Genomic DNA, 121,896 nt, shown 5'->3' on the forward strand with positions numbered 1-121,896 from the left:
CTAACCCCTACATCTCTTTCCATAACACTTATTACTAGCAAGATCTTGCAGGGTCATGTTAGAAGAATGGATGGGAAATGCTATGAGGTCTGCGACGATAAGCTGGCACCAACCATCAAGATGGTTTGGCTGCCATAAAGCAACTCTGTGATTGAACAGTGTGATGTTGCCATCAGTAGCCTGGAGCAAGGCAGAAATGCCCTGCCTTGTGAACACTGTGTGCGCTGTTGTTGTTTGTGGAAATAAATAGGGGGACCTGAAACAAGGAGTCTCTGAGCCTGAAAGGAATTAGATTTATGGAGCTGGCATTATCTTTTAGAGAATCATTATGTTAAAATCATAATTGGCCTCTCCAAAATCTAATTTGTGACTATAACTAGTACCATGAGAGCTTTGATTAAGACCTGAAGATTGAATAACACACATAAAAGAGAAAATGGGGGGCATGCAAATTAAATCGACCATTTAAGAGCACACTTTGCTCCTTTGTTGTAGGGCTAATCCAGGGTTCCTCTACTTCTCCATGATAAGTCATAAAATACCATAGAAGAGCAGCAAATGATCACACCTGGCTAGAGTGTGAAATTGTTTCATTCTCCCTAATCTTTAATGAAGACAGGGCCTCTGAGAGGAATTTTATCAGGGGGTACAAAGTTTCTTTAGGGCCCTTTTGCAAAGGGGGAGGGGTGAAACAGAGTGGGGGAGGGTGGTGACAGACAAGCAGAATGGGGCAGGGAGGGGCAGAACAGGGTGGGGGGTGCAGACAGCTGGAAAAGTCTTTGGAGCCCAGGTCTACCCACCCAACGCATTGGCTGCTAGATACAGTAATATGGAAAACCAAACATACTCCTAAATCCCTTTAAAATCTTTTAAATATAGAAAATCATGCAGAAAATTAGCATCATCACATTTAGGCTCACACTCGAATGGAAAGTGTCCTGTGTGAACCAAAACTTGCTTCTGCAGCAGCTGCAGTCCCGCAGCTGTGTCCCTGAGCTCCTACGCACTCCTTCATGGTAAGCAGATCCACATGCCAAAGAGCTACTGTAGTCAGCCAGCTTCCTCTCAGATTTGACACCGTATTGAGGAGTGTCATGTATGCATTCCTTGGGCTGGCACATACGGCTTGCCAGTAGCTGCAGTGGCTGTAGCCACACGCTCGTGGTAATGTCCCCAGCATCTCATGTGGACAACAAGTCTGAGTACATTGGAAAATATAAGATCCTAGGAACTTTCTGGGTCCTCTCATAAGAACATAAGAACAGCCCCACTGGATCAGGCCATAGGCCCATCTAGTCCAGCTTCCTGTATCTCACAGTGGCCCACCAAATGCCCCAGGGAGCACACCAGATAACAAGAGACCTGCATCTAAAATCCCATTTCTAAAATCAGGAGGCTGCACATACACATCATGGCCTGTAACCCGTAATGGATTTTTCCTCCAGAAACTTGTCCAATCCCCTTTTAAAGGCATCCAGGCCAGATGCCATCACCACATCCTGTGGCAAGGAGTTCCACAGACCAACCACACGCTGAGTAAAGAAATATTTTCTTTTGTCTGTCCTAACCCTCCCAACACTCAATTTTAGTGGATGTCCCCTGGTTTTGGTGTTATGTAAAGAGCATCTCTCTATCCACTCTGTCCATCCCCTGCATAATTTTGTATGTCTCAATCATGTCCCCCCTCAGGCACCTCTTTTCTAGGCTGAAGAGGCCCAAACACTGTAGTCTTTCCTCATAAGGAAGGTGCCTCAGCCCCATAATCATCTTAGGGCTCTCTTTTGCACCTTTTCCATTTCCACTATGTCTTTTTTGAGATGCAGCGACCAGAACTGGACACAATACTCCAGGTGTGGACTTTCCACCGATTTGTACAACGGCATTATAATATTAGCTGTTTTGTTCTCAATACCTTTTCTAATGGTCCCACGCATAGAATTTGTCTTCTTCACTGCCGCTGCACATTGGGTCGATACTTTCATCGACCTGTCCACCACCACCACCCCAAGATCTCTCTCCTGATCTGTCACAGACAGCTCAGAACCCATCAGCCTATATGTGAAGTTTTGATTTTTTTGCCCCAATGTACATGACTTTACACTTACTGACATTGAAGCGCATCTTGGCTCCTTTGGCTCCATCTTGGCTCTCCTTTGGCTCCAGGGCCCCCTTTTGACCCTGGGCCCAGGTACAAATTACCCCCTTTACCCCCCTCTCCTAGGCCCTGAATGAAGAAGAGGCAACCATGACCATGCATCCTGATACCATCCAGGGTAAATAAGATGTACTGGCCACAGGTGTGGGGTGGGATGGGAGATGGTTATGAGTCAGAGGACCAATGGGATAACTGTCTCCAGAATGTCCTCAATGGATTAACAGAAAAGTAGTATGAACACCTAGTAGTCACGCCCAGTAGAGGAATGTGTTTTGGAAGTACTGTAGTCAGATCTTCAGTTTCAATGCTTAAAACATAGGTCATTACCTCAATTGTGAGTGGAGAAAACGGGGCACATTGTTTTTCAAAGTCAGGTACAAAGGCTAATTGGGTACTTTTATGTTGCCATGGTTATAAGCTTGTTTCTTTGCGCAGAGTCTGATATAATAAAATTTCATTGGCAATACAGAAAATGTCCTTTAAAAAACTTTTTAGGGCTATGGGAATTTTTAAAAAAATGAAAATACACTGAAGAAAGGAAAGAAGAGATAATACTGATAAATCATTGTTTGATAATGTCACTGTGTATCTGGTCAAGTCTTAGGTTGGCTCGGGCATTCCAGATCACGGCCACATATAGTGGAAACTTGAGACATCTGAACAATCATTTCACAATCAAGACGACATTAGAGTGAGAAACATCTTATGAGCTTTTTACAAATGTGTTGCAGAGCACACCTTTTCCTTCTGATGCTAATTCTGGTTCTCCTTTGGACACGTGACATCACATCTGGAGCACTTTCCTCTGTGGGACACTTCTAGACTGAGGGCCCAAACTTATCCAACTTTCTAGCACTGGTGCAGCCGCAATGCAGCCCTGAGGTAAGGGAACAAATGTTCCAACACCTTGAGGAGGTCTCTGTGAGTGCCTCCCTACCACAGGATGCAGTGCATGCTGCATTGGCACAGTTGCACTGGCACTGCAAAATTGCATAGGATTGGGCCCTCAGTCTAGGCCACTGTTTTAATCACTGCTAATATCCCACATCAGTCTGCCCATCCACTGAGGTTTTAATGGGAACATGCCTCTAAATGTCCTGCCTTTTGAAGTGAAGCAGGCGTAAATTGGGGAAAGGGCTTTGTCAACTGTGATGCCCTGCTGATGGCATGCTCCTCAGATAAAATCTGGTTTTATCAGCTTGTTCTTTTTTATTATTGGTTTCATGAATTGCCCTGGAGGCACACTGCTAGCAATGCACTAAATGCACGAATGAATTATGCTTCATCCACCTTTTCAACCATTCCCTCCTGATCTGCCTGCATCTAAATTAACCAGAATTGTCTAGACAACATATGGAGAGACAGGTGTTGCCTGACAGATGTTTTGTTGCATTTGTGCTGGTATGTTTGTATGCTGGTTGTTTACATGGTGCTGGGTGCATGCCAGGATGGCATAACCCAGGCGAATCTTAGGGCCTTTGAATTGGTCTGACAGCAAGAAGCCTCAGGTCTCACAGGCCTCAAGGAAGGCCACAACTTTGATCTGTCAGAGCAATCACTCCCTCCTTCCCCCCCCCCCCACAACTTTAGCTGGCTGTCTTGGGAGAAGCCTTGACTCTCTTTCAGTTACCGTGACCAGCCAGATCTTGCTTGCACAGCACATTTGAACTGTAAACAAAAACAATATCCTCGAAGATTCCTGACTTGGAGTAAGCAAATTTGCCAACAAACCAAAAGGAAGGCCCATAGCCCTAGCTGTCCTCACAAACTCTATGGCTAAATCGAATCAAGAGATATATTTCAGTTGAGACACTGGCCTCAGAGCAAGTCAAGAGTTCATTACAGCCCCCTTAGCAAAGTGCAAAACAACAGTGACACTCACCAGGGATGAGCCATACAGATTATCAAGACAGAAAGATCCTTAATAAGCTTGCCCTACAAAAAATTCCATGTATTCCTATAAGAATTTAGAAGATTAAAAGGTGTGTCGCAGACTCCTCATGTTCTCTGTTTGCTCATGCTCATGATTCATGCAGAAATCTTCTGGTGCTGTGTTAAGTACCCCCATTGCCTTCACAAACCAAGGACCACTGTGCCAGTTGGCACCCAGGATAGGTATCAGAGTACTCTTTTCCATTCAGGTCTGTCTTCCCCACCTCCCCTTCCCTGAATGCAACTAGAAACCGCTGCTGCAGTCACCTCCTTGGAACTAGCAGTGATTACAACATAGCCCCTGGGTTTGCTGTTCAAGGTTGTTTCCATCTTTTGTCCCACTTTGAACTAGGAGATGACTGTGTCTTGCCAACCTAGCCCAGAAACTTCCGCAGCATTCCAAACCCATAACAGCAGATATAGATAGGTAGCCTTCAGCAAGCCTTGGTTGTTGACCCACAAATACCATTTCTGTCTTCTTGTCTCATGGGAAATCAAAGTGACAACATGCTTAGTGCTTCTTTCGTTTCCTCTTTTATGTGAGTACTGTGAGACTCATCCTCCCTGCACAAGTGAATAAAATTATTTCATGGCCCACTAAGGGAGTCAATCCTTGACAGTAGCCATTGTGCTGGTTTTTAAAAATTCTAACTTTGCCATGGTTTTTCACCAGGTTGGGACTTTGGTATGCCCCAGTTTCTTTTCTCTTTCCCCAGTCCTTCTCCTCTCACCCTTCCCTTCTGTTACCACAAAAAAAAACAAAAACAAAAAAAAAGTTTTTCAACCACAGTTCCTCCAGAGGTAACACTCCTGATTTCCCTATGATCTGCTCCCCCTCCTCTTTCACCTCCTTGCTTGGGTCATTACATGCCACCTTTCCTTTGTAAAGATTTAGAACATAAGAACATAAAAACAGCCCCACTGGATCAGGCCATAGGCCCATCTAGTCCAGCTTCCTGTATCTCACAGCAGTCCACCAAGTGCCCCAGGGAGCACACCAGATAACAAGAGACCTCATTCTGGTGCCCTCCCTTGCATCTGGCATTCTGACATAGCCCAAAATCAGGAGATTGCACATACACATCATGGCTTGTAACCCGTAATGGATTTTTCCTCCAGAAACTTGTCCAATCCCCTTTTAAAGGCGTCCAGGCCAGATGCCATCACCACATCCTGTGGCAAGGAGTTCCACAGACTGACCACGTGCTGAGTAAATAAATATTTTCTTTTGTCTGTTCTAACTCTCCAACACTCAATTTTAGTGGATGTCCCCTGGTTCTGGTGTTATGTAAAGAGCATCTCTCTATCCACTCTGTCCATCCCCTGCATAATTTTGTATGTCTCAATCATGTCCCCCCTCAGGCGCCTCTTTTCTAGGCTGAAGAGGCCCAAATGCCGTAGCCTTTCCTCATAAGGAAGGTGCCCCAGCCCAGTAATCATCTTAGTCGCTTTCTTTTGCACCTTTTCCATTTCCAATATGTCTTTTTTGAGATGCGGTGACCAGAACTGGACACAATACTCCAGGTGTGGCCTTACACCTCTTCTTTCTTTCTTTCTTTCTTTCTTTCTTTCTTTCTTTCTTTCTTCTACCTATATACTGTTTGTGTTGAGTCTAGTTGTGTGAATTGCTGTATACATATTGCATTGTATTTTATTCTCCCTGCCGTTTTTCTTTTATTGTCCTGTGACAAAAGTCTGTAGTTAATGCTTTAAAATTTGTCTCCCTCTCCTCTTCCTTGTATTTTATTGCACTGGAAGTCATCTGCCATTGGTCACTGTGTTGGATCCCTTCACGTGACATATATTTCCCCCATGTGTACATGATGTGCCTTAAAAACATGCCCAATATCGTATGGTTATCCCCAAGCAGTGCTGTGGAACAAAACCGGGAATAATGGATATCCAGTCTCAAGGTCTAGTTGGTGTACAGAAGGGACTCAACCTGGCAACTTCATACACATCATCTTTGAGTTCCATGATAGAAGAACAGTAGGATATCAATGCAGTCCATCACATCTGCTGCTGCCAAGGTGCGGTGTGTGCTGTGATTTCACAGCTGTCTTTGTTTCTCTTCTTTTTGCTGCCAGCACCATCATTTTGTTCCAAGTAAGGCTGTTAAATTCTTGCATGATCTCCAACAACCTAATGTATCTATACTGCATCATTTAAGATATTTATCCTTAAAATAAAAAAAACCACCAAAAGAGCCACAAACTGTTTTAAGAATAGTATGGCCTTCATAGGAATTGAAGGATTGCATGTCAAGTTTTCAGAACTGGAGTAAACAATTTTTTCTTAAAGGCTCTTCTTCAAAGTGCTGCTAGAACAGAAAGGAAATAATTGGTTGCATTAGTTTTTGTTGCTCTGTTTGAAGCATTACTGGACTCCTCTAGACTTCAGAAATTGGAGGGGGAAAAAATGGGATTTAATAAGATGCCTTTTTGAACTATTTCTTTTGGGTACAAAACACAGTGTTTCCCTTGATTTGTGTTGCTGAGGGTGCAATCCAAAGAGCACCCTAGGCTGGACAAGACCTCTGCGCCGGCCTCCCAGTGTTGTAAAAGTGATATAAGGCCAGCTGGCTTGCCTGTTCCAGTGCAGGATAGGATTGGGCTGCCCAACTTTTATATTTGGATTCTTTTTTTGCACAGGCGGATCCATATTTAAGATCTAAATAATGATCCTAATAGCAAGCTTAAGCTCTGCTCTTTCTTTTTTCTTTCAGTAGTTCTGTGGTTGTGACTTGTCCTATCTACTATTCTACCTCCTATAACAGCCCAAGGGGGAGAGTAATTGGCCCACCTCACCCCAGCACTGTCTGTTCTAGTGGCAGTCTGCTGGTATTCATTTGCATCTTTTTAGATTATGAGCCCTTTTGGGACAGGGAGCCATTTACGTTATTTGATTTTTCTCTGTAAACTGCTTTGTGAACTTTTAGTTGAAAAGCGGTATATAAATACTGTTGATTGATTGTTGATTGATTGATTGAATCCTGACTAAACTTCTCCCTCACAATGCAGCTGTGCCAACAGAGCACATATTGGATGCTGCAGTTGCAGAGGGACAGTTGCAGAGGTGTCCTCCAAGCAAGGGAACGTTTGTTTGTACCTTGGGGTAAGCCTCTGCATCCCCAATGGGTTTCCTCAGATCTACGCCAGCCATTTTGCTGGCACCAAAAAGTAAGGGAGAAGGAATGGGGATAGGATCATGGCACACGCTGGTGCTATCAGGATCCACCCCATCCCTCAATGCTCAGTTTGGATTGGGCCCAAACTTTATTCAAAATTCTTTCTTTCAATATAAATGAACTATATATTGTGCAGTATTCTTGCAGTTTAGCTATGCAGGGTGGCACCAAAAGCAGAAATCAATATTGAACATCTGTATGGTATTTCTAGGTGTGAAAAGCACTTCATCTATATTATCTTGACAGTGGTAGACTTCCCCAGCCCCACACCCTGGCAAAGGTCCATGATGGCGCCCCCCCCCCCGCAAGATGCCGCTGTCCCCATTTGCAATCCACACACCCCCACACACTCACTGCAACATTCCAGAGCCTTGCACAACTCCAGGATATACCGGGCCACACTCTTAAACTGTGCTTCCAGCAAACTGGAAGTACAGTTTTCAACCATGTCGGGAGCCTCAATGAGGCTTCTGTGCAATCCTAGAGGCAATCGAGGCTCTGCACCCAGGGCATTTGCCCCTTTCACTTAATGGCAAGTCTGCCACTGTATCTTGATACAACATTACAGTACCTAAGGGATAATAGTTGCTTCCCTGCACCACACCTTACTATTTCCATACTGCAGGTGAAGAATTGAGCGTGAGAGGGTTGCTTATGCTGGCCTACAAAGTTCAGGGTAGAAGTGAGATTTCAACATGGGCAGTTTTGATTCACAACTCCATCTCCATCACAATTCCAGTCACGACACTCTACCAGCACCAACAATCACAATGACATTCCCAGTTAAAAAGTGTCTCGGATAGCAGAGCTGGGCAAGACTGTGCCTGAGGCTTTGAAGAGTTGTGGCTGCCAGGATGAACAACCTGGGCTAGACGAAGCCAAGGTGAGGCAGCTTCAAACCTCAGGAGAGACCATGCAGCACAGTGAGTAGCAGCACATGCATTGAATGCAAGAGGTTCCTGGCTCCATCTCTGCCATGTCCAATTAAAAAATAACAGACCTGAAAAATGCCCCTGCCTAAGACCTTGGAGATACATTGTAATTCAGAGCAGACTGTAAGCAGCCACGCAGACTGATTGACTAAGGTGTTGTATAGCAGCTTGGTATGATTCCACTTTTGCCTACAGCACTGAAAAAGTTCTGACTTGAGTTGTCATCAAAACATTTTATAGATGTCATCCAAATGGTTGCCAAGGGGGTGCACTGATGTTACAAAATTGCCATTTTCTGCAGTAGGCCTGCATCAGGCATTGTCTCTAAATCAAAGGCTGAAATCTTATGCACTCTTATTAGGGAGAAAGCTAAATGGACTATCCTAAATGGACTATTCTAAGCAGAGCTCAGAAGAGGCTGCAAGTTCTTTCATTTTCAGAGTCTTGCAGGAAGAAAAAAAAAAAAAACCTCTTATGCATGCTCTTCTGAAAAGGAACACCCTTTGTAAACCCACCTCACCCCAGCACTGTTTGTTCTAGTGGCTGTCTGCTGGTATTCCTTTGCATCTTTTTAGATTGTGAGCCCTTTTGGGACAGGGAGCCATTTAGTTATTTGATTTTTCTCTGTAAACCGCTTTGTGAACTTTTAGTTGAAAAGCGGTATATAAATACTGTTAATAATAATAATAAATAATAATAAACAAAATAATGTTGATGAATTTATTCTAAAATGAACCCTTTTCTCGTCTAGCATTGAGGTCATGGCAATGTAATAACAACACTTAATATTTATTTTTAAAAGGCATACAAAAATCCATAGTCTGTGGCACAGAGTTATTAATGCAGTGTGAATATTCATAAAAACATTGACACCAAATGAAAACATTGCTAGCCTGTACTGATAAGACTGTATGACTTTAGCAATACTTTTTGCATTTTGTAAATGCAAAAGTTATTTACTAAAAGAGGAGAGCACTCTCCAGGGAAGGAAAAATCAATGAAGTGGAAGGTATGAAAAATGCAGAGTACTGTCTCATAACAGATTAAAGAAAAATATGAAAAAATTAACCACCCAAATCTTTTCCAAGGAAACACCAGCATACCACCAGGTACACTACCACATAGACAGCCCTACCATTATGGAAGCCACTCCTCCAACACAGCAGCTGGAAAGTCACATGCCACCAGTAATGGGAGGCAGATGAGCCACCAGCACAACCCACCAGAAGAGAGGCTGGAAAAGGGAGCATAGTAGAATGGTGTGGGATGTGGTAGAGCCCCCCCTTCCCAAGCCGGGCACACCCCAAGGAGTCTGAGGAGTCCCACGGGAGCTATACAGCAGCCAGAAAGGACTGCTAGTTGTCACCCCTTACAACCAGCCTGTCCACTGGAATAGTGGGTTGGATATAAGAACATAAGAACATAAGAACAGCCCCACTGGATCAGGCCATAGGCCCATCTAGTCCAGCTTCCTGTATCTCACAGCGGCCCACCAAATGCCCCAGGGAGCACACCAGATAACAAGAGACCTCATCCTGGTGCTCTCCCCTACATCTGGCATTCTGACTTAACCCATTCCTAAAATCAGGAGGTTGCGCATACACATCATGGCTTGTACCCCATAATGGATTTTTCCTCCAGAAACTCGTCCAATCCCCTTTTAAAAGCGTCTAGGCTAGACGCCAGCACCACATCCTGTGGCAAGGAGTTCCACAGACCGACCACGACCACGTGATATATTGGATATCACACCGGCAGCCCTGTAATCTCAGCACAGGGGCTGCATAGGAATGGGCCAGCTGCCCAGTTCTTGCTTGCCCTCTTGAATGTGAGTGAGAAGGGGAATGTACCATGTCCTTCAAGCTCCTTCTACTGAAAGACTGAGCGGGACCCACACTGGGAGTGATTTTCCCCACTGCCAGTGTAGAGGTGGTGCTGGAGGAAGATGAGAAGATGAGGATGAGAAAGACTGTGGTTGCTGCTTGATGTGTTGGTGTGGGGGTACCTGGTTGAGACATTATTGGTATTTGTGAGTATTAGAGAGATGATTTTAGTATTAAAATAAGTGAATATTAGAGAGGCATTTACATTTCACACTTGTGCATTTTGATGGCTTTTTTCCCCGTTTACTTATCCATGCAAAAGTTGTTCCTAAAATCTTCTAGTACGCTTTTCAATATCCCCAAACCGCAGTGAGTTCCTAAACATAAAGCATTTGATTGACAATAAATCTATTGGAATCTAGGACACGTTGTGGAAAATGTTACTAGAAGCACAATGCTTTGGTTGATATACTGAGGTCTGCTTTAAATGCATTCACTAACTTCGGAAATTGAAAGTTCAATCCAGCATAAATTCCCCTGCACCAATGCAGCGGCACCAGTGCAGCTTGAGCTATATCCTATGGGGGAATTTTGCAGGCTAGAGGTCTCCTCAAGGTAAGGGGACATTTGTCCCCTTACACCAGGGAAAGCCCCAGCCAGTGTAATGGGACTATTCAGACCTGCACAAGCTAAGATCACAAGCCTGAGTGGATCTGTGTTGCCAGATTAGACTTGGGAAGAGGGATAGAATATGGTGCACACTAGTGCCGCTGCTCTTTCCCCCCTCCTGGGACTCAATCCACCCATCCCCTGGCCTCCCTACCCTCCCCCTGCTCTGTTACACCTCTCTCCACCTCCCCCTATCCTTCCCCTGCCCCTGCATTGTCCAGTGTGGAACTTACCGTTCATGTGCACACTGTTCCCTGCACTGGCGCTGGTGAAATGGTGCATGCCTTCCTACCAGTGCTCCTGCGGTACTGTTGAAATGTGCTTTATGGTACTTTTGCAGCAGCCTGAGCTGGTATGGAAAAGGCTTCAGGAGTTAACCTCGAGGCAAAATCCAGAGCCGGAGTCCCTGAGGCAGTTCATGGCTGAACACAGTCACGTTCTGGCAACTCCTGCGACGCCACTGGAACCAACCGTATTGGCCTCTGCCTTTCCATTGGACCATTTCAGCGACGTGGAGAGGGGGGATTTGCTGCATGGGTAACAGCCTATCCTCCATACCTACTTTACCCAGGCTTCGCGCACTGGAGAGGACACTCTGTTCCAGAACCACCATTCAGAGCGTGACACCATAGTCTTCCGAGACTGAAGGATGCCAACAAGGAGCTGGTAGGGTGTGTGCTCCGCCAAGGCAGAAGAGAGATAGGAGTAGGCCATGAGAATATACTTTAGGTGCGCTGTGTAAGGAAACACTGGTTTGGATGGCTTCTTAGACTTTAACAGAAATGCTCTTTCATTTCATGATTATCCTATAACTATGGATGTGCATGAGATAATTCCTTAGACAACTTTTGTTCAGTCCAAAGATGCTTACTGGGTGTAAATCCCAGTTGATTGTTTTAGCATAACCTAATTGCAAAAATTGCAGTGACCTAATGCAATTTCAGCAGATTATTAATCACCCTACTGAATGGTAGAATCATAAGTGCTTAGCCCTCTCTTTTGTGAAGTTTCTTTTTCTGCTTTACTCAACATAGTCCCAGACACCAGAGAAATGTAAATTAACTGTGTCAGAGACAGTGAAGCAGCTATGATATCACATGAAAAGGGCATGATGGAACATCTAAATTTTAAAACCAGAGAAGACCATGCACAATATTTGAACAACTGTGGGCACAATCCTAACCGGCAGTTATGCTGGCAAAGGACGCCCTGGAGTGTCACAAACATGCCATAAGGCACCTCCGTGGGCGGGAGCTGCGTCAGCACATTCAGATGCTCCGACACATGGAGGCAGGCAGAAGCCTCCGGGGTGGCTCCTGCACGGCCGCTTGTGTTGGCGCGCTTGCACTGGCACAAGCAGCAAAGGTAGGCGTGGGGGGCCAGGGAGGGGGCGTTTCTGGGTGGGGGGTGGGCAGGCGAGGAGCGACCCTGGGGGCGGGCACGCGGGGAGCCAGGGTGGGGCCGGGACCTGGCAGTTATGCTGGATCCCAACCCCCGTCCCTGGAGAGAAGCCGCTCCGCTCTCCTCGGACTTGCGCCATCTCCAGAGGTGGTGCAGGTCTGAGCAGACCCATTGGGACGCACAGCCCTTACCCAGGGATAAGGGGAAGAGCTTCCCCTTGCCCCTGGCTGAGCCGCTGCAGCCAACAAACCTGCGTTGGATGCAGCGCAAGCCTCCTGGCTTGCCTGCTGCAGCACAGGTTTGGATTGCGCCCTGTGTCAGTTAGGGAAGAAGATGCATTTCAGTTATAGCCACCAATGTGATTGGGACAGTCCTAATGTTAGGTTTTTTTAAAAAAACATTCATTATTATTATTAGTAGTAGTATTATTAACAGTATTTATATACCGATTTTCAACTAAAAGTTCACAAAGCGGTTTACAGAGAAAAATCAAATAACTAATGACTCCCTGTCCCAAAAGGGCTCACAATCTAAAAAGATGCAAAAAGAACACCAGCAGACAGCCACTAGAAAAGGCACTGCTGGGGGGAGGTGGGCCAGTTACTCTCCCCCTGCTAAAAAGAGGAGCACCCACTTGAAAAAGTGCTTCTTACCCAATTAGCAGGGATAATTCATTAAAATTAATTAAAACTCCTTTCATCATTCCAGAACTACTCATGTCGTTAGGTGGCGCACACCTGTATATGGTGTGCACCACCTAACGACAGGGATACGTTCTCTGATCCCCATTGTTATGCAATTAGATCATTAAGTGAACATTTAGTCCAATCTGTTGCCTTTGTTGTGTAGACAGACACTTTCTGCCAGATACTACCTGGCTGCACAATCCACTGGAGATAGCCTCTTCTTTGCATTAAGAACCTCTCTGTTGTGTTAACAGACACTCTGCTGCAGGCTATAGGAGACGCGATTGCCTCATTAAGAGCATCTTTATTGTGCTTTGACCACGATCATATGTGCGATCCATCATTAAGCAAACCATTGTTAAGTGGCAGACACATGTACTGGAACTCTCTCAGACTTCAGGAAAGCATTTATAACAGATTTCAGCCAGAGCATAGCTTTTACATATTGTTATGCCACAGCTCCTCCCCACTGGGTCATGTGCCCACTTAAGGCTGATTAGTTTCCCTTTGGTTGACTCACCAGTGCAGCAAGCAAAAGTCAGAGTCAGCTCCCAGTCCAATCAGTCAAAGGTGCCAAGTCAGAGTCCAGAGCCAATAAGCCGAGTCACAGTCACAGTCCAAGGTCAGGTCAGGTCAGGTCAGGTCAGGTCAGTCCCCTCCACCATACACTCCTTCTACAACCCACACCACTTCCTACCTCAGGTGCTCCTTATATCCTGAGGGATCTTCTCTGGTGGCTGCAGCTGTGCAGCACACCCTTTCCAGAAAGGCCAGGCCTTAACACTTAAAGGGGCCACTGCAGACACCACATTCTATCTCCTCGCAAGATCTTCCGCAATGCCAATACACATATCCATAAGAACAACTAAGGGCACAATCCTAACCAACTTTCCAGCACTGGCATAGCAGTACCAGTGGGGTAAGAGCTGCATCATAAGAACATAAGAACATAAGAACAGCCCCACTGGATCAGGCCATAGGCCCATCTAGTCCAGCTTCCTGTATCTCACAGCGGCCCACCAAATGCCCCAGGGAGCACACCAGATAACAAGAGACCTCATCCTGGTGCCCTCCCTTGCATCTGGCATTCTGACATAACCCATTTCTAAAATCAGGAAATCCTACAGTTGGGAGGCAGTCTTGGAAGCTGTCTCAAGGTAAGTCGGTAATGTTTGTTCTCTTACCTGGGAGTTGCATTGCCCTTACCTCAGTGCTGGAAAGTTGGTTAGGATGGTGCCCTAAATGTATGTAAACCCAGCTTTGGCAGAGGCTTCCCAGTTCTTCAGAATCTGTTAAGAAAGAAGTCGTGTATGACTGGATGCTCACCTTATAGTTAGCACAAAAGTAAGTTGCCATGACATTGTCTAAACAAATGCAACTATTAAAAAATCAGATCAGTTAATATAAAGTGCGCTTGTACTTGCCTACAACAAGGCAGTATGTGAAATTTAGTACCTGACATTCTGCTAAGAAACAAGATGTGATGTGAATCAGTAATAGAGCATTCGAATATAATCTGCAAAGGTGGTGATGTGCAAACAAACATATTGTTGAAACTATTTGGTTTTGCACTTATCTATGATCTGAGGACCTTTGGCTGCAATCCTAACCACACTTTCCTGAGAGTAAGCCCCATTGAACAAAATAGGACCTGGTTAGGATTGTGCCCTTCATGTTCTAAGAAGGGGACTTGGTGGACATGGCAGTTCATCAGTCTTTATATGTACTGTGTTGAAGGATTTTAAAAAGGTCTGCTTCGGTGGTTCTTTGATACGCACATTCCAACAGTCTAATGCCTTTTTTAAAAAAACAACCTAAATGGAATGTTTCAACAATTGATTACAAATAACCTTCCTAGTACAGTATAAAGTTTCAATTTATTAGTGTAGTCTTTGGGAAAACATTTAAAGCCAAGCAATGGGTCTCTAAATCCTGGAACAGCACAGCAAGATTCAAAGGCATGTACTGTACATGGAAATATTCAAGATTAGCCAGTGAAAAAGAGGCATATTGTGAGAACATTTGCTATTTAAAAATAAAGATATCACATAACAAGTAGTATTCAAAGGTTTGCTTCCTTTGGAGGAAGAATTCATTCATTCAGAAGAAGCCTGTTTGTTCTCTGAAGGAAGCCCTTTCCATAAGAAAGCAAAGTTACAGTGTTAGGGCGCAATCCTTTGTTTTCACACCGTCCAATGAACACTTGAGACAACAGATATGGGAGAAAGGGCCACTTTATTTAGCAGTTACAACAGAAGAGGAAGCTGAGACCTGCAGCATCCGAGGCAGTGAAGCCCCCTGTGGTGCGGAGGTGGGATCTCTGGGCGGTACCAGAACACATCTGCCCCCAGGCGGGCATGCACCCGACACCAAGTCGCGCCCCGTTGTTGGGCGGCGCAGCTCATCCATGTCTGTTCCTTAAGGGGAAGGCAGCTGGACTGAGGGCTGTGCCACCTCGAGCCGCTGAGCCTCAGAGGTGAACCCCGCGGTCCCGGCCAGGGCCCCGTCTACGTCCTCGTGCCACCAAGCTCCTGAGGACTGAAATTGGGTTCTGCCCTGCCTATGCCGCCTGAAGGTGCATGCCCGAAGTCCACTTCACGCCTCCTAACCTGCACCACCTGCCTTCTTAAAGTGACCAATGGCAGCTTGAAAAGGGGGGGGCAACCCCTGGCCCATGACAGTCCGGGGTAGGCGAAAAAACTGCCTGCTCCTTGGCCAATCTTGGCAGGCAGCAAAAAATTCCTACCCGGCCCCAAACGGCGACCAGTAAAACTCAGGCTGCCTTTAGGGCGGGCGGGTGGGTGTTCCCATGGCGCCAACGTGCAAAGGAGGAAGAGGGCTGGTATTGTGCCTTTTAACAGGCCCCCCCATAGCTGCCAGCTCCAGCCCTCTTCCACTCCCCCACTGGGAGGAGACTCTTGTGTTCCAGGCCAGGCTAAACAAATTCCGATCACCCTTCAATTGGGCGATTGGGAAACCCACTTTCCAGCACAGACATAAGGGTAATGCAACTGCAAGGTAAGGGAACAAACATTGCCATACCTTAAGGAGGCCTTAGTACCTGCCCCCCAACTGCAGGATGCAGCATATGCCCCACTGGCACAGCTATGCCAGTACTGGAAAGTGGGTTAGGATTGTGCCGTTAGTCTCCCAAGATGCTTGCTGTCACATTGTGCAAGTGATCTTGCACAATGACTATTGATCAGGAAGCCAGGCATTATAGTTGAGAAAGAGCAGAATGGCATTCTCTGAGGCATTTCATCAGATCAGGACTGTAACTATATGAATGTGACTCACAGTGACCCATACATGACTCACACTCCATTCGCAGTCACACTGATCGTCAGCGCCGCTAGCCTCAGGATGTGGCTCGTCTGACTTGTGTTAGCAACCATGCCTGATAGCCATTGTGAGGGACTAAAGCTCCATGGTAGCAAACTTACAGGACTTTGAATGCTAGTTCAGTCCCTGTTGTCTCCCATTAGAAGGTTCTCTCACATACGGCTTTCTGACTGACACTCAGGGCTCAATCCTATCCAACTTTTCAGCACCAATGCAGCCGCAGTGCAGCTCTGAGGAGGCTTCCATGACTGCTGTTCTTGGGAAATGGAGCAGAATAAGTTCCTTTTTACAACAGGAGCACACGAGCAAGTTCAATAGAATGTACATACCACTAAGTGAAACACACCAGAGTGCATAGGGAAAGAAAATTGTTATCTCTGAAGTTACAATGGGAGAAAAGTGGGAGCCTTTGGAAACCGAGGTAGGAACCAGAAGTCAGAGGTTAACAAGAGGCTATCCTCCTTCCTGGCTTTGATCCACCTACCTGGGTCCACTCAAACATGCGCCAGCAGGTACTGCCCCCCCCCCCTCATTGCAGGATGCAGCACATGCTCCAGTGGCATGGCTGCCTTGGCAGGGGGATTTGGATAGGATTGGGCTGTCAGAGAGGTTTGGGGTGGGGAAAGGGGGATAGGATCTCAGCATGTGACACAACGGTGGCAGGGGGGAAAAACTTTCTTTGCGACCATCATTTATTTGCCACAGAATAGTCCTGAAAAAAGGACTCAACCCATATCCCTAACTCTTGTTAGTACTCTTGCTCCAAGGACAAGCACATACAGACTATCACTACAGAATGTAGGATTGCATACATCTGAACTTGCCCAGGTGAGTTTGGCATTAGTTTGGGGCAATAATACAAGCGTAAGGGTTCAAATTCTTGGCTGGGCATTCAAATAGCACACAATTTCCACATGTGGTGACCTGTTTACTGTGGAATCCATCAGGTGAATGTGAATAAAGTGCTGCAGAAAGTACAAGATACGTTGTTGGCAACCTTCAGTCTTGGAAGACTATGGTATCGCGCTCTGGATGGTGGTTCTGGCACAGCGTCTAGTGTGGCTGAAAAGGCCGATTCGGGAGTGACAATCCCTTCCACACCAGGAGCAAGTGCAGTCTGTCCCTGGTCTGTCTCCCTGGCTATGGGCCTTCCTTCTTTGCCTCTTTGCCTCAGACTGTTGGCCAAGTGTCTTTTCAAACTGGGAAAGGCCATGCTGCACAGCCTGCCTCCAAGGGGGCCGCTCAGAGGCCAGGGTTTCCCACCTGTTGAGGTCCACTCCTAAGGCCTTCAGATCCCTCTTGCAGATGTCCTTGTATCGCAGCTGTGGTCTACCTGTAGGGCGCTTTCCTTGCCACGAGTTCTCCATAGAGGAGATCCTTTGGGATCCGGCCATCATCCATTCTCACAACATGACCAAGCCAACGCAGGCGTCTCTGTTTCAGCAGTGCATACATGCTAGGGATTCCAGCTCGTTCCAGGACTGTGTTGTTTGGAACTTTGTCCTGCCAGGTGATGCCGAGGATGCATCGGAGGCAGCGCATGTGGAATGCGTTCAGTTTCCTCTCCTGTTGTGAGCGAAGAGTCCATGACTCACTGCAGTACTGTCTTTATAAGAACATACGAAGAGCCCTGCTGGATCAAGCCCATCTACTCCAGCTTCCTGTATCTCACAGTGGCCCACCAGATGCCTCAGGGAGCACACAAGACAACAAGACACCTGCATCCTGGTGTCCTCCCTTGCATCTGGCAAACACATGTGTTTATGTCAAACACATGCTAGTCCATGTCGCTTTTCATTCAGTTTACAGGCACGAGAAATGGAAAATATATTAATTATGAAAATAAGAGATTATTTCACTTTCAGATACATCATTTATGAGCAGAGCAAAACACAAGTGGCAAAACTGCTGTTTGAAGTAGGAGAGAATTAACATGAAGGAGGAACATGATGCCCTCAAGGCACCTGCAATGCTATCTTTGCCACACTCGTTCAGAAGTAACACTCTACTGTGTTCCACTCATTCAGTGCTGCCCACTCCTGGATTAAGCAGCCTCCAGCTATTTGTCCTCCAGCTATTTGGTGAGCTAAAGAAAAAATGGAGCAAGGTGTGGCGTGGGGGCCCCTCCTTTTCTTCCCTGCCTCAGATCCAAGGGAGCCCACTGCAAGTAGGGTGACCAGATGTCCTCTTTTCTCAGGACATGTCCTCTTTTTTAGCCTTGTGCCCTGGAAAAGAACTTCAATGTCCTCCTTTTTCCTGTGAGCAGGCAGTGCATAGCCTTCTTGTAATCAATAAATTATATGCAACAAATTATATGTAATAGAGCAGTGTTTCTCAAACTGTGGGTTGGGATTGACTAGGTGGGTCATGAACCAATTTCAGGTGCATCCCCATTCATTTCAATATTTTATTTTTAATATATTAGACTTGATGCGACCATAGTATGTAACTGCCTTTGGGGAAGTGTTACAGATCTGTACTTTTAACAGGCTACTCTGTATGTACTTTTAACGATTATAGTCAACAGGGCTTACTCCTGGGTATGTGTGGGTAGGATTGCAATCTAGGATTGTCAGAACTCTTCCTGCATGATGATGTCACTTCTGGTCATGACATCAGTTCCAGTGCGTCCTGACAGATTCTCATTCTAAAAAGTGGGTCCTGGTGCTAAAAGTTTGAGAAACTATTTAATAATAAGTAATATAGTTTTTCAATTAATCACATGAACTCAATATATGAGTGTTTTCAGCTTTTATTTTGCCATGTCCTACATTTTTCTTGGATGTCTTACATTTTAGGGTGCCTGGTCCTCTTTGGCAGTTATGAGATCGGGTCACTCCTGCAGAGGAGACATTTGGAGGGCCCTGTTGATCAGTTCTGATCACAGGAAGTCTGTCTTTGATTTCCATCAAAGGTGCCTCCTACTCAGGGACATGTAGTGGGTGGGGAGGCAGGTGAGGCAGAGCCTCCCCACTGGAGTCCTTCAAGAAGTGGCAGCACTTCTTACAGTGTGAGACGCCCAAGCACCCACAACCCATGCGCCCTGTGGTTGCACTCCCTTCCTCCTTGCTCTGCGCACTTGGGTGCCTCCCGTGGTGGTGGTGGTGCTTTTTGTAGTGCCTCCCCACCCACCATGTGTCCCTGCTCCTGTGGGGCTCAATTATTCCTGGCCTGAGTTGAATCAGACCCAGCCCAGCAGGTCTGCCCTTCCGCGGGGGCATGAAGTGGAAGGCGCTGCTGCCCCCTGGCGCCCACCACCTGGCTCGGCTGCAGTGGGCAGCGGCTTGCCACAGCCGGTGGCCGAGCCAGCGCGGGCTTCCTCCGTCCCCGTCCTTCCTTCGGAGGGCTGAGCCCCTCCTTCCCCACAGACTGCACAGGACCCCTGTCGGATCGGACTGGAAAGGCTCGCCGAGAAGAGCGCGCGCTCTGCCGCCACTTTCTGCGGGGAGGCTCCGTCCTGGAGGGACCTTGGCCCGACTGGGGCTGGAAGTTGGACCTGCGCGAGGATCAGCAGACCGCGGCCGGGCGAGGACTGGTCTGCGTGCAATGCGGAGCGGCTCGGGGATGCTGGGCGGAGAGGACGCAGCTTCAGGGAACGGAGCGCAACAGGGGGACCTGCCCAGGTGAGAGACTCCCTGGACTGGAGGGGGTGCAGGAGTGGCCACCCGGGCGGGGAGGGCGGTTAATGTGGGGGCGAGCAGCCCAATCCTGGGCATGTCTACTCAGAAGTAAATCCCATTATAGTCAATGGCGCTTACTCCCAGGTAAGTGTGGATGGGATTGCAGCCTGAGGATTGCATCCAATGGGAGTAAGCCCCATTGCCTACAATAGTACTTACTTCTGAGTAGACATGCAGAGGCTTGGGCTCTAAGGCCACAATCCTATCCACACTCACCTGGGAGTAAGCCCCATTGACTAAATGGAACTTACTTCTGAGTAGACAGGCATAGGATTGGGCTCTAAAGCGGCTGTATTCTGCTGTTCTTGCCTGGCTGCCAATCCCATTGAAAGCAGTGGGGCTGACCTGCAAGCAAGCATGCCCAGGCGCAAGTCGCGCCCTCGCTGAGCCCTGGGTTCAAATCCCGCCCCCGCAGCACGAGGGTGAAAATGCAGAGTTGCTGAAGCCTGACCCAGGTTCGCTCTGTGGATCTTCTGGGCACTGCGCGCGTCCTAAGTGGCTGGGCTGGGCTCTGTCACTTTCCACCGGGCGCCTGGTGGCATCCAAGCTACTGGCCTGGTTGCATGGCTGGACTGGAGATTCTGCGCTCTGCCTTGCAGGGGATGGGGAGATCCTGCTTCCCCGGTTCTCCTTCAGGCGAGTGGGCAGCCTAGCCATTTCTGCCCAGCGTTGCATATACGCAGCAGGGACCAGATGTGTACACCTGTGGGCAGGGCAGAAATGGCTTAAGAAGCAAAAGGTGGTCTTTGCTCAGATGCCTTCCTTGCGCTTCCCAGATAGTTGGAGGCTGCAATCCCATGCACACTTTCCTAGGAGTGGGCCCCATTGTACCTAATGGGACTTACTTTTGAGTAGACCCGCCTCAGATGGGGCTGTTAGGCACTGACAGGTAAGCCGGCGTCAGAAAAATAACCCTTAGGAAATAGACGCGGGGGAGAGGGGCGCCCATGGCAGAGGGGGCAGGCAGGTGGGATGGTTTGCATTCCAGCGAGGTTCATGTTTAGGATCGCGCCGACCAGGAGGAGGCAGGAAGCCCACAAAGGGGGGGGGGAGGGACCTCCGTGTCTGCCAAGCAGGGTCGTGGGGAAGCGATCAGTGAGTAGGGACGTGCGGTAGGTGGGGAGGCAGCAGAGCCTCTCTACAGGAGCACCAACAACCCATGCGAAGTGCGAGGAGAGAAGAGGTGCAGAGTGCACTGGTTGTGGGTGCTCGGGCGCCTCGAAGGACTCTGGTGGGGAGGCTCTTCCTCATCTGCCTCCCCACCCACCGCATGTCCCAGCCAGTGAGACTGTCAGCTCAGGTCAGTGTCCCACAGCAGTAGCGAGGGTTACCTTCAGGGTGGAGTGATCCTGCTTTCTCTGCGGCCATCCTGTCACTCCTTGTCAGAAGAGCCTTTTCATGCTGAGTGAGGTGTCAGAGGGAGTTCATCAAAGTTTCCTCCAAGCCTCGTGGGAGGGAGTGGGGTAAGGAAGATTTCTTGGACACCATACTGTACTAAGCCACATGTCAGTCTGCTCCCTGCAAGTCATTTCTGAGATAGCCATAGGACCTAGCCTGTTTTGAGCACAGGTGAACCTGCATTTCAGATGATGCTTTAAAATGATTTAGTTTTTTACATGTATATCCCACATTTCTTCACAACAGTGCTCAAGGTAATACACATGAGATATTCCCAGGACATCCCATCCAGACACTGACCAAACCCAGATCTGTTCAGCTGCAGCAGCCCCTTACACTGTCAGGCCCTGGTGGACAGACAGTGGCAGAAGAGGGCCCCCAACACACCAGCCGATGCACATTAGATTGGTATCATGTTTCATTGGAGCCCACAAAAATGCCTTGAGGTCTGTGATGTGTGTTGACATTTGCGAGAAAGTGGGCCAAATGGTGAAGACCAGGGAGTCTGGGTAGTAGGATTCACAAATGTTGAACCATTCTGCATGTTTTCCCAACACACAGCCGGATCCTAAGCTGTGTTACTCAGAAGTAAGTCCCATGTCGTTCAATGGATTGTGGTTCCTCATCAGCATGCTTAGGACTGCAGTTGTGGATGGGAAGAGTTTGGAAAAAGGAAAAGATTAAGACAGTGCATTTCTCAGGCTGTAGATCCAAACCTAGCTGGATTTACTGTTGGGCTGACTTCTAAGTCAATGGGACTACAAGTCCATTAATGCAACTTCCCCCTAATGGCATCTTCATTATTTCTACATCATGCCACGTTGTAGGTCACCAAATCCAAGAATCTGGGTGACATGAATGAGATAAAGGGAAGTGGGTAGAGAACAGTAGCTCTGCATTCTCTTCTCTCAACAGCAGCATGTTGGCAGAGTAGCAGATATTTGCAGTTATTCTGATTCCACTGCACATGAAACTGCTATCAAAGTGAACATACATACAGGTGTGTCTCCTCATGGAGATTTTCATTCAGGCTCTTTTGAACGGGTGCTAGATGTGTCATTTGATGGGGATAAGATGTGCTTTCCCATCCAGGACCACTTGCAGTTGCATGTGACAAGAACTGGATCGGGGCCAGGCTATTCCTGTCGCTGTGCAAAGGATGGGTTGAGTTCCATTTCCTTCCAAACCTTGCGAAGCAACACATCGCTTTGACTTCAGTCTGATTTCTAAGCTTGCCAGCATGAAGCAAGTGTTTAAAAAGTGTTGCTGAATCATACCATGAACACTGCCTGGAGACTCAGTCATATCATGCATGTTGCCATCCAGCAGAAGTGCTCTCTTTTGAGATGCCGTGTGTGATAGAGGCAGCTGCTTTTATTCAGGGGATTTGGACTGCTTGAACAGGTGGGTGGTTGCTGGGTGGGCATCAGGCATGGAGCCTTCAGCAAGAACATTAAGCCTGGTTCAGCGTCTCCAAGAATTCCAGAATGTTCCTCCATGAGGGTGTGAATTTTCAATAACAGTTCAGTAATGCAACAGAGTTGTTACAGGTGCTGAGAGGTTAGTTGGAGCATGTGTGCATTCTAGTTGCCTGCATGTACCAATAAGATACACTGTGCTCCCACTCTCCTTCACAATGTGATGCTGGGGAAACCCTTTCCTCCCCATGTATTAGTGTGGCCAGGGCTGTCCCAAGACCTCCTGGCCCCTGAGGTGGTATGCCACATGCACACCTGACTTGGTGATCTGCCAGCTTCTGCTCCTCTGACATTCTAGCCCAGGGGTGCCCAACCTCCAGCCTGGGGGCCACTTGCGGCCCTCAGAGACTCCCAATCTGGCCCTTGGGGAGCCCCCAGTCTCCAATGAGACTCCAATGGCCCTCCAGAGACTTTCCTGGCCCAACACAACTGCTCTCAGCATGAGGACAACTGTTTGACCTCTGGCATGAGCTGTGGGACGAGGGCTCACTCTGCTGCTTGCTGTTTCATGTCTGTGATGCAGCAGTGGCAGCAAAGGAAAGGCCAGCCTTGCTTTGTGCAAGGCCTTTTATAGCCCTGTGCTATTGCAAGACCTTCCTTCATTCTTATAAGTTCAATGTCTAATATATTCATTTATGTAAATTTATTCAAATTTTAAATGTAAATTAATTCTTTTTTTCCCTGGCCCTCAACACATTGTCAGAGAGAAGATGTGGCCCTCCTGCCAAAAAGTTTGGACACCCCTGCTCTAGCCCACTGCTCTCCTCTCCTCTACACTTCTGCTCTGTCCCCATCTCCTTTTCTAAGCCAGGGAGTGGGAGGATCATTGGAGGCAAAGCAGGCCTGTGGAGTTGGGCGACCCTGCCTATCTGCTGTCTGAGGCTACCACTTCAGTTAGCCTCATGGATGGGATGGCCCTGGGCATGGCCCCTTTCTTCCAGGGCTGACAGGGCTCAACACCCCAGGCTAGAAAGAGTCCATGTTCTCTGCTCCTGCCACTGTGCCCCAGATCCACAGACTGCTCAACTGGTCAGACCCCCAGGTTCCCAGCTCCCACTGCTACCAACTTAAACAATGTTGTTGGGAAGGTTCCTAGCAAACACACTGCTGCATCAAGCTCTAGAGCTCCACGCTCCTATTGTGTCCTCCCACCCCAGCCCTTGTCCAAGCACCTCGCTGCATGTCAACCTCGCATTCTTCTTCACCTTCCAAGGATACACAGAGATTCTGGGTAGGAGGAGCAGCCCTAACGGCTGTACACCAGCTGTTATCAGTGGGAAACTCCAATCATCCTGCCTTGTCTTACATGTGATAGGGTACATGGGGCAAAGAATCATTGTCCAATCCCACCACGATCAGGCCTGGGGAAACAGTACTGTATTCTGTTTATCACAATGAAGAGGTTTCGTGTTCATGAGGGCAGTGGCCAGGAACACCTCTGACAAAGAGTCTTGTAGAACCTGAAAGACTAACCAATCTATTTAGCATAAGCTTGTGTGGACTACTAAATGAATTGCAGTCCACTAATGTTTACGCGGAAGTAAATGAGTTTGGGCCAAATCCTATTCAACTTTCCAGCGCTGGTGCAGCTGTGACAATGGGGCATGCGCTGCATCCTGTGGTAGGAGGGAAGTCACAGAGGCCTCCTCCAGGTAAGGGAATGTTTGTTCCCTTTCTTTGGGGCTGCATTGCTGTAGCACTAGCAATGGGAAGTTGGATAGGATTGGGCCCTTAGCCTTTAAGATGCTAAAAGTCTTGGTTGTTTTTAATTGTAGCAAGTGCAAGAGAGTGTTGTGCAAATGTTGACAATGGTACACTGTAGCCAATTATTTCTCATCAAGAGGACAGAAGAAATTATCCAGAGCATTGAAACTGTCTTCACTGCTCCTCTAACATGAGTCCTCCCAAGTTATCTGATGTGCAGTATGTCACAAGCAAGTTTACTCAAAAGTACATCCCACTTTGTTCAAAGGGACTTTGACCTGTGAATATGTAGGATTCAGCATGAAACAAGCACAAATCCTATGGGGTGACAAGGGCCCTTCTAGTATTTATAATATTGGTATCTCATTCTTCCTCCACAAAGCTCAGGACAGCATACATGGACCTTCCCTTCTTTCATCCTCACAACCATCCCATACTGTAGGTAGGCAGAGTGATCGTGACTAGCCCATGGTCATGTACTGAACTTCATGGATCAACAGGAACAAATGCAGGTCTCCCCAGTCTTAAGCCAGTAGTCTGACCACTACACTACACAAGATCTCCATAAGAAACTAGAGCAAAGTGCTGTTTTGAAATGCAGCTCTTCTGTGTAAGAAACATCTCAGCAGTGTAAGTTAGCAGGTGTGCTCTGATATGTCTGGCCACCTGAGTGATTGGACATTTTTGCTACTGGTGTAATTGAAATGAGTGCAGAGTAGTCAGAACAGATTTTGGCCCTGAAGGCTTTGATCTAAGCCTGGTCTGAATCCTTGGGTCCATGCTGCAATTATTTTTCCTTTGTATGCTAATATGGGCAAGGAAATTACTTGCTTTTCCCCAGAAGATCTATTTCATTAACTGAAACTGCAATAGACGCAATCAAACAGAAAAAGAGAGCATGAACCACTGCAAACAGAGCCTTTGCTAGAAGTGGGCTTACTTTTCCCTGTTGCTATGGTTGATGGTCCTGTTGATGCCCTCATTGACCTCTCCAATGGGGAAATGACCAGGGCACTTGACACATGACCTTCTCCTTTGCAAAGAGCCAAGTGGGCCTCCTGGTACTCCGGGTTGCTGCTGGCAGTGAAGTGTTTGCAAAGACAACTTGAGCTATGGCTGTGGAAAATTTCACACTGCATTTGACTGAACATGGGCTATGTGTGAGTCCCATCTTTGCACTACTCTATGGTGATAATTGTAGCAAAGAGGAATTTTTTCTCTCCATCACTGCATCTGCAGGGAGATTATTTGCATGATGTAGGGCCTTTTACGATGTTTTGATTTCATTCAATAATTATTCTTGATGCTCTATTCATTTTAAAATATGTTAGTCACCTTTGAGTCTTTTTGAGAATGAGGTGAAATATAAATCTTTTAAAATAAATAACACTACCAAAATCACATCGACATTAGTGAGAATACTTACTTTATGTCAGCACAAGACTGCAGTTCAGTCTCCAGAAAGTCACATACCCTTCTGTCTTGTTAGAAATATAATGAAATAGTTCCTGTTTCACTAACAGTCCAATCCTAACCCTGCTGGCCCAGGGAGGCCGGCTGGCCTGCCCCACATACAGAAGAGGGTTGGGGCCAGTTGTTCCTTTCCCTTACCTCGGATAATGCCATAGCAGCCGCTGTGGAGCTACTCGAATCTGTGCCACCTCAAGAGGTGGTGCAGATTTGAGCAGCCCTGAGCTACTCCAGATTGCTCAGGACTGTGCTGGATCTTGACTGGATCCTGGCCCCATCCCCTACTCACCCATGACCTCCCCTCCCCAAAACACCTCCTTCCCACCCTCCCCACATCCCCCCCAGACCCCTGCACCAGCCTGACTCTACTGGTGTAGGCTTACCTTTGTGCTGACCCAATGGGGCTTGGGCCGTCCTCCCTTCTCCAGATTCATCAGACTACCTTACGACACTCTTTGGCTGGTGCAAGGGACTTGCGCTGGCCTAGGATGTTTTCTGGATTGCACCATAAAGCTGATATAACTACAGTATTTTTTTTTTAAATCCTTAATGAGAGTTAAGATGCTTATAATTTCATTTTCACGTATGCGATAGAAAATGTGGAAATAGCAAGTTGGTAGTTATCTTAATTTCCATGTCATATAAGCAGTCAGTACTCTGTGCGGTCGTATTTATTATGCTAGCATCACAAATTAGGTTTCCTGCACCTACTTTCTACCTTAGTATTTCGACTCACCATTGGGATGCATTCAGGCAGATATTAATCTGGTACAGTTTTCTCAATCACTTGCTAGAGATGCATCTGATAAATGTTTGTCTGGTTAATCTCCACAAGGCACAGTGAGACTCTAAAATGCCACTTAATGTGGTAAATTCTGCAGGTGCAGATGTGTGATGTTCATTCAAGCCTCATTGAACTCGCCGGATGTGTTTTTTGATGTGTATGAAAATGCAACCCCATCAAGAACCAGTAGATGTCACTCACAACTCAAATCACATTATAGTAGTATCAGTTTTTTAGTTTCCTGATTCATGATAATCTCAGAATTAATCAAAGGGCACCTTGTTGGAAATCAGTGGTGGTTTATGTGGGGAGCTGAATGCATTGCTTTCCCATTGCCACTAGCTGGTGACCAAGTTGGGGGGTGGGGTGGAGAATGCCTGCTATTTTTGGGTGTGTCTCATGTAGTGGGGCAGCGTGGTTGAAATGGTTGAAATCCATCTGCTTCCTGTCTTTTTTGCTCTCATCTCCATTTTCCTTATAAGCAATCCAATATAAGCAATCCAGAATGGATGAGATGGCCTTTAATGTTCAAGTTCATTCACTGCCAGTTGGCCAATACAGGTACTCTGGTCTGATTTCAGACTTAAAGGTCACATGTGTCTGATTTGCCACTAATTTCAATTGGAGTAGGAGCTGAACTCAGCAGATTTATTTGCTATGGCTTTGCTGATATTCCCATAGATGTGTAATCAGAGGGTTTGGAAATGGAAGCATATTTGAGAGAGCACTTTTATGCACTAGTTAGGAACAAGCTTACCTACCAGAATTACTGTTAGTGTGGAGATCAGATCATGACTGTCACATTGGGTAACCAAAACACTACTACCATCTTTATTGAAATTGGTCAATAACTATATTAAGTAAGAGAAACATAAATCTAAATTACAAACATTTCGGCAGAGGCAAACTAATTGGATGAAGCAGTTGGGAACTTGCGGCTGTATTCTGAGGTTAAGGTCCTTTTAAAGTTTTCCATCCTGATTTCTCTGATATCACATGAAGAAGTCACATATACAGTTGTGGTTACACGGTGGTTACAGATTTTAAATGAAAAATGTTGTTGTTCTCGCTGTCACTGTTGTTGTGTTTTTTTAACCCACCTTTAAAGGCACCATATGAAATAGAAAAAATACAAAGAAAATTAAAATCTGAAATTATTCTGCCCACTTCTGCCTATGTTGGCACAATACCATCCTCATAGTGGCCACTAAAAACTAGGGAGAGCCAAAATGTGTCACAAAGAATAATCCTACACATGCATACTCAGAACAAAGTCCCTCAGTGTTCCATGGAATTTACTTCCTGGCAAGTATTCATAGGATTGCAGTTTTACTGTTCAAGAACTATATTCCAGCTTGAACTCTGATCATTGGTGAGAGGCAACTCCTTTGCTACAAGGCAGCCACCAAAACTGCCTCTCTATACATTTTCACTGTATGGGTTTCTCATTTAGGTAACATGGCAGGAGGATACTGTCAGTTCCATGCAGAACTGATGATGATGAACACAAGAGAACATAACTTCTTTATAAAACATTTTAATTCACTTTGTACATGTTGTAAATTTCTTTATAGATTTCTTTATAGATTTATAGATTTCTGTAAATTTCAGAATTATAATGTTATATAGGAACATATAAGTTCAGCTTTCACTGAAAATGTCAGTAATTCTTTAGTTTTTGTTACTGAAAGATAACTGGCAATCTGCCAGTTTTTTCCCCACTTGTTAACTGAGCTATTTTTCTAAAGTATAATAGCTGAATCTGTTTCATTACTTGCTTCATGATGCCTTCTCCCTTCTATGACATTCATCTGTAATGAACACATGACATTGTCCTGTCATTTAAAGAATTCCCCGTGGTAAACCATATTTGTCACAGCCTCCATTTCCCTTTTCTGCCTTTCACAAAAGTGAATGCCCAGATCACTTTCACATTTGACTGCCCAGATCTTCCAGCTTTCATACTAAGTGCTGTGTTAGTACAGTGGGCCCTCAGTATCCGGGGGAGATCTGTTCCAGGACCCCCTGTGGATACCAAGCTCAGCGGATAATGAAATCTGTGGGGGATCTGCACCAGCAAACTGGAAGTGCCTTTTAGAAGCACTCTGGGAAGCCTTCTGAGGCATGGGGAGGTCATGCACAACCACCTTGCACCTCAAAAGACCTCCTGGACATGACAGGAAGGCACTTCCGGCTAGCTGAAAAACCGGAAATGCCTTTCTGAAGCATCCGGGAGGCCCTCCAGCCACGGGGTTGGCATCCACAGGTGGTTGGCATCCAAATCTGCAGATGCTGAGCCTTCAGATAAGGAGGGCCCACTGTATTTTTATCCTTGGAAAATAATTTTAAGTATTGCAAAATAACTTATTTTTTAAAAATCATATTGCAGGGGCTGATGGATTGCCCAATCCTATCCAATTTTCCAGTGCCAGTGTGGCCCTGCCAGTGGGGCATGCACTGCATCCTGTGGTGGGGAGACAATCACATAGACCTCCTCAAGGTACGGGAACATTTGTTCCCTTACTTCAGGGTTGCATTGCGGCTGCACCTGTGCTGGAAACTTTCCCATACCTTGAGGAGGCCTCTGTGACTGTCTTCCCGCCACAGGATGTAGTGCAAGTCGCATTGGCACAGGAAAATTGGATAGGATTGGGCCCTGGGGGGATAAGATCCAAATGCAAGTTGCTGGTGGTTGATAGCAAAGTCTTAAAAGGGCAATGATGCAACACAACGTGAAGTGGTGGCAGCGTGCTGGAGTGCCAGCAGTACAGCATCTCATCTTTTGAAGAGATACTACTTGATGTTCTGGCTTCCTAGCACTGACAGAAGAGTCGGCAGCAATGATCATGTCTCTAGAAACACAACACTTGTCTAAGACTAGGAGTCTTGTGAATATTAAGGTCACTTTACTACAGGATCCTCCAAGTAATATTCTACACATTAAATTAAAGGTGTAGTTAACAAATTGGTTGACTGAAGAAACCAAAAATCATGCACAGAAAGCCCATTCATCTCAAATTGTTAAGTATTTTGAGGTCCTGTTGTACAAAGGACATCAGCATTTTTATGAACACCTAAGAACACTGAATTTCCAGGAGAATACGAGCAACGATTGCCTTGACAACCCCAGTGATTAGGGTTTGGAGAGCTTACACATTGACGTGATGACAATTATGTCTTAATAGCATGCCTGTTAAAGTTTTAAAATAATGCAATTCAAATTTGTGATCATGGGAGGAGGGGGGGAGTGAGTCATTTGGTCACAATGATACCGCTGGTATGTTGCTAGCAGGCAAGCTTACTCTCCCAGCTTGTGCTTGACATTTTTCCTAAATGAGATCGATCAGCATTCGGATAGCAATGCACGTGCCCGATGGATTGTGCCAAGTCATTTTATCAGGCACAAGCAGCTTGGTTTGAATCTTGCAATTTCATATATGTGAAACAAGGACCTATCCTCAGAGCAACCTGAGCAAATGTGCAAGTGGTGTGGACTGTTAGCAAGTGCTGCTTTTGTATCTTGAACAGCAACCTGTTCATAATTTTCCTCCTGTTCCATATTGTTAGGGATGAGAAGACTGGAGGATATTTTCTCTCTTTTTTTCTTCTTCTGGATATGATGCCATCTGGGGAATTTAGGTGCCGTGCCAAGCAGATTTGTGCTTATGATCAAACTTCTTTCTTTCCCATTTCTGTAGTTTTTGACCAGTCTTTCTGTTCTTTTCTATTTGTCTTTCATTGTCTCCTGTTCATCCATTTCTATTTCAGTGGTGCTCTTTGTATATTCCAGCACACATGCAAAGAGTAGTAGAGGAACAATTAAGGGTCAAGTGACACAGCAAGAGTCAAAAACAGAGTGGAGTATTTACTCAGATGCCCCCAGCCTACTGCTGTTTCAAGCCGCAATGAAACTATTGGCTGAAGAGGAGAGAGAGAGACAGTATCTTTTCCAGAGGCTCACTTGCAAGGATGTTTTATTTGATGCTATGTATCCCAGCCATCATGAGGAGTATTGCGGAAAAGTTAGCATTCCTATTATCAGAAAGATTCTTCTGGAACAACAGCTGGAAATGGAGTCTAATCCCTTCCACTGTCTGAGAGCAGATATAGACTCTATCATCTATGGTCGCAATCCAGAGGGTGCCCTAGGCTAGCGCAAGACTTGCGCCAGCCGAACAGTGTTGTGAAAGTGTCTGAAAGCACTTTGGCACCACCATCTGAGGAGGGAGGCCAGCGCATGGCTGTGCACCAGCCTCTAGATGCTGGCCCAAGCCGCATTGGGCCAGCAGAGGAGTTAAGCCCACACCAGCCGAGTCAGGCTGGCACAGGGGTCTATGGGAGGCGTGGGTAGGGCAGGGAGGAGGTTTTCAGGGGAGGGAAGGGCAGGCAGCAGGTGGGTGGCAAGTGAGTAGAGGCCAGATCCTAACCCCGGTCCCGGACAGCCCGGAGCAGCTCTGGGCTGCTCAGATCTGCACCACCTCTTTGGCCCCATTGGGGTTGCTACAGCACAACAAGGGGTAAGGGGAAGCGATTCCCCTTGCCTTGGGCTGAGGCGCTTTTGGCCCCAATCCTGCTCTGGGTGGCATCTTCTATTCCTGGACTATGATATCAGTTGTGAAATTAGGGGGATTCTTTTTGTCTTGTTTTCCTGTTTATACTCTGTCATTTCTTGGATTTCCACTTTTGTGTGTGTGTGTGTGTGTGTGTGTGTGTGTGTGTGTGTGTGTGTGTGTGTGTTATTAGCTGACCTCAATTCTCTATCTCTTCTATAGCTCTTCTCTTTATTTCTTCTTATTGTGGTAGAATGTGGGGGGGGGATCAAGCAAGTGTGTCTACTATAATCTACACTTGTCCAACATCCCCTTAAAACATTCAAAAAATGGGGCCTCATGGAGCAGCACAGTGTTATAACCTCTCCACCATAAACAAAATTAAATAAATGAAATGAAATATAAAAAATTATCAATATTATGGAGTGCAGCAAAATGGACTAGATCCAAGACACAGCATAGTACACTAGTTAAAACTGTGATTGATTGTTAGAAAGTCAGAATCACATGGCATTCAACATAGAAAGGACAGAAGTTATTTCAAAAATATGGCTAAAAACTCTCTTTTTACCAAGGATGGAGAAAAGCCAAGGTATTATTAGTGTTGTTGTTGTTGTTGTTGTTGTTGTTGTTGTTAACAGTATTTATATACAGCTTTTCAACAGAAAGTTCACAAAGCGGCTTACAGAGAAAATAAAACAAACAGCTAACGGCTCCCTGTCCCAAAAGGTCTCACAATCTAAAAGGATGCAAAAGATGCAAAAAGGATGCATGTCTGCATGGTTAGAGTTTCTAGCAATCTTTGTTCAGGCAATTTCAGTAAGTCCAATATGATGTTAAGCACTTGTTCCCTAGACTGGTTACTCGAGCCCCAAGCATCCTTTAAGTCGTTGGAAGAGGACTTCCTGGGAAACTTCCTGGGACTTCCTGGGAAACTGGAGCCATATCCTTTAATAGGAAAGACAACAAGGAATCTTGTGGCACCTTGAGACTAATGAATGTATTGCAGCATAACCTTTTGTGGATAACAGGCCATGTCTGATGCATCTGATGAAGTTGACTTACAGTCTAGTCATGTCCCCTCCACACTATATCATGCAGGCATTCAAAAACACACAACATTCTATGCTACCGTGGGGGGACATAAGAACAGCCCTGCTGGATCAGGCCATAGGCTCATCTAATCCACCTTCCTGTATCTCAGTGGCCTACCACTGGGAGAGGATTGAGAAAGGCAAGGGAACATATTTCCTCCAATCCATAAGCCTCTCAATTGCCTATGGGCCTCCTCGGACCTATGCTGGCCATATAGCTGGTGCAAGTCCAAGGAGAGAATGGGGGCATGTTGGGAGGTTCCAGAGGGGATAGCATCCCAGTGCACATTGCTTGTGCCAGAATGCACAACCTTCCACCCCTGACATACCTCCTACTTTCCCCTCAGTTCACCCAGGAATGCTCTCCCTCCACCCATGAAACACTTCCCCACCAATGTCCTGGCATGTGTGGAGCCTCTCCTGGCTGCTGCCACATGTGGGGTGCTGTTCACTATCTCTGGTGGTGGCCTGGAACCTCACAGCAATGCGCTTCAACGCAATGGTGTTTGCGATGCTGTAACACATGTTTCACTACAGACCATACCCATAAGACTGGGCTGTTAGGCTATGAAAGCTTGTGCTATAAAAACATTTGTTAATCTTTAAGAAGTCTTAGGTGTTTTATGTATTTTGGGCTGCCATGGACTAGCATGGGCGACTCCTCTGAAAGTTTTAAATAGGGAAAACATTAACAATTGGTTGAAGGTACCCACCCCTTTGATGACTTGTACCACCATATTGCTGACAAGCCCTCAAAGAGGCTATAAAAGGAAGGACCTGTGAAGAGCCAGTTAGGGAAGCTATGCTTATCTGTGGTCTCTGCTCCTCATGCAAATTAATATGTTGATTCCAAGAAGGACACTAATTATCACCTCTGCAGGTTTGTCTGACAGAAAATGGAGACATCGATTTAGGGCAATGTCTGGAAGTTAAAATGATGGAGGAACTACAGGCAAGCAGGATGTAAAGGGAAGGGCAGAGGAAGTTTTGGTTGTCTAGGGACAGATGCTGATCAACAAAGGAAAGTGACAACCTCTATTGTTATGCTACCATTTTTGGTCTTCAAGAGTCATTGATCAAACTACCTCCGTATGGAACTGGAATTCATTCAGTTATGTTTCTAGACCTCAGCCTGTTACTGCTTTTCTCCTATTTTTCTTCCCCCAGCCAGTCCTTTCTCTCCTCCTTTAATTTTTCTTCATATTTTCCCTTTCTCCTTTGTGTTTTTCTTGCACTCCATAATTACCTTTGCTCTTTATTCCTCTTTCCCCTCCCCTCAATTTCTCCAAGTTTGTGTAGACTTTTCTATCTTTCCCATGCTTTTCTTAAGCTGCCTTATTAAATGGGAAGTTCTTCCCTGATTTCTGTTTGTGCCAGACATAACATTCATTGACACTTTGCAATCTGTCAATATATTCACATTAAACAACAGTTTGGTTGATTAACCAAACCTATTCCTGGGATGCTGACTCTCCCCACCTCCTTGCATTTCAACTCCTATACGAGGTAGTGCTTTTTTTCTTCACCATCTTCCATGCATGGATCCATGCATTTTCGTGAACCCATTCAACCAAAGGGAGAACCAGTGATGATCCAGACCCAATTAATTATATTTGGCTATTTGGGTGTGTTTAAATCCCATCCTGAAAACCACTAGGCACAGTTTGATATGTCTAAGCAGGAGGCTTTACATTTAATGCCATCTGCAACCTGGGGAGACATCGTTATCATTTCTCTATGTCGCAGAGAAAGGGGCTGACATTCTGTAACCTGAGCTCACTAATGGCAATCTTCAGCTGCTAGAATCTGTGTGAAGTGTCTTTCAGAATTTAACAATCTGAAATGCAAAAAGCCTCAAGGCAACAAGACAATTTTCTTTACTTGTCAGATGATTTCTTTACCTGAGAGATGATGACATTATTTGTAACCTTTTCAAGGCAGCAGTATTATCAGAGGGCTATATGTGGCAAGTGTTGATGCTAAAGGTGCGTTCTTGGGACTGGGAGAGAGGCAACCTCTTTTTTCTTCAAGGAAGAAGAGGTCATGTTAGCATCAGTTCAGCTCAATGCTACATAGAAAGAAACTCAGAAGAAAGTTCCACTGTGTTCAGTGAAATATACAACAACAACAACAACAGTATTTATATACCGCTTTTCAACAAAAAGTTCACAAAGCGGTTTACAGAGAAAATAAAATATCTAATGGCTCCCTGTCCCAAAAGGGCTCACAATCTAAAAAGATGCAACACCAGCAGACAGCCACTAGAAAAGACACTGCTGGGGTTAGGTGGGCCACTTACTCTCCCCCTGCTAAATAAAAGAGGAGCACCCACTTGAAAAAGTGCCTCTTAACCAGTTAGCAGGGGTTACTCCTAGGAAAGAGTGCATAGGATTGCAGCTTGCAATTCCAATGTGTTCAACTTTAACCTTCATGGTCTTTTAAGTCCACGCTCTTTCACTCCAGCAGTGGGTATGCAAGGGTAACAACCACACTTTCCAGTGCCACCAAATTAAAAATCTGATGACTGTCAAAATCTTATGGGTATTCTGTGACAGCAATTACATAGGAGAAAGTTGCACCCTCTGGAAAGGAACTTCATTCAACTCAGACATACTTTCTGCTATGTTTCTATATTTCATCCACTGTTGACAGTGTTTTTCACAAGAATCTAGGTACTAATATTCAGAATCTCCATGGTAGAATCCTTGTCTTGGCCTAACCTATAAGAGCTTGAGGGGTTATAGCAGCCATTTTCAGCCACTGTGCTGTGGCACACTCATGTGCCACGGATGGTCTGCAGGTGTGCCGCAGGAGTTTGGGGGAGGATCATTTGTTAGTAGGGCCACTGGGGGGTGCAAGCCCCAGCTGTCAGTGTGCCTTGTCAATTGTCAAAAAGCTGATTGTGTGCCTTGTCAATTTTAGTGCTTTGTCAGTGTGCCATGACAAAGAAAAGGTTGAAAAACACTAGGTTATAGAGTAAACTGTATCAGTTCAGACTGCACCTAGGGGATAAGATTGTTGAATACTCCTGTGCATTAGTCTTCCTGTGATTGGAAACCTAGCACAATAGGGAGAACAGCAGACCTCATCATTTTGAGCCTCTTAAAATGTGTCCAAGTCACTTATTTGCAGGGCTGTTCCTTAATTTTCTGGGTGTTTATAACGTATCAAAATATTTTAAAAGGTGACCAACTACTATCAGCCTGACATGGTACAATCTAATCTGCCCACTCCATATTCACTCTGCTGCTTGTCGAAAAGGCCTACCTCGTAAATAAGCACAATGCAGGAGTCTGCACAGTGGGGTTGTATCCAAAGGAGCACTTTGTGCCAGAAAGCTGTACTTACTTCAGGTGTCTCCAAATGCGTTCCCAGTATTAATGAAGTGTGTGTGTTGCATATGGAGGCAACAGATGGCAAAACATGGGAAAGAACAGAAAAGGCTTAGATTCCACGAGTGGTAGAAGCGATCTGTTTTTTCAAAAATATATTTATGGTCAAAATGATCCCACATTTCTCCATCGCAACTAACTGGTAAAGGCCAAGGGCTTTGCATCAAATGTGCACTTAGATGTTGGAAGCAGAGAGCAGTGCACTCATGTGAGACTTTGTGTGCTGGAAAATTGACTGAAGAGGGGCTTAAAAGGAGAGCGGGATTATATATGAGGGAGGAGGCATGTTCTCTGAACCCAACTGCAAGTGCACATCCTCCAATTTCAAGCCCTCCCCCCATGTTCTTAAAATGCTGAGGTCTGCTGTTGGGCAGTTTAAAGGATATCGGGGACAGGGAGAAGGTGTGTGGACCCTCATAGGCACACCTAATTTTTCCCTCCCCAAGGATCCTCCAAGCTATGAGGGAACTGCTTCCTGCCAGTTTAATAGAACCTTATTGAGACAAGTGATTTACAGGGACGGGTGGTGTTGTATGTAGTGGGTAAGAATATGAGATGAATCCTGCTAGATCCAAAAGGTTCATCAATTCCAGCCCCCCAGATATCCACCAGGTGCTTCTGGGAAGCCCTCAAGCAAGCCTTGAAGGAAATACTATTGTCTCATTGTTACCCTCCACAGCAACATTCCGTAGCATACTGCCCCCAAACATGGGCGTTCTCTATAGCCATCATAGCTAAGCACTACTGATTGACCTATCATAGCCATACATTGCCTCCATGAGGTTAGGGAGAAGTGGCGCAGATCCAAGCAGCCCGGAGCTGCACCTGGCTGCTCGAGAACAGGGTCAGGATCCAGCGGAAGTGCCAGATCCTAGACCCACCCTCACTCTCCCACCGCCTGCCCTCCCCCTGCACCAGAACGCCTCCTTCCCTTACTCCCCACGCTCCCCCAGATCCCCACACTGTCCGAGATTGGCCAGCAGAGACTTACCTTCCTCCATCGCTGCAAAGGCTGGATGCAGCCTCTGCAGGCTAGTACATGTCCTTGCACCAACCCAGCTGACACCTGAGGAGGCCCAAACATGCTTTACATTTGCAACAGTCCTGGGTCGGTGCAAGCCGGCCTATTTCCCTTTTAGGATTGTGCCCTCAATGACACAATCCTGTGGGTGCCTACTCAGAAGCAATTCCCATTGTGTTCAATTGGGCTTACTAGCAGGAAAATGTTAGAGGCATGGCCTGATGTGCAGGAGTCTGCCACTGTCCTTATCCCATCCTCTTCTTGCTCATCTCTTATTTGTCTTAAGGAAAGGAATGGGATGGAAGTTCTCTCTCCCCCCTCCCGCCTCCCGATTCCAGCCAGATTCACAGAGCAGTGGAGCAAGATGCACAACACGTTTTGTTCCCTAGGGACAGGAGGGTGCCTCTAATACTCCACAAGCCTCCTCAGAAGTTATCCCCATTGGAGCTTACTCTCATAAAGTGTGTGTAAAGGACTTCAACCTCAGGCAACCAAACTTCCATGCCAAGAAATTATTCATGCTCCATAAGTAGTTTTTTTCCCCAATGTGATCTGTGATCTTTTCAAAACAGCTACTTTTGAAACTCCCCTCCATTTTCAAAATATTTTGCCATGCGATATATGTGGTAGAACTGCTATTCAAGAAACAGAAATCCAAAGTTAACTTGGGCATTTGGAACTAGTTGTGGTGTTCTTGGATCCAAGACATAGTGATGAAATAGTCTCTATAGGTGTGATTGAATTTAGGTATATAATATAGCAAATTAATTTAGTTGAACTTGAGGCTTCTTTCCATCCTTTAGATTCTATGCATACAGTCAGACTTTGGTATCATGGAGTTCCTGGACTCCCTGCAGATACCAAAATCCATGCATAAATAAATCCACAGGTTCGGTCCATAGGACCTCCAGACGCAACTAGAGATGTTCTCTAGTTGCCATTCAGAGGTGTTCTGCAGAGGCCTCTACAGGCCTCAGAAAGACTTCTGGAGGTGACAGAAAGGCACTTCCAGTTTTTGGAAAACCCAGAAGTGCCTTTCTGGCACCTCCCAATACTCAGGCCTCAGAAAGTCTCCCAGACAGTGACCAGAGAACATCTCCAGTCGTTTTCAGGAGCTTGGGTCCCGCCTCCACAACAGGTTTGGAACCTACAGTTTTAACTGTGGGTCCTGAATCTGAGGACATGGAGGTGGGACCTCTACATACATATTAATATATCCTCCCTTTGTGGAATAACTCAGGTATAATTCCACAGGAAGAAAAAGATACATGTGGGAAACTTATTCAACTCCAGTCATTGTTCCCTGAACATTCTATGAAATCTCACCTTCACAAACAAGTGGAGGTATATATAGGCTGTAATACATCCACATCGTTCCAGAGAAAGGTATGCTTATTGTCTCATTGAGATCAGTGGAGCCTTATAGTCTGATCCTAACTCATGCTGGAACAGGCTACTTGGGGTTACGTGGAACTGCGCTGTCAAAATCAGTGGCGCAGATCCAAGCACCCTGATGTATGGATAGGCTGTTCAGGAGGAGAGTTAGGATCTGGCTTAAGTGCCGGATCCTGGTACCACCCCTCTTGGGGCTGGTCCACCCACTGGACCAACCACCCTCCTCCACTCTGGGATGTCCCCGTTTTGCTCTCCCCTCACCCTCCCCAAACCCCATGCCAGCCTACGGAGGCCGGTGTGAACTTACCTCTCCCATCGGCCGACCTTCGCAGTGCGCGTTCCTCTGCCAGCCCAACTGATTCACAAGTCATTGCAGATTTGCCTTATAGCACATTTGCGACAGTACTGGGCTGGCACAAGGGAGTTGCACAGGTCCAGGGAGCTCTCAAGATTGCGCTCTCAATTGCTTATGCCTGCGGTTCTCAACTCCTGCAGTAAGTCCTCGCAGGGGAGGAGGGAAGGCAGCGGGCACGGGGGGAAGGCAGCGATGCAATCTCCAGGATTGCATCGCTAAGGGGGATGCAGGGACCGGCATTTACTTAATAGTCCCTGCTGCAGCCTCCCAGGGGGGCAGGGAGCCCTGCAGGAGTGTCTGCAGGGCTCCCCAGGCCTTAAAAAGTGAAAGCACAGCAATTGTGCTCTGCCTCTGCAAAACCGAAGTGTGATTGCTGCGCTTTCACTTTTTAAGACCTGGGGAGCCCTGCAGACATTCCTGCAGGGCTCCCCACACTCCCAGGAGGCTGCAGCAGGGACTGGTAACTGCATACCAGTCCGTGCACCCCCCCTTAGCGACACGATCCTGGGGATCGCATCGCTTCCTTCCCCCCGCCCCCGCCCCTTAAGTGGGCAGCGGTCAGGGCCCTCTGGCCAGGGCATCACGACACTCCAGTTTGAGAAGTTGTGGCTTATGCCCTATGGGACTTGGATATGTCTGCAGTCATCAGATTACACTCCATATCTTGGTCAGGAAGATCATTGTCACAAGGACACATCTTCAGGTTTCAAGTGTTGAGAGAGGGTAGAAAACCTTGAGCAATAAAGAGAGGAAGCATTGAATGGCTTGCTAGTCAAACACAGAAAAAGCAGGGACCTTGGTAAGATGGTCAGTGGGAAAATGCTAGAAGACCAGCACATGAGTTTCATTTTGGTTCTGTTTCAAAACAAGATGTTCTTGTGACATTTCACAGTTTTTAGAAAGTTGTGACTCAGTAACCCCCACAAGCCCAAAAGTGCTGGATGTACCCAGCACTAATGAGAGAATGTGCTTTTCCTTGGGGCAGTGACTCACTACCCCCCACGCATAACCTACTATTTTTTGGATTTTGGATAATGAGATAATTTGGTTCCATGGGCAGCAGAACATGCTCAGTTCCTAAATTCTAGGAGAAAACTTATAACATCTGTGCGAGAATTTCAGTTTGGTGCTAGCTTCACAGTGGACTGTTGAGGACTGATCACATAATGATGAGGAAAATCATTATGAGTGAACTCAGGATCATTGAACTCAGGACAGTGCTTGTGGTACTGTTAAAGAATGTGTGTGTGAGAGTGACTCTTGTGACAGTGACTCCTGTGTCTCCTGAAAGAATGCCTCATCAGCCAAGAGGCTTTCACCATTACATCTTGTTGGATGAACTCACTGGCACAAGCTCTCAGCAGTAATACTAACGAAATTGATGCTCACTGCACTCAATGAAGTCAAAGATAAAGGAGAAGTGGATGCCCGCAGGGACATCGTTTAATACAGTAGGGAAGTAGAGTGCCTGCTTTAGAAGCGTGAGGAACATTAAACAACATGAGCTAGAAGATAAAAAAGAAAATAGACTGACATTTTGAAATTAGGTGAATTTGTAAAATTTGAAATTCAAATTTTGACACTGTTTGGCTTCAAAAGCCAGTTTAAAATTTCACAATTGCAATTTGGCATAAACATTTAAAATTTTAGTGTCTACAGGAGGGTAAGAGAAATTGCTTTCTTATAATTTCACATTCTGATGCAAAAGACATGGCTTTAGTTCATAAATACATAACTGAGAAAAAGAGAGAAACCAAAACAAAATGATGCCTTTCAGTAGGAGGTTGGGGTAATAACCACAATGTAAATAACTCTGAAAAGAGTATGCACTTGGTGATATTTAGGAAGTTCTCTGTATCTCCATGTTAATTCAGCTAGCACCACTTTCTTCAGTGCTGAATAAAGTGAAGTATCTGCTTCTGAGGTAAATGTTTGTGCTTATCTTGTCTCCAAGTAGCAACGTAAGATATGGAGTAAAACATTCGTAGGCACAAGGTGACTCCCATATTTAACATGTTTATGGACAGGAAAGATGTGATACCTTCTGAGATTTGGAGTAGACCAATACCATCTTTTTCAGTTTCTGAGTTTCATCATAACTAATCATAACTAAAGGTGCAACTTTATAGAGGTCAGTTGTAGTACAATGATAAGCCAATGCTTACATTGTAAACTTCTTGAGCAGGAAGCACATTATATCTGTGAGGTGTGTGCAATGCCTACTATACTGCTGGCATTAAATAAATGTTAAATGGTTACTATATCACTGATAATATTGCCACTGACTTTACTCAAACACACCTGTAAGTATTATCACTCCTGTGTTGGTTGGAGATAAGGAAAAAGCATGTTTGCCTGAGGTCCTTATGGCTTCCAACACAATTTAGAGGAGCCATGTAGTAGCCAGGCATCAAACACAAAATATTGATCATGAGGTGAATGGGCATTCATATTTAATCCAAATTGGGGGGGGGGGATCCCCTCCTTATAACTTTGCAGCTACCATCTTTGATAAATTGTGTGTGTGTGTGTGTGTGTGTGTGTGTATCTGCATTGCAAAATTAACCTCAAGCTCTTTTACCATAGACCCAATATGTGTGTGTGTGTGTGTGTGTGTGTGTGTGTGTGTTTTAATGTGCCTTCAATCAGTTAGCATGACACAGGAGGTGCATATTTGTGTGCTCAATCTAGTCTTAATATGAGTGTTAAATCCTTTCTAAGTGAGAAGTGAAGCTGGACATCCACATACCGCAGAATGAGAATGTATTAATATTATTATTATAATATTATAATAATAAATGAGAATGTATTATATTCTCATTAATAAATGAGAATATTCTCATTAAATAAATGAGAATACATAAAATGAGAATGTATTATATTATTATATAATAATCTCAGTTCCAAAGACTATCAAATAGCTGAACTTCAAAGTTAAGTGTGAGACCCACACCAGCGATACTGCTGTGTAGTGGACCTATGAAGGTGGGTCAGGCCCAGAAAAGGGGTTAGGATTTGGTGGACACCACTACTGCCAAACCTCCCTTCCCAGGCCTGATACACCCTCCTCCCTGCCCCTGTCACTTCCCCATCCCATCCATCCCCTCCCCCCATACTATCCCTTCCTCCCTCTCACCCCCTGCACAATCCCGCCTGGGGTTGTGGGTGTCTGGAGTCTGTTGCTACGCAGAGCCAGCCACTAGCCACTTCCAGTGGCAGCCAGCCCATGCACTCTGGTGCCTTTTACGACATGCAGAAAGTGCCTGACATGTCCCAGAATGCTTGTTCTGGCAGAGTTAGCCACTGTTAGGACTGGACCCTTAGACTGCAATCCTATACACACTTACCTGAGAGTAAGACCCATCAAATACAATGAGACTTAATTCGGAGTAATATAGTATTGCACTGTTAGCTAATAAAAAAGAAAAAGATGAAAATGGGAACGTTATAAGATTACTGGCATTATAGTGTCCCCTGGTCATTTCAATGAAGGGGTCTGCTCTTTTTAAGATGGACCTGATTCCCAATTGAAGTAATTGTGGAAGGCTGGCCATGCATGCACAGGAAATGCACATCACAAATTCCATGGTGTTTTGGATCAGGGAGTTCAAGCCATTACATTACTCATCTCAATAATATCATAAATAACAAGCATGAAGTTGCTTCCCAATCTTCAAGATTTTCAAATATTAGGCTACATTGTAGGCTTCTCAAGTCTCCTTTGATTTTGGGATGGCAAGTTTACATTTTAGTAGGTAGGATAGCATCAAGAATTCAGGCATGAGATTGAAAAGATGTGATAAACAGAGCATGGAAAATGGATATAGGGAGCAGAGGCCAAATTCGAGAAGCAGAGGCAGCTCAATAAAATGTAGCTTTTTGCAAGATCAACACTTCAGGACCTTGGAGAGCAAAGCAGAGCCTGCTTTTGTACAACAGGCTTGAACAGCATGCTCCAGAGCTACATACTTTGAAAAGTGGATATGCAAAATATTCAGTGTTATCAAGGCCCACATTAGCCACCCCCAAGGGTGTCACATATGTTCATTTCTATATCTGGCTTTCCATGTCAGTGGATCAGGTCTCAGCAGCATTTATTGTCTAAAAACCTAGTGCTAGGAATTCATGCCCAGTGATCCAAAAACTCTGCCCAATAACTGTAGACAGTGTGTGGGTTTTTGATCTAATGACAGTTGTGAGGAAAAAGCAGTCTTCCTATGTTCACAGGTACAGTTCAGACACATGCGGAGAAAAAAAAAGCTTTCTTAGTGCATGATATGGGAAAGTCATGTTAATGTTCATAATTCATGTTCTTAAACAGATTCTTGACATCTGATACTGGTGAACCACACTGAAATTAAGCAATTACGCTGATTCTCCCATTCCTCTTCAGCTGAAAAGTGGCATATTCTCCAACAGGATTTCTTATGGCCGGACTGTGTTTCTGTCGATGGGAACTATCCTATTTTGTGTTTGACTCCCAACTCTGGTGTTTCCCATAACTCAGATGAATCTCCCCTTCTTTGCTTGATAGACTGAAAGACTTGATGCCTGATAGACTGAAGGCCAATCTCTGAGAGAGAGAGAGAGAGAGAGAGAGAGAGAGAGAGAGAGAGAGAGAGAGAGAGAGATCTCCATCTGTTTCCTCAGGGTCAGTTTATCCCTTTTAGGTCTTTCTATAAAAAGTACTGTGTCCTAAAGATAGTGCTTCCCTATGGAAAAGCAGGAGCACTCCAACTATCTTAGACTGCAATATAGTTTCCTTTTTTAACTGGCTACTCCATGGGGAATTTTGAGGTTTGCCTTTTTGCTGCTTATATTGGCTGCTGTTGGCACATTTCTTTTTTCAAAGCATCAAAAGCCTAACTAGACAGGATGCCTTTGTTAGAGGTGAGTGACAAACGGTTTTATTTTTTCCACAGATTTTGGTGTTTTCCAGAGTTAGAAGTGCAGAAAGTGGTGTTACGTGTTTTTATTCTAAGGGCACATTTTTATAAATTATAATTGCTTTAATAGTGTATTAAATAGGTGGTGTAGTGGCAGCAGGTGCAGCCACATGCGTGTAGAGGTGTTAGAGAATGGTTTTATTTTTTTGCAGCTTTTGGGAAGTACAAAAAGCAGTATTATGTGTTTTTATTTTGTTATCACCAAAAAACCCACCTCTACCTATTGTGTAACTTGCACCTTTGTCTGTGGTTTTTTGTTTTATGTAAATAGGGTCCTGATCTGAAGGTGGAGAGAACTTTAACCCTTTGCCTCTACAATAGTTTTGGTGAGATCACGTCTTCCTGTAACTGCTGTTTGCCCTAGGTGTAAAATTCTCATTAGCACCGATGGAAGCTTTGCCCCCTGGGGAAAGTAGCAGCCACAGGAGCCTGGTTCAGATTGAAACAAGGGTGAGGGAAAGGAGTTACAGCCCCTTGCCCCACTGCAGTCCCAGTGTAGATTACGGTCTGGTGCTGCAGCTTTCTGTATTTTAAAAATGTAGGGGTCCACCTGCACAATAAGACATGTTACCTAGCATGTTACCTAGCATGCTACTTACCTTATCTGGTGTGCTCCCTGGGGCATTTGGTGGGCCGCTGTGAGATACAGGAAGTTGGAATAGATGGGCCTATGGCCTGATCCAGTGGGGCTGTTCTTATGTTCTTATGTTCATGTCCTGAATTCACAACCTAAAGGAATGTCATCAAATTAATCTTGGGCTGGCAACATGGGCACTGTCAAAAGAACATTCAGCCTGTACACCACCACCTGGTTCTGGTTAAAGATAGGAATTGTAGGGAGATAGTCTTAGGAAGGACTTCTCTTAACAGTAATGGGGCAGAGCAGGTAAGGTGCCACTCCCTAATTCTATTCTACCTTTTGGCCATGCCTTATTTCACTTGTGCCCAGGAGCACCACAATCTGAAATGCCACCTGATGCAATCTCAGGTTCACTGCCTCTGTGCTAAAACAAGAAACACTTACCATGCTCCTCTTGCACTGTGGTGAAACTCAAAATTATGGGACTTCATTTACAGGGAGAGCCAGAACTCTCCTGCTGTCCCTATAAATGAAACCACCAGTCCTCATTCTGGGTTTCACCACAGTGCACATGAAGAGCATGATAAAAAGGGGAAGCTATCTACTTTGTATTTAAGTGAGCATGCGGCTTGAATTGGCTGCTTGTTGGAAGGAGGGAGCAGTCGCAGACTTAGGATGAAAGGCATCCCAAATCCATCACCCCCCAGACCCCCTGCAACCTACCACCAATGCAGCATGCTTCATGGATGCATGGATGGCTGCATGGATCGACCAACCCTGCCTGTGCCTCATCTTGCTCAGCCCCCAACTTGACTGGAGACAAGTCTGGCATGAAATTAGCCACTTAGCCACTCAACCCAGTATCAGTAGCAATCTATGCTGCTGTACCATACTCACTATGGTAAGACTGAGCCTAGTATTTTAGATTCACCTAGTTTTTGTTAATTTTACCACTTCCTATCAGCTGACATTTAAAATCAGAGCCAGCCGGTTCTCGGAGCAGGACAGTAACTACACAAATTGTTTACTAAAAGCAAGAGTTTTCTCCTTTGGATGCTCCCCAACAACTGATGTTCAGTGGCATATTCTGAATCTAGAGATTCTGCACAGCTAATTCAGCTGTGAATTTCATTTTTCACCTGGTGAAATCAAAATCAAATGTTTTTTCCCACAATGTTGGCACACTGAACACATTGTGTGACTGTTTCAACAGACTGCTAAATTTCCCTTACAATAGTTTGGTGTGTATTCAAAAGCCAGTTCAGATAAACTGTAAAAAGTTATAATCCGAGTCCATGTTTGAGTATTCATGAATTTGTTCAACTCATACTATTAAAAATTATCCTGTGAGTTGGTCTCCAGTGGATGGACATGAACATGGTGCAGTGTTGTAGCCTCAGTAACACTTCTGTGAAATGGGAATAATTATCTTTATACACTTTGAATGCTTCCCATGCTAACTTAATATGATATATGTTATTTATTTATATTCGGTGTTTAACAGTCCAGTTTTAGTTTCTGAATCTGAACTGAGATGCTAATTACGTAAATCAGATATTGTGAAATTCCAGCCTTTGTTATTGCCCTTTCATCAGAATAATCTCTCTCCCCACCTCTCTTCCTTCTTTATGTTTGTTCTCCCATAGTACACTCTGTTGTAGCATAAACCACAAATCTCATTTTTTACAGCTTACCTTCATTTTTGTTACAGCCCAATAGGCTCCCAAATCTCAAGCTATAAAGAAGGTGAAAATGAAATTAAAGCTCCGGCTTGTTTTGCAACCCATGACTGTTCCTAACTAATCTCTTTGCTAGTAAAGCCTTGATAAATCAGTTATCCAACAAGAGAAGGAACAGTCTGGGACATGTAGCCAGGAAACCCCGTTGCAAACCAGAAATTGGTTGCAATCACATTTTGGAGCAGTTCTGCAGCATGGGGAGACCCATAGAGGGGGCCATGCTCCTCCTGCACCCTCTGGAGGGCCATAGTGACTCCCAGTAAGTTTTTAAAAAACCCTTTTTGCATGGTGGTGGTGTGATTGTGGGAGTACTGTTGCCACAGTCACAACGTCGCCATGCCACTTAAAGGGCTGGCGACCTTTTCTCCCTGGCTGAGGCATCGCAGTGCTCCAGTTTGGGAACCGCTGCTTTCGGATACAACTTCTGGTTTGTTGTCACATCTCAACCAGGCCTGTGAAAAGTGTTCAGCAGAATTTAAATCAACTCTGACAATAGTTTACCTATTTCTGCTGTCATAATCCAAGCCCCTTTGGAGTTTATTATTAATGCTTTTTTGAAATGTTTATACACTGCTTTTCCAAAATTTCAACGCGGTTGAAGTAAAAAAAAAATACAACTTAAAAACCAATGATATCTTATAAACATAACATGTACAACATAAAGAGTCACAGACATCAGTCAAAAGCCTGATAGAGAGTATACAACTGGGAATTTTATTTGTTAAGAATCTTATTATACAGCCTCGGACAAGGTTCAAAAGGGTCAAGCAACAGTTCTAAAGCATGATTGAATTCTAGTGTTCAATTGTGAATGGCCACATCAGAGGATGGTCTCCAAGAAGAAAAACAGCAACCCTTTAAGGGCCAAAAGCATATAGCTGTCTCCCACAAAGACATACTCAGCAGGATATGTGGTACATCAGCAATAATTAGGGCAAACAGCATAAGCTCTTGAAGACATTAATGAGCTGTGTATGTGAGACTGAATATTTTTATGAAACTTTAAATCTTTGCTTGAAAGCAGCTTATTGTAAAATTAGTATTTTAATGTGTTTCTAAAATGGTAAGAAGACTGACATCAGAAAAGGAAAACATGCTGTGAAGGATATAAAAAGTGAAGATGCATTAGCTTAAGCAGCTGAAACAAAATATTAGCTAAAACAAGATAGAAACAATTGGTTTCTGGAAGACATTCTTTGAAGTAGGAGGATCAACAGACTTGTACATTGGATTTTGTGTTGCAGTGAAAGATGAGATGGATATGTTGTTCTGGTATGGATCGAATAAATATGATGCCGCTCCATCAAGGGACTTATGACAGAATGTCAGGAGCATTCTGGTTTGGGTACTGAAACATTAGACATGCTTCACATTTACATCCCAAAATCTTGACTTGTGGAGTGTGGAAAAATAAGAATTACTCACCTGCAGAGGAACAGATGAAAAAGCCATTTACTGAGGCTGCAATCCTATACATTTCCCTGGGAGTGAAACCCATTGAATACAATAAGAATTACTTCTAAGTAGACATGCCTAGGATTGGTCTACTCATTCTATGGTTCCACCTAGTTCAGGAGTGTCTACATTGACTGGCAGCAGTTCTCCAGGTTTTTGGTCAGGGATCTTTTCTGGAGATGCCTGTTCTGCGTATAAAACAGGTGCTCTGCCACCTAATTGGGTCCCTCCCACCTGTATTTCTTCAGGCAACTATACAGCCGTGCTTCATTCAGTGACACAACATGCAGTTTCCTCTGAGGACCAGCACTTTCACTGAGCCTCTGCATTGAAAGCACTGAATAATTTAGTCCCACCCAATACAGAGACTCAGCCTGTGCTGAACTGTGGGGAGCACTGTGACATGATCAGAAATAGTGAGACACACTGGACTAGCTGATTATCAAGACAATGATTGTGATGACTGTGACATGGATAAGCCCTGGATTTGTTCCTAGTGAAATATATGTGTAATATTGTGCAACATGGCTCTTCATTGTACTTTGGGTGTTTCAGAGCTAACCATTGCTGCTATTGATCGAACTGTGCAGCTGTACAATGGGGACATGGTATAAACAACTCTCTATTGCTGATTATGTTGTACCGCTGGGCAGTTCAATCCATATACTTTGAATTAATCTAAATACAGGTGAAGGCTAAGCAACTTTTCCTGTCATGACCCCAACTCCAGGCAGCAACCTGGCAACTAGTATAGATAGTGAGGGGCCAAGTGAGTCACAAGCACCAGAAGTTAAGCCTGGAGAGCTGCTAGTCCCTGATCCCAACACCAAGTCTGAGCTGAAACCCAGGAATGCCTCATACCTAAGCCCCTTGAGACTGCAGCTTCTGGGCCAGATTCTACTGAGGAACTCATACCCCTACACTCCAAACAGCCAACATAGGTTGGTAGGAATGAATGAAGGAGCAATGGAGCACTGGGCAGGAGATCAGACAGCTGTAATTTTAAGGTCCTTAATTTCCCAGAAAAGGGGGTAGATCAGAAGGGACATATGGGGGGGGGGGGTAGTTAGATCCAATAAGTATAAAAGAGCTGACTTGGACAACAGATCTTGTTTGAGCAAGTTTTTCTGTTTAGAACGTCCTAAACTCCTGCAATTTGGGCCTGACCATATCCCCAACCTGATAGAGCCAAAGTACATGTTACATTAATGGTATAATTTAGCCCTCCATCTTCATTTTTTCACTGTAAATAGCAGCTGCAAAGTGAGCAATCAGGGTGGGGACTGCAAAATGCAGGGAAGAGAAAGTTTAACTCTTCCTCTGCAGAGTGATCCTGATGGAAGTCCCCCTCCCTCAAGCTAGTGTTTGCCCCTCCCTCAAGCTCGTGTTTGCTTTGGAAAGTAAGGTACCATTTGTTTAACATGGAGTTTGGCTTTGACTGACAGACAATAGCTGGGTTGGCTCCTCTGCCCAGAGCTTGCTTGCAGTTGCTTGCAGACAGACAATGCATTTCAGTGCTTCTATCTCATCATGATCAATAGTAGGAAAATGTGTATCTACAAAAGCTGATTTTGTTCTGTTGGCACTTGTGTGTCAAATCAATATAAATAGATAAAATAAGTCATTTTAGAGGGCATTTTTAAAGGGTCATGAGCAAAGTTTAATTTGGGAGGAAGAAGCACAGATCAAATAAAGTTAAGCTTAAGAAAAAAAATATTCAAATCTACTATTTCTGTTGGCTGGGTAAATTTTAGAACTCCTAGAAATTTTAGAACTATTCCTGTAGGCAGAGTAAATTTGAGATTTACGGTCCCTCACCAAAGGCTACTGAAAAAACTCCACAGTCAGGGAATTAGAGGACAGGTCCTCTCATGGATTGAGAACTGGTTGGAGGCCAGGAAGCAGAGAGTGGGTGTCAATGGGCAATTTTCACAATGGAGAGAGGTGAAAAGCGGTGTGCCCCAAGGATCTGTCCTGGGACCGGTGCTTTTCAACCTCTTCATAAATGACCTGGAGACAGGGTTGAGCAGTGAAGTTGCTAAGTTTGCAGACGACACCAAACTTCTCCGAGTGGTGAAGACCAGAAGTGATTGTGAGGAGCTCCAGAAGGATCTCTCCAGACTGGCAGAATGGGCAGCAAAATGGCAGATGCGCTTCAATGTCAGTAAGTGTAAAGTCATGCACATTGGGGCAAAAAATCAAAACTTTAGATATAGGCTGATGGGTTCTGAGCTGTCTGTGACAGATCAGGAGAGAGATCTTGGGGTGGTGGTGGACAGGTCGATGAAAGTGTCGACCCAATGTGCGGCAGCAGTGAAGAAGGCCAATTCTATGCTTGGGATCATTAGGAAGGGTATTGAGAACAAAACGGCTAGTATTATAATGCCGTTGTACAAATATATGGTAAGGCCACACCTGGAGTATTGTGTCCAGTTCTGGTCGCCGCATCTCAAAAAAGACATAGTGGAAATGGAAAAGGTGCAAAAGAGAGCGACTACGATGATTACGGGGCTGGGGCACCTTCCTTATGAGGAAAGGCTACGGCGTTTGGGCCTCTTCAGCCTAGAAAAGAGACGCCTGAGGGGGGACATGATTGAGACATACAAAATTATGCAGGGGATGGACAGAGTGGATAGGGAGATGCTCTTTACACTCTCACATAATACCAGAATCAGGGGACATCCACTAAAATTGAGTGTTGGGCAGGTTAGGACAGACAAAAGAAAATATTTCTTTACTCAGCGTGTGGTCGGTCTGTGGAACTCCTTGCCACAGGATGTGGTGCTGGCGTCTAGCCTAGATGGCTTTAAAAGGGGATTGGACAAGTTTCTGGAGGAAAAATCCATTACGGGGTACAAGCCATGATGCGTATGCACAAACTCCTGATTTTAGAAATGGGTTATGTCAGAATGCCAGCTGCAAGGGAGGGCACCAGGATGAGGTCTCTTGTTATCTGGTGTGCTCCCTGGGGCATTTGGTGGGCCGCTGTGAGATACAGGAAGCTGGACTAGATGGGCCTATGGCCTGATCCAGTGGGGTTGTTCTTATGTTCTTATGAGATTGGTGAATTTTAGTCTGCTATAATTTTTTTTTTTAAGGTAAGAAGCAAGTCCTGAAAAAACTAAAGAGAAAGATGCTGCCTAAATTAATGTTCATCAAACTGTAGTTTGTGTATTTTAGGACAGGATTAACATGAACTGAATTTGAGTTATGAATTTGTGAACTTTGGAATCTGTTCATTCACCTCTTTGGTGATATCCCACCGTTGAACACCTCCTATTCTTTCACAGAAAAGCAATTCGAAAGTGTTATACAGAAATAAAAATAGAAGATCTATTATTAACTGGCAAACCTTTGTCTTCCAGGAAGAACACCAGCTAGAGAAAAAGAAGTGTCAAGATCTTGAAAAGATGGGGCTTCAAGGTTTCTAGATTGAAACATCCTTGTGAACTTTTGGAATGGCAGAATTTTAAACTCTGAAACCACCTAAGGCAGTGAGCAATTTGGGTAGGCCAGAGGAGATGAATCACACAAACTTCACTTCAGAAGCCAGCATGGCTGTCAAATCCAAAACAGTCACTGAAAACATGCTTATTACCCTGACTCTGTCCATCATTACAACCTTGACGACGCTGCTGAACTCCTCTGTCATTTCGGCCATTTGCACAACTAAGAAACTCCACCAGCCTGCAAATTATTTGATCTGTTCGCTGGCTGTCACAGACTTACTTGTGGCTGTTTTGGTCATGCCCTTGAGTATTACTTATATAGTGATGGAAAGATGGACTTTGGGATACTTTCTCTGTGAAATATGGCTGAGCATAGACATGACCTGCTGCACATGCTCAATACTCCACCTTTGTGTAATTGCACTGGACAGATACTGGGCAATTACAGATGCTATTGAATACGCCCAGAAGAGAACTGCGAAGAGAGCTGGACTTATGATAGGCACTGTATGGACTATATCCACGTTTATTTCCATGCCTCCCTTGTTTTGGAGACACCATCGCAGCAGCAGCAATTCCACCGAGTGTCAGATTCAACACACCCACGTTATCTACACCATCTACTCCACATTTGGAGCATTCTACATCCCCTTGACACTCATACTGATTGTCTACTACAGGATTTATCACGCTGCGAAGCATCTTTATCAAAAACGGGGGTCAAGTCGACACCTCAGCAGCAGGAGCAATGACAGCCAAAACTCTTTTGCGAGCTGCAAGCTCACACAGACATTCTGTGTGTCCGACTTCTCCACGTCTGATCCAACCACGGAGTTTGATAGAATTAATTCAGTGAGGAGTCCTACTTTTGACCATGACCTGGATTTGGTTGGGGACCGCCAACAGATTTCCAGTATACGGGAGCGAAAAGCCGCACGCATTCTCGGGCTCATTTTAGGCGCATTCATTTTATCTTGGTTGCCCTTTTTCATTAAGGAGGTCATTGTGGGCATTGGGCTTAGCACAGTGTCCTCTGAGGTGGCTCACTTTTTGACTTGGCTTGGTTATGTGAATTCTCTTATCAATCCTCTCTTGTATACTAGTTTTAATGAAGATTTTAAACTTGCCTTTAAAAAACTCATTAAGTGTTGGGAACACTCTTAAAAACAACTTCAGACAGATACAAATGTGACTTATTGGCCTTAAATATGAAGGAATAAATGAACCTAGCAACCTGTATGAGGTTTTTTGTATGTGTGTATGCAAAAGAGGGGCAGACACACAGAGAGTGTGTGTATTTTGCCTATAAAAATACATTTGCCTGCCTTTTAAAGCTTAATTTCTCTCTAGCCTATAAATCTGTCCTGCTGTTTTCTATCTCTTTGTACTGTGAGTACATGAGTTTCTATACCATGACTTTCAAATATATTTTATGACATAGATTTTCTTTCTTTTCTTAAAGAAGATACATGCAAAATACAGCTACAGCTCAGCTCAAAAATTATGTCTAATGCTGCATGCTAGAGACACTTACCTGGGAGTAAGTCCCACTGAACTCAGTTCATTGAACTTACTAGTGAGTAGACATGCATGGGATTGTAATGCAAGTCATTTTTACAAATGGTGTCAGTGGAATCCTTTGCCTCCTTCCCAGCTTTCCCTCAGGCAGGCACACATTTCAGTGCAGGCAGATCCACCTGCTCTGTGAAGGAGTACCTTAACATAATTTTTCTAGAATTTTTCTAACATTATAAACAGTTAACACACACCAGAAATCACAATATAAGTCCTACATAGGACTGTGTTTTAATCAAAATATATTGTAGGCAATATAGAGTTAAAAAAAAAAATCCAAGTCATGACACCAGTCCCTAAGAAAGAAATTAGAAGTCAATATTGCTATCCTTTAAAACAGGAGAGTCACATTTTCCATGCAGAATTATGGAGCTAATATACTGCATTTCACGTGCGGGTCCTAATTCTCATTCATTATGAGATCTGCTACTGCAGGCTCAGAAAGGATGTTAATTTTTCTTTACAGCTGTTTCCACATCTGTGCTGAAAGCTTCAGCAACTGTTCTGTAAACTGTAATATTCAGTAACAACAATATGTGATCTCTGGCATCTGTTTCCTCCCAAACAGCTAATTAGCATCTGGCCTAAGGCTGTACATAATTAAAACTAAGAAGATGTTTATTCTTTGCCAAACGGCTTGAGATTACCTGATTAAAATATCAGCTAAGTACAAAGGCATATTTTTTAAAGAGTGACAACAATGGATAAAGATATACATTTCCTCTTCACTGCTCCGGTTCAAACCAATGATGAAAAGTAATAGTTGAATTCAGGCATGACCTCTAAAAGGTTTTGTAGACAATCCATATAAGCATTTGTCACAGGGCAACTGACACGACCAAGGACACTGCTTGGCAGTTTGGTGCTTGGCAGTGACCTCATCATCAAGCTCTGGGGGTGGCTGGGATAGTGGCTGCCCAGCCATCGTAGGGAGGAGTTGGTGAGTGGCTGAGCTTCAGGCAGTGAGACAGTAGGGGAGGGTGGAAGGAAGAGAAAGAGTGGAGAAACTTGAGGGAAGTGTACGAGAGCAATGTCAAGCAGAGTGAACAGAGATTATTGGAGTGGTACGTTGAGGGAAAAGGCAGAAGGAAAAAGATCAGTGGTAGGTTTGAAGAACCGGGTACAAAAGTTAAGAGAGGAAGGAAAAGCCAAGATGGGGAGGCTGAGACACTAGGAAAGTATTGAAATGAGAAGAGAAGCAGGAAAAACACAGATGGGGAGACCTAGGAAGGCAGATGGGGAGATGGGACTAGAGGAGTTGGGGAAAAGAAGTGAGAGACAGAAAAGAAAGAGGCCAACTAAGCAGCTATGAGAATGGAAGTTCCTGCCAACACCAGGGTAGTGGTGAGTGTGAGCCAAACACCTGCTTAACGTTGACGCTCAGGAGAAGGAGCCTTCCTGTAAGAAGGGAGTCCAAGAAGGTGACTGCTCTGGGTTGGGTAGTTTGTGCAAACTGGACCTGTACAAAGAGGCAAGGAAGTATATTGCCCCTGTGAAAGAGTGTGACTAAGAATAAAGAGGCTTGAGTTATGCAATTAAAGAAGTGCAGACAGCAATTCTGCAGACAATACATCAGGGATGTCCTTTCCTGATTTCTACAATGCCTTGGTGGAAGGAGGGATATGAGGACAACAGCCTGGCTCTGCCAGAAACAGGAAAAAAAATCCTGTTTTGAGGCAACTGCGTAGAATTTAGTCCGCACGTAATAGATTGGGGAATAGTGTTGCTTCTACAGGGATGGTTGTGTTGTTGGTCTGCTCCCTTTAGTGTTTCCCAAACTGCAACTCTAAATACAGGGTTTTTTCTGTCTTGACTGCAACTTTTTTTTGACTGCAACTCTAAACACAGGGCTTTTTATGTCTTGTGACCCATGGAGCTGATACATGTTGATGATAATGATGATGATCTGGAGTGCCAAGAGGGGAGCTGCAAAGGGCTTCAATTCCATCTGTGCAGCCATGCAGCTTACAGTAAATGCTGTTTCCCATGACCCTCACAAATATCCATGCCACCCTTGTTTGGGTTGAGACTCCTTGCTTGGGAACCATTGCTTTCAAGCCTAAGTGAAGGATGTCTTGGCACAACATATGAAATGCTCAGCCTTGTTTAAAAAAAAAAAAAAAAGGACTCACAGAAGAGGTAAAGTCTGCTACTTTCAAGGCAAGCATAGATGTGCTGCCTGGAATGAAGTTCACACAGCCCTTCTCCAAACTTATGACTAGGTTACAAGGTTTGGGTGGGTCAGGAGGAATTTTATCCCCCATCAGCAGTGACATCACAGATGTTATCAAATAAGCATCCTTGAGGGGAGACATCTGAATTATGTACGATGTTTGAACATATTCATTGTGCTATAAGTGGATTTTCTGGAAAGCCCTAAACGTTAGCTTTCAATTAGTAAACTTAGAAAAAGTTCACTCTAAATAAAAAAAAATAGAAAAGGAATTCCAGTGGAGCACTGAGAACAGGCATCTAATTTTGCCTCCTATGGTTATCTGCAATGTATCTACAGAAGGTGCCTCACAAAACTTTTCATTTTAACTAGTGGCACAAACAGTGGGAAGTAAAGCCTGGAACAGGAGCTTACTTCAAAATACAAAGTATTACCTGATATCTTACTTCCAAAGTGGTTTTAATCCCAGTTGTGCAGCTCCCTACCCATGCCCTATCTTTGGGAGAAGAAAAGCCTTCCAACTGAAGTTTTTTCAAGTAAAGACGGCAAGCAGGGGTGCACGATTGGGATCAAAGCTACCTTGGAAGCAAAGTACTAATGCCCTCCACTCTCCATCACAGTTTCTTCATTTTTTCAAGCCCTCCTCTTGCTATTTATAAATAAAACCGGCAGTATTGTGCCATTAGGTATATGTCTAGTTTGACTGTTAGTTTTCCCTCTCAGCCAGCATTGCCAACTTTTTATGGGCCCCCAGCTCCAGTGCTTTTAACAACAATTTGGTTTGTAAACGCTAGCAGGTGAAAATGCCTAACATTATGGCATGAGAAAGTTCACTTGCTGATTACTTCAGGGGGAAAAAACTGCGGTTAAATGCACAAAAGCTGTGTCCAGGCCACTTTTTCTAGTCACTTGGCAACCCCACTCCCAATTTAGGGATGGATTCAGAAGTATAGGAGAAATCTCCAGGATGCAGCTTGGTAACCGCATTGTATTTTCTTGTCACAGAAGTAAGAACAATTAAAAAGGATCACATTACAGTACTTTGTCTCCCAATTCTCGAACTAAAGTGAAAACAGCACTCAATAGAAAATGCCGAAGAGATGACTTTATAAGAGCCAGCAATCACAAACGAAGGCAGAAGCTAGTTTAAAGCAGCGGTCGAAACAAAATAATAGAACCTCAGCTTTATATAATGAACAGATTTTGACAAGCCCTGCAAGCTACAGAGTCCATTAGTATAAACAGCAATTAAGTTTCATTGGCCTCGGTTCCCTGGGATCTAATTATGAGCTTAAGAATTATAAAAAGAGGTGAACATACAGATTTATTCTGGAAAAGAAACTAATAAAATACTGTAAACGGTGTCCTCGTTGATTCTGCCTTGAAAAGGGCCATCAGCTCAATACAAATACCATTCATCATTTGTTCAGTCTAAAGCGTTTATTGATGATGCCTGGACATGTTCTCAAGCAACTGAGAATACACACTGGTCATATTTGTTAATCAAAGCAAACAATGGCAGTGCTGGTTAATACTCAGAATTCAGTCAATTAAAATGTTATGTTGACAACAATTAAAGAGGGAATCAATACATCTCGCGCCATTCAGAACCATTAAGTCCAGGGTGCAACAGCTGAGATTTCTCTTTGGGGCGGGCTAAGTGATCTCACATGAGTGGCGATGATTCACAACAGCTGTTGCCAAGGAAAGTCTGAATGCATCTGGTAGCAGAGCCACAGAATTATATGCAAACAGAATAGCTGGCCTAAGCTGAACAGATGGCGATGCACTGGGCATGAAAGAGAGAAAATATCCTCCCTTGGGCAAACTGGAGAAGCACTCCATGGAAGTGACTGCAAGTCTCAACACAGCAGTAGGCCCCTTTGACCAAATGGAGCGGCGCTTCTGTGTATGGGAGACAACTTGGGAGACTCTAATCTGCATATTATATTGGGAGGGGAGGTTGTAGAATTCTGCACTGTTCTACTCCAGACTGCAGGTGTCGAGCCCTAGTTTTAATCCTTCCTGATGCAAAAACATTCTACATGTACGTAGTAACCACGCAAATAAGGGAGAAGTCTGTCTAAATACTCATATTTGCTCCTCCAACTACTATATGGGGTGAGTATTTTTTGTTTGAGGAAGCATGAAAAAAAATGATGCTACCTCCGCAGTCTGAAGTAGAACTGTCCAGAATTCTTTCATCTTAGATTACCACCTCACTCTGTATAATGTTGATTTATTGAGTTGTCCATATATTGATTTATTTTACTATGTAAACAGCTTTGTGAACTACTCTTATTGAGAAGCAGTATAAGTATAATAAGTATTATTCTTAATAATAATAATCTATATACTGGGTCTTCCTCAGTCCAGGTCTGAGATATGAAAATGCACATGTTTGGGAATCCCAGAGAGTTCTCACAGTCCTGCATTCATTCATGTACTATACTTATTTCAGGATAACTGTTTTGCCAAATTCCCATTCCAAGTTTACCTAGAGAACATGTGCCCACTTTAAGCTAATTTGTTTCCCTGACTCAAACTCTGGCTTGCTCTAGCAGCATACAAAACTGTTATTGACCCTCGACACTAACGGGAAGGAAACCAGTAGGTAGCTTGCCTTTAGGGCTGCAGGGTCGCTCCTCCTGGTTCTCAAAGCAAGAGCTGTTCTGGGTACAGCAGAGCCCCCTCAGCTCTCCTCCAGCTGTCTCTGTTGCAGCAATCCTCAGTAGTCCATTTGCCCGCCTGCCAGTCAGTCCATTGGTCAGTCATCAGGTCCATCCATCCATCAGTCAATCTGCCAGCCAACCATTTAGTTATCTCTTCTTCCACCAACCTTTCGTCCTTCTGCCACCCACACCTTTCCTTCCTCCTGGTGCTATTTTTATCTCTGAGGACCTTTTTGCCTCCAAGAGGCTGCAACTGTGCACCACACTCACTGCAATCTATGACCCTGGTGTTAACCACATGCTTCCCAGACCTGCCACAGCAAGGGGCCATTGTTGACACCACATCCTATCACCTCAAGGGATCTTGCACATTTCCATTTCAATAACTAACTGAGCACGCTCCTGGGTTCACACCTGCCTGACAACGTAAACACTGCCAAATCCCTTCCTCTACACAACTGCTGAAAGGGCCACTTTTCTTACAACTGATCTTTCTTTCTCTCTATACTCCTTAGAAAGTGCAGGAGGTGGATCACTTGATGGAAAGTTACTAAGCAGGCTCATGTGCACTTGGAAGGATGCTCTGCTGAGGTCAATGGGACTTGGTCCCTAAGCAATAATTGTAACCTTAGACTCTAGATCAGTGTTTCTCAAACTCTGGGTCTGGCCCCACTAGGTGGGTCATGAGCCAATTTCAGGTAGGTCCCCATTCATTTCAGTGTTTTATTTTCAATGTATTAGACTTGATGCTCCCATGGTATGTGACTGCATTTGGGGAAATGTTACACACCTGTACTTTTAACAAGCTACTATGTATATTCTTTTAACGATGACAGTAAATGGGAATTACTCCTGGGTAAGTGTGGGTAGGATTGGAGCCTAGGATTGTTAAAAATTTTCCTGCTTGATGATATCACTTCCAGTCATGGCATCCCTTCCAGTGGGTCCTGACAGATTCTCATTCTAAAAAGTGGGTCCAAATGCTAAATGTGTGAGAACCACTGCTCTAGAGCACACATTGCTCCACAGCACATCAGTCCATTTGCTTCACAGGTTTGGAGGCACTGTTACTTGACTGTTCACACAGCCTCAATCTTATTAACAGTAGTGATACTGAAGGCACCAAGCCACACACTTCTGTCAACAGGTTTTTTTCCACCCCAAACCTTTGGGATACTTTGGCAGCTTTTTAAATAAGCCTGTGTGCTTTTTGATGTAGAACAAATCATTGGTAAAAACTACCACCACTGCCATCACCATCAAGCCATCAGATGGGGAATGCTGATTAAATAAACATGTGTACCTGAGGGAGCAGAAGAGGATCGATGAGTGTCTGAATCGATGAGACACTCCAGATTGATAAATTGATTAGGAGCTGTCAAATATTATCATGCTAAGGGCGCAATCCTAACCCACTTTCCAGCACCAACATAAGAGCAATGCAACTCCGAGGTAAGGGAATAAACATTCCCTTACTTTGAGGAGGCCTCCATGAGTGTCACCCAACTGCAGGACGCAGCACATGCCCCACTGACACAGCTATGTCAGTGCTGGAAAGTTGGTTAGAATTTAGGCCTAAATTTCCTGAAGTTAAGATCTCAATTATTTGACACATACCTCTTCATATTCCTTACACAATACTTGATCAAAGTTGAAAAGAGCTTAGTTTCCTGTACTTAGCTCTTAGTTTCCTGTACTTAGTCCAGAGAGCAAGCAAATTCACGGGAAAATGTGGAAGCCTCACTTAGCCTGTCATCTGAACGCACATCATGTTCCAATAACCTGCTTCGTATTACATTGATGGGAAATGGTGGAGATTGCTTGCCACTCTGTCCCAATCAAAGCACAGCCTGAGAGACTTTAAAAGAGAGTTTTGATAGCTCTAGGAAGTAAGAGAGCTACAGTAACAGAAAACTGGAAAAGGTAGGAAAGTGAGATGGAGGCACAGAGAGGCATATTCATACCAAAGAGAGGTTAGGGTCTACAGGCTGCCTAGAAGCCTGTTCCTCTATAGCAGTGATTTTCAACCTTTTTCGTCTTATGGCACACTGACAAGGTACTAAAATTGTCAAGGCACACCATCAGTTTTTGGACAATTGACAAGGCGCACCAAGCTGTTGGTGGGGGCTTATATCCCCCAATGGTCCTATTAATAAATGACCCTCCACCAAACTCCCGCGGTACACATGGGGACCAGTCACGGCACCCCAGTGAGCCACGGCACAGTGGTTGAAAATGGTTGTTCTATATCCACTTTCCCACTGGCTGTAGGTAGAGGAAACTGTGTTCTGCCAATGAGGAGGGAGATACTGAGGCACAAGAGCTGTGGAAAGATGAGGAAAGTCTTGTGGAAGCATGTGGGACAAGAGGAGGCAGCTGAGGAGGTGGTGCAATTTAAAATGTTGATTTTAATCAACCACCCAAAATGTCAGCAACAGGTGTCAGATAGTTACACAACAAAGCACCTTTTATTATTTTATGACCAGCTTTTATGATTCAGGGTGGTAGTCATTATCCCATGTCTACGTATGAAGGAACGGAAATAGTTTTGGTGACGTGTCCAAGAATCACATAACAAAACGTAAAATTGTTGAAACATATGAATTCCTTGCTCGTGGCTCCACTTACAGTCCAGTGGCATATACTGCAAGTCACTATCTCTTTATTGGATCCTACCTCACAGAGTTTTTGGGGGGCTACAGCACTGCTTTGCACTTCTCAGAGGGAAAGTGTAATAGGAATGTAACAAAAGGACGTGTCTTGGACCCTATGCATGACCTTATTTTATGAGAGAAGCACATGCATCAACCTACTTTCTCTGACCATTGTGTTTCCATGTGAGGGCCACTCAATCTCACACACAGTCCAGCATGAGTTGAGCTCACAGCACAACACCAGCTGTGCAAAAAAATCACTGGAATTTGTGAGATAAAACTTGGCCTGTGAGTCAAATGTATGTTGGATCATCTGCATGGCCCAACTTTCAATGAATTGCCAGCAGCAGCAATAACAGCAGCTTTTGCAGAGTTACCATGCAGTGGAAGAGAAACAACTTTTTTTTTTCCAGAAATGAAAAGATTTGAATCATATTCTGTACCACAGTTTTTTTTTTTTTCATTATGGTACTCATAATACACTATGAAAATAATTCATGTTGTCTGTATGATCTTCTGTGATTACTTTAGTGATCACAAAAGCATTTTAAAAATGAAAAGAAACTTGGAAGGCTCCATCCCAAATCTGATATGTTTTCAAGAATCTATAGTAGAGTTGAAGTCTTTAAAAAAAGTTAAACAGTTCTAAAAAATGACATAGAGAGTTAACAAGCACTTCATCTATGCCAGGAGGGGATGATTGATTTGCTTGCTGACTGCCACAGTCTTGCCTCGGCAACATACTCTTTTTCCCGCTGGCATTCATGCTGTTTTCATACACAGTGCTACCAAACCAGTAAGCTGAAGGACACAGTAATGCATTGCTTTCAGAAACAAAGAAATGCCAGAAGGATTACTGACGTAAAGAACAGAAGCTGCCTCTTGTAGACTGAATGTCTAAACAAGCAAACAGGAATTTCCTTTAGGTTCTAGTTTTTAACATTAGTTAAAAGCAGGATTTGTAACTGACTTCACCACCAGACGGTGCTCTAGTGGTGAAATCACTCAATACTGAAATATGCACCTGCAAAATTAATTGTCAACTAGTCTGATGCCCACAAAATGGTGGGCTTGTGTGTGCCACTGTGGCCTTAAAACTTTATTGTTTTGATATCCCTTCTTTGCTGCATCATGGAATTCATGCGTTGTGATGAACACAGTCTTATCTAGGAGTGACCCATCCAAGCACTGACGGAAGCAAGATCTCCTTAGTTTCAGCAAGAGTAGCTGTACCCTTAGGCAATGTCCTGGGAGCCAGTTCATAAAGTTGAGCTGTGGTTGAGGCCTGGATACCAGATTACACACCACAGCTGAAGGAACCTTAGACCCATCCACTCCCTTCACAAAGGAAAGTCTACCAATGGCTACTAGTCAGTATGGCTACTTCAAAGTTTAGAGGTACAATACCTCTGAATACCAGTTGCTAGGAAGCAACAAAAGAGGAATATTTGCCATCACACCCTGCATCTGGACTTCCTGGAGCTTCTGGTTGGCTGCAAAACAGGACAACAGACTTTCAATCAGATCCAGCAGTGCTCTTCTTATCTTCTTCCACGTACACATCCAGGAGCACTTTACACTAAAACCTTTATTCTTGGAACTTTTTTCCTCCCTTTAAGGAAGAAACTTATACCCTAGATGCCATATTTGTAAGCAAAAGATGAAATCTTCAGACAGACTGCAAAAGTGTGCACTCACAAATACATGAAAGGTCAGACTGAAAGATAGTTTGTGGGGAGAGGGGTGCTCCGCCTGACACATAGCCACTTCTGGTTTTCAGCATCAGCCTGGAGTTAAAACATCTTTTTCTGTCTGAAACCCTGGAGCTAGATGGGCTTCAGTTTACTGATTTAGCTGGGCCAATGACTCATTATATCAGCTTTAGGCCTTCACAACCAAATCCTAAATGCTAATCTCTAGTCCACACTGTTGTTCAAAGTGATATACATGTTTTCTAGGTCACACGTATTCATAGCATCAATTAATTAGAAAGAAAATTAGCTTCTTGGTGTAAATTGAATGGGGAGGGATCCAAGGGTATTTTGCCTTTTTGAAATAAAAAGAAATGAATGAAATGAAGATATATTATCCATACATGAAATGAAATGAAAATGAAATCATTTGGACTTATTCATAACTCATTCTTTAGTCATGATTATCTAAGAATACAACTTAGATTTTCCACCAACTATAAATCAATTTTACCTTTATTAAAAGCCTGTTTGCCAGTTAGCAAATCTGGGTAGGGCTGTAGTGGAAACTTTCATTTTCTTGCTTTCATTGAGACGGAAAAGTTTCAGCTCACTGAAAATTCAAAAAATTGCAGCTGTTTGTTTTGATATTTTACACCATTCTCCTATCCCTGCTTCAGAATTAAGGACCCAACCTGATCAACTTTCCAGCACTGGTACAGCCCTGAGGTAAGGGAACAAATGTTCCCATACCTTGAGGAGGCCTCTGTGACTACCTTCCAACCACAGGATGAAGTGCACGCCCCATTGGCATGGCTGCACCAGCACTGCAAAATTGGATAGGATTTGGCCCTATGAATTCATCTTTGACTTTATAGTTATCTATATTGAGCTGGATATACTAGATTCCATCGAGATGTTCCACTACGAAGACATGTCAGATGTGACAAAGAAACAGGGCAGTTTCTAAATGCATCTATAGATACACCTGCAGAATTAGATATCAGAAGGACCCTTTAGAATGAGTATCGAACTTGAAGTTCAGGGGTCTTATTATGCCCTCTGAGGTTCCCAGAAAAGTCTATCGTAAAGTGATGGGGTTGGATAGGTCTTGATCCATTACTTTCAGCAGTCAGTCTCCACCACCTTACCTTCTGCAATGCTCTTGCCCTCCATCAACCCAGGCAACTTGAATTCCATAGGGCAAGGCACCCTCTTGGTTGCCGTGCTAGGCCAATTCCAATGAAGATGTACCAGATGCTACAAAAACCTGCCTCTGAACCAGTTCTTCAGACTGAATTTGCTGCCCAAGTACCTGTTCCCTTGCCTTGACTACCAGTTCAACTTCAACCACCAATTCTGCTTCTGACCCAGTTCCTCTGCCTTGACCTGCCCTCAACCACATCTCTTGCCTCTGCTCTCCCCTCACATGCCCCCATCCAAACTAGACCACTCCATTGGTGGTTTGTCTTGCAGCTGTGCAAAGACCTGACAATTTGTGGAACTCCTGCAACATTGCACACAATTCAATAATTTTCAGCACTAACATCAGTGACCTTAGTAGGCCAAATGAGCTGACATTTTATCTGGACTGAGCAGGGAATTTGGCTATCCTAACTTATTTAAGTTTGACACCTATGCTGTAGATTCTATTTGCTTTATAGTGACATGGAGTTTCACAATTAACAGCTTACTTTATCAGGTACATGGCTTAGGTTTCTGTTGAACAGAGAAAATACATGAGAGAAAAACCCAAACCAAACACTAAAAGGAATTCATTTCAAAATCAAAAACTGAAAAACAATGAAGTAAGTTTCCTTTTAATGGACATTTTTCTTGCAATAAGCATCATATGTTTCCATATCCACCACAGAAATTGTGTCATTTGAGTCAGAGAAAAAGTCTGCATCCTAGTACTGTATGTGTCATCTTGAAAAAATGTAGCACATTTCTCCTGCAGTTCAATAAACATGGAATTCTTGGAGATAAACTTATTTCAAATGATTATTTCACTGTTTTCCTTAGAGAAAATATTTACACTTTAATTTACACCCTAGGTACAAAATAATCAAGGCTGTTGTTATCATGCAGAATGCTATATTTGGTCCTTAGATGACATGTTGACACATATTTAGCAGCTTAACTCAGTGTGTAGTGAAGGAAAGGGAACTACAAGTTATTGCATACAGAACGAAGAATTTCACAGAATGTTAGACAAAAAGGTTTTCAATCAGAAAAGTTAACCTTACACAACATTGTCACAGAAGCCAAACAAAATGAAAAGTCCATGATGTGCCATCGGTGGTCCAGTTGTAGCAGTATTAAGACTTATGATAGATGCAGGTACTGCAGTGACAAGCTGTATGATTCTCTATTCTTACATTTTCCTTAAAGGGAATTGGGGCCTTTGGAAAAGGAAAATATACAATAAAATTGCATTTAAGTTCATTGCAAAAATCAGGGTTTTCACACAAACTTAATCTTTGGCTTTTGTTTCCTTGCTAAAATGTTCCTTTATGATCATCTATGTTAATCTAGCAACAATGGGAATGTTTGTGTCAAGGCTACAGTCACTTTTAGATGACATCCAATAGAATCTCTGGTCTGGGAATATCACATATGTACTGCCGTTGTAAGTAGACTGCAAAGGTTATACACTACCCCCACAATGCCACTACTCTGATTAAATGTGGGACCCCCCCCCCCGGAGGTCACCCAAAAGTAAAAACAAAAACATTAGGAGATCAGACCATGAATCTCTTCTGTAATGAGCAGTCTGACTTCCTCATTGTCCCTTCTCACTTCTCCTCTCCACCCCATCCAGTCCAAGTCAGCAATCCCAGGTTACCATGCATATCTATGGATTCCAATGCCCTTTTGATGTGAAGGGAAAGGATACACATGCAACATGGAAACTACCCCATATTGCATAGGTATAGCAAGATTACCTCTTGGAAGGACTTTGCCACACAGCATGTTGCTTCTGATGTAATGTTCTTTGGGACAGACATTGTCTTCTTTGTTCTCATCGGAGTAGGGTAAGCCCGTGAGAAACAGCATCCTTCGCACTGGTAAACAGGACGTCCATTGAATAATCCTGCCACACGTGTGTTCTGCCTTAGTTTACATTCTGAACAACCTGTCAAACACACAAAAAGAGTACAATGCCATCCAGAGAGGATTATGTATCCTGATATATTTATCTCCCATATCTTGATTTTAATATGCTACCTCATCTTTGGTTGCTGGGTCCTCCAGTTCTAATACCCAGATACCTAGGTACCTGTACTTTTATCCTTCCAGTTACACAGTACCTGCCTTTTGCAAAGTTGCACAAAACCTGTACCTGGTACAGGTAACTGAAGCTGCTCCTCTGACCCAAGACTGTTACTCCTTCTTTATGCTCCAAATATCTGGAATGGATACTAATATTAATATGTGGAAAAGTCTTCCAAGGTGGGCTTTTAATTCTCTATTTATTCTGCTACGACATACAAGAGTTAAAATAGTTTTCAGACTGAAGATAGAATTCCTCTGCTTGATTAATTCTTAGGATTCAAACAAACTATAATTTTTAAGACAATGGACTTAGGGCCCCCAACAACTTGTCGTGGCACTAGAGTGCACACACCTTACACAAGGATTCCCTCTTTCAGGTTCCTTCATCTTTTTTGGTGGGGAGGGGGAACTATTGTCCATCTGCAGTCTTATATTTGTCACCCTACATTTCTCAGTTTGTGAATGAGGTACCCCCTCTGCTGGCCAATAGTGAAAAATCTATACAACACTCTCGGTTACAAGTTTCTGTTTAATACTAAGTACTATATCAAGTCCTGTATGTTTATAAAAAAAGTTCTAAAGCACTATTACAATATTGGTAAGAGTGCTTCTTATCCAAACATAAAAGTATATTCTATAACTTAATTTTTAATGGATCATGCATATACTGTTATTCAACCAATAGCTTCCAGATTTGATGTGCAGGCTCAGCCTGTTCCTGCACATGTTTACTCAGAATTAAGTCCCACTAAGTTTAACAGGGCTTACTACTCAGTAAGGATTACTACTAGTAGGGATGGGCACTCGACTCAAGTCTCCAAAAATGCTGTTTTTGGCGACTTGAGTTGAGTCAAGTTCTGGATGTCACTGACTCCCAACTCAACTCATGACTCAGGGCCAGTGATCTGGAAAAGAGTCATAACTAGAATAGACTCAAGTCCCTATCTAGAGTCCTTAATGTGTGTAAGTCCTTACTTGCTTTTTTGACCTTGTGGGAGGTCTGGAAGTTGGTCTTCAGACTGATGGCAGCAGCAGAGGTGGTGGGAGGAGGGTAGGTGGTTCCAGGAGGTAGGTGCAGGGGGAGGGGTTTGAGGTGAGAAAGGATTATGTTGGGGTTTTTTGGCTCAAGGACTTGACTCATTTTTCGAAATGGCACATGACTCAACTCAAAATGACTTGAAATTTTCCAAAAGTTGAGTCATGATGGCGCACACTATGACTTGTGACTTGACTCGAGTTGCAGGATTGCTGACTCATGACTCAACTTGTGACTCAGCCCAGTGAGTGAAGCACATCCATACACACTAGACATTACTTTCAGTGTACTTTTGTTTGAGCCTGTGGGTTTGTCTGGTTTTGGTAAATAGCAGCCATGGTGGAAGCGATCTGGATCAAGGCTATGTTGTGGGGAAGGAGAATTTAACTCTTTGCCCCCACCATAGTTCTGATCCAGATTGGACTCCCATTGCCTGTTATTTACCCCAGGACAGAAACTACATTAACATTGCTACATTAACATTACATCCTGTAAAGTAAAAATCCCCTTGAGGGATTTAGAAACGCCTGCCTATCTAAACCGCCTTGAATAAAGTCAGAGGAGTAATCCGATGACCAGAAAGGCAGTATATAAATACCTAGTTATTATTATTTATTATTATCCTGGGCTTCCTGCAAAGAGTTTTAAATGCAGTAATAAAAACTAGCTACTTTTCAGGACAGACTTCAACTGGACTTGTCACACACACCAACACATTTTTTACTCTCTATATAGTGAATCGAGTCCCTGAGGCAGTTCATGGCTGAACACAGTCACGTTCTGGCAACTCCTGCGACGCCACTGGAACCAACCGTACTGGCTTCTGCCTTTCCATTGGACCATTTCAGCGATGTGGAGAGGGGGGATTTGCTGCATGGGAAATCCTCCATATCTACTTTACCCAGGCTTCGTGTACTGGAGAGGACACTCTGTTCCAGAACCACCAATCAGAGCACGATACCATAGTCTTCCACGACTGAAGGATGCCAACAACAACAACCTAGTGAATCTGTCAGGACCCGTGATGTCATGACCAGAAGTGACATCATCAAGCAGGAAATTTTTTAACAATCCTAGGCTGGAATCCTACCCACACTTACCCAGGAGTGACTATCATTGTTAAAAGCATATACATAGTAGCCTGTTAAAAGTACAGGTCTGTAACATTTCCCCAAATGCAGTCACATACCAAGCTAATATATTAAAAATAAAATATTGAAATGAATGGAAACCCACCTGAAATTGGCTCACACCCCACCTAGTGGGTCCTGACCCACAGTTTGAGAAACACTGCTTTATAGTATTTTCCATGCCAAGCAGGTCTGCTTAATTATCATGGAACACAGATGGTCAAGATTTTACTGGTACTTTTTATTAATCCTGGTCATTGTATGCTCTCTTTTATTTCAGAAATTAAGGCATCTCACCCTGCATGATAAACTCTTCTTCTGGCAACGAATGAAGAATGTTCAGAGATACAGACAACATGGCAAAAGTGATAGCTGCATACTTTCCGTAACAATCCATGACTCTCCTGTACAAAAAAAATAGGGGGGGAAACATTTTTCAAACCAGTCCTAAACAGATTTGTTTGGAAATGTCTAAGCTGCAATCCTAACCAATTTTTCAGCACTGACATAAGGGCAACGCAACTCCGAGATAAGGGAACAAACATTGCCTTACCTTGAGGAGGCCTCTGTGATTGTCCCTAAACTGCAGGATGCAGCACATGCCCCACTGGCACAGCTATGCCAGTGCTGGAAAGTTGGTTAGGATTGTACACTAAGTGACTTTATGAAAATAAGTGGTGGGCAGCCCAGTCCTATCCCCCACCAGATTGCATGATGCAGCAGCACCACAAAGCACATGCTGCATGCTATAATGAGGAGGGTTGATCAGACAATCCAGGAGAGGTCAGTAAAATCATTTTTACCTACTTCCTGTAAGCTGCCTGGCCACCAATGAATCTCCTCAGATCTACACCAGTTTGGCATAAGTTCAAGAATCATCAGAGTGTGTGTTGGGCCCAGGGAAAAAGGGATAGGATCTTGGTGTGTGTCACTGCCACTAAGGTCCTCCTGCTTCCATCACAAGTTTGGCCTGCTCCTCACCCTGATCCTCCCTCTCCCATCCCCACCACTACCTTGCATGCTGGGTGATTGGTGTATGCATGGGGCCTCCAGTATTTTATGCCAGTGGCCCTGAAGCACAAGGCAGTGGAGTTGCTTTTGCTGCACTGGGTCAAATAAATGGCAGTAGATCATGAGATCCACTGCCATAGGCCCTGGATAGGATTGGGCTGTTAGAGGATCAGAGTTTTAATCTGAAAGATTGGAATTCTGGTATCTGAATGTAGCATTGATTACAATTGTAAATACAGGTTTGTATACAGGATGTAAATACATCCCTTATCAGGAATTCCGAAATACGGAGTATTCCAAAATATGAAACTTTTTTGAGCACCAACATGACTTTTTCTTTTACTTTTTTGCCTAAAGAAATAAAATCACAAACTGTATTTCATGCACAAAATTATTAAAAACTTATAAAATTACCTTCAGGCTAGGTATAAGGGGTATATGAAACATAAATGAATATTTTGTTTAGATGCGGGCCCCATTCCCAAGATTTCTCATTATGTATATGCAAGTATTCCAAATTACAAAAAAATCCGACATTCAAAATGCTTCTGGTCCCAAGCAAAAGGGATGCCCAACCTGTACCATTTAGCAATTGTGATGCAGCAAGTTGACCCTGGTACCAACATGTAATAATATATCACTTTGATAATCCTTTTATAGATGCCACCAATTGTTCACCTTCCAACTGGTTCAAAAATGTACACTTCTTGTGTGTTTGTCTTGTGTGCTCCCTGAGGCATCTGGTGGGCCACTATGAGATACAGAAAGCTGGAGTAGATGGGCCTTTGGCCTGATCCAGTGGGGCTCTTCTTATGTTCTTACTGATACTAAAAGGATTGTTATGGCTAGCACTATGTCTGGCTCCCTAGTCTAATGCGTAGTGTTAATTTACCTGTGACAAGCTTCAAAGCAGCCATCAAGCATGAAATTTAAGCCACTGTCTTCCCAGCCACTCCAGCAACTTTGTCATTTAATATTGTATGATGCTTTGCAGATCAGTGAAAGATCAAGGGGTATGATGCATTTCACATACTATGCAGCAACAACACTAGATTTTCTACCAGATATGCACTAAATCCTGGCTGTATAGTGAATGTCCCTGTGTGATACATGTGTTCTGAAACTCTCATTTGCACATTATGTACTGTATTTATTTGTTTATCTTTATAGTTCACTTTTCTACAATAGGACACATAAGGTATCCATGTTGTTTCTGATCCAGGCATTGATCGACCTCAATCAATTTTGCTGAATCAAACCAGACCATAACCCTGACCCCAACGTGCACACCTGTCATATTTTTGCTGTACACTTAAATATAAGACGTCTACAACTAAGATGCACAATGTGTAAAGAAAAGTCCTTAGTCTGATCATGGAAGAGATTTTTCCAGGTAGCAGTGACTTCCTTCCGACTCCAGCTTTCACCTATACCAAACAAATTCTAAAACAAAAGATTACATTTAAATCACTCAACCAATATGAAATCAATGTCAATAAAGGCCAGTTCACATATTACAGACATTAGTAGGCACATATCTGTGCATTGCGTCCCTAATACTGTACATGAAGACAATACTACCAGTTTCTGGTGTGTATATATTATATGCATACCATGGGGACCTAGAGTCAGTCAAGGTTCCCAGCAGCATGGATGCAGTATACAAAATGTTTTAAAGAGACTTGTAGGGCTCTCATTTGTTATAGGGATCATCCTGGGTATACTGATAAACATGTTATGTGCCCACTCTCTCTGTAACATGTGAAGTAGTCCTGAGTGCTAGTTATAATGTAACATGTTTGTAATTGATCCATGCTTTAGGATACTGCCACTTGACCCTAGACAAAATAAAATATGTGACATTACATCAAATGTATGTAGATTTTGCAAGATTGATCAGTAATCAGGAGACAGCTACCATCCAGTATTCTGTTCATGTATATTTCTTGCAGAATGCACATGGATTTTCCAGGATCCCCAAAACATTTTCAGTGCATTTTATTAATGTAAATCACATCCCAGTGGTTACGCCCAGGTTCCCATTCTGTAGGAAAACCATTACATTAGAGCTGGCCCTAAGTAATATACAGAAGATATGGACATATTTATTCAAAGCAACAAACAACAAAGGAGAGACAGAACAACAAATTCAACTAATTTCAGTAGGAAATAAAGTAACTGAACAAGAGTAGTTTGGGCCATGTACAAAATAAAAAATGGAAGAAGGGAAAGGTCATCTGATAAACAAATAGCAAAAAAAATTTAAATGATAATAATAAAAACGTTGTGCATCATCCACAGAAATGATAGAACCAATGAGTGCAAAAGAAAACAGTACAACTAACCTCTATACTCAGGCTTATATTGTACAGGCTGCACACAGGGAAATGCATACAGTTCTTCATTTGTAACAATAAAATGTTAGTCTCCAGGAACAGCACACAAGAACACATAAGAATAAGAAAGCAGCAATTGTTATCTTAAAGTTTTTAACTATGGCTGCAATCCTAACCACACCTTCCTGAGAGTAATCCTCACTGAAGAAAATAGGACTTACTTTTGAGTAGACCTGGTTTGGATTGTGCCCTTACTCATGCTTTTGTTTTTTAGGAGTTTGAGATCCAATGCCTATTAACATGTACAAATATTATTGAAGGAAGACTGACACAAAGTTGTATCTTTAGCAAGGATTTTGTTCTTTTAAACAGATTCTACTTTATACAGGTAGCACGAAATTTTAACAAAAAGACTACAACTATACAATGTTAAGCCATATTACCCTTTTGTTTCCAAGTGAAGCCAGTTGATTTAAGGGTCTTGAAGACGCTTTGAGCCTTAGATGCACCTGTTTGTCAATGCTGGGAAGGAATAAACGCTGCGCTTTTCTTTTATATGAGCAAAATCTTCCACCTACATTTAAGCCAAAGGATCAACTGTAATTTCTGCTCATTGGCTAAATACTGCTTAATGCAATTACTATTTCATCAATCTGATATTATCTCTTCCTTGACTCTTGAGCAAATCGCTTTTTGCATTATAATATTAAAAGAAGGTCAGATGATGGTGGGCGCATGGATCAGTGATGTTTACCATGTCGTTTTCTCTTGCATTGTCATATGCCATTTGAGTTACTGCTGCCATTAAAAGACCATAACAAAAGACTTACAGGTTTTTTAAGTGACATTAGAGAGTTTTCTTTTCAGGTTCCATAGTCTATTTTCATATTTGAGACATAATATTAGTAGAAAACTAGGAAATACAAAACAGAAGAGTCTAACAACAATAAAAGTTATCAGCTACTAAATGAAATATACTGAAACACTATTTCACACAATCCTCGTAATGTTTGCCTCATTTCTGCTCATACCTTGACATTATGACTGTCTCTTCACTCTAAGCCTTGTCCAAACATTTCGGCAGGAGGGCCACATCATCTCTCTGACACTGCGTGTCAGGGGCTGGGAATAAAATTAAATAAATTTACATAAATTAATATATTAGAGAAGTTATATGAATGAATGAAGGTCTTGCAATAGCTCAAGGCCTATAAATGGCCTTGCATAAAGCAAGGCCAGTGTTTCCTTAGCTACCACTGCTGCATCACAGATGTCAAACAGTAAGCAGCCTTCTTCCCACAGCTCATGAGAAAGATTGACCAGTCATCCTCATGCTGAGAACACTTGCATCGGGCCAGCATGGGCTCCAGCAAGTCTCCAGAGGACCAGAGGCTCATTGGAGACTGGGGGCTCCCTGTGGGCCAGATTGGGAGCCCCCAAGGGCCACAAGTAGCCCCCTGGCTGGGGCTTGGACACCCCTGCTCTAAAACAATGCACAATTCAAAGAGAATTATATTTCTACATGACCATAAACTGCACAATATGTGGGCTGTGTGGGACCACAAATCCTACTATGGACAAGTGGAAACATAATGCTTCCAATATTTTAACCATAGTTAAAGGATCGGGAGCTGCCCACGGGGTTGCACGCTTCTTTTGTTCCCTTTGCTCTGTTCCCGCATTGCTTTCCTTCTCCCTTCTTCACTTTCCAGGCAAAAAGCCAGCCGTGGGAGTCACTGTGCATGTAACACTACAACATGAGGGAAAGAGAAAGATCATTTGCACTGGAGACATGAAAAAGTTGTGGAAGGAAATGTGTGGACCTGCAGCCCATGCTCCAAGCTCTTGAATGATGTTTTGCAGCCATGTTTTGCCCATCTCAGAAGAAATTCTTTATTTCCACAGTTGCAAAATTCTGCCATTTTAAAAGAATCTTATATTTGCACGAAAACATCCACAACCAAATGAAATAGATAAACAGGAAGACAGTTTGCATAAGGGTATCCATTCAGGAACGATAGTGGCCCAGTGAAATGCTGCTCTTGTGCAAAACACTGAAATAAACAAACACACACGCACACAGAGAGAGAGAGAGAGAGAGAGAGAGAGAGAGAGAGAGAGAGAGAGAGAGCCCCTGTGCAGAGTCAGCAGTCTTAGAGTTTCTGGAAAGCTCTTGTGCAGCATTCATATTCTTTATTGGCAAACTCCATTATTCTCTGGTCATGTGTTAGATGCAAAATGGGCCCCTCTTCATGTCTGGAATAGCTATTCCCCCTTCTAGGACTGGCATGCACTTATCAACTGGATGGTCAAACCTATCTATCTAGGTCAGGGGTGCCCAAACCCCAGCCCATGGGTCACTTGTGGCCTTCGGGGGCTCCCAATCTGGCCCACAGGGAGCCCCCAGGCTCCAATGAGCCTCTGTCCCTCCAGAGTCTTGCTGGAGCCCGTGCTGGCCTGACCCAACTGCTCTCAGTTTGAGGACGACTGTTCGACCTCTCACCTGAGCTGTGGGACGAGGGCTCCCTCCACTACTTGTTGTTTCATGTCTGTGATGCAGTAGTGGCAGCGAAGGAAAGGCCAACCTTGCTTTGTGCAAGGCATTTTATAGGCCTTGAGCTACTGCAAGACGTTCATTCATTCATATAAGTTCCATCTCTAATATAATTTGTTTATGTAAATTTATTCAAATTTTAAATGTAAATTAATTCTTCTTATTCCTGGCCCTCAACACAGTATCAGAGATATGATGTGGCCCTCCTGCCAAAATGTTTGGACACCCCTGATTTAGGTCAATTGGATGCAACAGAGTGATCCAGGTGGGTTTCACTTCTCCAATCAGATAACTTGACATTATCAAAGCAAAGTTTGATTACTACCATCCCATAGGAAGTCTTCATTGTTCTCTGCCAGTCTCTATGTCACCCATTTGTTGGGAGCTCAGAGAGGAGCACCCACTTGCTCACCCACAAGTAAAAGGCCTGGGACTTCCTTGAGCAATGTAAATAGATTTAGCAAGGGACTGTTTGACTACATTGTATTAAGAAATTGCTTTATTTTTCCTAGTTGCTGACTCCAACCTGCATACATATTTTCCTGGCTTCAATGCATTGGACAGGGGGTGGAGGTCTGTGGGCTAAAGAGTTTTCAGTAGCATCCCTGTTTTATTTACTGGGTGTTACTGATTAATTGTATACATTTGATGAAAATTTTTCTTTGTGCTTTCCAGCTGAGCTGTTCCATTTTTCATCAGCCTGCTTGTACTTTTATTACTTATCTTTCTCCATAGTGTTTCATCCCTTTTCATTAGACTTTTAATAAACTTCTAACATTTTGACCTTTGGTTCACTGGTAATTCAGGCTGCAATCCTAAACATGTTTCCTGGGAGTAAGTCTCACTGAACACAATGGGACTTTCTTCTGAGTAGACAGGCATAGGATTGTGCTATGGATTATCCTATCTCTTCGCCCTGCAGGCACTACTGTGGGTTTCATTTTTCACATGAACCACTAGGATTCAGTGTTCTCCTGGAAAGAGATTTTCCAACATCTCTCCCCCCCGCCCCGCCCCCCGGCCTGGTCTCTGTAACCTGGAATGGTGGCAGTGGATACAAACACCTAAAACATTTTCCCCATTCAGTTGCTGGTCCAGTAAAGAGAAAGTGAGAAGCAGGAAGGGGTGCATGTGAGCTAACCACTAGGTGCTACTTCTGTTGGTCAGACTGCCTTCTTCCAGGACTAACTCATCCTCTCCCTTCCCAAACAATAATGCAATGGGTTTTGCAGTGCCTGGTAAGATTGTGCAAAATTGTCCTTTGTACCTGTTGAAAGAGGACCTGCAGACTGCAAAATAACTACAAAAAAAAAATTGAAGGAATGAGATGTTAATGACAAAGAAAAGTCAATAAGCATGGGTGTGTGCAGAAGAATGAAGGGGGGTTTGAAACTAAAGTCTCTCTCTTATTTCTTAACAAATCTGCACCAAACTGAGAAAGGATGGGATAAAGATATAATGAAAAGCACCCAAGTAAATAACCAAGGCTTGCATTTCTGCACTAGGTATAATCCCAAAACTGCCAAAAATGCTGTGTTCACATGAATGAGTTGGTTGCATGTTGGTTGCTTCATCCAATAATGCAATTTCTTATTCAGAGTTTCTTTAAGAGATCTTTCTTTCTTTTCACTTAAGAAGCTAAATATTCTTCCCTATTGGTCAGTATCAGGTTCAAATAAATTGCTTCTCAATTTCCAACATCATTTTTTTCATTGCAGATAGACAGGACAACTGGCCAACATTCTCTGATTAAGGGTACAGTCCTAGGTTGCCCTTGGGCCGGTGCAAGTCCCTTGCGCCAGCCCAGGAGGGTTGCAAACATGCCGTAAAGAGAAGAGCTGGAAGGGAGGTGTTCCAGGGCAGGTGGAAGGCGGTTTCGGGGGTGGGGGAGACATGGTGGGACCTGGCAGATATGCCAGATCTTTGCCCCCATTCCCAGAAAGCGTGGAGCAGCTGCAAGCCGCTTTGCTCTCCTCAGACATGCCACCTCCAGAGGTGGCGCATGACCGAGGAGACCCATTGAGGCTGCAGTGGCTTACCTGGGAGTAAGGGGAAGAGTTTCGCCTTACCTCCAACTGAGCCACTTTGAATTCCTATCTTGCGCTGGATACAGCATAGACCTCCTGGCCTGCCTATTCCAGCGCAAGATAGGATTGTGCTGCACACATATAATGCATGTATTCTGCAAAACAAGAAAAGATAAGGTAATGAGGAGCAGAGATTCTGGTGTGTCATCAGCAGACACATCACGTAAGGAGATGAGACCATGAGAGATGACTATAAGAGGCTGACAGCACAATCCCGCACAGGCAGTGTGCCTGCAGATGTTGGTTCAATGACAGCTCAATTGGCACAGAACCAGCAATATGACACACCAGCATGCCTTCGCCACAGGTGCAACCCCCACTGATGGACAGGTCAAAACAGGGAGAAAATGTGGGCAAGTCAAGGAGGAGTCAATGAATGTCATAACCTAGGCATCCCCCAGGTAATAGACATGCTCCCGAAGTATGAAGAATAGTTGTATCAATTGTGATTAGCTTACACTAAAGATGAATGCTTCTGTGACAAGATCCTTTAATATGCATTGGGCATGATCCACTCTTAAGTCTTATTTTAGTGAAGAGGAGTTATACATGCTTATTCCCTCCCTCCTTAAAAGCAACAGGACTAGAAATGCGTAATTTTTAGTGAAACAGTCATTCAACATTTGGTTGCTCTCCTAGCCACAAAAGTATACTTCAAAAGGCACTTTTTTCTCTTCCTTTAATTCCAAACATACATTTATGAATAAAAATTATGATTACATATCTAGTTTTTCATTCCCACTCATGGAGTTTGGTTTTTCCCTGTTCCTTGTACACAATACTTCATTCAAATCAATATTCTTCTAGTAGACAGTACAAATAGTTTGCAATCAGTAACAGAACAGCAGGGGACTTCACCTCCATCTCAAGGCTTCCAGCTTGTATTAATTAGGTGGAAAGTACAAGTGGATATTTCCATGAACAAATAATCTGCTGTAAGAAGCCATGGAGATCACATTTATGTTCCATGTTTATTTTTATCTGTCTTTCATTACCACAGAGGAAAATCTTTTCAGAAAAGCCAAACATCTGGAATAAAGAATATTATAAAACAATCTATTGACCATAAAAGCAAGTATTTACAAAAATCTTATTAGGTCATGGAAAGTTGACAAGCGGACTGGAATCCCTCTTTAGCCATGAACTCACAAGACAGCCATCTCTCTGCCTTATATTTTAATTACTTGCTTGATTAGAAAGCATTTATACCTTTCCAACTCCTGTTAGGCAATTCGAGGCAGCTATTTGTAAAATTGAGAGAATAATAAGCTACCTCACAAGATTATTTAATGGTAGAATGAGAGCCAGCTGAGGAAGTCACAGAGAAATGCTTCCCTATGGACATAGTTCCATGAAGGGGACATAAAACAGTGATGCTTATCATGAGGATTCCCCAGATTACACTGGAATTTTCAACACCAGTGCTAGCTGATATCAGGAACATACAAGCTGATGGGGAGAGGGTTCATATAATTCAGGAAATCCTTGTCACTTTTGCAACAGTCATTTGCATGCAATGTGTGATTAGACGCTAGGGAACATTTCAGAACATAGTAAACTTAACAGGGGCAAAGGTTAGCAAGTAAAAAGTTCTAAGGAAATGAAGAGGGGTGACAAGGTAACAAGTATCAGTGGAAAGGTAAGCACAGTGTCCTTAGCATCCTTCTCCTCTACTAGGTAAAACCCACAAACAAACAAATGAAAAAACTCTGGAAGGCAAGACACTTGGAAAGCCGAACAAGTAAGTATGCACCTGGTGGCAGTAGCAAGATGTGCCTGGTATAGGAGACACACGTAGGTAGAGGCACTGATACACATTGGCTGCCCAATCCTAACCTGCCTGGTGAAGCAGAGCTGTAACAGAGCAGGTTAGGAATATACTGGCGGTCCTTCAGGATAAGGCAATATTTTCCCTGTTATCCCAAGTAACATCCCAGTCTGCCCAGAGGGGATACTCATATCTGCACCAGCAGTTTAACTGGTAGAAGCCCAAGCAGCCTCTTGTAGTCCATTTGGGCCAAGGAGTAAGGATAGGATATGGCGGAGGCCTGCTCTGCCGATCCTGACCCCTCCCATCCCCTGATCCGTCCTTCCCTGCCCAGAAACGCCCCCTCCCTGCCTCTGTTCCACCCTCCCATTGCCCAGTACCTCTTACCTCTGCCAGCATCAGATCATCTGGATGCATGTCGGCATCCAACACAGCTTCCCTGCTGGCACTGCTTGCTCTCCGGGTGCTGCAAATCTGCTTTACAGCACATTTGTGACACCCTTGGTAGATGCAATGGTCACCCTCGCCAGTCAAAGACAAGTTTAGGATTGCGCTGGCACTCAATTATTTCAATTCAAGCCCAATCCCATACATAGTCAATGGAGCTTACTCCCAGGAAAGTGTGCATAGGATTGCAGCCTTAGTGAGAGTGGCAAAATCCTGACCTGGATTCCATATCATTCACAAAAGAAGCTATATCCTGAAACATTTTATAGTACATTCTTGAAAATGTTTGGAATTCTCAGTGTGAACCAAAAGAGCATTGTCATAGCTAGACTGGGTGATGCATATGAATTTAACATTTCCTACACAATGATGCTATAGCAATTGTCCCATACTATCTGATATGAAACAAGGCTACCTATAGACATTGGCAGTGGTGGTGAGAAAGCATATTACTTGATCGTGGAAGCTGCTTGGCCATTTTCAGTTCAAAAGGAGACTTGGTTTGAAATATGAATACAAGAACATGAACTGCTTTGTAGAGACATTGTGAGAATACAAAACAGGAGCGGTTTTACACAAAATATTAAATAAAAAGAACAAATTGGGAAATGATAAAACGTGAAGTCATATAAACCAGTTATAAAATTATTTGAACTGACAGTATGTTTGAATTCTTCATACAAGAAATGTATTGCCTACAGACCAATTACAGTAATACAGTTTCCTAAAAGATAACCAGTGGAAGAGGCAGATAAGCAGGAATCAAGGTGTCAGTCATGTTTCTTTCCCAACTTCTGATAACTATTGTCTGTCTAAATAGAAAGCAACAGATGAATGGGCATTTGATAGTAACTTGGATGACTGGGATCCAACCACATCTGTAGATGAGAAAAAAAAACTTCACAGACAACAACTGTGGATATGACATTGATAGGTGAAGCAACCTCAGAGCTAGCACATGAATCCAGATTCAATCATGCAGATTAAATAATGTTTTCCAGTATAGAAGTTGAGTACAAGGTTGAACAGTGCATCATTTCACATTTTTATGTGGTTATATGTTATAGTTACTGTGACCTTGTAAGATTGCTAGGACATTGAACTTCAAAGGGGGAAGAAAGTAAGCCATTTAACAGCCCAATCCTATGCTTCCCAGTGCCCAGGGCCACAGTGGCACCAAAATAGCAGTAGCGCCGGGTCTTCACAGGGTAAGGGAACTTACCTGGTAGGCCCTGCAATAGGTCTCCTTCAGTCTGCGCCAGTGATTTTGCTGGCATGGAGGAGCTCCATGTCAGGCTTTTCAGCCCAACATGAGGCACAGGATCTGATGGAGGATGCTTCCATCATTCCCATCCCCCTCCTGGGCCTGATCCTTCCTCTACCCCATTCCACCCACTCCCCACCTCCCCCCACCCCAAAAAGCCTTACCTCTGGCCAGTGCTGCAGGACGCTGTCCAGCTGTACTGAGGCTAGGCGGAAATGTTCCGTACTCTCAGGATGCCATAAATATGCTTTACAGCATGCTTATGACACCCAGTGCCAGCGCTGGAGATCAGTGCTGGTGCTGGGGGCCCAATGGATTGGGCCCCAAAACATCTTTTTTACAACCTGTGCACTGCAGCACGTTGGTGTGCTGTGAATGGTCCACAGGTGTGCCACTGGAGCTTGGGGAATTTATTAGTAGGACCATTGGAAATGTGAGCCCTCTGCCAGTAGTGTGGTATGCCTTGTCAATTGTCAAAAAACTGATGGTTTGCCCTGAGAATTGTTAGTGTGCCATGAGATGAAAATTGTCAAAAATCATTGGTCTAAAAATTGACAATGATATTAGTATGGTGAGCAGACTATTTTATTAACCAGCTAATAATAGTTTTCAGAGACAACTTCCTGGTTTGACAGGAAGTAGATTCTGGAGGCTTCTGCAGGCCATCCTGAGGCCCATGGAGGCCAACAGAATGGGTCACCAGCCTGGTGTGACCCAAGAGAGGCCTCAAGAGGCTCCAAATAATTAATTGCAAGAGCTTTGAGTGTGGACCCCAGCATCCATGGAATTCCTTATCTGTGGAGGAAGGGGGGATGAAACTAAACCCCCACAGATAAGGAGGTCCCACTGTATTCTATAATAGCTATACACATTACCCTCTTTATACGAACCTAATCCATTCCTGAAAACAGCCCTTATCTAGAACGAGTACAATTATTACATTCATTTCAATGGGGAAAGTTCCAAAATCATTCCAAGTTCATCCCAAAATCACCCTTTATGTCTAATAACAAAAGGGGAAAGTTGCATGATACAATAAATAGACTAAATAACACTTAGTAAATTATACAGTATCAATAAAGTGTAAAAGGAAACAATGAAAATGTTTCAGAAGGTCATGTAATGAAGTTTAGCACTTCAAGCAAACTATGAGCAACTGTCTTAAATTCTACCTGTTATTCCACTTTTCTCATGAGATTTTTTCATCTTCTTTTGTTCTTTAGGACCCATCTTCACACTGATTTGTAGAAAAACAGTACAAAAACACTTGCACTGTAAAAGGGAACATGTGATGCATGTGCCTTGAAAGTGTAGGGTTGCACTATTTCTCAGGCAGTAAACCTCACACAAAGAAAGACACCACTTCCCAAACTATACTCTGTTCCCCCCCTGAAGGGTCCTGAAGAACACTTCTCCTAAAGCCCTGAGGCCAAGGGTTAAGCACACCTAAGAAAGGGGGCCCTTCCAGACCTCTGTATTATCAGAGGAAGAAACTCAAAATTCAGTCTGACCTCCTGGTCCTCCTTCTTGGGCACATGTGGAAAATTCATCCTCAACTCTGTCTCAGGAGCTCAAAGTGGAGGGTAAAATGTGTAATAGACTTTGCCTCCATGAGAGACTTGGTTCCTCCTCCCCCCCCCATCATTCCTAGACTTTATATCAAACATTATGGTATGGATAAAGAGGGACGGTCTTAAAACTGTAAATGTAGTATGGATAAGTCATAGCAAGAGCACTTATAAGGAGGGAAGAGTGTAGTTTGGATATTGCAAGATGAAAAAAATCACTGCTTCTGCAAATTACCTTGGTTCTAGTGGTGTACCTTGGGGGAGCAAGGGGGTCAAAAGTACTGGGTCCCACACCTGTGGGGACAGCAGTGGCTTCCTCATCCCCCCTGCTGCCTTCCTAGCCCACTTTGGAGGGCCAAGAACACTGTGCACAGCCTCCGTGGCCCTCTGGAGGGCCTTTAACACCAACAAAACCAGAAATGGTGTTTGAGGCTTCCGGAGGCCTCAGAAGGCCTTTGGAGGGCTGGAGTAGGCTGTGTGCTGCCTCCTCAGGCCCTCCAAGGCCCCCAGTGGGGGGGCATTCTGTGGTTCTGGCCCCAGTTGGCACAGGGGGCCAGGAACACCGCTGCTTGGTCCTCTTGTAAAATGAGCTATAAGTATGAATTCCACACCCTGAATTTTCTTAGACAAGTGCAAATTTGTATTTCTAAATATTTTTAATTGCCTGAAGCATCAAATAAACACAACATGGAACAAGAACTCAGTATTAAGCATTTATTTCTCAGGAAGGATTTAGAAAAACTTCTAACACATCTGCAACCTTGTTATTATTAATTATTATGAAGTCTCAGCGGCTTAGGCTGCCAACACCACACCTCACCTTTTAAAAAAAGAAGGGAGAGACCTAAGCTAGAATACTTATTTTATTTATCTGAAACATTTCTCTCCTGCCTTTCCTATGCCAAAGCAAATGTTCAAGACAGCTAAGAATTCAGACTGATTTCTGCCCAGTCCACAGAATGTACACATTTGATCCCTGTTGCATATATGCAACATTGGGTAGAAATGGCTTAAGATATACAATATATTAAGAGCAATTGCATTGAACTGCGTAAGTTAGGAAACTCCCGCTGAAATCTTATCCACACTTTCCTGGGAGGAAGCCCCATTGACTCTAATGGGACTTACTTCTGAGTAGACATGCAGAGGCTTCGGCTCTGAGGCTGCCATCCTATCCACACTTTCCTGGGAGTAAGCGCCACCGACTATAATGGGACTTACTTCCGAGTAACCCCCTTGGGACTAGCCACGAGCCACTCCCAGCAGCGCAAGAAAAACACCGCCCAGCAACCGAAAGCGAAAGGCTCCCACATTCTATTTGCTTCGTTGCCGCCAAAAGTCCTGGAGAGACGTCACATGACCACCAGAGCCACAGGGCGCGCGCCGTGCCAGTCACGTGACGGCACTGCCAGGCGTGGCCCCGCCTTCTGCGAAACAGAGCCATTGAGTGCTCGGGGCAGGGCGGAGGGAAGAGCTGCGAGCCAGGGCCCTCACGTGACAGTTGCTCCCCCTCCCTCCCGGAACGTGGCATTGTGTAGTCACGTGACCGCGCGGGCGTGCGGGAGGGGAGGTGGGCCGTGGAGAGCAGCCTCGCGGGGGGGAGGGGGGCTGCGTACGCGACGGAGCGGGGTGCGAAGATGGCGGACGAGGAGGCTGAGCAGGACAACGGGAGCCTCGGGGCCGGCGGCGGCCTCGCGGAGCCGCGGCGCCTGAAGGAGAGGCTGCTGGCGCTGGAGGCGGCGCTGCGGGAGAGCGGCGGGACGGCCGTGGACGCGGCCACCGAGTACTGTCAGCAGCTCTGCCAGGTCAGGACGGGCCGGGCCGCGTCGGGACTCCTCTGGGCGGAGGGTCCACCCTCGGGGAAGGCGGGCCGCGCTCCCTCCCTCAGCGAAGCTGCCCAAGGCGGCCCGCCCCCTGCGCCGGGAGGGGAGCTGCCCTCCGTCCGGAATCCCCACCTCCCCTCCCGCGAGCTGCCCGGGAAGAGCCCCCGTCCCTGCCCGGTGCTCGCGGCTCCTCTCCGCCCGGCCCTTTGTTGTGCCGCTGCCGCCTCGGCTGGCTCCGCAGGGCCTTTGTCTGCCTCTCGATGGCGGCTGCCAGCTCCGTCCCCGGCCCAGCAGTGGCAGCAACGCCGAGAGGAAGGGGAAGGGCCGCTCGGGCTCCAGGGCGGGGAGGAGTGCCGGGAGGTGGCTCCCCCTCCCGCCCCGTCTCTGCTCCTGCACTTCTGCCCCCTTTCCTCCGCACAGGGACTGATTGCACCTGCCCCACTGGAGGGCAGGGGATCTCGGGAGCCTCCTCTCGTTCTGCGCGTACACAGGCGAAGAATCAGTTCAGGAGTCGGGTTTCCAGAGTGTGCCTGTCTCCTTGTTGTCTCAGTTCAGGTCGACCCACAAGACTGTACAGTGTTGCTCAAACTGTGGGTCGGGACCCATCAGGTGGGTTGCAAGCCAATTCCCCATTCATTTATTTTTAATATGTTAGGCTTGATGCTACTGTGGTATGTGACTGCACTTGGGGGAATGTGACAGACCTGTACTTTGAACAAGCTACTGTGTATATTTTTTTAACAAGGATTGTCAATGGGACTTACTCCTGGGTAAGTGTGGGCATCCTTGCAGCCTAGGAAGCTTAAAAATGTTCTGCTTGTTGATGTCACTTCCAGTCATGACATTGCTTCCGGTGGGTCCTGACAGATTCTCATTCTGAAAAGTGGGTGCCAGTGCTAACTATGTGAGAACCTCGCCTATAGACCACTCTGCAACTTTTCCAAATTCACTGATTTTTAACCCCATTCACTAGACTAAGGACCTACCGAGTTTAGCACCAGGACACACTTTTTAGAATGAGAATCTGTTAGGAGCCACCAGAAGTGACATCATCAAGCAGAAAGATTTTTAACAATCCTAGGTTGCAATCCTACCCACTCTTACCCATGAGTAAGCCCCATTGATTATCATTGTGAAAAGCCTATAGCGAGTAGCCTGTAAAAAGCACAGATCTGTAACATTTCCCCAAATGCAGTCTTATACCACAGTAGCATCAAGTCAGATATATTAAAAATAAAATATTGAAATGAATGAGGACCCACCTGGAACTGGCTTATGACCCACCTAGTGGGTCCCAGCCCACAGTCTGAGAAACACTACTCTAGAGCAGGGGTGTCCAAACGTTTTGGCAGGAGGGCCGCATCATCTCTCTGACACTGTGTCAGGGGCCTGGGGGAAAAAAGAATTAATTTACATAAATGAATTTATTAGAGCTAGAACTTATATGAATGAATGAAGGTCTTGCAGTAGCTCAAGGCCTATAAAAGGTCTTACACAAAGCAAGGCCAGCCTTTCCTTCACTGCCACTGCTGCATCACAGACGTGAAACAGCAAGTAGTGGAGGGAGCCCTTGTCAGGTGAGACAACTCAGGAGAGAGGTCAAACAGTCGTCCTCATGCTGAGAGCAGTTGCATTGGGCCAACATGGGCTCCAGCAAGTCTCTGGAGGGCCAGAGGTTCATTGGAAATTGGGGGCTCCCTGAGGGCCTGATTGGGAGCCCCCCAGGGCCACAAGTGGCCCCCGGGTTGGGGTTTGGGCACCCCTGCTCTAGAGCATGGCCCTCCAAACCCTGGCCCGGGGCCAGATGCGGCCAGTGACTAGCCTCAGTCTGGCCCACAGCCAGCCTCCTGTCCCCTGAAAGTCTCTGGCCCACTTGACCGAACATGGCTTGAACTGTGATCTGGTTGCATCTGGAGGGTGTTCTAAGGGCCAGAGAGTTTGAATGAATGAGCCCATTCATTCATTTATTCAGTCATCTAAGTTCCATCTCTTATTTATATAAATTTTATATTTAAATTTTTTTTCTGGCTCTCAGCACCGTGCCAGATATTTGATGTGGCCCTCTGGCCAAAATGTTTGGAGACCCCTGCTCAAGAGAATGCAAAAAAATCTTTTTCACTTTGTTTTTAAAGAATCTGATGCACATATGTCACTTCGTAGCTTTTTGGAATGATTGCTAAGCACACGCACACACACTTTGTATTATTTTCATCAACATAGATGTATCAATTTGTAAATGGGCATTTCAGCCTTCTATTAAGACTAGTTCTCCTTGCCTGCTAGGATTGTAGCAGTCAGCAGAACTTCACAGTAGAAATTGGAACAAACCTGTCACCTGAAGTTGTACAGAAGAGGATGCAACTTTTCATAGCGTTGCCTGATTCTCAACATGTTTAAAGTAGTTCTTTGTTGCACTGCAGAGATGGTAGAATGTGAGCAGATCCTGCTTTCCAATTCCATCTGTAGAATGTTTTAAAATTTCAGAACCTATGAAACAATAAAACAGAAAGAAGTGTGTGATGCCACAACACCCATGTAAACACACGTAAAAAGTTCAACACCAGTTGTAGAAAGTAGATAAAAACAAAAAAAAATCCATGATGAATAGCATAATTTCTTAAGTACTCTAAGTGCTAAACTTTAGATTGATAAAGTGTATACTTATTGTAGTATGATTTTTTTTATTAAAATAAAGAAAATTATGTGTTTTAAACTAGAAGGCAGCCTTTATTTGTACTGCTGATGCCTGTACTATAATTGCTATTCACAATTCTGCTTTGGGCATATATAGCTTGAAGCAGCAGTTTAGTATATTTTGTAGCTTACTCTCATAGAAAATGTTATTTTGTTACTTGAAATTGAAATTCTGGAAATCCGTTTCATCCAGAAATGTTAAATATGTAGGATAAAATTATGAATTGCTTTAAATAAGGGTGGGTTGTATCTTCTCATGCAGAGGTAATTTGCAAGAGTCATACACAAAGGTCAGCAACCCATGATCCATGGGTAGATGTAAACATTTATTTTATTCAGAAGGAAGCCCATAGTGTTCAATCAGACTTATGGTAATTTCATCTTACTCACCGGGGGGGGGGGGAATCACTACCCATGGGCCTGACCCACCATCCAAAGTGACCAGGCCAGCACAGAGCTCAGCTTGGGAGGCAAAGCCACCTGCTCAGGCTCATGGAGTCTAAATGTATGCCAGCAAGAAAAACCAAAGAAGATGAAGCAAACCTCGCCTCCCAACTTTGTGAGCCCAGATAGTGGGCTCCGCCATTCCACATCTGGTAGCAAAGTGGTAGCAAAGTGGGTGAAAAGCTTCGCCTCCCAAGTCAAGCTCCATGGAGCCACCTCCAGGAGCTCAGTAACGTGGAAGTTTGGCAGTGACCTGATTACGTCTTTACTGAATGTCCAGCCCCTTTTCTGAAAATGTTGCTCTAAAGTATTCAACGACAGGACTTTGCTTCATATAAACGTAGGATAAAATCTGATATATTTCTGTATGATCCTATTTTATTTAAAAAAGAAAAGCCGCCACATTGACCCATTTGTTTCATTTTCTTGCTAGCCTGATGTTTCTAAATTTATGTATTCATTCAGGGATTTCTATACCACTTTTTCCTAGGTGAACAAAATTGGTCCTCAAGATAGTTTACAACATAAAAAATAAAAATGTATAAAATGCATAATGAAAATTTACATAATAAAAGTGCTGTATATAAATCCACAATATCCTAAAACTAGCAGCTAAAATACAAGGTGTCTCAAAAAAATATGTGCACACATTTTAATGAGTTCTAATTCATACATACTTTATTGTAGAAAACCTGCAACACTCAAACATCTAGGGAAGGAATTGAAGAGATGGGCGGAACCATCCCAGCACACACGTTGGTGGATGTCTGCAGATTCCTTAGTCAACGAGGTCAGAGGTGTATAAATGCCAGTGGGGGAACATTTCGAGCACTTATTCTAATTCATTGACTAATTGATTAACTGGTGAAGTACCTGCTTTTGCATACATGGTATGCAGTATATTTATGAGTTATAGCATAATAAATTTGACACTATAAAATGTGTGTACATTTTCTTGAGATGTCCTGTATAAAAGCATGAAACTAACAGCAAATAAAAACTCCTGCAGAGCCTTAAAGCCATTTGAAATTTTAAGAAAAGGTCTTCAGTCCCATTGGAAAGTGTCGGGGGTGGGCCGCTGATAATAATTTGCCCAGGAGGGAATTCCACATTTGGAAGGCTACTACCATGAAGTCTCTTCCTCTCAACGCTACCTTGCTTGAGCCAAGGGGGACATGCAGAAGAAGGGCTCCCTCTAAATATCTTAGGGGACAAACCGGTCTCTATGAGAAAAGACTGACCTTCAGTTACTCTGCTCCAAGCTATTAAATATGCAAATATATCTATTGCAAAGATTTGTTCTTGAGCAGAGGTGCCCAAACCCCGGCCCTGGGGCCACATGCGGCCCTCGGGGGCTCCCAATCCAGCCCACAGGGAGACCCCAGTCTCCAATGAGCCTCTGGCCCTCTGAAGATTTGTTGGAGTCCGCACTGACCTGATGCAAATGTTCTCAGTGTGAGGGTGACTGTTTGACCTCTCGCTTGAGCTGTGGGATGAGGGCTTCCTCCACTGCTTGCTGTTTCACATCTGTGATGCAGTAGCAGCAGCAAAGGAAAGGCCAGCCTTGCTTTGTGCAAAGTCTTTTATAGGCCTTGAGCTGTTGCAAGTCCTTCATTCATTCATACAAGTTCATCTTTAATATATTCATTTATGTATAATGTAAATGTATTCAGATTTGAAATGTAAATTAATTTTTTTTCCCCGCCCCCCCCGACACAGTGTCAGAGAGACAATGTGACCCTCCTGCCAAAAACTTTGGACATCCCTGGGTAATTGAACAGTATATGGAATGGGGTGGTTAATCACAGTATTGCTTGTTTTTGCTAGTCTGTGATGATAAAAATTCACTGTGATAGAACTCTGTAACAAAAGTTCAAGTACTGGAGAAATTTCAGCAAAAGAAGAAATTGTCTCAAGCACATGTATAGTTTCAGGTTTTCAGAAACATATTTTTTTCTACAAACTATTTACTTTGGTAGTTGGAGTAGTGTACAATGTATCTAAAAAGTAATTCTGTGTATAAAGCTTAAAATGTGTATATCATGTTGCAGTGTGTGTATCACATAACGATTATGGCATTTCAGGTTAATCATATTTTTTAAAACCTGGTAATGATTCTGAAATACTGCACCGAAGCTTTATAATTATAGAATCCCAAAACTAGCTTTATGGGTTTCTGTCCCACCTCTGACTTCTTGTCAGCAGACCATCAAATTATGTTTGGGAAGGACTTCTTGAGTTGAAAGTTCAATGAACATCCATATTTTGTTGTACTTTGAATCCTGAATCTTCTCTGTTAAAATTGATTTTAACAGAGGGACTTGGGGTTTTAGATCCTTTCCACATATATCAAAGAGACAAATTATTAATACACCAATTAATTTTATCGATTACATCTAGCAATTTTATTTATTCATTTATTCAAAAAGTTTATATACCACCTTTCTAGAGCTCAAAGCAGCTATTAAAATATATCATAATACAAACAATCAATAAATATTAAAACTTCAATGCAGTTTTGCCCTTAGAAGCTCAGTCTGTGAAGTTCTGGAAAAGGACTTTGTCCGTCTCTGTAAGTGCCAGTCTTTATGATTCATAGCTAAAATTAAGTTTATAACTATGTATTAATCTAGAACAGTGGGCACGAAACTCCAGCCCATGGACCAGATCTGGCACCTGACGCAGTCCTTCCCCCAAATGAATAGAGTTTAATGTTCCGCCTGGGATTCTCTCCATTCTGCTGCAGATTGCCCCCAACCTTAGCAGCGGCCAGCCACGCATGCCTGGAAATCCAGACACAAAGCCTGCTGAATTGACAGATCCTGGAAATGACTGGCTGCCATGAAGGTCGGGGGGGGGGAGGGGGTGATCTGCTGCAGAATGGAGAAGCCCCCCAGTAGGAACAGTAAGCTCTGTCCGTGCCAGGGATGCCTTTCCGGGCAAACAGCAATCTCCACTTTGGAGACAGTTAATCTAGAAAGAAAGAAGAAAAAATAAGATCTGGACTTTCTTTAGGTCTAGGAATAAGTTTCAGAGCCATACTCATTATCTGTCTTGTTCCCTTTTTCATCACCTCACCTTTACAAAACAATTTCCTCCCATCTCGTTCTCCTGTTATTCACCATGGTTTCTTAGTGATTGTGCAGAAATTCAAACCATGATTTTAAACAGTTGACAACCATGGTTTGCATCAGTGTATATTTAAAACAGCATTTAAAGTATGTGTTAATTAAATGTAGATAGGTTCTAGCTTCCAGTTCTCAGTCTACTTGACTTTAATTTACTAATGCACTGTCAGTTATTTTCTATACACTGTAGTGTATGTTATCCCAGCTTCTTCAATTCTCCCAATGCACCCCACATTTCCCAATCCATTATATCTTTAATGACACGAACTTCAGTTTTATGCCTGCATACAAGGCTCTGAGGAATCTCAAGGAAACTTGCTATACAAATTATTCAGTTCTCTATTGCATTTTTAAATTTACATGTAGTGACTGAATTGCCAGACATGTGGGTAAGGTACATGGTGTAAATATGTGACATTGACTGATTCATAGAACTGCCTAAGTACTCCCTGTATGTGTCCAAAGCAACTTTGGATGTGTATGTTTCAAAGAGTAGTCCAAGCTACATAGCAAACATCTTTGGAAACTGAGGGAAATTTCAATTCTTGATGTCGCATGCATGGGTTCTGTTCAAAGGAAAGCATTAATTCCACAGGTTATCCCAAAAAATGAATTTTGGGTCTGTGTCATTGCCTTATAATTCATCAGTGGCCATATGACATGGAAACAGAGTGCAGCTTCATATTGGCTACACTTGTAGCTTTCTTTCTCCCTTTTTCCTTAGAGGAACAGTAGCTTTGCATCTGTGACTGCCTTTGTCCTCCCCTGCCTGTGAAAAAATATGCCTCAAAGATCCCCACTGGATCCAGTGGTAGTGGCAAGAGACTGCCCCGTGCCTCAGAGAAGCAAACACCACAGGCGAGAAGTATGCCTGGGCTAATCCTCTGCCACTTATCGAGATCAGGGGTCTCCAAACCCGGCCCAGGGGCCAGATGCGGCCCGCAGCCCGCCTCTATCCGACCTTTGGCCAGCCTCTGATCCTCTGAGAGCCTGTGGCCCGGTTGACCAAACACAACCAGAGTTGTGCTTGTGGGGTGGGGGAATAGGGGTCCATTTAAGTGTGTGCTTTATTTCTTGGGCTGTGTTTGTGCTTGGAGAAGTCCTGGATATTTGAGCCAATTCACTTATTCATTCATCTCATCTCTAATGCATTATTTAAATTTTATATTTAATTTTTTTCCCGGCCCTCAACACTGTGCCAGATATTTGATGCGGCCCTTTGGCCGTAGTAAAGTTTAGAGACCCCTGGTCTAGATCTTGATTTCACCATCCAGGGTTGACAGTGGCAAAAACATGTGTTGCATATTTGTCCTTTGTGTGGCATTGTATCTACAAAGGACAATTACTGTCAGGTTGGGAAGTGTAGGAAGTCCACTCTTGCCAACTAATAATTCCTAAGAACTGGAGAGGATAAAAGACATGACACATACTCAAAATAGAATGTCTTTTTGATTGTAAATAAATTTGGCAAATGAGTTTGCAAAATTGTATGTGACACTCCTTTTGTATGTATGTGAAGCTTTTGAATTGCCTTAATATACATGTGTAATTCCATCATAAAGCCTTTAAGGTTTTAGATTGTTTTACTTAAACCTGCACCAGTTCATTTTCATATGATCTGGCCATGGCAGTTTAATTTATTACTTAACTTTCTAAAAGATGTTTGCTCAAGATGACATATTAAAACATTTAATATAAATTGCAAAAACAAATTAAGAATAATTCACTCACAAGGAGCTAACTTGGAATGTGTTTAGCAGGACGGGTGCCATGTTTTGGTATGTGAAATTAAACTGAAGAGATCCATAACTGATGTATGAAGTAAAAGATCAGAATAAAAGCCCAGGTGTTAGGACTCAAGATCAAAAGCAGCATTTTCAGTAATGATTGAAATGTACTAAGAAGTAACTGCAAAACCACAAGAATGTGTTTCATGTGTTCATCTTTCCCCCTGCCAATTCCAACTAAAAAAACAGGCAGTTTAGAAATCAGGAAGTTTGTAACTTATGAAACAGGCTATGGAGTTACTAAAGGGACTGTCCAGTTATCTCAGCTATGTCTCCTTTTTCCTTTTCATTTTGTTCTTCCACACTCCAGTGAGTTCACAGGATCCAACTGAATGTGGAAATGCAAAGGCTACAATTTTATATGCACTCTTTCCTGACAGTAAGTCCCATTGAACGTGGTGGGACTTATTTGTGAGAAGACAGGCATAGGATTCTGCTGGGATTCTGCTGACATTCAGTTAAAGCAAGGGTCTCCAAACTTTTCAGCACGAGAGCGGCATCGTTAGGAGGCCAGATACTGTGATGAGGGCCAGAAAATAAATAAATAATAAACACATTGTGGTTCAATGTGCTGAGAGTTTGATTGAATGCAATAAGTGGGTGGGGGTGAAAGAAGGAGGGCAGCAGAGGACAAAATTGATTTGCATAGGAAAAGGGGGAAATGGATTTTGAAAAAGCATCAAGCAACCTACAATACGAATCTCAAACTTTTTGTCTCAGTTTTTGCTCTAGTTTAGTTTAGTGAACATTATATTCCAGGTATCTTAGCATCAATATATAGCTCACTCAGCCACTAGAGTTGCTGAATGTAATGCAGTGTAATTGAATTAATTTCTTCCCATTACTTTGCGTTACATTTGGCACCTCTAGTGGCTGAATGTGGTATATACCCTGAAGTGCATCTTGAGTTATTTTTAGTCCTGAGATACTGGGGAACCTTGGGGGCCAGATAACATCCTCTTGAGGGCTGGATTTGGCCCCCAGGCCAGGGTTTGGAGACCTCTGAGTTAAAGTATTGTAATAACTGATGTGTTTTGTGCTAACTCTGGGTTCAAACCCAAACTATCACTTGAGCATCCCAACAAGGAAATTATGCTTAGCTATCCACCTGCTTTTGTTGTTTTTTTTTTCTTTTTGTTCACTCCCACTTTCATGGCAGAGCAGCTAGTCGAAGTGGAGTGACAGCCATAGCAATGATTTGTCAATGTAGACATCACACCAAACCATAGTTAAAGTCACTTTAATTTCTAGTTTTTTTAACTCTTGTGTGTCAGCTGAAAACCAGTATGTTATGTCAAGTCAGACATCATGCCCAACCGTGGTGAAACTGTCTTAACTATCATTTAGCATGGTATCTGATTTAAACTGTAGTCGCCAGCTCCATGGTCCAAAATGGTAGTCTACATTTAATAAATACCCTCCAAAACGACTTCTAACTCTGCTGTTAATTCTTCAAGTATCATCTAGGTAGGGATCCCCAATCTGTGACTGTGGGCCACATTTTGGCCCACCGATTCATTTTGGCTGACGCACTGACTAACATAATTCTGTGTGACGTCTTCCTCCCTCTTGCTAGATGAAGCAACTTCTAGGTTGAAGTTATAGAGAGAATATGATGAATTATGTGTTCATGACTAATATAGGTTTTTTTCCTTCAGATTGTGACAGAAAATCCAATGTAATGTTCATTTATTATTCTCTACATAGAAGTGTTCCTTTTTGCATTTTCCCTTAGTAACTAGCCATTTCCAGTTAAATCCTTTGTTCTATCACACAAATCCCTGTAGAAAGGTTTCATAGTCACTCACTGTAAGGAAATTGCTGTTCTGCAGATCTAGTTGATTCTATTAATTAGGCAAGTGACAAAATATTATAATTTCCCCAGACTTCAAACAGTCCAAATGACTACACATAGTGCTTTATGAAAAAATTGTCTTGCAAAAAATGGCATAGAAAGTAGTAATTAAGATGTCTATTTCAGTATGTTTCATTGGCAAAAAGAATCATTGATATCACTGGTACTTGCTTAAATAACTCTTTGTGGTTTATCTACCTGTTTCTTACATACTACCTTAAAAGGGGCCCACTCCCATTCGTAATTTTGTAGATTTGGAGACACTGGCCATTAAAAACTATGTTTTAGTGCTAGGTGAATGCATCTCAGATGTCCATGTATTTGAGGCAGAGATTGAAAACTTCTGTTTTGCATTGGCAACAAATTACAGTTTTGTGTTACATGCAAACTTGGGGAATTGCAGTTTGTTCTAATTCTAGCAAACCAGGTTATCAAATCACAGTTTGATCCTGCTTTAACAAATTAGAGTTAGCACAGACCAAAGTTAGTCAAGTTCATATGTAACATAGAATTATGATTGGTTCCAAAGTGATTGACGGGGAGAGCTTTAATTCTCTTTTCCTTATGTACGAAAGGAAGAGAAGCTCATGGCTTTCAGGGGTGTTTATATAGTCCTAAGCCACTGTCGGTATGATTACATATTGTGTATTAACAGTATTTATATTTTATATAAAATTTCACTGATTCACATTGAGCCCCCAGTTAATTAATTAATTAGACCAAGTGCTTGATATGTTCTCCATTGGTATCTATACACTGCTGATATTGTTGATTAATTGATCTGCAGACATCCACCACCATGTCTGCTGTGATGCTTCCAGACATCTCTTCAATTGCTTCTCTTAAGTGTTTGAGAGCACAATCCTAACCCCTTATGTCAGTGTTTTCCAGCACTGGCATAGCAGTGCCAATGGGACATGTGCTGCATCCTGCAGTTGGGTATCACGGAGGCTTCCTGAAAGTAAGGGAATGTTTGTTCCCTTACCTCAGAGCTGCATTGCCCTTAAGTCAGTGCTGGAAAGCACTGACATAAGGGGTTAGGATTGTGCCCTGAGTGTTGCAGGTTTTGTACAATGAAGTACAGGTGTGCCCCACTTAATGAAGGGGATACATTCTCCAATCCCTGTTGTTATGTGATCAGATTGTATATCGAACATTCAGCCCAATCTGATGCCTTTGTTGTGTAAACAGACACTCCCTGTCAGAAACTAGCTGGCTGCACAGGCTACTGGAGATAGATTTCCTCTTCTTTGCATTAAATACCTCTTTGTTGTGTAAACAGACACTCTGCTGCAGGCTATAGGAGACGAGATTGCCTCATTAAGAACATCTTTATTGTGCTTTGACCACTTAATCCACAATCTTTGATTGTGCTTATATCATATAAGTGGTCTGTCATTAAACAGAAGGTTGTTAAGCGGCTGACACCTGTATTTATGAATTACAGCTCATTAACACGTGTTCACATTTTTATATCCCCTCTGGTTCCAATATTCTGACTAGGAGAAACTGAATATCATTTTAAAAAAGCAAATGCATGCAAGGTTGCATAATTAAAAGCTTTTATTCATTGTCCTCCTAAAGAAATAGAAAAACCTTTCCAGAAAAGAGTGTAGGAGCTGCTTGTTGATACTGTTAATTTCCTGCCCCCATCTCTGCAGAAATGTAATTGATAATTTGTCAGTTCATCCAAAGGTGCTCCAGTTAACCCTGCACAGAGCTAGAGGAAATCCCTACAGAGTTGCAGCTCTAGATCAGGGGTCTCCAAACCTTGGCCCGGGAGCCAGATGAGGCCAGCAGCAAGCCTCTACCCAGCCCACAGCCAGGCTCTTGTCCCCTGAAAGCCTCTGGTCCATAACTGAACTGTGCTCTGGTTGTGTCTGGAGGGTGTTCTGAGGGCCAGAGAGGTGGAATGAATGAGCCCATTCATTCATTCACTCATCTGAGTTTCATTTATTTATTTAAATTTTCTATTTAAATATTTTTTTCCAGCCCTCAACACCACGCCAGATATTTGATGCGGCACTTTGGCTAAAAAGTTTGGAGACCCCTGCTCTAGATCAGTCAGCTGGTGTGTTCTGCTTGTCTCATGATTATGGGTGGGAGGAGTATTTGTGCTCCTTCTTTCAGCTGTAGGAAAATATACCTTTGAACAAAATCCTAATTCTTTGCTGTTTGTCCAATCTTATTAAATAAGACCTCTTATTCCAAAGAAGCTAGGAAATGAATGCAATATCCTTCACCAGCTGGCAGCCAGAAGCATATCAGGATCAGAAGATTGCGCATTGTAGCTGCTGTGGAACAAGTAGTTTTATTTAACTTAGGCTGCAATCCTATACCCACTTTCCTGGGAGGAAGCCATATTAAACACAATGGGACTACTTCTGAGTAGACATACATAGGATTGAGCCCTCAGCTTATTAATTTATGTTATGCCTTTATGCATAAAAATGCAGTCAAGGTGACTAACTTTGAAACTCACAAATGAACAAACAGTGAGGTGCAGCATAAGGCAACGTTAAAATAAAATACCAGCTTAAAATAGAACATCAGGGAGATAGCATGTCTGAAAGCTTGTTAGAGTAAAATAGTCTTAAGTTCTTTCCCAAAAAAACATACAGAGATAAGGCCAGTCATATCGACGGTGGGGGAAGGGTGAGAAGTGGAGCAGAGTTCTTGGGGAGGTTTATTCAGAGCAGGTGTCTCATGAGGTACTTCATTATCAGGCCGGAGAGGGATTTAAAATCATCCTCTTGGATTGAGCCTGGAAACAAACTGGTACCCAGTGAAAGTGTAATGTGATCTGATATCCTGGCTTCAACCAGAATCTTGGCTGCATCAATCTGAACTAGTTTAAGTTTTCTGACTATTTTGAGGGGTATCCCCACATGAAGTTCATTACAATAACACATCCTCATGCCTTTCTAATTGAAACGTTTGTGATGGCTACTGCCAGGGAATAAAAATGTCACATACTTGCAACTTTTTATTAACACGGTTCTGAGTATGACCACTAGTTACAGCAGTGTAGACGGTGGTTGCACTGAAGCAGAGCTGTGTGGCCTTTTCCAAGCTCATATATATTTGGACTTGGAAAAGGCCACACACATATATATTGGTGGGGCTTGTGTGTGTGAACACTGTTGCACAGCATATTGGTTATGGATCAGGATTGGAAACACCTAAATACTATTCCCATGATCTTTGGTGCTGGTTGTATTTTCATATAGCACATTCATGCTGAGAAAATTACTGGGGGATGTGCTAATGTAAATGTATGAATTATTTCATATCTGTTAATTATTCCCATTGGTTAATAAAATGGGAATCCAGACTTGATTACATTTACAGTCATCATTGACAGTTGCTGCTGGTGCTAGGAGCATTCCAGGAGCTGCGACTCAACATCTTCCTCTCTTCTGACCGGTGCCTCAGACTCCAATGCACTAGGATTAAACTTTGAGATTTTTTCTTTTATATTTATAAGGTCATTTTTAAAACATCATCCCATTAACCAATTTTTTGATGGTGTGAGCCCGTTGTGGAGAGTCTGTTAACACCTAGAGAAAATGCTATAAACTGCTCTGAGCCCTTTAGATGGCGTGGAATTTAAATTGAAATAATAGTGGTTATAGTTGTGAGCCTCCCCAGTTCCTATGGAGACAAAAACACTGGCTAACTTTTATTTAAAGAAATATCTGTGTTTTCCTAACAGACCCTTCTCGAGTACGCAGAAAAGTGGAAGACATCTGAGAATCCCTTGCCTTTACTGGAAGTATACAGAGAGGCCATCCATAGTTATGTTAAAGCACGACCTTATCTTACCTCGGAGTGTGAAAACGTAGCCTTTGTTCTTGAACGCTTAGCCCTGTGAGTTTATTTTTAATTAGTTTTTATTTACATTTTTTAAATAAAATACTGCTTGAGATTTTGTGTTTGAGGGATAGTAGTGAATGCCTCTTCTGAACAGTGAGTGAGTTCATTGTAAACGGTTGATTGACTTTCGGTCTGGTTTGTTTTTTTCAGAAGCTGTGCTGAACTTGTGCTGTGCCTGCCTCCAGAACTGCCTGAAAATCAGTGGAAAGACTTTCAATCCTTTATTCAGGTAAGAATCTTGTGTCTTAACCATCCTCCTCATTTCAGTTTATAGTTGATTACATATTTTCTGAATATGTAAAACTCGTGCCTAATCTGTTCCATCTCATTCCATGGAACATTCCATGTTTTCTCATGCAAACAAGAGGTTCAGTTGTTCTTTTGTTTCTGTCTCTCCTTATGTCTCTGGCACAGATCCGAGTAGCCCCATTCGGGCTGCTGCCACACAACACAGGGTAAGGGGACGTGATTCCCCTTGCCCCAGGTTGCGCCACAGCCAGCCCCAATTCTGCGCTGGATACAGCACAGGCCTGGTGGCCTGCCTGTTCTAAATCAGATTTGGGCAATATTATCTGTAATTATTTATGCACCATCTTTCAGGCCTCAGAAGAGTACCAACGTGGTTAAGGTACTCTTACAATAGATAACATTTGAAATATTGTAAGCATATTGTCCAACACACTTTGATCGTTAGGGAAATCTGATAATGGGAACAGTTTATTACTATCCTTTGAAACTAGGCTTTAAAGCTGTCTGTACCTTTGACCAGAAATCTAAGGCACAGTTGAGACAGTGTAGGGCTGTGGGAGTTTTCCTTTTCACATACCTGAAACACTCTCTACTTGGAGAAGTAGTAGCAGCCAGGAACATATTTATGTTTACAGAAACAGTTAAGTATATCTGTTATAAGTGACAATAGCAAATTATAGTACATATGTTTAATAATAATTTGTATGTTGGCACCATAGTCTTGCAAGATTCTGTGTGCTGTCAGATAATGAGCTGAGAATTCCAACTTTTCCATTTGAAAAGACAACCCTACTGTTTTGAGGCTGTGTTCCCATTCCTTTTTCTATCATAGTCTGAGAAACATCATGCCCTTGTCAATTTCCTTCTTTTACGGCTGTAATTCCAACAGTGGTACTATTTCAATCAGTGTAGACCAGAGATGCCCAAACCCTGGCCCGACCTCTCAGTGCAGCTCTCAGGGAGCCCCCAGTCTCCAATGAGCCTCTGGCCCTCCGGAGATTTGTTGTAGCCCGCACTGGCCCAATGCAGCTGCTCTCAGCGTGAGGGCGACTGTTTGACCTCTCACATGAGCTGTGGGATGAGGGCTTCCTCCACTGCTTACTGTTTCACATCTGTGAAGCAGTAGCGGCAGCAGAGGAAAGGCCAGCCTTGCTTTGTGAAAGGCCCTTTATAGGCCTTGAGCTATTGGAAGACCTTCATTCATTCATATCTTTAATATATTCATTTATGTAAATTTATCCAAATTTGAAATGTAAATTAATTCTTTTTTTCCCCTGGTCCCCAATGCAGTGTCAGAGAGATGATGTGGCCCTCTTGCAAAAAACTTTGGACACCCCTGGTGTAGACAATACTGCCTGACCCAAATCATTATAAGGCAATTTCATATATTCATGTGTAATATTCACTGACACTATTAGTGATGGACCTATAAAATTATTTTTAAAACATTTTTTAAAAGTGTTAAGTGAACTACAAGATTTCCCAGGCTCATAAAAGAAACTTGATCTAGAATGTGTATTCATCATTTCAAAATTGACATTGTTCAATTTTTCGTCCTTTGTTAACAATTCCTGCTATTGACGTAGTTGAGATAGAAGACATTCTTGTCCCCTGTGGAAGCATAGTTAGAAGAGAGAGCCTTACCGAGAAATGTAACCTTCGTTGCATTTTCTTTTTCTTTTTTTTCAGATGGCACATGCAAAGTTGATGGAGAATGGCTGTAGCCAATTACATTTTTTAGCTCTTCTTGCCCAAGAGAATGGGGCATGGAAGAATCCAGTTCTTTGCAGTATTCTTTCCCAAGAACCACTGGATCAGGATAAGGGTAAGTTTATTTTGGCTAGCATTTAGGGTAGTGCTTCTGTCATTGAGAATATGAACGGAAGGACCATTTGCACAGAAATACAGTCCATTACTGCAGTTGGTACAAGGATAAAATTACCTTTTACAAAACTGTTTCTTAAATATTTTGAATTGGGAAGAGGTGCTTCTATATGTACTTCACTTTCTTTTCCCCCTACCCAGCCCCACTGAACCCAGTAAAACTCACTTCCAGGTAAATCTGCATTGTAAACAAACATTTCCAAACTTCTGTCCAGAGTCAAGTGATACTACTGTACTGGTATGTTCAGATCTAGATGCTAGTGAACTGATTGATGGCTTAAATAGGGTAGTATCTGTTAAAATTTCATAGGAAGGTTAGAGAGTTCTTGAGGTCCCTGGAGCTCTTTTTCATCATGGCTATTAAAACAAGTTTGCTGAGTATTTTGTGATTTGGTCCTAATGTAAGTATTGCCCTATTTTAGCTTTTTTTTTGTTCCTATTTGACCCACACAACTATCTGTTGTTCTTGTATGATGTCTGACTGTCCTTATGATCTGAGAAGCAAGAGAGCAGCCTGCCTTGGTAGCTGAAATTTCCAACCTGGTTGTGCCACTTTTTTCCAGGGTGATTAATGAAAGCACTTTCTCGTTGCTTCAGCAATTCCCTGTGAACATCAGCTGCTTATTTAAGAGGTCACTAGACCATTTCAAAAAAATTTTTAGAATACATCTGCAAATGTAGTTTCCCCAGAGTAAGACTGCATAATGAAGTCTATGAAAATAAAGGCAAAATGCTAAAATACATAAGGAGAGAAGAATCCTTCCTGTCCCCAAAAGAGTGCTATAGTGTTTATACTTGTAATCATTTATGACAAAGGAAAACAATCTTGTGTTAAGAGAGAGGTCCTGATTGTGAACCTGGCCAGTCATCATATTGCATATGTGGGTCATGATCAGTGTTCCCTTGTAAGTTGTGCAGTTCTGAGTGAAGCTCCGTGCAACTTCCTTTTTGGTGCTCTGTAGTTTGATAAGAACATAAGAACAGCCCCACTGGATCAGGCCATAGGCCCATCAAGTCCAGCTTCCTGTATCTCACAGCCGGCCACCAAATGGCCCAGGGAGCACACCAGATAACAAGAGACCTCATTCTGGTGCCCTCCCTTGATGATAATGATGATGGCGTCATTGTCCAGTGCCCTGGAGCCACCCCCACATAGCTATGGTAGAACTCTGTGCACTTGGGGGAGAGGTAAAAGGGATCACTGGTTGGGATCCCTCTTTTTTCTCCCCTCAAAGGCCAGAAGTCATGGAATCCTTGCTGTGCAGATACTCAGTGCCAAATTAGCTAACTGCATGGATGGTGGAAGTATCAAGACTGGCCACTGCCTTGTCAGGCTGCAGATCTGTTTTCTTACCTTAAAGAAAATTTCCTAGGTTTTTAAGAGAATGTGAAAGCAGAGCAACATGTGTATCCTGTAATAGATTTATTTATTTATGGCATTTATATCCTTTTATATTAAAAAAAAAAACCCTTAGGGTGACTGAAAAATAAAATACCGTAAAAGCAAATATAAAACGACACATTAAAAGCAACAAAAAAAAATTATTGCAAGGGGCAGAAAACTACATAAGGCTTCAAATTCTGAACAGAAATTTAAGGGAAAGAATGGTAGGGAGTTTTTCTCTCACAAGGGATAAGCTCAAAAACTGATTTGTGTAGCAAAGGTAGCTATACAAGGTAGCTTTTGAAGGTAGCAAAAACCACTTTTTCATTGTTTCTCTTTGACCTCTAAATTTTACGTATCTAAGAGAAGCAATAGTAATGTTTTTTTGGGGGGGGGATCAAATCTCCAGTAATTAGACACAAAGCTGTTTTAATGTGTAGAGATTAGGGAGCGTAATGAAAAGCGTAATGAAAAACACGTAGGTTTTGAGATAATTTCCTTGACATTTTCAGGGTTAGATAGGTGTGTCTGACATTGAATAGTTTTAGGAGCTTAGTCCTTCAGTTTCAATTTTCTGGGTGCTGCCTGTGTGAATTCTCATATTGTTCTTAGGTGCCATTTACAAGCAAATACTATGTTTTCACTGTCCAGTTGCGCATAGTGCAGTATATATGCAATGAGAACTATATATTTAGCAGGACTTGGTAATTGTGGGTGATGCTTTTGCCAAATTGTGCTTGGGAGTGTTCCACATAAGTATGCAATAGAACTAGAATTCTCTTTAATATAGAAAACAATCCTATAAAATGAAAGGGAGAAAGTAGGAGAACAAAAAAGAATTCCCTAAAAAGAAACGAATGATTAAGGCTTGTATAATGAAAGGCAGATTTTGGAGGTGGTGGAATTCTCTAAAGATATATTACTTCTAGCATGTGGGAAATGAAGGCTGAGCAGTGAAAGCTTATGGTGCCTTACCATTCAAAGTTTTTACAATTTTTTTTAAAAAACCTTATTCCTGTATTGGCTGTGATATTCCTAGTTCACAGTGTTGGTTTTCTGTAGTTGTAATTTACAGGCTGATCCAGAGCTGCTCCACACCCAGGGCTGCAGCAGTGCCAAAATGGCTGCCACAGCATTCTGAGCATACCGGGCAGCCGCTAGCAGCTCTTCGGGGAAAGGGGACATTTGTTCCCTTCTCCCGGGTAAGGTAAGATACCCCGCAATGGGGCTACTCAACTCTATGCCAGCTATTTAGCCAGCACAGAGTAAAGCAGGGCTTTATCCACTTCCCCTGCCCCAGAATGCTTTCCCCAACACCCCTACTCATCTCTCTGGTGCTCGCCTGGAGTTCTGGGCAGCTGTCACACATTCTCCGCCCGGCAATAGCTCAGTGTGGGCTCATGCTGAACCAGCACCTGCACTGGCCAGGTGGTTAGTTTCGCAGACGTGCCTTACAGCATATTTGTGACACTACACGCTGGCGCAGAACTGGCACAAATGGGTCTGGATCAGGCCCTTAGTCCTCTGGTGTTCTTTGCTCACAGGTTAAGCATATAATGAAATTAGAGATTGCAGTGTGTTTGCAAGAGGAAAGTAATCCTTGACATTTAGAGAACCTTAAAAGTTAAAATTAATGTGACTTACACTTCCCATTCATGAACCTTAATATACATCTTTTTCTTAAATCTCAAGGTCCTTCTGTATCTTATTTCAGCAACAGCAGAGAATGTTCCTCTGTTAATGCAAGGCATTTTACCTGAAATGGTAAACATTGTGGTTTGAAGGATTATTAGGGCCTGTGGGTGGAAGAGCAAGGCTAAAAAGTAACAAATGTAATTAGCTACTGGGTCATTCAGAGGCAGACAAAAACATTAATGTTTTGAATAGATATGGAAAATGAATATTTTGCTTTAAATATTCAATAGGAAAAGGATACTAAAGTGGTACATATGGAAAAGTCACCTCCAATTAATAAGAAACTTTCTCCTAGATTTCACAAACCTATGGTTGCTATCCTACAGTGTTCCTTTTGTTTGCAGAAGAAGCTCCATTTACGTGGGGAGGAGGCATATTCCCTGAAAATCTGTCCCTAAAGAATTCTCAGGAACAGATTTTGAGGAGACACAGGGTCAGAAGAGGGAAAAGAAGATTAATAAAAATTGCCCCTTACCACCCTCCTGCAAACAAAACTTTTTCCATTAGTTGATACATCCACATGCTTTTGTTTGTTATAGGGAAGCATGTCCGTTTAGCCAAATCTTTTTAGAAATGAGTTCAAATGACTGTAATTACTCTGTGTGAACCACTTGGTTTAATTATCAGCCCTTGCTCAATTAAAGAGACAAGATAAGACTATAGCTATATTTAGATGTTAGAACCAATTGGCAAAAGTAGGACTTAAACCAAGAGTGCTATAATGAACGTGCATTGTTTCCTTCCCCCATGTTTTGAGACCGATGTAGTTTGCAACTAAGTATGAATCAAGGCAAGACATTTGCATTGTCAGCAGTTACTGTAGTTTGCTCATTTTTTAGGGTATTGTGTCTCAGACTACGGATGGGGAAGAATTTCAAAACAGAATTTGGCACTTACTTTAGGTTGAAGGAATTTGTGACTGTGACTTCAGGACTGTAAAAATTGACAGTACTGGTTTACTTCTGGTCATAATACCTTTGTATAATCAAGACTTTTAACACCTGAAATAATTGTTTTTGAGAACTTCCAGTGAACACCATCTTAATAGAATATAGTGTGTGTATAGTCGTATGATTTAAGTACAGTAATTCACTCTTGTTTTAGTCACTAAAAATGAATCTGCTTAATTATATTTTTTCCACCCTATTTCACATACTTATTTCCTCCAATTTACTTGAATTCAACAGCAGTTCTTCTAGAGATGCTGTTGGTTCTCCCCCTTTAGTTAATCCATTCATGTGGGTTTCCTGCCTCTCCCTGTCACTGCCACATGATGCCCAACTTTAAACCTAGGGTTAGTGCCTGGATTTGTACCAGTTACAGAAATGCAGCTCAAGTTCTGACTGCCACAAATATTCCCACTCTCTCTTTTCTAACTGTAAAGATAAAGTCCTGTGGTGGAGTGCATGTTTCATCATGCATAAGATCCCAGGTTCAATTCCTGACGTTGTTTATAAAAAGGTACTAGATAGCAGAGGTGATAGATACTTTCAGAGCGCGATACCATAGTCTTTCGAGACTGAAGGTTGCCAACAACACTAGATAGCAAGGCTGGAAAGACCTCTGCCTTATTTTTTGGAGAGCCACATTCTAGACAGAGTAGACTGTACAGCTGGATGGAATCACATAAAGTAACTTCATATGTTGAAATGCTGCACTGGTAGGGGAGAGGTACTGCTGTATTTCCCCCTTATTGCTGAAGCACAGTAGCAGTTTCCATAGTTCCCCAACTGACTTTTTCTGTATGATATTTTTCATAGGGATAATTTGTTTATCTAAATGAGGCATAATTATCTGTCATTCAGGAGCTTCTGGAATCAGTACTTCAGAGATTGCATCAACTTTTAAAGTTTGATAAGGCAGAGGTCTTCAAACCCCAGCCCTGGGGCCAGATTCAGCCTGCAGTGAGCCTCTATCTGGCCCGTGGCCAGCCTCTGGTCCCCTGCAAGTCTCTGGCCCACTCAACTGAACATGACCAAAGCTGTGCTCCAGTAGGATCTGGAGGGTGTTCTGAGGACCTAAGAGGCTGCATGCAGCCTCTGCAGCCCTCAGAAATCCTTCTAAAGACCTAAAAATGTCACTTCCTGGTTTCCCTGAAAAACCGGAAGTTACTTTTTATGCTTTCTGAAGGCATTAGAAGGCTTTCTGAGGGTCAGGGAGGCCTCCCCAGAACACACTCCAGGTGTTTCCTGTGATGTGCTGCTTCTGAAGTATTTATTCCTGTATATTTAAGTAAGCTGCTTGGGAGGTGGGGGAATGGGGGTCCAGTTGAGTGTGTGCTTTGTTTCTGTGGTGTGTGTTGATGCTTGGACAAATCCTGGAAATTTGAGCCCGTTCATTCATTCATTCATTCATTCATTCATTCATCGAAGTTCCATCTCTAATGTAGTTATTTAAATTTTATATTTAAAGTTTCCTTTTTTTCTGGCCCTCAACACCATGCCAGATATTTGAAGTGGCCCTCTGGCAAAAAAGTTTGGACACCCCTGTTTTAAATAAATTAAACAAAAATTATTCTGTGCCAGTGAACAGAATAAATTGTCTTTTGCAAGCATTAAAAAAAACATTTCCAACCCCTATGGAAATAAGTACACTTGACAAATGTCAGTGCAGCAGCAAAAGGTAAAGGCTTTTTAAAGCAAAATCTTTACTTTTGGTCAGAGCCTTCAGAAGTTATATCAAGAAACTTCTAAAGCTATGATCCTATTCATGCTTACTGCCAGTAAGCCTCATTTAACTCAGTGGACTTGCTGCTAAATAGATATGCACTACAGCACAAGTTCTCTCTCCCTAGGCTGCTATGAGGGACACACTCACATGCCTAGTGAATTTATTGGGGGAAGAATGTATGCTCCATGTGACACCATTCCAACAGAGTGTGCGAGAGAGTTCTGTAAGTCTCCCTCTTCAGCAATACAATTCCTCCTCCTGCACCTTCTTCTCCCCAGCCCAGAGGCTCTCTTTGCTACTTTGCAGCTGAGTTCAATCACTTCAGCACCAAATCAGAGGCCATTGCACTTTACAACAAAGGTTGCTGAAGTCTTGCAGTAACTCTCTAGGTATCAGGAAGAAATCTTGATCCACAGGCCTCAGAACAGCTGCATGTAATATAGTGATTTGGTTTCACACAGAATTCAGTATCCACAAGGGTTCCAGGAACAGAACCCCTGCGGATAACAAGGGTACACCTGTAGTTTCACAGAAGACAAACATAATACTATATTATACCTTTTGCAGACAGAAAACACAAAGAATAAAATAACTTTAAAAAAAAAAAAGTGAAAACAAAGGTTGTTAGGAATATCCTAGCTGACCAGGTAATCATTTCAGTAACGCTTGTAATTCAGAAGTTATAAATCTATCAAATCCAACATTTAAAAAGCAGGGAAGCATTGCAACATAGTACATATACAGTCGCTAAGAGAGCAGTCTGAAAATCTCAGAACCTGCAATGGATCCTGGGAAAGAAGCCAGTTATGGTACACAGGACACAATCCCTTAACTGTTAAGGGAGTCCAAAGGATGGAATCTTTCACTGAAAAGAGGACTCCTTGCTCTGAAGGAACGAAGCCTTAGAATACAAGTATAACCTAATTATCCACTGTTTTTTTTACAGGTGGTTTTATCTCAACACAGTGAGAAGGGCCCTTTAAATTAAAGGGAAATAAGTCATTTAACAATAGCCTCATTAATGCGAGAGAGGGCAGCCAGCTGACAATCCATCAATCATTCTCTCTCTAGGCACTTAGAACAGTTTCATTCTGAGGCAAGTGACCCCTCCCTTCCCCCTGAGCATGTGAAAGAAAGATAATCACTTTGCATTCTTTCCCAATGCTGAGCTCTGTGTGAAGGGAGTGGTGAAGCCTTTCTAAGCACCTGGAGAGACACTGACTGTTGGATTGTCTGCCTAATGACTCTATCTTATACCACAAAGGTCAGCAAGGCTGTTTTAAAATCTCCTAGCAAAGGGACTTTGTTTTTTAAATGGATTTACTTTAATGCAATTTTTGCCATTCCACTTGAGTTCTGGGAACAAAACCCTTGCAAATAAAGAGACTCAGCCTGAATTCTATTCAGTTGAATCTTCAGAATATATTCATCTCTGAATTCAGATCAGATTTTTGTCTTTTTTTGGTCTTAGTGTTACTATTGAATCTGCCCTTTTCATCCCATGTCATCACCTTGCTCTCTGGAAAGTAATTAGAGTGATTAATTTACATGAAGGATATAAATGTTCATGTTATGAAACTACTTAATCCAGCTAGCCTAAGGAATGTTTACAGTGGCATCAATTTTGATTTATTGTCTTAGCCTTTTAATCATTTTAATTAACTTTTGCTTCTTAGTTGTTGCTGTATTTTGTAGTTTAATCTTTAGATTTTTTTATAAATGAGAGAGACATAATGTTAGGTATAAAACAGTCTGAATAGTGAACTGTTTTCTTAAGGCTTACAATTGTTAAAAATTTTTTGTTCTTCATTTTAGGGATTTATTTTCTGCTTTAGGACCCATTCTTTCTCCCTAGCACCATGAGAAACAGCGGCACCAAAGTGGCTGCCACTGTATCCTTTGGGGCCAGGGAAGGTGCTGCAGGTCTCCTTGGGGTAAAGGAATTTTAGTTCCCTTACCCCCTGTCAGCTTGCCCTGAGAGGTCTATTCAGACCTGCTCCAGCCCTTAAGCTGGCACAGAAATGAGGATACCTGTGTCAGGTTCTGCGACTCGGGATGCGGGATAAGATCTGATAGCAGTCTCCTTCACCATCCTCGCCTTCCTCCCAAGGCAGAATCCACACACCAGCCTGCCCCCCTTTGACCCAGTTCCGCCCCTCCCCATCTTCCACCTGCCCTCTCCCACCCTGAAAGATCTCCCCACCAATTGGCAGGGAAACATACCACCCAGTGCTCTAGCGATGCTTCCGCCGGCACTGAGGCCCATTGCCTACTGGTGCTGGCCTCCCCACCGTTGCAGCAGCCTCACCACCTGCACTGGAGTGCCTTACAGCACTTTTATGATGCCCAGCACCCACGGTGAGACTAGAGCACTGGCACTGGGCAGCACAGGATTGGGCTGTTCATGTCACGAAAATAATACCCAATGCTCCGTAAAACAGGGAATATATAAAACCAGTAGAAAATTCTATTGAGAATAATATAGAAATCTAAAACAACAGTAAAAAAAATATTTTAAACTACAACTACCATTCTCAAACCCTTCCAGTTCAACACTGGGTACCAGTGGCTACTAGCCTTTGGTATTCAGCAATAGGGTACCATATTTTGGTACTCATTTATGATTAATAAATATATGCTAGAGGTATGTCTGTAGAGTTTTATGCCTATTAACTGTGTGGCATAATGAGAATATATTATCTATTTGTCTTTCAGTGAATGAATTTTTGGTCTTTGAAGGTCCTATGCTATTGGATATGCGCATTAAGCATCTGATGAAATTAAAGCAATTAACTCAAGCAACTGCCCTAGCAAAACTGTGCAGTGACCACTCAGAAATCAGCACCAAAGGCAACTTTAAACAAACCTATCTAGTCTGTCTTTGTTCTGGATCACCAAATGAAAAGCTAATGCAAGAAGTGAGTATGTTTTAATTTACTCTGTTTCTTATAGCAGCAGTCCTGGAAGTCCATACCTTTGGAAAGTATTAGGGAAAGCCCAGCTGGTTTAAGGGTTCATATTGAAGGATCTCTATTTGAATTGAAACACACAGTAGGATGAAACTTATTGAATCATATTGAACAATACTTTTATCATCAGTCTGGCATGTGTAATTACAGGTGGGTGCGCTCATGATACCTGAGCATTTGAATCCCAGCCTTTGATTCCTGGTACATATCAGTAATGGAGAAATCCAAACTACCCCTCAAGAAGGTGTAGTGGGTTGGAAGTGGGGAAGATTGCCTGTGTGAGTGCCAACACTTACACTTTTTACAGTAGTTGGATGGGGGCCGATGAGATGTTTGCCATATTGCAGGATAGATTCCTATAGCTGTCATATGAGAGCCTACTGCTAATGTACAATTCTTGTGAACAACAGTGAGCTTTGAGGGCAGGGTGGGATATAAATGATAACTAGTAAACAGAAAGTTCTTAGGAGGACTTGTGTGATTTTGAGTTGTATGGATATGGATTGTTAATATGAGTCATTTAAGCACTCATCTGATGTTGTACCTATAAAGGAATTCACAGAGATGCATGTGCTCAAGGCATAAAATGAGCTGTTATGTGTTACCTTGTAAGTTTCTTTCTTTATCTCTCTCACTGGAACCACAGTATTAAATAGTACTAGTTATTGGTACTTCCTCTCCCTTTACATTCTGCTTTATTGTAATATATGCAGCCACATGTGATAACTAGAGGAAAAGTGCACTGTTGTCTCCTCTTATGAACTGCCAAACTCTACAGCACATATAAGATTATCTTCCTAGCATTCAGGGAAGCATGAGCCTGTGGAGGTAGTACTGTGTGCATTGTAAAAGTTATAATGGCAGTTTGCTTATAAAGTAATATTTCTTTATTATCATGATTCTGAGTGTAGTAACTTAGAGCAGTATTCCCTCTGCAGCCTAGCCTGAAGTTTTACAGCTAACCACACAGGTTTAAAGCTGTTCATATTTAGCATCAACTTTGGTGTATATGCAGTGCTAAAAAATGATTAACCCTAAAAAGGGAAGGGAGGGGGAATTAACACCCCAATCCTGTGCTTCCCAGCATCCACTGGAACACCAGCACCATAGCAGCTACTACTGTATTCAGCCGGTGCGGGGAAGCCGCTGGGAGTCTTCTTGGGGGAAGGGGACTTTCATCCCCTCTCGCCGAGAAAACCCCTGGCCCTGGCAAGGGGTCTTCTCATGTTGGCGCCAGCTATTTTGCCAGCTCAGATGTGAGAGCCTCCATGTCGGACCTTGTCGGAGTAAGAATCTGGCAGAGCAGGGTTCCGCGGTTTCCACCCCCTCCCACCACTGTTCCTCCCCCTGCCCTGCCTTCATTCTGTTCCCCCCTGCTCTCCAGAGGTCACTCTGCCACCTGTGCGTCCTCCTCTTGCTGATTCTGGGCTCAGTGCGAGCCCAGGACCAGTGCTTCCTACTCTCCAGGTGCCTTAAATGTACCTTACGACACCCACTGCTAGGGCTCAGTGCCAGCATTAAGTACGTACAGGATTAGGCCCTAAAGTATCAGGGAAGCCATGGAACTGCACAAGCCCAAGGGTTGCTCCTCACCTTGGTAAAGAAATGGGAGACTAACGTCTCCACTAAGCATATATGTTGTATTCATTTATTCATAAGGAAGCATTCATTTTCTCAGAATTTAGTCTTGGAATGAGCCTAGATAGGACATGTTGTGAGAGAAGTTTCTGACCTCCTCTCTAGCAACATGTCCTATCTAGTCTCATTCCCTGACAAAGTTCTGAAAAGGTTACAGAATGAAACGTTGGACCTTTTTAACAACATGGATTTTAATCCTTTGACAAAACCATGGTCTTCCCACCCAGACATGTTAAAATGTTGGATAATTGCTTGTTTAGTACTCAGATTTAAATTATCATAAAAATATGTACTTGGGAATATTTTATGTTATGGAATTATCAGTCTTGTTGGATAATTGTGATAAAATAAATGAATATGCATGAAGTTTAGTAGATCATATTTACTAATAAGGGACTTTTTTCTTACTTTTTACAAATAAGCCTGACTTTTACATAAGGTATTAAAACTTTCCATAATTTCTTAAAAATTTTTTTATTAGGTTCCTCATTATGTTCTACTTGACACCATTTCATGTGACCTGGTTATCTTTTACCGGAAAACAAATTAAATGCACATGTGTTGTTCTTTCTCTTCAGATTGCAGACATAGACTGTAAAGATGCTTTAGAAATGATCTGTAATCTAGAATCTGAAAGAGATGAAAAGAGTGCTCTAATTTTGTGTGCAGCATTTTTGTCTCGCCAGCTGCAGCAAGGAGAGATGTATTGTGCATGGTAAGTCAGAATTTTATTTCCTTTGAGCTAATTTTCTAGTGGCTGTTTGTTTGTATTTCTTCGGCATCTTTTTAGTTTGTAAGCCCTTTTGGGACAGAGAACCAGTACTTATTTAATTTTTTTCTGTAAACACTTTGAACTTTTTTGCTGAGGAAGCATTGTGTAAAATCATCAGCATCATCATTAAGCCAGTGTAACCAAAGTGTAATAAATGCAGATTAATTGAACAAAATTTCAGATGAATATGGGTCATTTAGAGCACTGCACAGTAACATGTGTTCTGCTTTTTTAACAAAATAACTTCTGGGTAATTTTGCAGGAACCTAATTATACAACTTTCTAGCAGGCAGATATAATTCATTTTAAATACAGCTGGAATTCTTTGGGCATGTTCTTTTCCCATCTCTTCTCTCCTCATTTCTAGTTACTAAGATACTGGATTGCACCAAGATGTTTCCACATAACACTGACTGATATATTGCTAGATTGACTGCTTCATAATAGAAATTTGGGTTCATAAAGAACCCGTGTCAGGTCTTCTGGCATAAGATAGAGAAGATTTTCTTATCCTTGGTGTTTGTTTGGGGGCAGGAGGCTTGAAAATGTTCACAGTCAGTAATATTCAGGGAATCTTTCTGAATAAAGTATAGTTTCAAAAACAAGTTTAGTACTGATGGTTTTTACTCTGATGAATATCTTAAAGCTGTGGTTCCCAAATTTTTTAGCACTGGGACCAACTTTTTAAAATGACCCACCTGGGTTTATGAAACTAAAAAAAGTTTCACTACCAGCAGCTCAAGCCTCTGTTTTTATCCTTCTTACTCAACATGGCTGTGTGTTTGAGGGAAAGATTTAGCTGAAGAGAAGCTCTGCAAGCTCAGTAGGAGCATTTTTAACATTACAATGACCCCTAAGGAATGGATTACAATCATAAAGTTAGGGTCCATTATACTGAATTCTAGGGGAACATGCCAGAGTGCAAGGGATGTAAATTACCTGTGCCTTTTGCCTTAATGTTGCAACCCATTCCTAACTTTGCTGAGAAGTTGAAACTGTGTATACAGTGGGTACTTGGTATCCGTGGTGTATCAATTTCCTGACACCCCCACCGCACCCCTGTGGATACCAATTTCTGCAGATAATCAAATCTGCAGGGCCCAAAAGGTGTTCCTTTCAAATCCAGGAGGTGTTCTCAGGTGCAGAGGACACCTCCTGGCCACACACCAGAAGAGGTCCAGGAGGCCGTGCACACCTCCCTCAGAAAATCTCCTGGCCTCCTCAGAACATCTGGACATGACTAGAAGGCACTTCTGGTCATATCCAGGAGGTCATGTGAGGCCCTCCCAACACAGGTCAGCAACTGCGTTGGGTCAAATCCACTGTGAATGAGGGGCCACTGTAATTCCCATAAGACATCAAACTTACAGACCTTATACATTACTATAAAAAGATGATTATAAAGAAAGTTAGCATTACTCCTCTGCCCTGCTTTTATGGTTTAAAATGGATTTGCTTAATATCTGAGTATATTGTGTCAATTTCAGTATAACAACTATTTGAAATTCTGTTGTTCAGGGAACTGACTCTCTTCTGGAGTAAACTACAGCAAAGAGTAGAACCTTCTGTACAAATATATCTGGAACGATGTCGTCAACTATCTGTGTTAACAAAGACTGTATACCACATTTTCTTCCTAATTAAAGTCATTAATTCAGAGGTAAGAATATGCAAGAGGGTTGTTATTCATGATCCTGCGAAACAAAAATCAACTCAGCAAGTCACTAAATGTCACCCCTTAAGCATTATTCTTTGTGATTTTTGTACATCCCCACAAAGGGGATCTGTGGCTATATAAATAGCAACTGGAACCTTCTGGAAAGTATTAGTAGTGCTGCTGCCTCTCAGAGAATACTAGTAGGGCAGCTTGCACTTTCCACACAGCCTTTTTCTGACTTCCCATGTTACACTTTTTCTAGGGCATCTCAAATACTTGGAAAATGGACTGAACCCAGTTGTGGGTAAGAAAATGTCTGAACTGAGCTCCACCGTCAGTATTAAGAAGCAAAAAGATTACTATGGGTAGTACACAAGCAGGTCTTTTTCTTCTGAGATCATATTTTAATACCTTCATGATGGGACAACTATTTGGTCCTTTCTAAAGATTCACTTGATAACAATTTCAGTCATCCACAACCTTTGAATGGAAAACTTTTGTCCTTGTAGTCAGAAATGAAGAGGTTCTTATTGGAGCATAGAAAGTTAATTTTTCTTCCTACAAAGTAATAGCTTTGGGTTTTTTTGTTTGTTTTTACATGGTTCATGCACAAAAACTCTTAAATTTTTTAATTGAGTACTAAGTTTTTCTTAGGAACATTGGATTTTTGTGAGAGTATACAGGTAAGCTCAAATCTCTCCTTTTTATGAGAGTAGCAGTTGTTTAAAAAACTATGTATTTTACAACGTTCCTTCTGGGATAAGTGATAAATGTTGACAAAATTTAGACTGTTCAGGAAATTCATGAAAAGAGTGTTTTAAACTTTGTTTGCTCAATGTTCCACTGTAAGTAAAGATTCTGAACTGTCTTAATTTCTATTGTCTTATTATATGCAATTTATATACCACTTTTAAAATATAATTTTACAGAGTGGTGAACAATAAAAACATTTAAAATAAACTACAAAATCTATTGAACTGTTTGTTTAAAAAACAACACAGAGAATGTGAATAATTACAGGGGGAGGGAGTTGTATTCACAGGTGCACTTATCTCTGGATGCCATTAACTTATGCAATAGACTTAACCCAATGAAAAAGATTTGTTCCTAGGCAACCTGGACATTTGGAAAAAACCAAAGCGAGGTTAACAGGAAGCTGCTTCCTGTTAACCTCCATCTAGTTTATTTTCCCAAGCAACCAGGCTGCTGGGAGGCATTCTGAACGTTGCTTCACTATGAGTAGAACATCACTGTAAATTGATGGTAATGTGGTTAAGCAAGACATTTTCACTTAAGCAAGTTAATTGGCAACGTGTGGGGGAACGGGACAGAGACAGGCATCCCCTGCCGGAGGGCCAGGAACCTATTACCTGCAGATACGGGGCGCTCTTGTACTCCAGATTTAGCTAAAATCAGCAATAGGATAACAATGTTTTCAACTGCAAAAACCTTCCAGTGAAATTTCTCTAAAATGTTTTCTTTTCAGATTGAAGCTGCTGGACTTGCAACCTGCATTGAACTGTGCGTGAAAGCATTGCGTTTGGAAGCTAGTGAGAATACGGAAGTCAAGATTTCCATTTGCAAGACTATATCTTGCTTATTGCCGGATGATCTGGAGGTTAAACGTGCTTGTCAACTGACTGAATTTCTTCTTGAACCTACTGTGGATGCATACTATGCTGTTGAAATGCTATATAATCAGCCTGACCAGAAATATGATGAAGAAAATCTTCCAATACCAAATTCATTACGCTGTGAGCTCTTACTTGTATTAAAAACTCAGTGGCCTTTTGACCCAGAATTTTGGGACTGGAAAATGTTGAAACGGCAGTGTCTTGCTTTGATGGGAGAGGAAGCATCAATTGTATCGTCAATAGATGAGCTGAATGACAGTGAAATGCATGAAAAAGTAGAAGATTGCCAAGATGAGAACAAAGAAACATCAGTGAATGGACTTCCTGGGTGCTTTGATGAAGCTACAAACTTACTTAGAGGTATTAGAGATAAAAAGCAGAAAAACAGAGAAATAAAGAAGTTGAGAGAGCGAGGATTCATATCCGCCAGGTTCAGGAACTGGCAAGCCTACATGCAATATTGTGTATTGTGTGACAAGGAATTTCTTGGACATAGAATAGTCAGGCATGCACAAAAACACTATAAAGATGGAATTTACAGTTGTCCAATATGTGCACAGAATTTTAATTTGAAAGAAACTTTTGTTCCTCATGTCACACTACATGTTAAGAAGTCCAGTAAAGAGAGACTGGCTGCAATGAAACCACTGAGAAAATTAGGAAGACCACCTAAAACAGCAACCACTGCTGTGAACAGAAAGAACAATGCCGTTGTTAAGCAGGAGCAACGGCACATAAAAAAGAATAGTCTTTATGCAGCAGACTTCATTGTGTTTAATGATAATGATGGTTCTGATGATGAAAACTATGAAAAAGATAAATATTACATTCCAGAGATTATGCCAGTTCAGAAGTCGGTGCCTCTCAATGAGTTTACCTGCCCAGTGACCTTGTGTAAAAAGGGCTTTAAATACTTTAAGAATTTGATTGCGCATGCAAAAGGTCATAAAGACAATGAAGAAGCTAAACGCTTTCTTGAAATGCAAAGCAAGAAAGTAATTTGTCAGTACTGTAGACGACATTTTGTAAGCGTTACCCACCTTAACGATCACTTACAAATGCACTGTGGCAGCAAACCCTATATTTGTATTCAAATGAAATGTAAGGCTAGCTTTAACAGTTATGCTGAACTGCTGAGTCATAGAAAAGAGCATCCAGTCTTCAGGGCAAAGTGTATGTTTCCGAAATGCGGGAGAGTTTTCTCAGAAGCATATTTGCTTTATGATCATGAAGCACAGCACTATAATACGTACACCTGCAAGTTTGCAGGCTGTGGAAAAGTTTACCGTTCTCAGAACGAATTAGAAAAACACATTGAAGATCATACTAAACAGTCTGAAAAAATATTGCAATCCAATGGCGAGAATAATTTTTCTCAATCTTTAGAAGCTAGTGAAAATGCTGAAGAAATATGTCCAAATGAGGTATTAATTCCTCCACCTGAGAATAGCATAAATGACTGTGCCAAAGCAGAAGATTATGTGTCAGTTAAAGTCAAAGATGAAGCATTCAAGTCTGAAGAAACTGAAGTATCGGCTACTGTACCAGAGCAGAGTAATTCAGTTTCCATTGAAAGTGTGGAGCAACCTATACCTGCTCCAGTAAAAGCAGACTCAGTAGCTCCATCTAGCAACCTTTTGATGCCTCTTCTTAGTCAAAAAATTCGAGAGAATATGGCAAGAAAGGGTAAATTGCCTACTGTGAGCACTAAAACAGATATTCATGTACCTGTAATCCAGCAGTTGTGCTCAGCAGTTGAAGAGACTTGTAGTGATCTTACAGTTTTCCAAGATGGAAAAGAGGATGGCTCTGTCAGCCTACCCCAGACAATTTCCATGAACTCAGTTAAACTTGAATCTGAAATCCTCGAAGTGAAAAGCCCAGAAAAACACACAAGCCATCTGCCCTTCAGCATACAGAATCAAGCAGGGTATCATCATTTACTGTCTCCGAAACTGGAAGAGAGCATTAGGTCTGCTACCAATCTCTACAATTTGCCTCTGAGGACATTAGAAGGGATCACACTTAATCCTGCCCAGCCCAGTTTAGCCACTCCTTTTGTTCCAATTGTACCATTGGCAACTCCAGTTCAGAAGTTCACTTGCCAAGTTGAAGGCTGTACTCGAGTCTACAACTCTTCACAAAGCATAGGCAAACATATGAAGACAGCACATCCTGATCAGTATACGGCATTTAAGATGCAACGCAAAAATAAGAAAAGTAGGAAAACAAGCAGTTTCCAAAATTTGTCAGATGATAACAAAATTGCTTTTTTGCCATCACAAGCGTCTACTCTCACTAGTGATGCTTTTCCTCCACAAGCCAAAATAAACTTAAATTCCACTTGTACAAGCCAACTGCAGCAACTATCTAATGTTCTTTTTCCAACACGTCTGGAAAATATGACTAATTCCTTATTACCTACTGTACAAAATGTAATAAATACAGGTTTGTTGTCTCATATTAAAAGTGAACCAGAGAATACATTAGGTTCCCATATGGAAAGTCTGTCGAGTGCAACTTTACCTTCACAGCTGGATGAACTGGAAAAACCAGTTATGCCTCTGAACATTGACAGTGGTTCAGACCCTTTCCTTCCTTTGCCTGCAGAAAATGGTCCAATCTCTCTCTTTCCTTCCCCAGCAGATAATGGTCCGAGCTCTGTCTTTTCACAGGTGGAGAACAGTACCAATCATTTTTCCTCTCAGTTAGAGGGAAATGCTAATTCTGCTTTCCCAAAAGAAGAAAGTGTAGATGTGTTGTTTTCTTCACAAGTGAACAATGACAACTTTGGTGAAACCACTCCACAGCCTCTGCTATCAGAAAAGACAAAAAAGGTTCGTAGGCAAGATGGGAAAGATAGAAAGCCAAAGCATAATAAGCGGGCAAAATGGCCAGCAATTATCAGAGATGGCAAATTTATTTGTAGTAGATGTTACAGGGTTTTTTCCAATCCCAGATCACTTGGTGGCCACTTATCTAAACGGTCCTACTGTAAACCCTTAGATGAATCAGAAATTTCTCCAGAAGCTCTACAACTTAATGGACAATCCTCTCTGCTTGCCAGTATGATTCTTTCTTCAAGTGCGTTAAGCTTACAACAGCAGCAGGAGTCAACTTTTAATCCAGAAACATGTTTTAAAGAACCATCATTTTTGCAGCTGCTTGCAACTGAAAATCGATCCGCTGCTTTTTTACAGAACTTGTTTCCACGGACCAATACAACTAGTTTCAGTGCAAGTGAGAATGAGGAAGGAAATGAAATTATTAAACAGGCCTTGGAAACTGCAGGCATTCCAAGTACTTTTGATTCTACAGAAATATTACCACATATAAATACATCTAGTTGTATCACTGGTACTACTCAAATAAATGCAACAGTTTTGCCCAATCCAGGTGTATCACCTTTGTTACCAACAGTCTGCAACCCAACTACCTTGCTAACAGACCAAACTAGAACACTTAACACCAAAATTTCCTCAGCAGATGAATGCAGCAGTTTACCAGTATTTCCAGATGATTTAATACTTAAGACCATTGAAAATGGATTATGTTCCAACTTGCTGCCTAATTCTGCTGCCACAGCACACAGTTTTGGAAGCAACACTTCACGTGTTTCAGTCATAAGTAGCATCAAAAGTTCAGAATCATGTAGTTCAAATAAAAAACGGATCAGTAGTTCAAAGAAAAAGAAAAAAGCTGCTGCTCCTTTAGTTGTGCCTAATGTTTCGGAGAAATTAATAGTAAATGATTTTACAACATTGGGAGTTCTTTCCAGAAACCTTGAAGGAAGTGTGCAAATATCCACCTATGACTTTCAATCAAATGCATTGGCAAACTGTGAGTCTCAAGTGTTGTTGGAAAATTTCACTCCAAAACTGAGTAATATGGACAATGAATTAACTGTCAGTGGCCAGGAGAACTTGAAAACCATTCATGAAACTCATACGGATGTAGTTCCGTCACCAGTAAAAACTGAAAATTGTAACTTGCAGGTTGCTCCTGATTCCTGCATACAAGAAAACACTGAACTAGAGATTCCAGAAGATAATGTACTTCAGAATTTTGAGAAAACCCTTGAAATAATTAAAACAGCTATGAACTCCCATATGACAGAAGTTAAAACTGAGATCCAGGAGGTGTCAATTGAAGCATTGCAGAATCCACAAGTCAATACTACTGAATTTGCTTCAAAAAACTCCTCACAAAATGTTAACTCATGTGATCCTCCTCAGTTTGTAGGACAAACAGAGACTGTCATCCCTGCCAAAACTAGCCCTTCTCAGTCTGAAACTGTTCACAAAGATGATACTCAGATTATGGAAATTTTAGAAGGTTTGAAAAAACTGAAATTAGAAGGTGAAACCCCTAGTCAGGTATTAGACAGTACAATTCATTGTCTTCCAACTGATGCACTACTATCACAGGCTCTTGTTCCAGATGTGACAACCGAGAGTGCATCTCTGGTTCAGTCTTCAGAAACACATACTCAGTCTGCTGAAAAAGTCCATAAACCTTTTATGTGCCAGGCACCGGGCTGTAATTACAGTGCTATGACAAAGGATGCATTATTTAAACACTACAGCAAAATACATCAGTACACTGCAGAAATGATATTGGAGATCAAGAAACACCAATTGAAATATGCTCCATTCAAATGTGTTGTAGCTAGCTGTCCAAAGACATTTACAAGAAATTCTAACCTCCGGGCCCACTGCCAGCTGGTACATCACTTTACAACAGAGGAAATGGTAAAACTAAAACTAAAAAGGCCATATGGGAGAAGATCTCAAAATAAAACTGCAAGCTTAACACAAAGGGCTGTTGAACATAACAATATGCCATATGTGATAATGGAGAATAAAAGTGAATCACAGTTATCTAAAGAACTTGAAATAAAAAAAGAAGTACATATAGAATCTGTGGAAGTCCCAGAACTGATTCCCAAAAGTACTCCTAGTGCTCCTGAAAAATTAGAAAAACCTCCTGAAGTAGTTCCACTTCCTCTAGAACTTCACAGTATAACCCCAATTAGTGATGTACAAGTACAACCCAAAGTACGTAAAATTAGAAGACATAGGAAAGAAAAAGAGGAAAGAAAACACAAAAAACCAGAACATAAAACAGTGGAATTTCCTACTAGTTACAGTCCTTACAGGCCATACAGATGTGTGCATCAAGGTTGCTTTGCTGCTTTTACCATACAACAGAATTTAATTCTCCATTATCAGGCGGTGCATAAATCTGATTTGCCATCATTCTCAGTTGAGGCAGAAGAAGAAAGTGAGCTGAGTAAAGAAGATGATTGTAGTAAAGAAGAAGATCGTGATGAAACCGAAAATGATTTAACAGTTAAAGAATTTCGTTGTGAAGTGAGAAATTGCTCTAGAATATTTCAAAAAGTTGCTAGTCTTATTCAGCACTACATGAAGCTTCATGAGATGACCCCTGAAGAAATTGGAAGCATGAAGTCAGCCCTGGACGTTGGAAGATTCCTCTGTGATCAGTCTCAGTGTAAATTGTCCTTTACAACTTACGTTAGTTATATTATTCATCTTGAAACAGATCATGGAATAAAGATAAAGCAAAACAAAACAGAGGATGGCATGTACAAATGTGATTGCGAAGGCTGTGATCGTATTTATGCAACAAGATCTAATCTTCTAAGGCACATTTTTAATAAACATAATGACAGGCATAAAGACCATCTAATAAGGCCTAGACGGTTTCTGACACCAGGCCAGGAAAATATTTCAAGCAAGGCTAATCAGGAAAAAAACATGAAAACCAAACCCAAAGGATTAAAATACAGGGCAGGAAGGAATGGAAACAAAATCTCAATTAGGACCAAGCGGAAAAGAGCTATTGCTATTGAAAACAAAAATTCCAAAATGGGGCAAATTCATGAAAATAAGGCATATTCTTTGAAGCGTGGAAAGCATGTATATTCAATAAAACCTAGAAGTGAAGCTTTAGCCGAATGTACAAGCAAACTTGTCACACAGTATCCATGTATGATAAAAGGCTGTTCATCAGTTGTCACAAGTGAAAGTAATATAATTAGGCATTATAAATGTCACAAGTTGTCTAAAGCATTTACTTCACAACACAGGAATCTCCTGATCGTCTCAAACATGCATTTAGATTCGTCGGAGAAAGAAGCATCTTCACAGAATGAGGTAACTGAGGATAAAACATGTGATGTGAAAGAGCTGCAGCCAGATTCATCAGAGACTTGCGAGGTCTTGAGAGCCTCTACACCAGTGGCTCAGAAAGAACCTGAAAGAGATGAGAAGGATGAGGTAGATGAGCTTGCAGAGCTCTTCATTTCCAAACTTATTAATGAAGATCTCACAAGTGCAGAAAACCAAGCAAAGCTCCCTTCTGATGTAAATAGTGACTGTCAAGAAACCAGCTTTTGCCCTTCAGAAAAGCAAAACATAAATGGTAATCTAAAGAGAGCAAGCAAGGAAAAAAATGCCTCGCAGAGTAAAAAGAGAAAAGTTGAAAAGGAAGAAGAAATCCTCGCTGTTCAATTGAGTAGTGTTCGCAGAGAGGAGGAAACTGCTGTTGCTATTCAAACTGCTGAAGAACAGCCTGCAACTTTTGACTGGAGTTCATTTAAGCCTATGGGTTTTGAAGTATCTTTTCTCAAATTCCTGGAAGAGTCTGCAGTGAAGCAAAAGAAGAATACTGAGAGAAGCTACCATAGCTGTGGAACCAGAAAAGGTTCTCATTCAAACTCAAGAAAATCAAATGAGAAAAACTCTTTTGCAAGAACGCGGTCGTGTTCTGAAACTGAAACCTATGTACCGTTTGCTCATCCATCACAATTTCAGTGTAGTGGTACTATAAAAATAGTATTAGACAAGACTTTCAAAGATTACACTGAGCTTGTGTTGAAGCAGCTTCAGGAAATGAAACCTATCGTCAGTCTGAAAAGGGTTGATGGACATTGGGAAGCAAATCCAGAGGTTGCAAAATAATGGGGTAACATGGGTGGACTACTTGAACTGATAGTAAACATGATCTAAACTACATTTTTTTAAGTAGGAAGCCATGGAGCATGATACTATTTCTTAAGGGTTTCTGTTGAAGTAATTTAGCAAAATCATGACAGTTGTCATGTAAATTTCTTTGTTTTTATCCCTATGGGACTTGAGGAACAGAATCATTTTTTCAGTTTTGTAAATAATTGATCAAAACCTCAATTTTTTTATCAGATTTGTCCTTTCCATGACTGAAATCTTTGTGAATTGTCTGTGGTATCTTTCACTGGGTCACTGCTCATATATAACAGTACTTTTTATTTGTAGATACATTTTTGTATATATTTATTATTGTAAATCATTTGCTGCCACCAGCAGTCTGTAAGTCTGAAATATTAAATGACACATTTATATTCAGAATTTTAATTTGTAACTAAGTGATCCAGTTTTTAAAAATGTTGTTTTTAATCTTAAAATTTTAAGTAAAAACTAGGTAAGTCTACCATATCCAGCTTATTTTACATTATATGCGTGTACAGGAGAGGAGCGTGATCAGATCACACTTAATTGGTTAAATACATACTGACACAGCTGTTTTTGTAACTTGAAGCCTCCAGTATCTTGGGATGGTATTCATATGTAGTTAACTTAAACTTTTTCCTACAACTGCATTTGCATTGCTTTTAATTGGATCAAAAATCTTCCGCTTCCATAATATAATGGAATGTAAATTTTGAATAGTTTGCTGGCACTGAAGATTTAAACATTTTGGTATTGAATAACCCATCGTGAATGTGATAGAAAACTAGTAGTGTTGAGCAGTGTATATATTTTGAGGTGGTGATTTGTGAAGTAGCCCAGTATTGCCTTAAATAAAATCACATTTCATTTCTTGTTTTATACATGTTATCTTAAAAATTATTTTTGTTTCTATAAATATAGAGTAACTCTTACAACGCTACTTTGAAAACAAGCTTTTGAAAGGAATGAATTTTAAACCTTACTGATTTTGATTACATATATGACCATTTTGGTTACTTATGTTCATAAGAGAACTAAAATGACCTTTTGAATATGAAGTGCAGATAGTGTTTTTAAGAGCACGGTTGCATGGCTTTCTCCATGGATGGGATGCTCTCCTTTTTCTCATTGCTAATTCTAGTAGGAAACAGGCAGCCTAATCCTAATGGCTGCCAAAATAGCGACTACTGTATCCAACAGCCTTGCCGGAACTGCCAAAGTTTGTCCCCCAAGTAAGGGCATAGGGGACACAATGGATGCCCTCCAGTCTGCACTGGCAATTTTGCTGTCGCAGACTGGAGGGGCTACATGTTGGGCTTTTCAGCCTGCCCTGGTTCCTCCCCCCCCGCCCCGGAATACTTCACCTCCCACCCAGAAACCACACTACCACTAGTGGTGCATCTTACCGCTGGTGTTCCCCTGGCATTGGCCTCCCAGCACTGGACCCAGTGCCAGCTGGCGCAGGCCCAGCGCTGGCACTCCATGCTCTCCCAGTTCCGTAAACGTACTTTACAGCACGTTTACAGCATCTAGTGTTGGCGCTGGGATGTTATAGTGCGTGTACTGGGATAGGTCCTTAGTTTCTTTCTGCCTTTTGCAAGGATTTATTATATTGTTGAAGTTCAACAGTATGTATATACAGTGAAAAAACATTACACACTATTTGACAGGCAAATTGATCATTTTAACAAGGAACTTGATCAGTGGGGGACCAGTTTTCCCCTCTGCCCTGCTATAATTCCAGTCTCCCGTATTGGATATCCCATGACTTTCCCATATTCCATAATGCTATCCTTGAACAACTAAAGCAAAGCAGTAACTTTTATCCAGCTATCAGCATCTTGTTCCCCAGCAAGAACTCAAGGAAGGGAAGATAGTATTATGTAGGTTGCTGCCTTGACTAATGCAGCATAGGTTTCTCTAATTTTATGCCAGATTGGAACACAGCTGAGCCTTAGTCATTATCTCACACTTTCTGTAGGGAATAGAAACCCTCTTCTGAAACCCTTTCTCATAGCAGCAGTAAAGATTGTCATTCAGATTCAAAACCTTCATTCTTAATGACGTCTGATTTTCATCATGGCAAGCATGATGCAAATGGAAATATGATAGAGCTAGAATTGAGCATGTGCCACACAGATGCAGAAAAGTAAACACTCCTTTTCATATAGAAATGTATTCATACTAGACACAGAAAAGGGCTATTTTCTTTGTGAAGTGACAAATGAATTCTCAATGAACTGCTAGATACTATTGAAGCCTATGGTAGATAAAATGAATCAGCTCAGGTTTGTTTTTTTTGTTAGAGAATGCACTAAGTGGGTGATAACAGGTGTTAAGTTCCTATTTGTCTAAATGTGGATTGAAGAAACAACATCTGAGAAGTGTTTTCTCCTCATTTAGTCTATTCCAGTGGTCTTCAACCTTTGACCTGCCACAGCCCCAAAATAAGAAAAAAATATGAGACTAGCAACCCACACATTTAGTTTCCAATGTATGTACATTATTGAAATTACCGTTTTTGTACTTTCTTTATTTTTCACATTTTTATATCACCCTTCCTCTAGGGAGCTCAGGGTGATGTACATAATTCCTCCCCTCCTCTTGTCCTCACAACAACCCTGTGAGGTAGGTGAGGCTGAGGGTTAATGACTGGCCCAAGGTCATTCAGGAAGCTTCATGGCTGAGCAGGAATTTGAACCTGAATCTTCCAGATCTAAGTCCAACTCCTGAACACCAGTGGTTCTCAACTGCTGGGTCGCTACTCACCAGGGAACCTGAAGAAGGCCGTTCCCCCTTAAGAGGAGTGGCCAAGAAGTCGGCAGCATCGCAATTGCCATGATTGTGCTGCTGCCGGGTAGGAAA

At 42.8% G+C, this 121,896-nt stretch overlaps 3 protein-coding genes across 3 annotated transcripts; 2 read left to right on the plus strand and 1 right to left on the minus strand.

Annotated features, from left to right (window-relative positions):
* Positions 1–50,689: 50,689 nt before the first annotated feature.
* Positions 50,690–51,781, plus strand: HTR1E (5-hydroxytryptamine receptor 1E). Its single transcript, XM_066609984.1, has one exon. The coding sequence runs from the start codon at positions 50,690–50,692 to the stop codon at positions 51,779–51,781; it is 1,092 nt and encodes a 363-aa protein (XP_066466081.1).
* An 11,922-nt stretch (positions 51,782–63,703) lies between these two features.
* CGA (glycoprotein hormones, alpha polypeptide) lies at positions 63,704–67,224 on the minus strand. Its single transcript, XM_066609994.1, has 4 exons — positions 67,125–67,224; positions 64,331–64,521; positions 64,231–64,239; positions 63,704–63,769 (listed from the first exon to the last, which is right to left on the minus strand). Exons 1-4 carry the CDS (start codon positions 67,222–67,224, stop codon positions 63,704–63,706), a joined length of 366 nt encoding a protein of 121 aa, XP_066466091.1.
* Positions 67,225–81,358: 14,134 nt separating this feature from the next.
* Positions 81,359–119,910, plus strand: ZNF292 (zinc finger protein 292). The gene is made up of 8 exons (XM_066612555.1): positions 81,359–81,667; positions 95,309–95,463; positions 95,620–95,698; positions 97,408–97,543; positions 106,067–106,269; positions 108,537–108,673; positions 110,249–110,390; positions 111,874–119,910. Exons 1-8 carry the CDS (start codon positions 81,500–81,502, stop codon positions 119,005–119,007), a joined length of 8,154 nt encoding a protein of 2,717 aa, XP_066468652.1. The 5' UTR covers positions 81,359–81,499; the 3' UTR covers positions 119,008–119,910.
* Positions 119,911–121,896: the final 1,986 nt, after the last annotated feature.

This window comes from Tiliqua scincoides, chromosome 1, assembly GCF_035046505.1.
Source record: "Tiliqua scincoides isolate rTilSci1 chromosome 1, rTilSci1.hap2, whole genome shotgun sequence".
Classification (NCBI taxonomy): domain Eukaryota; kingdom Metazoa; phylum Chordata; class Lepidosauria; order Squamata; family Scincidae; genus Tiliqua; species Tiliqua scincoides.

Bases quoted from the DNA above. Each gene is read 5' to 3' on its own strand.
- CGA (XM_066609994.1), bottom strand. From the start codon at position 67,224: ATGGATTGTTACGGAAAGTATGCAGCTATCACTTTTGCCATGTTGTCT. The intron at 64,522-67,124 runs GTGAGATGCCTT...TGTGTTTGACAG, and splicing joins AGAAGAGTTTATCATGCAGG to GTTGTTCAGAATGTAAACTA.
- HTR1E (XM_066609984.1), top strand. From the start codon at position 50,690: ATGAATCACACAAACTTCACTTCAGAAGCCAGCATGGCTGTCAAATCC.
- ZNF292 (XM_066612555.1), top strand. From the start codon at position 81,500: ATGGCGGACGAGGAGGCTGAGCAGGACAACGGGAGCCTCGGGGCCGGC. The intron at 81,668-95,308 runs GTCAGGACGGGC...TTTTCCTAACAG, and splicing joins ACTGTCAGCAGCTCTGCCAG to ACCCTTCTCGAGTACGCAGA. The intron at 97,544-106,066 runs GTAAGTTTATTT...TTTGTCTTTCAG, and splicing joins ACCACTGGATCAGGATAAGG to TGAATGAATTTTTGGTCTTT.